This window comes from Salvia miltiorrhiza, chromosome 1 (genome assembly GCF_028751815.1).
Source record: "Salvia miltiorrhiza cultivar Shanhuang (shh) chromosome 1, IMPLAD_Smil_shh, whole genome shotgun sequence".
Classification (NCBI taxonomy): Eukaryota; Viridiplantae; Streptophyta; class Magnoliopsida; order Lamiales; family Lamiaceae; genus Salvia; species Salvia miltiorrhiza.
This window is the reverse complement of record NC_080387.1, coordinates 74850917-74990452: the sequence shown is the minus strand read 5'-3', so window position 1 is coordinate 74990452 and position 139536 is coordinate 74850917. Positions and strand designations below refer to the sequence as shown.

The 139536-nt window shown below is 37.4% G+C and overlaps 25 protein-coding genes across 26 annotated transcripts in view; 11 read left to right on the top strand and 14 right to left on the bottom strand.

Moving 5' to 3' along the window:
• LOC131006195 (receptor-like protein 7) overlaps nt 1-2605 on the bottom strand; it is a 2940-nt gene extending 335 nt beyond the window's left edge. Inside the window, exon 1 of the mRNA XM_057933376.1 lies at nt 1-2605. This exon is cut by the window's left edge and continues 335 nt beyond it. Within this exon, the coding sequence (XP_057789359.1) occupies nt 1-2594 (2594 nt within the window). The 5' untranslated portion in view covers nt 2595-2605.
• A 3136-nt stretch (nt 2606-5741) lies between these two features.
• LOC131013325 (receptor-like protein Cf-9) lies at nt 5742-11228 on the bottom strand. Its single transcript, XM_057941401.1, has 3 exons — nt 10978-11228; nt 10017-10134; nt 5742-8189 (listed from the first exon to the last, which is right to left on the bottom strand). The coding sequence occupies exons 1-3, from the start codon at nt 11226-11228 to the stop codon at nt 5742-5744; spliced, it is 2817 nt and encodes a 938-aa protein (XP_057797384.1).
• A 10319-nt stretch (nt 11229-21547) lies between these two features.
• On the bottom strand, nt 21548-23321 carry LOC131006202 (probable E3 ubiquitin-protein ligase ARI8). Its single transcript, XM_057933381.1, has one exon. It carries the CDS (start codon nt 23316-23318, stop codon nt 21726-21728), a length of 1593 nt encoding a protein of 530 aa, XP_057789364.1. The 5' UTR covers nt 23319-23321; the 3' UTR covers nt 21548-21725.
• Nucleotides 23322-24533: 1212 nt separating this feature from the next.
• Nucleotides 24534-25885, top strand: LOC131006210 (uncharacterized). Its single transcript, XM_057933389.1, has 2 exons — nt 24534-24719; nt 24839-25885. The coding sequence occupies exon 2, from the start codon at nt 24840-24842 to the stop codon at nt 25875-25877; it is 1038 nt and encodes a 345-aa protein (XP_057789372.1). The 5' UTR covers nt 24534-24719; nt 24839; the 3' UTR covers nt 25878-25885.
• A 95-nt stretch (nt 25886-25980) lies between these two features.
• Nucleotides 25981-27176, top strand: LOC131013303 (F-box/kelch-repeat protein At3g23880-like). Its single transcript, XM_057941383.1, has 2 exons — nt 25981-26455; nt 26506-27176. The coding sequence occupies exons 1-2, from the start codon at nt 25981-25983 to the stop codon at nt 27174-27176; spliced, it is 1146 nt and encodes a 381-aa protein (XP_057797366.1).
• Nucleotides 27177-29938: 2762 nt separating this feature from the next.
• On the bottom strand, nt 29939-32861 carry LOC131006196 (receptor-like protein 7). The gene has a single exon (XM_057933377.1). It carries the CDS (start codon nt 32802-32804, stop codon nt 30138-30140), a length of 2667 nt encoding a protein of 888 aa, XP_057789360.1. The 5' UTR covers nt 32805-32861; the 3' UTR covers nt 29939-30137.
• Nucleotides 32862-40319: 7458 nt separating this feature from the next.
• On the bottom strand, nt 40320-41896 carry LOC131006206 (uncharacterized). Its single transcript, XM_057933386.1, has 3 exons — nt 41745-41896; nt 40611-41632; nt 40320-40513 (listed from the first exon to the last, which is right to left on the bottom strand). Exons 2-3 carry the CDS (start codon nt 41630-41632, stop codon nt 40453-40455), a joined length of 1083 nt encoding a protein of 360 aa, XP_057789369.1. The 5' UTR covers nt 41745-41896; the 3' UTR covers nt 40320-40452.
• A 191-nt stretch (nt 41897-42087) lies between these two features.
• LOC131006207 (F-box/kelch-repeat protein At3g23880-like) lies at nt 42088-43568 on the top strand. Its single transcript, XM_057933387.1, has 2 exons — nt 42088-42241; nt 42405-43568. Exon 2 carries the CDS (start codon nt 42435-42437, stop codon nt 43491-43493), a length of 1059 nt encoding a protein of 352 aa, XP_057789370.1. The 5' UTR covers nt 42088-42241; nt 42405-42434; the 3' UTR covers nt 43494-43568.
• Nucleotides 43569-58141: 14573 nt separating this feature from the next.
• LOC131013289 (receptor-like protein 7) lies at nt 58142-61162 on the bottom strand. Its single transcript, XM_057941361.1, has one exon. The coding sequence runs from the start codon at nt 61160-61162 to the stop codon at nt 58142-58144; it is 3021 nt and encodes a 1006-aa protein (XP_057797344.1).
• Nucleotides 61163-66249: 5087 nt separating this feature from the next.
• Nucleotides 66250-68113, bottom strand: LOC131006194 (probable E3 ubiquitin-protein ligase ARI5). Its single transcript, XM_057933375.1, has one exon. The coding sequence runs from the start codon at nt 68043-68045 to the stop codon at nt 67281-67283; it is 765 nt and encodes a 254-aa protein (XP_057789358.1). The 5' UTR covers nt 68046-68113; the 3' UTR covers nt 66250-67280.
• On the bottom strand, nt 66450-67199 carry LOC131013282 (probable E3 ubiquitin-protein ligase ARI8). The gene has a single exon (XM_057941352.1). The coding sequence runs from the start codon at nt 67197-67199 to the stop codon at nt 66450-66452; it is 750 nt and encodes a 249-aa protein (XP_057797335.1).
• Nucleotides 68114-69174: 1061 nt separating the features above from the next.
• Nucleotides 69175-71370, top strand: LOC131013276 (uncharacterized). The gene is made up of 3 exons (XM_057941339.1): nt 69175-69289; nt 69409-70479; nt 70578-71370. Exons 2-3 carry the CDS (start codon nt 69410-69412, stop codon nt 71368-71370), a joined length of 1863 nt encoding a protein of 620 aa, XP_057797322.1. The 5' UTR covers nt 69175-69289; nt 69409.
• Nucleotides 71371-74586: 3216 nt separating this feature from the next.
• On the top strand, nt 74587-76619 carry LOC131013262 (F-box/kelch-repeat protein At3g23880-like). The gene is made up of 3 exons (XM_057941330.1): nt 74587-74615; nt 74696-75076; nt 75533-76619. Exons 1-3 carry the CDS (start codon nt 74587-74589, stop codon nt 76617-76619), a joined length of 1497 nt encoding a protein of 498 aa, XP_057797313.1.
• Nucleotides 76620-77465: 846 nt separating this feature from the next.
• Nucleotides 77466-80905, top strand: LOC131013252 (probable E3 ubiquitin-protein ligase ARI10). The gene is made up of 3 exons (XM_057941323.1): nt 77466-78331; nt 78848-79816; nt 80659-80905. Exons 1-3 carry the CDS (start codon nt 77466-77468, stop codon nt 80903-80905), a joined length of 2082 nt encoding a protein of 693 aa, XP_057797306.1.
• Nucleotides 80906-81208: 303 nt separating this feature from the next.
• Nucleotides 81209-82010, bottom strand: LOC131006192 (uncharacterized). The gene has a single exon (XM_057933373.1). The coding sequence runs from the start codon at nt 81968-81970 to the stop codon at nt 81416-81418; it is 555 nt and encodes a 184-aa protein (XP_057789356.1). The 5' UTR covers nt 81971-82010; the 3' UTR covers nt 81209-81415.
• Nucleotides 82011-86934: 4924 nt separating this feature from the next.
• On the top strand, nt 86935-88870 carry LOC131006191 (phosphoglycerate mutase-like protein AT74H). The gene is made up of 2 exons (XM_057933372.1): nt 86935-87452; nt 88405-88870. The coding sequence occupies exons 1-2, from the start codon at nt 86969-86971 to the stop codon at nt 88782-88784; spliced, it is 864 nt and encodes a 287-aa protein (XP_057789355.1). The 5' UTR covers nt 86935-86968; the 3' UTR covers nt 88785-88870.
• A 1526-nt stretch (nt 88871-90396) lies between these two features.
• LOC131006193 (uncharacterized) lies at nt 90397-93519 on the top strand. The gene is made up of 4 exons (XM_057933374.1): nt 90397-90645; nt 91429-91539; nt 93014-93094; nt 93188-93519. The coding sequence occupies exons 1-4, from the start codon at nt 90442-90444 to the stop codon at nt 93260-93262; spliced, it is 471 nt and encodes a 156-aa protein (XP_057789357.1). The 5' UTR covers nt 90397-90441; the 3' UTR covers nt 93263-93519.
• Nucleotides 93520-93816: 297 nt separating this feature from the next.
• Nucleotides 93817-103269, bottom strand: LOC131006186 (pleiotropic drug resistance protein 2-like). Its single transcript, XM_057933367.1, has 20 exons — nt 102799-103269; nt 102586-102706; nt 101978-102066; nt 101787-101871; nt 101406-101696; nt 101232-101322; nt 99671-100571; nt 99437-99597; nt 98870-98973; nt 98626-98791; nt 98315-98395; nt 98132-98235; nt 97719-98051; nt 96701-96991; nt 96543-96626; nt 96113-96246; nt 95799-96026; nt 95544-95715; nt 94992-95246; nt 93817-94315 (listed from the first exon to the last, which is right to left on the bottom strand). Exons 1-20 carry the CDS (start codon nt 103182-103184, stop codon nt 94046-94048), a joined length of 4347 nt encoding a protein of 1448 aa, XP_057789350.1. The 5' UTR covers nt 103185-103269; the 3' UTR covers nt 93817-94045.
• Nucleotides 103270-104861: 1592 nt separating this feature from the next.
• LOC131006189 (alkaline/neutral invertase E, chloroplastic-like) lies at nt 104862-109397 on the top strand. 2 transcript variants are annotated; one of them, XM_057933368.1, is made up of 7 exons: nt 104862-105189; nt 106117-106876; nt 107061-107226; nt 107323-107534; nt 107967-108460; nt 108571-108619; nt 108834-109397. In XM_057933368.1, exons 2-7 carry the CDS (start codon nt 106205-106207, stop codon nt 109161-109163), a joined length of 1923 nt encoding a protein of 640 aa, XP_057789351.1. In that variant the 5' UTR covers nt 104862-105189; nt 106117-106204; the 3' UTR covers nt 109164-109397. The 2 variants fall into 2 exon arrangements, with proteins under 2 accessions (XP_057789351.1, XP_057789352.1); XM_057933369.1 differs by having other exon boundaries at nt 104888-105189; nt 106007-106876.
• A 172-nt stretch (nt 109398-109569) lies between these two features.
• On the bottom strand, nt 109570-110499 carry LOC131013239 (probable E3 ubiquitin-protein ligase ARI11). The gene has a single exon (XM_057941315.1). It carries the CDS (start codon nt 110497-110499, stop codon nt 109570-109572), a length of 930 nt encoding a protein of 309 aa, XP_057797298.1.
• A 4436-nt stretch (nt 110500-114935) lies between these two features.
• LOC131006190 (probable E3 ubiquitin-protein ligase ARI5) lies at nt 114936-116562 on the bottom strand. Its single transcript, XM_057933370.1, has one exon. It carries the CDS (start codon nt 116483-116485, stop codon nt 114971-114973), a length of 1515 nt encoding a protein of 504 aa, XP_057789353.1. The 5' UTR covers nt 116486-116562; the 3' UTR covers nt 114936-114970.
• A 1506-nt stretch (nt 116563-118068) lies between these two features.
• LOC131013228 (probable E3 ubiquitin-protein ligase ARI5) lies at nt 118069-119464 on the top strand. Its single transcript, XM_057941309.1, has one exon. The coding sequence runs from the start codon at nt 118069-118071 to the stop codon at nt 119374-119376; it is 1308 nt and encodes a 435-aa protein (XP_057797292.1). The 3' UTR covers nt 119377-119464.
• Nucleotides 119465-123788: 4324 nt separating this feature from the next.
• LOC131013219 (probable disease resistance protein RXW24L) lies at nt 123789-125018 on the top strand. The gene has a single exon (XM_057941297.1). The coding sequence runs from the start codon at nt 123789-123791 to the stop codon at nt 125016-125018; it is 1230 nt and encodes a 409-aa protein (XP_057797280.1).
• Nucleotides 125019-132226: 7208 nt separating this feature from the next.
• On the bottom strand, nt 132227-134903 carry LOC131006184 (pentatricopeptide repeat-containing protein At4g39530-like). Its single transcript, XM_057933365.1, has one exon. It carries the CDS (start codon nt 134345-134347, stop codon nt 132401-132403), a length of 1947 nt encoding a protein of 648 aa, XP_057789348.1. The 5' UTR covers nt 134348-134903; the 3' UTR covers nt 132227-132400.
• A 398-nt stretch (nt 134904-135301) lies between these two features.
• Nucleotides 135302-137961, bottom strand: LOC131006185 (copper transport protein ATX1-like). The gene is made up of 3 exons (XM_057933366.1): nt 137715-137961; nt 136880-136955; nt 135302-135704 (listed from the first exon to the last, which is right to left on the bottom strand). Exons 1-3 carry the CDS (start codon nt 137721-137723, stop codon nt 135556-135558), a joined length of 234 nt encoding a protein of 77 aa, XP_057789349.1. The 5' UTR covers nt 137724-137961; the 3' UTR covers nt 135302-135555.
• Between the last annotated feature and the right edge of the window lie 1575 nt (nt 137962-139536).

Below are 139536 nucleotides of genomic sequence, written 5' to 3'. Positions count from 1 at the left end.
TAACCAAGCGCAGAAGATACATACTCCCACTCGATCTCGCTCTTCTCTTCCTCATTTTCATCTTCTTGTGGCCACAAATGATCACTGCCATCACTATCACTGCAGCTTATGTTGAGATTGAAACCACACAACCCCGCATTCCCTTTGAAGGAATCAGCTGAAAATGTTTGAAACTGACGGCTGTTTGGGATCATCCCGACCAGCTTATTGTAGGAGAGATTCAAGACTGAAAGGAATGAGAGCCCTGCAAGCTCCACCGGTATTGGCCCGGTGAGTCGGTTTCCTGAGAGGTCGAGTGATTCGAGATTCCTCAACTTACCAAATGTGTTTGGGATGCTTCCATTGAGGGCATTGTGGGAGAGGTTGAGAAGATGAAGTGAGCCAAAATCACCAATTGCAGTTGGTATCTCTCCTCCGAAATTATTGCAAGAGAAATCAATGGTGACAGAGTCTGCCCAAATCATATCAAGCTGACGGATTACCCCTTTAATGGTTAATGTTATGACAGAGCGCAACAATTCGCTGTGACCTGACACCATTGAACTCCAACTAGAAAAGTTTATTGATTCCAGATTTCCACTGAACTGATTGGAAGATATATCTAGAATTTGGAGATCTTCCCAGCTCATGTTGTGACATCTTACTTCTCCATAGAATCTGTTAGAGTGCAAAATAAGAACTCGCAACATCGATGATAGCATGCATGGGAAACTGTCATTGATGTTGTTGTTCCCAACATTCATGAACCGCAACCACTCGCATCTTTCAAGGGACTTTGGGATTTTCCCTTCTAAAGTATTATTGTTAAGATCCAAATATTGTAGCCAACAACGATCCATTGGAAAATTTTCTGGAATGCTACCGCTGATGTTGTTTTGGCTTAGATCTAAGTCTGAAATGTTTTCAAGTAAGCAAGGGGGTATGCTGCCACTTAATCTATTGCCAGACAAATCAAGAACATGGAGGCTCATGGCACTGCAAAGGGAGGTTGGAATGGATCCACTTAAACTGTTATTAGCAAGAGACAAGTACCAGAGTTGAGACGCAGGTGGAATGGTCAGATGCAACTCACCCTTGAGCTGGTTAGACTGCAATAATAGGACTTCAAGAGAAGCAGGGATATGGTAAGGCTTTTGCAGATCTGTTAGAAGATTATAAGAGAGGTCCAAATACCAAAGTTGTGTTCCCCAAATCCAACTAGGTATCTCCCCACCAATCCGATTGTATGAGAGGTCCACTACTTCCATATCCAAATGTTTGATGAAATTAGGAAAATGGGACAAGTTACATGAAGCTAGTCTTAACACTTTTAGTTGGAGACTTCCATATGAAGTTGAATTGCGGTTGCCAACATCTACTGACAATCTATTGTGAGATAGATCAAGTAGGGTTAGATTGGCAAGACTTTGAAACTTGTCCAGTTGAAAAGTGCCATTCAACTGATTGCTGCTAAGATGAAGTTCCAACAATGAAGGGAGAGCAAAGAGAGAGTGGGGAATGTTGCCAGAGAATGAATTACCTGACAAATAGACACCTATCAGCTTGGTTAGGTTAGCAAAGAGAGAGTGGGGAATATTACCAGAGAATGAATTGCCTGACAAATCGAGATGAATCAGGTTGGTTAGGTTAGCAAAGAGAGAGTGGGGAATATTACCAGAGAATGAATTACTATTCAAATCTAAATAAACAAGATTGGAAAGACCTTCAAACAGCGTAGAAGAAAGTGAGCCTGTGAAGAAGTTATATGCCAGATTGACACGAATCAGGTTGGTTAGGTTAGCAAAGGTGGGTGGAATCGAACCCTTCAAACTGCAATCAAAAAGAGACAAAGTGGTCAAACTTGGAAAATTGGTGAACAAGTCTGGAAGTTCTGGTCCAAGATTGTTCCAATCTAGTCGAAGGATGGAAAGGGAATGGAGTTGCCAAAAGGACTTAGCTAAAGGGCCAGATAAACCACATTCAACCAAGCTCAAGGCGGTGAGGTTGGGTAAATATGATGATATAATGTGGCTCCATTTTCTCCTCTCATGAGAGGAAGTAACATTAACACGATCAAGATAGAGCTCTCGAAGCCCTGTTAGATTTTGGACAAGCATCTCCAGTTTCACAGATATTGTAAAATCATAGGAGATGTCGAGACTAACCAACCTCCTCAAGGAAGAAATTTCAGCGGGAACCTGCCCACCGAAATAAGCATGGGATAAATTCAAGTGTGTCAAATAGGTGAGATTGTGAATACCTTTCGGGATGGGAGTGTTGTTGAAATCATTGTAGGCTAGATTTAGCTTCTGTAGATGCACAAGTCTGAAGAGACTCGATGAATCCGCGATTCCACCAGAAATGGACTCATTATCGAGCTGCAAACTGACGACGTAGCCAGCAACATCACATTCCACACCGTGCCACTTGCAGCACTCATCCCTTTCATTCCATCGCACCAATTTTGTTGAAAGAGAAGAATTGAAACTCAACTCATCCTTGAGTTGAAGCAACAAGATTTTCTGATGGTGAAGACATTGGGTATTGTAAGAATGAGTAGTGAAAATGAAGGAGGAAATTAGTGTAGAAATGACGAAGAACAACTTTGGAAGCATTGTGATGAAGAGGCTATTAATTGATAGTATTGTGATTTGTGTTTTCTACAAACTTGTGCAAGTGGCTTTAAATAAGCCACTAGAAACACTATTGCACTTATAAAGTATCTATTAATTAATTTAGTGCGAGCTTTTTAGCAACTTTCATTTGTTCTAGAAGGTGGATGAGTTGATTTGTTAATTAATGCAATAAGCTTGGTATTAGAATGGACCATGGGTAGTTTTATCGAATAGCATCACTCAAAAATTGAATTTAATAATTACTAAAAATTAATTAGTTATTTGCAAGAGTTTGCTAAGTAATAAAAGTCGTTATTGCATTAGGATTACAGAGTCTAGCTGATAGTTAGTCAAATATCAATCCATATTATAAAAGTGCCTTATTTTATAAAATTTTATTTGCCTATTATATCCCTCATATATACTTAATTTAAGGATAATTGTGTAATTTAATATATTATACATATAATGTATCTATAAATATATTATGGTTTATCTTTTATATTTTAATAGTTATTTAAGTAGTAGTATCCATTAGGACTCTTCATCATATGTTATTATTATTTTTATTATATAATTTTAATAATTTAGAATTAAAATACAAAGGATTACTTAATATGTAGTTGTTTTAGAAGTTTAATTTTGCTTGAATCTTGGAATTAAAATTAATTATGTAAAGATGAAACTTATAAAATAAATATCACGACAAAATTAGGTGATGTTTAATTAATTAAAACTATTATTTTTATACTAAATTTAATTTTTTGTTTTAATTTTATGAGTTCTATATAAGATTATACTTTTAAAAAATTAAGCAATAATTGGTTCAAAAAATACATTAAAATGATAAATATTGCTATAAAACAAAATAAAATATAAATGTACACTCATAAAAAATTATTCATTAAAATAATTTCTTTTTACGTGCGAACGGACATTATCTCTGCTAGTATTCAAAAAGTAGGCCAATATGCGTAACGAATTTTTGTAGCTAGTAATCATAAATATAAAGAAAGACACAAAAAAGTGGGAATAGAAGAAATTGCCATTGATATGCTTGTGGATGTGGTGAGAGGAAGACTATTTTTTTTAGAGAAGGAAAGACTAAATGGTTGACATGGAAGACTAAATCAATTAATTCGTGTACAATATTAATATATGTATCATAATTTAGTTCATAATTGGTGTCTCATTTTGTACTTAAAACTAAATGGTTGCAAATTAAACAAAACTATCCATTTTTTCTTAAAACTCATATCATCTCTTTTGGTCCATATAATTTTTAGGGACATAGTGAGTAATAATTTAGTTCATAATTGGTGTCTCATTTTGTACTTAAGAACTAATCGTGGACTAAAAAGTTCCATCTCTAATAATTTAACCATGTAGACTTGTAGGCAATTTGTTGATCTTTGATGAGAAAGAAATTAATGCAACGAAATTTTTGCAAAATATATACTCTTTTTTATTAATTTAATCGTTATTGTACATTGATTTTTAGTCTCCTACGCTATTTAATGTAGTGTTGTTGAATTAATAGTTGATGAAAGTCTAGGTCCACAGGTAGGCCAATCCGAGCAATCGTAAATATAGAGAAAGACAAAAAAAATTAAGTGGGAAATTGAAGATATTGCCATTGATATGTGGATGAGGAGAGAGGAAGTCTTTTTTTTTTAGCGCTCGTTTGGTTCAAATAGAGGATTGAAAAGTGAATAGAATCAAATAAAGGAGTGGAATGAGAATAATAACTATTACTTTTATTGAGTGTTTGGTTTAACAAATGAAATGAATCATTAGTAAGGAATTCAATTTCTTTTGTTTTTCCCCTATTTTGAGGGGCAACAAATTGGGTGATTGAGTTACCTTTAATTAAGGGTGATAGTTAACTCATTACTCAAACCAAACAACAAATAATGGATTCAATTGAATCCCATTCCAGATTCTAAAAACACCCAACCAAACATGGGCTAAATGGTTGACTTGGATGACTAAAGCAATTCGTGTATAATATTAATATATGTATCCAGTTATTTTAATAATTTTGATCCTTTGATGAGAAAGAAATTAGTGCAAAGATTTTTTGCAAAACATATAGTCTTTTTGCATTGAGTGGCTGGCATTAAAAAGCCAAAGATAAATTTAGGATTGAGTATAAAATGGTTTCGGAAAATTCTTATCAACCAGAAAATTTCACTAATCAATATCTGAATAGCAAAATAAAAGAAAAAGAAAAGGAAAAATCGCTATTGTGTATCTGTGTATGTGGAAATTACTAATAGTGAAAGATGGTTTTGTCTCATTAGCAACTACCCCATAAATTCGCTTAATGTGGAGACCAATTCAAAATTGTAATGCTTGAATTTAAGCTACGGATTGATTGGCTGAGCTTATCCAAATCAGTTCTATCATTTTCTTCCAATCCCAATCATGTAGGCCTACTTGTGGAATTTACAAAATATAGATTTTTCGTAATTTCAAAACATTAGGAAAATAATACACTTAGCATGTGATGAATTCATCTAGTATTGGTTCAGACAATTGATCGAACACCTTCAGTTCACCTTCTCCATTGGCAGTTGAATCAGTCATTTTGTCGAACATCTATTCACTACAAAAAAAGTTTCTACTAGTGACATGAGATTTGGTAGCTATTATGCATGTCACAAAAATTATTGGGCTTCCTACTTTTACACCACTCTTGGCCCATTTAAACAATTATTGGGTTGTTTTCTAGTTGAATAGAAAAAGTATTTGGGCTCGTAATATAAATTAAAACTTTTAGCTCATCTCTATAATGTGTAATCTAATTTATTAAGGTTTAATATCTACTTAATCAATTAATCCTGTATGAAACAGATTTGCTGAGATTCTCAACTCAATTAGCATATTAAAATCTAATGTCTCAACTAATTAGCCATATACTAACAGATAATGACATGATTAGGGTGGGGCTATTACAAGTGGATGTTGGATAAATGCTAAAATAAAATGCCAAAGTTGTTTGCCTAAAAAAAAAAAAATGCCAAAGTTGTAATAGTATTATACCACCGATATCTTGTGCATAAACCAAAATACTTAAATAATATCAAACCACACATAAGCATAAAGAAACCAAATACAAATAGCAATGCCAACACTATTGTCTTCTCAGTCTCTTCTTGCATGTCTTCTTCTTCCCTTTCTTCTGATTCTGGCATCGCATATATCTTCAAATACCTCTTCCACTTTTCCAAAGTATTTCTCTCTGAAGCTTGGGCTGAATAAAAGTAGCCACACAATGATTCCTAAGCCCACAACATACCCAAGTGCAGCAGATACGTATTCCCACTCGATCTCTCTCTTTTCTTCCCCATTGTCATCTTCTTCTGGCGACAAATGATCACGGCCATCAATACGACTGCAGCTTATGTTGAGATTGAAACCACACAACCCCGCATTCCCTTTGAAGGAATCAGCTGAAAATGTTTGAAACTGACGCCCATTTGGGATCTCTCCAACCAGCTTATTGTAGGACAGATTCAGGACTTGAAGAAATGTGAGCCCTGCAAGCTCCATTGGTATTGGCCCGATGAGTCGATTTACAGAGAGGTCGAGTGATTCGAGATTCCTCAACTGACCAAATGAATTTGGGATGCTTCCATTGAGGGCATTGTGGGAGAGGTTGAGCTGATGAAGTGAGGTAAGATCACCAATTGCATTTGGTATCTCTCCTCCGAAATTATTGCAAGAGAAATCAATGATACCAAACTCTGACCAAATCGTGTGATACTCTGAATTTGTCCCTTTCATGATTAATGTTAATGAACTCCACAATTGTGAGTAAAATTGAGGTGAATTGCCGTACCTCAATTGTTCATAACTCTGTAGCATCATTGTCTTCCAACTAGAAAAGTTTATCGCTTCCAGATTTCCACTGAAATTATTGGAAGATATATCTAGAATTTGGAGATCTTCCCAGCTGTTGTCACATCTTACTTCCCCATAGAATCTGTTAGAGTGCAAAACAAGAATGTGCAACCACGTGGATGATAGCATGCACGGGAAACTGTCAGTGATGTTGTTGTTCCCAACATTCATGAACCGCAACCACTCGCATCTTTCAAGGGACTTTGGGATTTTCCCTTCTAAAGTATTATTGTTAAGATCCAAATATTGTAGGCTACAATCCATAGGAAAATCTTCTGGAATGCTACCGCTGATGTTGTTTTGGCTTAGATCTAACTCTGAAATGTTTTCAAGTAAGCAAGGGGGTATGCTGCCACTTAATCTATTGCCAGACAAATCAAGAACATGGAGGCTCGTGGCACTGCAAAGGGAGGTTGAAATCGATCCACTTAAACTGTTATTAGCAAGAGACAAGTACGAGAGTTGAGACGCAGATGGAATGGGCAGGTGCAACTCACCCTTGAGCTGGTTAGACTGCAAGAGTAGCCTTTCAAGAGAAGCAGGGATATGGTAAGGCTTTTGCAGATCTGTTAGAAGATTAAAACAGAGGTTCAAAGACTGAAGCTGTGTTCCCCAAATCCAACTAGGTATCTCCCCACCAATCCGATTGTATGAGAGGTCCACTAGTTCCATATCCAAATGTTTGATGAAATTAGGAAAACGGGACAAGTTGCAGGAGCTTAGTCTCAACTCTTTTAGTTGGAGATTTCCATATGAAGTTGAATTGAGGTTGCCAACATCTACTGACAATCTATTGCGGGATAGATCAAGTCGGGTTAGATTGGCAAGACTTGGAAATTTGTCCAGTTGCAAAGTGCCATTAAACTGATTGTAGCTGAGATGAAGTTCCAACAATGAAGGGAGAGCAAAGAGAGAGTGGGGAATATTACCAGAGAATGAATTATATGACAAATCTAAATAAACAAGATTGGAAAGACCTTCAAACAGCGTAGAAGAAAGTGAGCCTGTGAAGAAGTTATTTGACAAATCAAGACGAATCAACTTGGTTAGGTTAGCAAAGGTGGATGGAATCGAACCCTTCAAACCGCAGAAACCAAGACTCAAAGTGGTCAAACTTGGAAAATTGGCGAACAAGTCTGGAAGTTCTGTCTCAAGATGGTTAAAATCTAGTCGAAGGATGGAAAGGGAATGGAGTTGCCCAAAGGACTTAGCTAAAGGCCCAGATAAACCACAACCACGCAAGCTCAAGGTGGTGAGGTTGGGTAAATATGATGATATAATGTGGCTCCATTTTCTCCTCTCATGATCAGAGGAAGTAACATTCACACCATCAAGATAGAGCTCTCGAAGCCCTGTTAGATTTTGGACAAACAACTCCAAATTTGGGAATGTAATAGTTAATGAATTGTAGTTGGAGATATCGAGACAAACCAATCTCCCCAAGAAGGAAAGTTGGAGTGGAACCTGCCCACCAAATTCAGCATGGGATAAATTCAAGTGCGTCAAATAGGTGAGATTGTGAATACCTTTCGGAATGGGAGTGTTGATGAAATCATTGTAGGCTAGATTTAGCTTCTGCAGATGCATAAGTTTGAAGAGACTCGATGAATCCGCGATTCCACCAGAAATGGACTCATTATCGAGCTGCAAACTGACGACGTAGCCAGCAACATCACATTCCACACCGTGCTACTTGCAGCACTCATCCGTTTCATTCCATCGCACCAATTTTGTTGAAAAGAAAGAATCGAATGTCAACTCGTTCTTGAACTGAAGCAACAAGGTTTTTTGATCGTGAAGGCATTGGGTATTATAAGAATGAGTAGTGAAAATGAAGGAGGAAATTAGTGTAGAAATGACGAAGAACAACTTTGGAAGCATTGTGATGAAGAGGCTATTAATTGATAGTATTGTGATTTGTGTTTTCTACAAACTTGTGCAAGTGGCTTTAAATAAGCCACTAGAAACACTATTGCACTTATAAAGTATCTATTAATTAATTTAGCAACTTTCATTTGTTCTAGGAGGCGGATGAGTTGATTTGTTAATTAATGCAATAAGCTTGGTATTAGAATGGACCATAGGTAGTTTTATCGAATAGCATCACTCAAAAATTGAATTTAATAATTACTAAAAATTAATTAGTTATTTGCAAGAGTTTGCTAAGTAATAAAAGTCGTTATTGCATTAGGATTACAAAGTCTAGCTGATAGTTAGTCCATATATTCCACAAGTAGGCCAATCCGCGTAACGATTTTTTTGTAGTTAGTAATCATAAATATAAAGAAAGACACAAAAAAGTTGGAATAGAAGAAATTGCCATTGATATGCTTGTGGATGTGGTGAGAGGAAGACTATTTTTTTTAGAGAAGGAAAGACTAAATGGTTGACATGGAAGACTAAATCAATTAATTCGTGTACAATATTAATATATGTATCATAATTTAGTTCATAATTGGTGTCTCATTTTGTACTTAACCATGTAGACTTGTAGGCAATTTGTTGATCTTTGATGAGAAAGAAATTAATGCAACGAAATTTTTGCAAAATATATACTCTTTTTTATTAATTTAATCGTTATTGTACATTGATTTTTAGTCTCCTACGTTATTTAATGTAGTGTTGTTGAATTAATAGTTGATAAAAGTCTAGGTCCACAGGTAGGCCATCTCTAATAAATTAACCATGTAGACTTGTAGGCAATTTGTTGATCTTTGATGAGAAAGAAATTAATGCAAAGATTTTTTGCAAAACATATAGTCTTTTTGCATTGAGTGGCTGGCATTAAAAAGCCAAAGATAATAAATTTAGGATTGAGTATAAAATGGTTTCGGAAAATTCTTATCAACGAGAAAATTTCACTAATCAATATCTGAATAGCAAAATAGAAGAAAAAGAAAAGGAAAAATCGCCATCGTGTATATGTGTATGTGGAAATTACAAATCGTGAAAGATGGTTTTGTCTGATTAGCAACTAACCCCATTAACACTCTTAATTAAGGTGGAGACCAATTCAAAATTCTAATGCTAGAATTTAGCCCAAGGATTGATTGGTCGAGCCGTCAAGCTTATATGCTTTTTGTGGGTGTTGGCCCATTTCTCATTTGCATCTCAGGCCCAGCCCAAGCCCACTACAAACCCTAGCCCACTACCCGCTCCTGATATACCCCACCCCAGGTTCTCACTCTCTCTTACTTTCACTCTGCGCCGCTCTCTCTCTCAAACCCTAATCCCTCTCTCTCCCTGACTCTCCATCTCCTCCGCCGCTCCACCGCCCATCCCCTCGGTTTCTCCATCACCATTACTGCTCCCCACTCTTTACTGCGGTCCTGCTCCTCCCTCTCCTCCTTTTTTTAACCCTTGATGCTCATTCAAACTGGGGATACGAATTATCAAGAGCAAGAAGGGCTCTGCTATTCCTTTCTGTGTGTTGTTCTCTTGGTAGTTTGGGATTCCCTGTGTGAGTGGTGGTATCACCGGGCTTTCCTGACCATCGGAGCCCTGTTAGGTGGTTACCTGAGTTGCTCGTGAGTCATCGGAGGCCTGAACTTTGGCTCCTGCTGTTGGTGACTGGTCTGCTCTGAGTTCTGCGAAGCCACTCCATTTTCTGTACCTGTTGGCCGTGATTGTGCAGCTGCCGGAAGGGCTAGCCGAGTACAAGGGAAAATCTGAGCCCCACCGTGTCCCGAGGACACCTTTTCCCTTCTCTCTTAACTCTAACTTTCTTCTTTGCATTCTTTCCTTTCTGTTATCTCTGTTACTTGCCGCTTTCTCTCTTTCTTTGTGCAGATCTGAAGTACAGATAATCGGAGGAAGAATTGGAGCTGAAGATAGAAGATCTGGAAAGGAAGAGTGAAGTCCTAAAGAAGATTCGAGTGAATTTGGTGCTTGAGCACGAAGTGAGACGGACCGGAGGTTCGGGAACCAAGAGGAGTAATCCCGACAAGGCGAAGATACCCAACAGTGGTATCAGAGCCACGGGGACCTTGCCGGGGCTCCCCCCGAACACATCCCTCTCACCCCGCCGCCTTTTGGCTGCGCCGACTCGCTCCCGACGAGCAAGGTGTTGGTAAGACCGACTCTTCCCCTACCTGGGAAGTCGGCTCTGGTAAATTGGCTTAAGACCCTAAAACTCCTAGTCATTAGGATTGGTGTTGCCTGCTGTTTTTTCTTTGATTCTGTTTGGTCTTGGTATCTTGCGATCCTGATCTTTTGTGTGCTTCCGCTTGTTGCCATATATCTCGATAAACCCCTGGCATTCTAAGCCAAGTGAGGTCCTCCCTTGCATTTGGTCCAGTTCGTCTGGATTCTCCTTTAAAGGAGTCTCCTCGTGCGAGTACCCTGGAAATCAAGGGAGAAAGGGGGCTATCTAGATAGGCTGTATGTGCTTTGGTTCCTTACTGTTTCCGCTGTTGTTTTGCTCTCTCTGGTGTTTCTACCTTGTTCTGTAAAAACTCTCTTGGATTGAGAGTTTTACCCTTCTCTGGACTCAGATAGTCCTCCTGGAACTTCTTGGAGGGACCAGTGTGAAACCTTGCTCCACAGATCAATCTGTGCTGAGATCTGGGCTCTTCCCTGCTCCTGAACTCCAGAGGTTTCATTCCTGAGGTTTCTGTGACCTCTGTTGTGGTGTTTTCTGCTCTGTGGTCTGACGTTACTCTGCTCAGGTGTGGTTGTTGTGGTTTTCTGTGAAAAGTGTGTTTGCTTAAGTGCTGCATCTGCATTCATCATGAACAACATGCATTTGGTGCCATTCAATGGCCGGGATGATTTTCAGGACTGGAAAACCAAAATAGAATGCATTCTTGTTAAGGAGAAGGTTAATAAGGCTTTATTAACTAAAATTGATAAGACTGTCACTGATGAAAAATTGCATGACATGAATGATAATGCTAGGGCAACAATTCTGTTGAATTTAAGCAGTTCTGTTGTAAGGAAAGTGTCACACCATGCATGTGCTAAAGAACTATGGGATGAACTAAACTCCATTTATGCTGCACCATCTGAAGTATCCACTTGGTCTTTGCAAAATCAGTTTATGTCTTTCCAAATGGATTCTTCTAAAGATGTTGACACTAATATGGAAATTTTCAATAAACTGCTTCATGACTTAAAGCTTGCTGGAGATGACTCAATTGAAAAATATGCACCCCAGATTTTGTTAAACTCCATACCTGAATCATTTGTTGAGGTAAAATCTGCTCTAAAATATGGTGGTGCTAAAGTTACATGTGATATGATCATTAATGGGCTTAAGTCTAAGAAGAGTGAGCTTAAATTGATAAAATCAAAACCTTTGCATGGTGAGATTCTGTATGTTAATAAAAATCAACCCCAGAACTTCAATAGGGGTAAGAATTTTGAAAAATCCAAGGACATGAGACCTGATAATCAGAATGGTGAAAATAGAGGTCAGAATCAGAACTCTGATCAAAAACCTAGGAAAGTTTGCATGGAATTGTGGAAAACCTGGACATTTTATAAACAGATGCAAACTTCCTAAGAAAAAGAAGGAATATGTCCCAGAAGAATCTAATCAGAATGCTAATAATGTGTATGAAGATGATGGTGTGTACATGATGCATGATTATGATTTTCAGTTCATCAGCTACTCCAATGCTATTTCAAAAACTATGAGTTCCAGTGAATGGCTCATTGATTCTGGTTGCACTTTCCATGTTACCCCATTTGAGCATATGATTCATAATCTCCAACCTGTTAAATCTGGATATGTTGCTTTGGCTGATGGGCAGAACTGTGAAATCATGGGAAAGGGTGATGTCTGTTTAAAATTTGAAAATGGAAAGTTTCTCACTCTAACTGAAGTAAGATTTGTACCAAACTTGAAATTCAGTCTGTTGTCAGTTTCTCAAATTACTGATAGCATGATAACTGGTTCTGTTGATCACTTAAGCTTCCAGTTTAAAAAGGATTCTATGCCTTATTTTTCTGCACTAAGGAAAGGAAATTTGTATGCTGTGAGTGCTGAGTCTGTGCCTCTGCATGTTGCTAATGTGATTCATGAAGATAAATCTGCACTTTGGCATGCTAGACTAGGTCACATGAGTAATAAGGGCATGGAAATTTTGAAAAAAGCTGGGTCTTTTGGGAATGACAAAGTGTCCGGCATATCTTTCTGTGAACCCTGCATCTTTGGTAAACACCATAAATCTGCTTTTCCTGTTACTACTCCCTACCCTAGAAAACATGTCAGTTCTGAAATCCTTGAATACATTCATGCTGATGTTTGGGGCCCTGCTAAGGTGCCCACCCATGGTGGAAACATGTACTTCTTATCTGTTATTGATGATTTTTCAAGAAAAACTTGGGTATTTCTCATGAAAAACAAGTCTGATGTGTTTGAAAAACTTTCAAAATGGGCTAATGAAATTCAAAATCAAACCAAGAAAAGGATTAAGTGCATCAGAACTGACAATGGTCTTGAATTCTGCAACCATTCCATGAATACTTGGTGTTCTGATCTAGGCATCATTAGGCACAAATCTGTCCCTTACACTCCTCAGCAGAATGGAGTTGTTGAAAGGATGAATAGGACTCTCCTTGAGAGAGTTAGAAGTCTACTTGTTGCATCTGGTCTTTCAAAACATTTTTGGGGTGAAGCTCTTATGACTACTATTTATTTGATTAACAGATCCCCCTCTGTCCCCTTGCTTGGCAAACTTCCTGAGTCTGTTTTCTATGACAAGCCTGTGTGTTTAAATCACTTGAAAGTGTTTGGATGTGCTGCCTATGTTCATCAGAATGTTGGGAAACTAGAACCCAGAGCTAAGAAATGTATTTTTCTTGGATACCCTGAGGGTGTTAAGGGTTATAGATTGTGGGATAAGTCTGTCCCTGGATTTAAAACATGTATAAGTAGAGATGTGTCTTTCAATGAATTAAATTTTCCTTGTCTACTTGAATCCTCACAATCTGCAACTCCAAGTGAGGTGGAGAACTTGAATGCTCATGATCTTACTAGATATGAATTTATGTTCACACCTGTGGTTCCTTTTGAGGTGGAACCTCAGCAAAACACTGAACCCCCTCCTGTTCCTGACCCTGTTGTTCAGCCTGAACCTATTGTGCATGAACCAATTGTGAATGAGCATGCTGTGCCTGATCTTGTTGAGCCTGAACCTATTATGCATCAACCTGTCCACAATGAAGTCCTTGAGAATGATTATCAACTCACTAGGGATAGAGAAAGGAGACATGTTAGGCAGCCTGCTAGGTTTGATGACTACAGCCTGTCTTTGTATGCCTTTAATGTGTTTAACAATGTGGATCAATCTGAACCATGCTCATATGCTGAAGCTGTTAACTCTGAAAATTCTGATAAATGGTTAACTGCTATGGAGTCTGAGATGAATTCATTACATAGTAACTCTACATGGATTCTTATTCCTAAACCTGGTGATTGTTCCATAGTTGAGTGTAAATGGCTATTCAAGATTAAAAATGAGTTGGATCATGTTAGGTACAAAGCTAGACTTGTAGCTAAGGGCTTCACTCAAAAGGAGGGCATAGATTACAATGAAATTTTTGCACCTGTTGTTAAGTTCACCACTGTGCGCATTATGCTTGCTTTGTGTGCTCATTTTAACTGGGAACTAAAGCAAATGGATGTTACCACAGCTTTTCTTCATGGTGATCTTGAGAATGACATTTATATGAAACAGCCAGAGGGTTTTGTGAGCAAAGAATTTCCTGATCATGTGTGTTTGCTGAAAAAATCTCTGTATGGTCTTAAACAGTCTCCAAGACAATGGAATCTCAAATTTGATAAATGCATGCAGAACTTGAACTTTTCTAGAAGTCAATTTGATCATTGCTTGTATTACTCCAATTCTGAACCTCCTGTGTTTCTGTTATTATATGTGGATGACATGTTGCTTCTTGGTCCATGTTTGAAAACTATTGAGTATGTGCAGAAAAGATTGTGTGAAAATTTTGACATGAAAAATCTTGGTGATGCCAAGAAAATTTTGGGCATGAGCATAGAAAGAAATAGGGAGAAATCCACTTTGTTGCTGCATCAATCTGATTATGTGAAACAAGTCTTACTGAAATTCAACATGGATAATAGCAGATCTGTCAATGTGCCTCTTGGTTCCCATTTTGAATTAAGTAAAAAGCAATGCCCTAAAAATGATTCTGAACTTGAAGAAATGAGAAACATTCCTTATGCTAATGCTATAGGTTCTGTCATGTACTTGATGATTAGCACTAGGCCTGATATTGCTTATGCTGTTTCTTGTTTAAGTAGATATATGGCAAATCCTGGTGTTTCTCATTGGGAAGCTTTGAAATGGTTGCTCAGATACTTGAAGTCCACTATGCATTATGGTCTGAATTTTGCTAAGGTTCCAGATGGCATTAAGTGTGTTGGCTATGTTGATTCTAACTATGCTAATGATAGGGATAGCAGGAAGTCCTCCACATCTTATGTGTTTACTTTGTGTGATGCTTGCATTAGTTGGAAATCTCAATTGCAAAACGTTGTTGCCTTGTCTACTACTGAATCTGAGTATATTGCTGCAACTGAGGCTGTAAAAGAAGCTCTTTGGCTTGATGGTTTGCTGTCTGAAATTAGATACATTGATGATAAACCCATTGTTTTCTCTGATAGTCAATCTGCCATTCAATTATGCAAAAACCCTGTGTTTCATGATAGAACTAAGCATATTGCTGTTAAATATCACTTCATTAGGGATGTAGTTGAAAAAGGAAATGTTTTGCTTGATAAGATTCCCTCTGAATTCAATCCTGCAGATATGGGCACCAAGTGTCTTCCAGTTGCAAAGCTGGAATCTTGCATGGAAACTCTGAATATTGGTCCTGGTTAATTCCCTTTGAGTCTTGGTGTGATAAGTTCAGCCTCTGTGGCTGCTTATCTCTTCTTAGTCTTTGTTTTTTCTTCCTTTTTGCATGTTAAGTGTTGTTTTTGTGCTGCATGTTGTGTTCTGTTTGTGTGTGCCTGCCTTGTTCTGCTTTGTTTTTTTTTTTTTTTTTTTTTTTTGCCTGCTCTGTGTGTGTGTCTTGTTGTGTCTTCAATGATTACCCTTTGGGTTTGAGAAATGGTGATTTCCCCTTGGGTTGGTCTCTGTGGCTTGAGATTGAGAATGATATGCTCAATATTATCTCTCACCCTCTCTTTCCTGTCTGTGTGATAGGTTAAGGGTAAAAATAGGGGCTGTGATGACAACTCCAAAGCTCAATGGCTGGCCCTTCCCTGGTGACTAACTGATCAATGTGCCAAAGGTGGAAATGTGGGTGTTGGCCCATTTCTCATTTGCATCTCAGGCCCAGCCCAAGCCCACTACAAACCCTAGCCCACTACCCGCTCCTGATATACCCCACCCCAGGTTCTCACTCTCTCTTACTTTCACTCTGCGCCGCTCTCTCTCTCAAACCCTAATCCCTCTCTCTCCCTGACTCTCCATCTCCTCCGCCGCTCCACCGCCCATCCCCTCGGTTTCTCCATCACCATTACTGCTCCCCACTCTTTACTGCGGTCCTGCTCCTCCCTCTCCTCCTTTTTTTAACCCTTGATGCTCATTCAAACTGGGGATACGAATTATCAAGAGCAAGAAGGGCTCTGCTATTCCTTTCTGTGTGTTGTTCTCTTGGTAGTTTGGGATTCCCTGTGTGAGTGGTGGTATCACCGGGCTTTCCTGACCATCGGAGCCCTGTTAGGTGGTTACCTGAGTTGCTCGTGAGTCATCGGAGGCCTGAACTTTGGCTCCTGCTGTTGGTGACTGGTCTGCTCTGAGTTCTGCGAAGCCACTCCATTTTCTGTACCTGTTGGCCGTGATTGTGCAGCTGCCGGAAGGGCTAGCCGAGTACAAGGGAAAATCTGAGCCCCACCGTGTCCCGAGGACACCTTTTCCCTTCTCTCTTAACTCTAACTTTCTTCTTTGCATTCTTTCCTTTCTGTTATCTCTGTTACTTGCCGCTTTCTCTCTTTCTTTGTGCAGATCTGAAGTACAGATAATCGGAGGAAGAATTGGAGCTGAAGATAGAAGATCTGGAAAGGAAGAGTGAAGTCCTAAAGAAGATTCGAGTGAATTTGGTGCTTGAGCACGAAGTGAGACGGACCGGAGGTTCGGGAACCAAGAGGAGTAATCCCGACAAGGCGAAGATACCCAACACTTTTTCCAAATAATTCATAGTTAGGACTTAGAGGGTGTTTGGCTGAGGTTATAAGCTCATCAAAACAGCTTATAAGCTGTTTAGGAGCTTATAAGATCTTCCAAAGTGTTTGGCAAAATAAGCTCTCAAACAACTTATAAGCTCCAAAAATAAGCTCCAAGAGCTTATAAGCTCCCCAAAAAATAAATTCCTCTACCCCAACTTATTCTTTTATAATCTCATATGCAACGATCATTTTACAAATATTTTTCAACTATAATTTATTATTTTCATTATATATCATTCAAGTTCATTTTTCTTCGATTTTCTCTTTCTAAAAAAATATTTTCTCTCTCTAACAAAAAATTCTCTTTCTAGCTTATAAACTCAATTATCCAAACAGTTTGACAACTTATAAGCTCTTAAAAATTATATCTTATAAGCTCTTGAAACATCTTATAAGCTAAGCTTTTTAAAATAAGCTAAGCTTTTTAAAATAAGCTTAGCCAAACACCCTCTTAGAAGAGTCTCAAGTCAACGATGTGTGGCCCACGTTAAAGCCACATATCAGTTGAGTATCTCATTTTCTTCCAATCCCAATCACGTAGGCCTACTTGTGGAATTTACAAAATACAGATTTATCCTAATTTCAAAACATTAGTAAAATAATACACTTAGCCTGCGATAAATTAATCTAGTATTGGTTCAGACAATTGATCGAACACCTTCGGTTCACTTTCTCCCTTGGCAGCTGAATCAGTCATTTTGTCGAACATCTATTAATTGAACATCTATTGCTCAGTCTGGTCATGAAACTCGACCACGTTCGTATGATTCACGCACAATTTATGTTTTTCTACTTTTAGGTTTTTCTTTTCACATAAAATGAGACAAAGATTATAAATATTTTATTATCAAGTTGTATTAAAAACGTTCATAATAAAACAGAAGAAGAAATTGTTCATAGCTAAATTTATTTCATGTATACGCTCACATATTTATATTTCATATAATTAAATACTATTCTCTAATAATGTAATAAAAATTAATTAATTTATCGTGTTGATAGACTAGTTGTTACAAAGACAAATTTATCTTTTGTTAAGATATTCCACAGAGATGTCAGTCAATCATGTATTCATGTGTAGAGAAGAAAAGGAAGTGTGGAAACAAAGAAATTGCAAAGTGGGTCATGCTAGTAGACTTGTTGAAGACTAATTCAACGGTATTCATTAGCTAACAAGATCCAAGCCCACCAAGTAAAAAACTATACAAACTCAACAAGAAGCCCACCAAACTCAGCCTAGTTGAACCCACGGAAATGCCCATTGCAATCAACTAGCATGGGCCCAGCCAAGGCCCACTATACATGTTATCCTGAGCCAAGCTGGGCCTAAATATTTACGAAACCTGACCCAGACGATTATATGTACTATTAAATGATTAGTATTTGAATTTAAGTAAAACTTTTAAAAATACACGAACTTTAGAAAAAGTTGTAATTTTCACATGAACTTGTAAGTAAAACAAAAAATAAATGAATTTATATTTTTGTTGCAATTTTCATATGAGTTTGACTGCGACGAAATTAGAGTTTAATTGACCGTCAAAATTAAGTCAAGTGACAAGTTGTTGCAAGAGAGATACAGAGCTGTTGGGATAGAAACTATAGATCACTATCAACTTTATAATTATAGTCATTTTGAAAATTACACAAAAAAGAAGAAGCAAAACCACCACATTCACATTAAACTCTAAACTGCCTTATTTTTCAATATTATTAATGGTTGCGTTGAGGCTACATGTTTCGAATTTTAATTACTTTTAAAATTTCTATTTATTCAATAAGAAAAGTCACATAAGGTAAGGTGTCAAAATTTATAAGAATGCATGCTTTTATAATAGCAACAATAGAAATTCAATTGGAAAAAAATATAATATACTTGGTTTTGATTGGAAAACCTTCATCGAAATCCAATCATAAACTAGCTCAACTCTATCCTCAACATAAGAGACAACACTCACATTTTGTGCACGAGCTCAGTATCAAATTTCAACTCCTTCGTAATACAACCATAAACTACTAACTGATAGGGCTTAACACTACTAGTAATTTTTTTTCTTTTTTTCGGGTACAGTTGTACCCCCATCGCCCCTTATAGATCTGTCACTATATTATTGGGACAGAGAGAGTACAAAATAAAGCTCTTGAATACATAGGCAATATTCATTGCTCAACTACATCTTCATAGATCTTCAATGTTTTCCATATTTCACCAAAACCAATAACAAGAATATTGTACTACTGTAACACCCCAATTTTCATAAACTTTTCAATATAAAATCTTTGAAAAACTAATAGATAAAAATAAAATTTCTTGATTTATAAAGAAAATTTAAACTAATTTCAAAGTCAACTTGCCAAAACTACAGTAGTATCATAAACTTAAAATAAAAATAAAACAATAAACTAAAACTTAACAAGTTCAACTAAAATGTTCAATGTAAAAGAAATTCTTATCCCTAGTCATTCTCCACTTCCATGGCCACTTCGACTCTGAAACTGCAAAACTGAAACAAAAAGGGGTGAGCATATTGAAAATATACTCAGTGAGGAACATAACAAATATCCATATACATCACATATATAATTAAATCACGTTATCATACTTGCAAACATATGCCAAGAGACTAGAGCCCCTTGACAAACATAATCATAGTTTGAGTCGATGGCTTAAGTCCCATGACCAAACACATACATAGATCAATGGCTTAGGTCCCATGATCAACTTATCAACATAGATCAATGGCTTAGGTCACATGATCGCACATAACATAGATCAATGGCTTAGGTCCCATGATCGCACATAACATAGATCAATGGCTTAGGTCCCATGATCGCACATAATATAGATCAATGGCTTAGGTTCCATGATCGCACATAATATAGATCAATGGCGTCCCATGATCGCACATAACATAGATCAATGGCTTAGGTCCCATGATCACACATAACATAGATCAATGGCTTAGGTCCCATGATCACACATAACAAGATAGTCATAAGATGCACGTAAGCAAGTAATCAACGCGATAATAAAAACATATATAACCATATGAATAAGCGTGAAATCCCTCACCTTAATGTTGTAACTTATAAATCAAATTCGGAATGAGGATCTTAATTGCGCCGCACCTAATCACATAACATATCGAATAAAACATAAAGGTCTAATTAAACTTTATAAATACAATTACTAAATTAAAAAAAATTCTATATCAAGTCTTATTATATAAAATATATATATACTTAAGCATAAAAATATAAATTATCAGGAATTAAACTAACTTTAATAAATCGTATTAAAGCTTTAGCTAATACTATAACTAATATACTAATAATAATCATATAGTCACCAATAGCTTACGTCTGTATACATAACTTATAATATAACTAAGTTCAAGTTAATAATCTAAGCCCAAGTAATAGCTAATTATTAGCCAATTAATATAATAACTATGAAATTAACCCATCCAAACTAAACTTATTTAAAAAAAAATTGATACCTTAATCATCGAATTAATAAAGCTATGCAGACTACCACTAGTTAACATCATTCTTAATCAAAATTATAATTAATAACAAACTACAAGAATAAAGGCACTAACTAGACTTAATAATAAAATTAAGCTAAGTTGACTTTTTATATGAAAAATCATTACAACAAATATAGGTTATAAGAAAACCAATTGTCTCTACTTATGCGAAAAGTATTTTACTAAAACAGGTATTACAAGACAAAACTAATAATTTGGAACCTATATAAAATATTTGAAAAAAATATGTTCTGATGCAGCATGAGCGGTTTCGATTTTTGGCTAAATGGGAAAGAGGGTGATCCTATATTCTATTACTAATCTATGTTCAAGGCTTACTGGCTAGATCAGACTAAGCCCACGTTTGGTTGGGTGTTTTTAGAGGTTGGAAAGGGAATCAAGTAATTGAATCCATTACTTGTTGTTTGGTTTGGGTAATGAGATAATCATTACCCTTACTTAAGGGTAACCCAATCACCCAATTTGTTACCCCTCAAAATAGAGGGGAAACAAAAGAAAGGGATTCCCTTACTAATGATTCATTTCCATTGTTAAACCAAACACTCAATAAAAGTAATGGTTATTGTTACCATTCCACTCCTTTATTTGATTCCATTCCCTTTCCATTCCTCTACTTGAACCAAACGAGCACTAAACAAAATTTCACGAAAACTGTGCGTAGAAATAAAGGAAGAAAAATAGCATACCAATTTTGCTTGCTTAGGGTCTGCGCGTATGTATCTAATTTTTTTAGGGTAGATATTATGCCTCTATTTATACTAGTCTTTAAAGAGTCCTAGTTCTATTAGGAATCAATAATAATAATAATAATAATAATAATAATAATAATAATAATAATAATAATAATAATAAAATTAATGGTGCATATCTATATGTATCATGTAATTATTAAAAAAAAAAAGCTATACAAGAAAATACTATTAATTAAACTTATAAAATAAATCTAAATTATCGGGGTGTTACAACTACCAAAAATTTCATAATTCAACATGCATAAATTAATGAATAGTCTATGATTTTCTGATCATAAACTTACTATTGAAACAATCTCAATAATCCTAAAACCAAAAAAAAAAACTATACTCTCCTCACAATAATAATCATCCAAAACAAACGTGCACGTTCATCATCAATACTTAATTATGAGAAAAGAGATAGACAAAGTAAGTAAATTTTTTTTTTTTTTTATTGAATTGAAACATTATAAATGAGAAGTATATAAAAAATTGGACCGAGTACAAATTAAAGCTGTTGAATATATAGGCAATATTCATTGCTCTCTTTTCTATATTTCACCAAAACCAATAACAATAATATTGTACTACCAAAAAATTCATAATTCAACGTGCATAAATTAATGAATAGTCTATGATTTTCTGATCATAAACTTACTATTGAAACAATCTCAATAATCCTAAAACCAAAAAAAAAAAAAAAAAACTATACTCTCCTCACAAGAATAATCATCAATACTTAATTACGAGAATACCTAGAAGCATAAGTTGCTCTTTTCCTAGGAACATTCCTCTCATCATCATCCTCCTTCTTTCTCTTCTTCCCCAAACCCTTCCTCTCATCGTCATCCTTCTTCTTCTTCAAACCATTCCGGCCGCCGCCGCCACCCACAACTTCCGGTCGATTATTCTCCAAATCCCTCACCAAATTCTCAAAATAATTCCCGGTCACCACAGTCAGATCTACAACCCTAACCCTAAATTCCTGGAAATCCTCCCTCCGTCGCCGGAGGTACTCCCCCATCTCCTTCTCCACGCAGTGGTGCAGCCGCTCCAGCTGCTTCTCCGCCTCCCCCTGCGAATGCTCGAACAACGCCACCTTCTTCGGCGCCTCCCTCTCCATGTAGTAACCATAGGCGTAGCTCCATTTCAGCACGCGCCGGCACTCCACAATCTGCTCCCACGCCTTCGTCACGAACTGCAGCTGCGCCGGCGCCTCCCCTTGCGCCTCGCCGAGCTTAGAGACGCCGATGTTGTCTCTCCACGTCTTCAGATCCTTCACGGCCGCCTTCCTCGACTGCTCGTTGGCGTGCCACCGCTCGTAGTAATGCGTGTATCTCTGCAGATCCTTCCTCGCCCTCTCTCTCTTAGCATTGTTTTCATCGACGGCGGTGGCGCCGCCGTATTTGTTGCAGTGGGTGTGGGACCCCGTGCCCTTGCCGCAGAGCCAGCAGAAATGGAATAGGCAGGGGGGGCGACACGTCATCCAATTGCAGCCTTGGTTTTTCTCGATGGGGCGGCGGCATTTGGGGCAGGGTTTGGTGTAGACGAGGATCCACTGCGTGTTCTCCGCCTCCGAATTGTTCTTCTCCGACCAGCTCGCCACCGTCTCGCAGCCGACGGGGCGGTGGTGCTCTTCCCCGCAGTTCCAGCAGAATTTGTGAGAGCAGCCGCACGTCACGTCGTAGCCTCCGCCGCCTCCGCCTCCGTCGAATTCGACGGCGAAATTGCATCCCGGGGCAGGGCACCACTTTCTCCGGCGGCTGGCCTCCACGTAGGATTGGCGGAGATATCTATGGTACTTCTCCTTGCCGTCGGTGGAGGCCAGCGATTCTATCAGATCTACGCCTGCGGCCACGCCGCAGCCAGGCTCCGGACACCGCAGCGTCAGGCATCCGGCGCCATCGTCGATCGCCGCCGCGACGTAGGTTTTCCAGCAATCGGCGCAGAAGGGATGGCCGCAGGCGGCGGAGACCGTGTTTTGGGGGCTGATTTCGTCGTAACATATCTTGCACAGATTTTGGCCTAATTCTTGCTGCGACGACGACGACGCGTCGGTTTGGTGATTCCTGTGGTCGGCGGCGAAAAATTTGTCGTAGACGGAGCTGAGATTCCAATTATTCTGGCAGAGGAGGGTGCAGGCGGCGCCTCTCGAGACGGAGAGAACGTCGGAAACTGTGGAAATATCGTCGTCGAAGAGTTGCCGGATGTCGTCGTCTGTTAGGATTTTGTAGGGTTTCTGGAGGCGGCTGACGGCGGCGTAATCGGCGAAGCTGTCATCCGCCGTCGCATCACTACTGCTGCTGTAGAAACCCTCGCCTTCAGAATCCATGGAATCTTTGGCGTGTGTAAATTATGAAATTTAGTTTTGTATATTTATAATAATTTGTAAACGGTTTGGATTTTGTGGCTGATTTGTTTGTAAACTCCGAGGATTAATCTTGGATTACACGAAATACAAGTCCATGACAAAATTGATAATTGACTTAAAAGTTAGAATTTTGATATATAGTTCCGAACATTTACGTAAATTTCCAAATTTATCGGGATATATATTTCTCTAAATTGTTTGATCCTTGATTACATATAGCTAGGATATATAATGAATATTTCAATGAATCAAAACATTTACGGAATTTTATTGTAAGAATAATTAAAAAGTTATAATCTTTTATAATTCATAATATAAAAAAAAAAATCTTAAGTATCTCAAAATATTGATTTAATATTTACAATTTTAATTTAAAAAGTACTACTAGTTGGAATTGAAAAGGCTTGCATTAAAAATAAGCATAGTCAAAACCTATACCAGAGAGGCCGGTTGCTCAAAATAAGTCTCTCGCTATTAGATATTGTTCATCATGATTTAATATAATTCTCTTTTTTCTTCAAAAAAAGAAAAGAAACTATATATACTAGAGAGCCCGGTTGTTATGCAGTGTTAAAAAAATAAAAACTACGGCGGCGGGGCGGCATAGGCACAAAACTTGCTTACAACAAGAAACAGTGTTGGACGGAGGTGGCACAGCAACTTGCCCACAACGAGCAATATTACGAGTAGGGCGTAGGGCGTAGAATACGTAAAAGAGCGCAGTCCAGTCGGGCGGAAACCGACGGAAGTGCCGCCCATGAACAAGGCATGTATGCATTCGACTTGAAGAGAGAGGTGTTGGGGGCGGTGGAGCTGCCGGAGTGTCTACATCGAAAGTTTAGTGCATAGTTTTATAATAGCAACAACAGAAATTTAATACATGCACTTCTGCTTAATTTACAAGTTTCCATTTATTGCAATTGCGATCGTAACAAAAGAAATTCAATTGAATTTTTTTTTTTATACCATATGCACTTTCTTCTTACTAATTTACAAGTTTCCAATTACACAACAAACTTATTATAGCTAGGTTTAAAAAATTAAAAATTAAAAAGAATGCCATACAATTATTTTGACTCATTCGCAGCTGGATGGATCCCTTTTGTGGCGCATCACCTTCAGCCACAATTATTATTATTTTTATTATTATTATTATTAAGTCTCCCAAAACCTAATTAACCTAAAACCGCAATTTACGTTGATCGCACGTTCCAAACTTTAAGGGATTCCTAGAAAATTTTTAAAAAAAGTATAAGAGTATGCAGTAACAAACCCTCATCCCCTCTCTCTCTATTCTCTCCCTCTCTAGATTTGGGTTGCTTTGAAGCGTTTTTAAAGTTTTGATTCTATAGTATAAGAAAGGTATGTGAATTTTTACAAATTGATTGATGCATGATATATATATTTGATATTTGATTGTCTCTAGGAGAAAATATTTTCGAATTGGTAGATGTATAATTCTGTTTTTTTCGATTTTGTAGAATGGATGAGCTTATTTTGAAAAGTTTTAATGGTGGTGGCGATAATAAGCATTATTTATCTATCATGTCTCCCCAAGACATGTCTCCCAAGGAAGGCTTCGAATTTTTCTTTTATGATTATAGAGCACTAGATTTTGGTGGTAATACTTGTCGCGGGTTGTTGTATTTCAATTGTGATGACCAAATTGTTCTCTGCAACTTAACAACTAAAGAATTGAAATTTGTTGCTCCGCCCAAGAAACCCATTCCATCTCACACCACGTTGGATGGTTGTGGTTTCGGATACGATCCTAAATCTGGCGACTACAAGTTGATACGAAACTATGATAGATGCTCTTGCTGCAATGGAGAAGATTACGAGGAATGTTTTGATCAACATCCTCGCGAGAAAAAAACTGAGTTGTATTCGTTTAAAAGTGGTTCTTGGAAGGAGATTCCAGCTCCTGATGCTTACATTGGCCCCTGTTATTGTGTGTATGTTGAGGGGAGTTGTTATTGGCGAGCACAACTTGGTTCGGCTTTTGGTGGTCCATCATGTGAAGCCCCAATATGGTTTGATGTTCTCTCATTTGACTTTACTGATGAAATTTTCTCTTGCATCCCTTCACCGGTTAGTGAGATTCATTTTATATATGTTCTTGTTGAGTGTCGAGGGTTTTTGGGTGCTGTTGTCTATGAAAATCCCTCTGGAGATTCCAAGTGTGGAGTCAACTCTTTTGAGCTTAGGATATGGAAAGAAAGGTCGTGGGCCAAATCATATGTCGTTGCGGTTTATGGTATTGAAAAACCGTTGGGATTGATAGATGGTCGTTTTCTCTTTCTTAAAAGAAAAGGAGTAGATCAGTTACTAGTTTATGATTATATTACGAAAGAGATGAAGAAACCAGATATTGATGCTCATGCACAAAATGTGAGTGTTGTTTCTTATGTTGAGAACAGAGTTGTGCTAGTTTATGATCTGGTCACAGAAGAAAAAACGACGAAGGTTCTTTCTTATGTTGAGAATGGTGCTATGCTGCCGAATCATGCAAAAATGTAAGTGGTTTATATTCACTATCTTCATCAAATATGAGTTTAATTATATTGTAGAATTGAGTTTTTATTTGTCCAATAACTTGGCTAACTAATGTTTTCTCTAAACAATGAACCACAGCCCACAAGATGCTGAACAATTCATCCTAGAAGTTTCTCGAAGCCCTCAAAATTTGAAATCATCGCCGGCGCCACCAGCCATGGAGACCCATAAAGAAATCACCGAAGAAATACTGTCAAGACTGCCGGTGAAATCACTCTTGAGATTCAGGTGCGTTTCCAAACCATGGCGATCTCTGATCGACAGCAAACGATTCATCAAAACCCACCTTCAAAATTCGGCAAGAAACCCTAGTTTAGCCCGCCACAAGGTTTTGTTGCTCAAATTTGTCTCTAAACAAATGCTGATGCAACGGTCTGTACTCGATAGCTCAGAAGATCAAGCTCTAGAACTGGAATTCCCAACCCGCCACCACAATGTTTTGTTGCTCAAATCTGTCTCTAAAAAAATGCTGATGCTACGGTCTGTACTCGATAGCTCAGAAGATCAAGCTCTAGAACTGGAATTCCCAGTCGATTTTAATTGTATTGTGGGTTCCTGCAATGGACTGGTTTGCCTTGTAAGGAATAAACAGTTTGTGTTGTGGAACCCATCTACCGGAATCTCCAAGAAATGTGGTACATATATTACGACAGTTGTGGGTTCGGTTGGGATGAATCGAGTGGCGATTACAAGGTTTTTGCGACTACGAGTGCTAGGGCTATAGCTATGATGTACAGCTTGAAGAGTGATTCATGGAAGGAAGTGAAGGGTTGGGATTCATGGAAGAATAGTTTTTGCTCTATACGAAAAACGGAAATGGGGATGTTAGCAAGTGGGAGTCTCCACTGGGAGACGTATACTCCATTAGACTCGAAGAGAGAGGTGTTCAAACGAGGCGTACATGCATTCGACTTGAAGAGAGAGGTGTTGGGGGCGGTGGAGCTGCCGGAGTGCTGGGAGGGCCACTGGTGGGAGGGTATTGGGGTGATCGGAGAATGCCTTTCGGTATACTACTGGTGTGAGGATTCGAGTTGCTTGAATATTTGGATGAAGAAGGAGTCTTGGGAGAAAGTGGTGGTTCTTGATGAGCTGTGCAATCCTCTCCATATTTCTCCGGCCTTGGCTCCTTTCTGGGGTGATGGGTTTTTGTTGATCAAGATTGGGAATTTCTTGGTTTTTGATGGGAAAGGGTTTAGGAATGTGGTTTCGTTGAAAGATTCCGATGTCTACATTGAAAGTTTAATCTCACCATTAGATGCCTAGTTTATTGTTGGTTTGGTGTGATTTTTGTTTCTGAATAATTTTGATGGTTTTGTGTCATTTTTGTTTAATGGCTGATGCCAAATTCTAATAGAATGATGCATGGTTTTATAATAGCAACAACAGAAATTTAATACATGCACTTCTGCTAAATTTACAAGTTTCCATTACTTGGATTTATAAAAGTAACAATACAAATTCAATTGAGAGAGAAAAAAAAGGTATATACTATACACTTTCTGCTAATTGATTTACTAGTTTCAAATTGCAACAATTAAAAAATAAAATTAAAAAGAATGGGATTCAATTATTTTGAATCATTCGCAGCTTGATCCCCTTGCTCATCGCCTTCAGCCACAATCACAATTGGTGTTCTAATCTCTAAACTCATCAATCTCTTCTGCATTTATTCTTCTTCTTCTTCGTCTTCAATATGTACTTGAACAACTCAGTCGTTCAACATAGATCTCCCCGAACATCTAGCTCTAGCATGCCCAGAAGCCTCGGGTCGATCCTCTTGCCCGAATTCCATCTAATCATGTGGGACGTTTTCGTGTGATGTTGTTTGCTTGAAAAATCAAAGTCGGGGGCAGAAAGATGAAGAGGCACCGTTAGATAATTGACTTAAAAGACTAATTCAACGGTATTCATTTAGCTAACAAGATCCCAGCTGTGACCTCATAAGCTCACTCAATAACTAATCTAGCCTACTCAATTTATTTTCACACTTTACACAAACGATTTAAATTATTAAAGTGTTTTCCTTTGAATTTTTAAATTTAAATTTGAATAATATCTATACTAATATAAAAAGTGACTTGTGAACAATATGTGAATTGCCTATTTCACCCTTATTACATATTTTATTTTAAAATTAAGTTCATAAATTACATATTATATATTATTACAAATATATATTAATTCATTAGATATTAAACTAAATCTATTTGATATACATCAGAAAACGTAGAATCTTATAGAAAAAACTATACAAAACCAACTTGAAGCCCACCAAACTCAACCAAGTTGAACCCACGGACGAACATGCCCATTTCAATCCACAAGCATGGGCCCAGCCCAAGCCCAAGCCCGCTATAAAGGTTATCCGTGAATAGTGAAAGGCGGTTTTGTCTCATTAGCAACTAAACCCAATAACACGCTTAACGTGGAGACCAATTCAAAATTCTAATTGTAGAATTTAGCCTGCGGATTGATTGGTGGAGCTTATAAGATTTTTATAATATAAAAGATATAATACATTAAATTACACAATTGACCTTAAATTAAGTATTATATATGAGGAATATAATAGATCAATCAAATGAAGTAGTAATAGTAGAAATCCCCAACACATCTTCACAATCATAAATATCTAGTTCTTTCAATGTTCGCCCAACCCAGTCATAGACTAGTAGTTGACGGCAGCCCGGAGAAGATTCTCGTGAAACATTCATCCATGAACCATTCAAGTTCAATGGTTTGTCAACATTATCAATTTAGACCATTCTCCATCTATTCCATATTCCCAAACCTCAAAAGACTTGACCTCTCCAAATCTGCTACGAATTTATATTTTTATTGCAATTTTCATCTGAGTTTGATTTTCGAAAAAATTAGAGCTTAATTGACAGTCGAAAGTTCACTTGATGTTGGTCTAATAACTTCTGATGATGATGAGTATTTAGAAGCTCGAATGGTTTAAGAATGCAAAAATTAATATATGTGACTTAATTTCGACTGTCAATTTATCGCGTGAGAAATCAACTGATGTAAACTTTGTCCAACTAAAAGAGTGATAGAAATCAAGTTGGATTGTTTTAAAAAATCAGGAAATCTTTTTAGGTTGCAGGAAGATAGGCTTAACTTCTTTAGTTGGGAAAATGTAATGACTATCAACTATGTTGGGATAGAAACTATAGATCGCTATCAACTTTATAATTCTAGTAATTTTGAAAATTACACGTAAAAAAAAGCAAAACAAAAAATTATTTAACAAACGAAATTAATTAGAGATTTAGTATAATTATTAATTTTAGCATACGCGTTTGAATATTAAATTTATGGAGAAACTAATAACAAAATATACAAGTGTAGGATTCAAAAATAGAGAAATCAAGAAAATAAATTTATGGTTTTCCTTTAACATAGAGATGCTAGGTGTTTGGTTTGAGTGATAAGACATTACTGATAAAATAATTCACCTTAATCAAGTGTTTGATTATGATTGAATTCGCGATTGATAATACGGCCCGCATCTAATCATGCAATTGAGTGATTATTTATCACTCAAAAGTTGGGTGCATTATTTAACCACTTCTCAAATCCTATCAATCTTATCAATCATATCTATCTCATCCATTAAACCAAACGCTAGAGAAGCTTCGTCGAAGAAAAGTGGAGATAAATTATGGACACGAGTATGGAATATAACTCTTCTAAAAATAAATTATGATTTTCCATACACTTGATTTCATAAGCGTATGAACACGCAAATTAACACTTTTTGAATGTAAAAGAATTATTTGTTTAGATATCTTGAGAAATATTAGTTGAGTGCAAGATTACTCATTTATTATTATTTTTTTAATTATTGGTAAATCTTAAATTTTTTAACATATTACTCTACAATTATAAAGTGATACATTTCGAATGCAAAATTTGTATGACTTCTCATAGTATGATAATTATTCAATTACATTAATTAATTTATGTAAATTAATTAAATCGCGTGCAATGCAGGCTTTCTATGCCTAGTAACAATAAAATAACAAATGAGAAATCCTAGAATATCTTAAACAAGACAAATCTGATATGTGCTAATTCTCGTAAAATAAAATGACATAGTTAATTACCAACACACAGAATCTCTTTTACAGCTTAAATTAAAGAAAGTTACATGCAAAAAAAAAAAAAAAAAAAAAGCTTCAAACTTACATCAAACACTAAACACCCTTGTTTATATCATCAACTTCTCCGCTGTCTCCTAATCTCTTTTCTCATCTCTACTCTTTTTCTTCTTCTTTCATGTCTTCTTCTTCTGGCTCTCTCGTAGAAAATCTTGTCAACAATCTCTTCTATTTTCTCGAAATATCTTTCTCTGAAGCTTCTGCGGCATAAAAGCGTCCATGCAATGCTTCCTAATCCCACAACATAACCAAGCGCAGAAGATACATACTCCCACTCGATCTCACTCTTCTCTTCCCCGTTTTCATCTTCTTGTGGCCACAAATGATCACTGCCATTACTATGATTGCAGCTTATGTTGAGATTGAAACCACACAACCCCGCATTTCCTTTGAAGGAATCAGCTGAAAATGTTTGAAACTGACGCCCATTTGGGATCTCTCCAACCAGCTTATTGTAGGACAGATTCAGGACTTGAAGAAATGTGAGCCCTGCAAGCTCCACTGGTATTGGCCCGATGAGTCGATTTACAGAGAGGTCGAGTGATTCGAGATTCCTCAACTGACCAAATGAGTTTGGGATGCTTCCATTGAGGGCATTGTGGGAGAGGTTGAGCTGATGAAGTGAGGTTAGATCACCAATTGCATTTGGTATCTCTCCTCCGAAATTATTGCAAGAGAAATCAATGATACCAAACTCTGACCAAATCGTGTGATACTCTGAATTTCTCCCTTTCATGATTAATGTGATGCTTAATGAAGTCCACAATTGTGAGTAATAGACAACTAAATTGCCGTTCCTCAATTGTACATCACTCTGTAGCATCAGTGTCTTCCAAGTAGAAAAGTTTATCGATTCCAGATTTCCACTGAACTGATTGGAAGATATATCTAGAATTTGGAGATTTTCCCAGCTCATGTTGTGACATCTTACTTCTCCATAGAATCTGTTAGAGTGCAAAACAAGAACTCGCAACATCGATGATAGTATGCAAGGGAAACTGTCAGTGATGTTGTTGTTCCCAACATTCATGAACTGCAAGCGCTCGCATCTTTCAAGGGACTTTGGGATTTTCCCTTCTAAAGCATTATTGTTAAGATCCAAATATTCTAGCCTACAATCCATAGGAAAATGATCTGGAATGCTACCGCTGATGTTGTTTTGGCTTAGATCTAAGTCTGAAATGTTTTCAAGTAAGCAAGGGGGTATGCTGCCACTTAATCTATTGCCAGACAAATCAAGAACATGGAGGCTCGTGGCACTGCAAAGGGAGGTTGGAATCGATCCACTTAAACTGTTATTAGCAAGTAACAACTTCGAGAGTTGAGACGCTGGTGGAATGGGCAGGTATAGCTCACCCTTGAGCTGGTTAGAGTGCAAGTATAGGTCTAGAAGAGAAGCAGGGATATGGTAAGGCTTTTGCAGATGTGTTAGAAGATTGAAAGAGAGGTTCAAAGACTGAAGCTGTGTTCCCCAAATCCAACTAGGTATCTCCCCACCAATCCCATTGTGTGAGAGGTCCACTTCTTCCATATCCAAATATTTGATGAAATTAGGAAAATGGGACAAGTTACATGAAGCTAGTCCTAACTCTTTTAGTTGGAGATTTCCATATGAACTTGAATTGACGTTACCAACATCTACTGACAATCTATTGTAAGATAGATGAAGTCGGGTTAGATTGGCAAGACTTTGAAACTTGTCCAGTTGAAAAGTGCCATTAAACTGATTGCTGCGAAGATCAAGTCTCAACAATGAAGGGAGAGCAAAGAGAGAGTGGGGAATATTACCAGAGAATGAATTATATGACAAATCTAAATAAACAAGATTGGAAAGACCTTCAAACAGCGTAGAAGAAAGTGAGCCTGTGAAGAAGTTATATGCCAGATTGACACGAATCAGGTTGGTTAGGTTAGCAAAGGTGGGTGGAATCGAACCCTTCAAACCGCAGCTATAAAGAGACAAAATGGTCAAACTTGGAAAATTGGCGAACAAGTCTGGAAGTTCTGTTGAGAGATCGCTCCAATCTAGTTGAAGGATGGAAAGGGAATGGAGTTGCCCAAAGGACTTAGTTAAAGGGCCAGATAAACCACAACCACTCAAGCTCAACGCGGTGAGGTTGGGTAAATATGATGATATAATGTGGCTCCATTTTCTCCTCTCATGAGAGGAAGTAACATTGGCATAATCAAGATAGAGCTCTCGAAGCCCTGTTAGATTTTGGACAAGCATCTCCAGTTTCACAGATATAAAATAATTAGAGATATCGAGACTAACCAACCTCCTCAAGGAAGAAATTTCAGCTGGAACCTGCCCACCAAATCCAGCATCGGATAAATTCAAGTGTGTCAAATAGGTGAGATTGTGAATACCTTTCGGGATGGGAGTGAAGTTGAAAGAATTGTAGGCTAGATTTAGCTTCTGCAGATGCACAAGTCTGAAGAGACTCGATGAATCCGCGATTCCACCAGAAATAAACTCATAATCGAGCTGCAAACTGACGACGTAGCCAGCAACATCACATTCCACACCGTGCCACTTGCAGCACTCATCCGTTTCATTCCATCGCACCAATTTTGTTGAAAAGAAAGAATCGAAGCTCAACTCATCCTTGAGTTGAAGCAACAAGATTTTCTGATGGTGAAGGCATTGGGTATTATAAGAATGAGTAGTGAAAATGAAGGAGGAAATTAGTGTAGAAATGACGAAGAACAACTTTGGAAGCATTGTGATGAAGAGGCTATTAATTGATAGTGTTGTGATTTGTGTTTTCTACAAACTTTAAATAAGCCACTAGAAAGACTATTGCACTTATAAAGTATCTATTACTATATAATTAATTTAGTGCGAGCTTTTTAGCAACTTTCATTTGTTCAATTGTTCTAGGAGGTCGATGAGTTGATTTGTTAATTAATGCAATAAGCTTCGTATTAGAATGGACCATAGGTAGTTTTATCTCATAGCATCACTCAAAAATTGAATTTAATAATTACTAAAAATTAATTAGTTATTTGCAAGAGTTTGCTAAGTAATAAAAGTCGTTATTGCATTATATGGATTACAGAGTCTAGCTGATAGTTAGTCAAATATATTCCACAAGTAGGCCAATCTGCGTAACGAATTTTTGTAGCTAGTAATCATAAATATAAAGAAAGACTATTTTTTTTCGAGAAGGAAAGACTAAATGGTTGACATGGAAGGCTAAATCAATTAATTCGTGTACAATATTAATATATGTATCATAATTTAGTTCATAATTGGTGTCTCATTTTGTACTTAAAACTAAATGGTTGCAAATTAAACAAAACTACCCATTTTTTCTTAAAACTCATGTCATCTCTTTTGGTCCATATAATTTTTAGGGACATAGTGAATAATAATTTAGTTCATAATTGGTGTCTCATTTTGTACTTAAGAACTAATCGTGGACTAAAAAGTTCCATCTCTAATAATTTAACCTTGTAGACTTGTAGGCAATTTGTTGATCTTTGATGAGAAAGAAATTAATGCAACGAAATTTTTGCAAAATATATACTCTTTTTTATTAATTTAATCGTTATTGTACATTGATTTTTAGTCTCCTACGTTATTTAATGTAGCGTTGTTGAATTAATAGTTGATGAAAGTCTAGGTCCACAGGTAGGCCAATCCGAGCAATCGTAAATATAGAGAAAGACAAAAAAAATTAAGTGGCAAATTGAAGAAATTGCCATTGATATGTGGATGAGGAGAGAGGAAGACTTTTTTTTTTAGCGCTCGTTTGGTTCAAATAGAGGATTGAAAAGTGAATAGAATCAAATAAAGGAGTGGAATGAGAATAATAACTATTACTTTTATCGAGTGTTTGGTTTAACAAATGAAATGAATCATTAGTAAGGAATTCAATTTCTTTTGTTTTTCCCCTATGTTGAGGGGCAACAAATTGGGAGATTGGGTTACCTTTAATTAAGGGTGATGGTTAACTCATTACTCAAACCAAACAACAAATAATGGATTCAATTGAATCCCTTTCCAGATTCTAAAAACACCCAACCAAACATGGGCTAAATGGTTGACTTGGATGACTAAAGCAATTCGTGTATAATATTAATATATGTATCCAGTTATTTTAATAATTTTGATCCTTTGATGAGAAAGAAATTAGTGCAAAGATTTTTTGCAAAACATATAGTCTTTTTGCATTGAGTGGCTGGCATTAAAAAGCCAAAGATAAATTTAGGATTGAGTATAAAATGGTTTCGGAAAATTCTTATCAACCAGAAAATTTCACTAATCAATATCTGAATAGCAAAATAAAAGAAAAAGAAAAGGAAAAATCGCTATTGTGTATCTGTGTATGTGGAAATTACTAATAGTGAAAGATGGTTTTGTCTCATTAGCAACTACCCCATAAATACGCTTAATGTGGAGACCAATTCAAAATTGTAATGCTTGAATTTAAGCTACGGATTGATTGGCTGAGATGGTAATGCTTGAATTTAAGCTACGAATGTGGAGACCAATTCAAAATTTTCATTTTCTAATGCTTGAATTTTCATCAGTTCTATCATTTTCTAATGCTTGAATTACTAATGCTTGAATTTTCATCAGTTCTATCATTTTCTTCCAATCCCAATCACGTAGGCCTACTTGTGGAATTTACAAAATACAGATTTATCCTAATTTCAAAACATTAGTAAAATAATATACTTAGCCTGCGATAAATTAATCTAGTATTGGTTCAGACAATTGATCGAACACCTTCAGTTCACTTTCTCCATTGGCAGCTGAATCAGTCATTTTTCTTTTCACATAAAATGAGACAAAGATTATGAATATTTTACTATCAAGATGTATTAAAAACGTTCATAATAAAACAGAAGAAGAAATTGTTCATAACTAAATTTATTTCATGTAGGAAGTGTGGAAACAAAGAAATTGCAAAGTGGGCCATGCTAGTAGACTTGTTGAAAAACTAATTCAACGGTATTCATTAGCTAACAAGATCCAAGCCCACCAAGTAAAAAACTATACAAAATCAACAAGAAGCCCACCAAACTCAGCCTAGTTGAACCCACGGAAATGCCCATTGCAATCAACTAGCATGGGCCCAGCCAAGGCCCACTATACATGTTATCCTGAGCCAAGCTGGGCCTAAATATTTACGAAACATGACCCAGGCGATTATATGTACTATCAAAATAAATAATCATACTTTCTAGAATATGTATTTTTTTTTCCAAATGATTAGTATTTGAATTTAAATCTAAATTTAGAATGATCATTTAAACTTGAATAGAACCAGGGGTATGACAAAAAAAATACACGAACTTTAGAAAAGTGTTAATATATATTAGTAGCCTAAAATATAAAAATAATTTTAAAAAAAGCCACAACTATAAAACTATAGTAAAAGTAGCCATTTTGTAGTGAAAAGACAAGTATATCCTCAGTGGGGCCCACAAATCCCTCTCTCTCTCCTCTCCTCTCTCTCTCTCTCTCGATTTTTTCTTGCTTTCAAATTTATTTTGTTCCTCTATCTCACTCTCGCTCAGCTCTCTCTCGCTTACTCTCTCTCTCTCGCTCAAACTCTCTCCATCGCCAAGCTCCAGCCGCCGCCGCCAACTTCCACCGCTGCTGTCGAACTCGCCGATCACCATCAGCCGCCTCTTGCCGGCACAACAGCAGCTCCTTCAAGACAGCAGCAGCCGAGCAGCAGCAGGAGCTGGGAGTCGTAGCAGCTGCTGTCAGCAGAACACGAGAGCAGTAGCCGCGCGCAGCTTGGCCGCGCCGCCCCCGTCGCGCCGCCGCCTCGCCTATTCGCGCCATCACCGTGGAACACCACCACCCCTCGCTCCTTTTCCACCTCCAAGCTCCCTCTCCGACCATATCTTAACAGCAACCGTTAAAGCAGGATAGCAGCTGTTCTGCTTAATCACGTCGCCACTCCAAACTCGCAAATAGAGCTCCGCCGGCCACCGTTGTCGCCGCCATCCTCGCACAATCAGCCGAGAAATCCGTGGAACAGAAAGGGAAACGCTGAGAAAAGCCCTCTGTTCTCTCGCTGAAATTAGAACAGAAGCACGAGTGGGCCCTCTTTGCCGGTTTATTTCGTCGCCGACCGGCCACGAGGCTGCAAACCGAGAACGCGTAGCCCTTCACCTATCTACAGGCTACAACCACCAACAATCGAAATGCTCAAACACTCTCTACATCTCCCAAACCAATAGCCGCAATATCCTCCGGCGAAACGACGTTAGTGAACGATCTCAAGAACGTTTCATCTCGTTCTTGCTCTCTCTCACGATCGCCTCGTCTCCTGCGACGGCTAGAGAGCAGGCCTTTTGCCGCTGGACACCGTTCACTATTTCTCTTCGGCCCTCACAGTCGAGAATTCAAGGAAACAACCCTCTTTTCCTTCGTTTAAAGTGAATAAAGGCTCTTGCGAACTCTCGTCGTTCGCCAAGTTAACGCCGAGTAGCCTTCTATTCTTTCTAAACTTTTCTTTTCCCAACTCTTCTCTTAAACACACACACACACATATATATATATATATATAAGTATAGGCTATAAGAATCGAAGTGTTATGAAGAGAAACGTGACCGGATATTCGATGATTTATAATTATAAATATTCGGCGATTAAGCGAAACTCGTGGAATCATACGAGTTGGAGACGATCGGAATTCGTCGTTTGCTTACGAGGTTAGATAAGCATGGAAATGAAATATATCAGGTTTCATGTACGTCTTTGTGTTCTAATTTATAGATTTCGTGTACTATTCGTGTACTGAAGAAATAGGTTTTGTGTATGACTTCGTGTACTTGATATTAATAAGTAATAACAGCTTTCGTGTACTGTTTCGTGTTTATGTTTATAGGTTTCGTGTACTGTTTCGTGTATCTGTTTACATGTATTGTGTACTATTTTGTGCACTTGGGATAACCAGGTTTCGTGTACTATGTCGTGTATTGAAGAACATGTTCAAGTGTGCACGAGATATTGTACACGACTATGATCTTTTGAACACGGCACTAGACACGAAATCAAATAACATACTTTTAAATGATTTGGCATCGATATGGATGTTAAGATTTTCATTTTCATTGAGAATTATGCTTCAAATCTCAAAATAAACTTACTTAACACGATTTTATTGAATTCTCTATTAAATTAGTAAAACTTAAAACTTACAACTTTGTAAGAGAATGTACATAAATATTAATGAAGTAGCTTAAGATTTATACGAATAATAAGTTATATTGTTGTTTTAAAGACATTCTTAGTAAAAATTATGAAAACTACTCAATTGGCTCATTGCACCAATTTATAATGATCGATCAATTCAAAAATCGATCTAAAATCAAGCATCTTATACGGTGCACGAGATTAGGGTACACGAATCATTCGTGCAGTGCATTGGTTCGTGCAGTGATTCGTGTACCCTAATCTCGTGCACCGTATAGGATGACTGATTTTAGATCGATTTTTGAATTGATCGATCATTATAAATTGATGCATTGAGCCAATTGAGTAGTTTTCATAATCTTTACTAAGAATGTCTTTAAAATAACAATATGACTTACTATTAGTATAAATCTTAAGTTACTTCATTAATAGTTACGTACATTCTCTTACAAAGTTGTAAGTTTTAAGTTTCACTAAATTAATAGAGAATTCAATAAAATCGTGTTAAGTAAGTTTATTTTGAGATTTGAAGCATAATTCTCAATGAAAATGAAAATGTTAACATCCATATCGATGCCAAATCATTTAAAAGTATGTTATTTGATTTCGTGTCTAGTGTTGTGTTCAAAAGATTATAGTCGTGTACAATATCTCGTGCACACTTGAACATGTTCTTCAATACACGACATAGTACACGAAACCTGGTTATCCCAAGTGCACAAAATAGTACACAATACCTGTAAATAGATACACGAAACCTATAAACATAAACACGAAACAGTACACGAAAGCTGTTATTATTTATTAATATCAAGTACACGAAGTCATACACAAAACCTATTTATTCAGTATACGAATAGTACACGAAATCTATAAATCAGATTTAGTAACTGTTCAAAAGGACCAACTAAAAACTTGTCTAAAACCTCTGCCCCAAATGAGTACAAGTACGTTGCCACCTTTAGATCGATTTTTGAATTAATCGATCATTATAAATTTTTAGGAGAATTAGAATCTCTAAATTAGTGGAAACAAATTTAGGATTATTTTTCGGAGAATTAAAATCTCTAAATTCGTGGAAACAAATCTAGGATTATTTTAGAAGAATCTCTAAATTAGTGGAGACAAAACTAGGATGATTTTTGGAGAATCTCTAAATTAGTGAAAACAACATAATTGTCGAACAAAAAATAAAAAAAATTATTAAAAAAAAACATAATTTTCGAATATAAATAAATAAAATTTCAGAAAAAAAATATTATTTCCGAAACAATAAAAAAATAATATATGAAAACAAAGCTATGATTATTTTTAAAAGAATCCCTAAATATGTGGAAACAAATAAATAAAACATAAATTTTGAAAAAGAAATAATTTAATCTTCAAAAAAAATATTAATTTCGAAAAAAATAATAGCATGAAATAAATCTAGAATTATTTTAACAAGAAACACAAAATTATTGGTAACAAATCAATAATAATATTTTGAAACAAATAAATAAAAAATATCAGGAATAAAAAATCATATAGACATCGAAATACATGATTTATATAATTTTAGGAAATAAAAAACCGAAAAATAAGGCAACAAAAAAACGATAAATAAGGAAATAGAAAAAACTTAAATATTAAAGCATAATTGTCGAAAAAGAAAATTAATCTTAAAAAAAATATATTAATTTCAAAAAAACAATTTAATTCCGAAAAATAAATGATAATATTTTGAAACAAATAAATAAAAAAAATCAGAAATCAAAAATAATATAAAATTCGAATTATTATAAGATTTATAAGAATAATTTTCGAAAACAAAAAATAGAAAATTAAAGCAGCCAAAAAACGGAAATAAAGGAAACAAAAAAAAGTCAACTATTGATAAAGAAGATAAACGAAAATTAAGCCTAATCTAAGGGAAGTAATTAATGGAGGATAATTATGTAAAACACCAAAATCATAAAAAACCCAACTCCTCTTAACATCCCTTCAAACCACCAAAAATCTTTATTGTTTATTTAATATATTATAGTTATATTATTTGTGGTCCCCATTGAGGATATGTTTGTCTTTTTACTACAAAATGGCTACTTTTACTATAGTTTTATACTTGTGGCTCTATTGAATATATTATTTATTTTATAGGCTAAATATAAATTTCCCCCTATACATGTTATCCTGAGCCAAGCTGGGCCTAAATATTTACGAAACATGACCCAGGCGATTATATGTACTATCAAAATAAATAATCATACTTTCTAGAATATGTATTTTTTTTTCCAAATGATTAGTATTTGAATTTAAATCTAAATTTAGAATGATCATTTAAACTTGAATAGAACCAGGGGTATGACAAAAAAAATACACGAACTTTAGAAAAAGTTGTAATTTTCACATGAACTTTTAAGTAAAACAAAAAATAAATGAATTTATATTTTTGTTGCAATTTTCATATGAGTTTGACTGCGACGAAATTAGAGTTTAATTGACCGTCAAAATTAAGTCGAGTGACAAGTTGTTGCAAGAGAGGTACAGAGCTGTTGGGATAGAAACTATAGATCACTATCAACTTTATAATTATAGTCATTTTGAAAATTACACAAAAAAAAAAAGAAGCAAAACCATCACATTCGCATTAAACTCTAAACTGCCTTATTTTTCAATATTATTAATGGTTGCGTTGAGGCTACATGTTTCGAATTTTAATTACTTTTAAAATTTCTATTTATTCAATAAGAAAAGTCACATAAGGTAAGGTGTCAAAATTTATAAGAATGCATGCTTTTATAATAGCAACAATAGAAATTCAATTGAAAAAAAATATAATATACTTGGTTTTGATTGTTTTTTGAGTATGTTGAAGTAGCGATTCAATGAGAATAAATAGATTGTATTTATATATGTATTGGAACATGGCTAAACTTTTGTTTATCTTTTTATATCAGCAAGTTTTATTCTAATTGCCAGCTTGAGAGTATTAGAGTTTTATTCTATGCTAACAAGGTGTTCGACCAAATTCCTCAACCAAATTCTTTTCATCAAAATTTGCTATTGAAAGTGTATTATTCATGAGAAATCTTCCTCAACAAATCGGAATCAACTTTGAAATTCTTGCAATGTATCATTTCCAAGCATAACGACACGAGACATAACACAAGACATAGGTAAAAAGCCAAAGCCTTATCACAGTAAATGTGGGTTTTCTTTCAAGCTTTCATGGCTGGATGTCGATCTTTTGAAAACCTTCGAGGACGAATTCTTCAGCATTTTGTGAGCTGTGGTTCATTGTTTAGATAAAACATTAGTTAGTCAAGTTATTGGACAAATTAATGATAATATAAACTCATATTTGGTGAAACATAAACCACTTACATTTTTACATCATTCGGCAGCAGAGCACAATTCTCAGCATAAGAAAACACCTTCATCGAAATCCAGTCATAAACTAGCTCAACTCTATCCTCAACATGAGAGACAACACTCACATTTTGTGCACGAGCATCAGTATCAAATTTCTTCAACTCCTTCGTAATACAATCATAAACTACTAACTGATAGGGCTTGTCGCTGCCGAATATCTTCCTTTTAAGAAACAAAAATCGACCATCCTTCAATCCCAACGGGTTTTCAATGCCGTAAAGAGCAACAACATATGATTTGGCCCACGAACTTTCTTTCCATACCAAAAGCTCAAAAGACTTGGCTCCACACTTTGATTCTTCATCGGTAGATTCATAGGCAATAGCACCCAGAAACCCACGACACTCGACAAGATCATATGTCAACCCATCATCTCCAGTCGGCGAAGGGATGCAAGAGAAACATTCACTGGTGAAGTCAAATGATAGAACATCTAATGCCAGTTCACCTGATGGACCACCAAAGGCTGGACCAAGACGTGCTTGCCAATAGCAACTCCCCTCAACGTACACACCACAATGGGCGCAAATACAAGCATCAGGGCTCGGAATCTTCTTCCAAGAACAACTTTTAAGCGAATACAACTCAGTTTTCGTCTCTTCATAATCAGAACGATGTCGAACATTGCACCAAGACCATAGGTGATACTTCTGTATCAACTTGTAGTCGCCGGATTTAGCATCGTATCCGAGACCACAACCCTGGAAAAGGATATTATATTGAATGGGTTTCTTCGGCGGAGCAATAAATTCCAGCTCTTTAGTTGTTAGGTTGCAAAGAACAATTTTGCCATGATAATAGAAATACAATAGCATCCGACAAATATTACCAATAACATAATTTTCATTATCATAAAAGAAAAGATTGGTAATTTCAAAGTCTTCCTTGGGAGACATATCTTGGGGAGACGTAATAGATAAATAATACTTATTATCGCCACCACCATCGAAACATTTCGAAACAAGCTCATTCATCTACAAAAACAAATTAACAACAGAATTATACATCATCGACCAACTCGAAAATACTTTCTCCTAGATAAAATCAAATATCAAATATATAAGTAGTTTGTAAAAATTCACATACCTTTCTTGTACTATAGAATCAAATTAAGCTTAATAACGCTTCAAGGCAACCCAATCAGGCGAATCCGCCAACTCTAGAGAGGTGAGGGAGAGAAGAGAGAGTGAGATGAGGATCAGTCGTTAATATGATTCTAATTAAAATCTAATTAGTGCAAAACTTGCGGATCATCAAGACTTAATATAAAAAGGATTACGAGGGATTAAGATATCTATAATATATTAAAAAATAACTTTAATCAACGTGCGGAACAAGTCAGGGTAAAAAAAAAGGGTTATAAATTTCAACCTGTGAACTCGCACAAGAGACTAGCTCAATATTATATTTGGTTAGATCTATTAATTTTTATTTATTTATATATAACTTATGGTAGGAGAATCATATATTGCAATTGATTGAATTGGCATTCGCAATTCCCTCTCTATTCTCCTCTCTCTAGAGTTCCGAATTAGGTTGGCTTTTGAAGCGTTAGTATGCTTTAATTCTATAGTATAAGAAAGGTATGCGAATCTTTGCGAATTGATGATGTACGTATATATACATATATTTGATATTTGATATTTGATATTTGATATTTGATATTTGATATTTGATATTTGATATTTGATTGTTTGTAGAAGAAAGGTGGGTAGGTGATCGGTTCTGATATTTGATTGTTTGTAGGAGAAAGTATTTTCGTGTTCGCCGCCAGCTATGGAGACCCGAGACATTTACCCATCTCTTTCCAAAGAAATCATCGAAGAAATACTGTTAAGACTACCGGTGAAATCACTCCTGAGATTCAGGTGCGTCTCGAAAGAATGGCAATCTCTGATCGACAGCAAACGATTCATAAGAACCCACCTTCAAAATTCGGCAAGAAACCCTAGTTTAGCCCACCACAAGGTTTTGCTGCTCAAATATGTGTCTTCACTGCCAACGCTGTTGCAACGCTCTGTACTCGATAGCTCAGATACTCATGATGCTCTAGAACTGGAATTCCCAGTCGATTATATTCATATCGTTGGTTGCTGCAATGGGCTGGTTTGCCTTTTACTGGATAGAGATAGACAAAGACAGTTTGTGTTGTGGAACCCATCTCTCAGAATCTCCAAGAAACTGTCTCAGACAGACATGATGCCGTTCTTTCATTTCTACTGTTGTGGGTTTGGTTGGGATGAATCGAGTGGCGATTACAAGGTTTTTGCGATTGCGAAGAGAGCCAGCGGCAAATCTATATATTGGATATATAGCTTGAAGAGTGATTCATGGAAGGAATCAGAAGAAGTGAAGGATTGGGATTCATGTAAGAAGGAGGATCGTAGTAGGTATGGAGAAAGTGAAATGGGGGTATTTGCAAGTGGGAGTCTTCATTGGGAGACGACTGATAGACGAGGCGTGGTTGCTTGCGACTTGAAGAGAGAGGCGTTGGGGGCGGCCATGGAGCTGCCCAAGTGCTCGGAGTGCTGCAGGTGGCAAGGTATTGAGGTTATTGGGGAATGCCTTATGGTATATTACTGGTGTGAGGATTCGAGTTGCTTGGATATTTGGATGAAGAAGAAGGAGTCTTGGGAGAAAGTGGTGGTTCTTGATGATCACTTCTTTAGTCCTCTCTATATTTCCCCCACCTTGGCTCCTTTTTGGAGTGGTGGGTTTTTTTTTATCAAGATTGGGAATTTGTTGGTTTTTGATGGGAAAAGGTTTAGGGATGTGGTCTCGTTGAAATATGCCGATGTCTACATTGAAAGTTTAGTCTCACCATTAGAGTTATAGTAGTCCCCATGCCCATGGTAAAGGTGTAGCTTCTTGATTTTTTTGTCATGCATTTTTGTTTTTGACTATTATTAATGTTTCAAATTTGAATCCATCTTAATGTGACTTTTAATTTAAAACTTGTAGTCGTTCAATAAGCGAAACTTAGAAGGATACATGCTTTTATAATAGCAACAATAGAAATTCGATTATGAAAATAGTAATTAGTATATTTATATGCACTTTTGCTTGATTTACAAAGGTGTAGCATGATTCAAGTGTAAAGATATTTGATATGTGTGTATTTTAATTATTTATATTCTTAAATTATTTTTGTTTTAATTAATGGAATTTAGTATACATAATTAGGTATAATTTGATGCAAAAATTGAAGAGTTCGACGGAGTCGAGTAAAAGGAATTACAATAAAAAGAGATTTTTGGTGCATTTTTGAAGAGGCCGTATGATGCTAGAAGTAAAAGAATATACCGGCTATACGGAGAGCCCCAATGATGCTAGAAGTAAAAGAATATACAGGTATATTGTATTGGAAAATATCGAACTGGTTATACCGTACTGGAAAAAGTATACGAAAATTTTCGGTAAGGTATGATAGGTATGATTTTTCTAGTTATCGGCTAATATCGATGTGTACCGATACTGCAAAATATACGAAAAAATAAATAAATACCGAAGATATATATCAGAACAAGGTATGATATAGGTATATATCGTAAATTATGATACGTTTATACCCTCTAAAATAATACTCTCTTCGTTCATGAAAAAACTTTCTATTTTTTCTCTTGAATGTCCACAAAATAACTTCATACTTATTTTTTGATTATACCACTTATCCAATATATTCAATAACATTTTCTTTCACTCCCAATACACTCAACAATTCAAAGGATTGCTTTATTTTTTGAATTGTTTATTTATTTCTTTCCCGAAGAATTGACGGAGCTTGGACGGCAATACAGAGGAGTGGCGGTAGAGAAAGATCGATTAGAATAGCTTTTACATTTTTTCTTTTTGAGGAAAAGAATAGCTTTTACTTTTATGCACACAACTTGGCGGAAATACTGAGCGCATCTTACATTATTCTTCAATAATTCAAGTTTTGGTGATATCTTTTGCTTTAATTTAATTTATTAGATTAATAAATATATTTTCTTTATTTATTTTGATTGAATTTTATTTTTAATTAAATACTGCTTCGTTTCCTTCTATTTTTTCAATGCTTTAAGTCTTAATTGTTACATGCGTTAATAGATTGGAATTTGGTTTTTAATTGTTAAACGAATGCAAAATTCTAATTTGCAAAAAAGGGAAAAGTGGATTAATTAGTTAGTTAATTGTTAGTGTATGACGTTTATATCGGAAGGAGGGTAAAAAAAAAAAGTTTTAAAAAGTTATAAATTACAACCTGTGAATATATGTAATTCCTTCCTTCCTGCATATCCGGATGCACAAGAGACTAGCTCGATATTAAATTTGGTCAGATCTATCAATTTTTTATTTATTTATAAATAACTTATTGTAGCTAGGAGAATTATATACTGCAAATAAGATTGTGATTGAATTCGTAATTCCCTCTCTCTTCTCCCCTCTCTAGGGTTCCGAATTAGGTTGGGTTTTGAAGCGTTAGTAAGCTTACTTCTACAGTATATACATATATTTGACATTTGATTGTCTGTAGGAGAAATGATTTTCCCATCTCTATTCAAAGAAATCACCGAAGAAATACTGTTAAGACTGCCGGTGAAATCACTCCTGATATTCAGGTGCGTTTCAAAAGCATGTCGATCTTTGATGGACAACAAACGATTCATCAAAATCCACCTTCAAAATTCGGCAAGAAACCCTAGTTTAGCCCGTGTTGATGAGTGTTTAAGTAAAACTTGATCTTAGCCATTCATTTCAACGGAGGAGATATATAGTAACTTTTCTTGTCGTCTTACTGTTGTAATATTTGAGCTGAGAGAGTTTTTGTTAGTCAGTTACGAGAGAGAGAAAAAGGGAGAAAAACAGTTAGTGAAAAGCTGTGAAAAGTGATAGCTCATTTTGCTGTGTGTGAGAGAGAGAGTTCATCTTCTTCGTTTTCTTTCCTCTGTAAAATCTGAGTCCTTTTTCTTCATCTTGTGAAGCAATAAAATCTGGTTAACTTTCCCGTGGATGTAAGATCAGCAATGATCTGAACCACGTAAGATCTCTGAGTGATTTTCTTTCATTCTCTCTTCCAATTTTCTGTTCTTGTGAATCGTGGTGTTGGCTGCTGTGTTAGCCTAAGTTTTGTGTGAATCTTGATTGATTAATCACGTTCTTGATTCACATGTGGCGCCGTCTGTGGGAAGAGGCGATCTCACGACCTAATCAGATCCGGTGATAATCGGAGCAATTACGATAAACGTAGGATTTGTGAAGTTGATCTGTGTGAAGATTCAAAATGGCGACCACGAGATACGAAGCAGAAAAGTTCAATGGGAAGAACGATTTTGCTATTTGGCAAATCAAAATGAGGGCCTTGCTTGTGCAGCAGGGTTTGGCAAATTTTCTGAATGAAGATGCTGTGAAAGATTTGAAAGAAGATATGGCCGATGCCAAGAAGAGAATTGAGCTGCAAGAGAAAGCTCATAGTGCCATAATTCTCAACCTAAGTGACAAAGTGCTGAGGGAGGTTTCGAAAGAAAAAACAGCTGCTGCAGTCTGGAAGAAACTTGAAACCATATACATGGAAAAGTCATTAGCCAACAGGTTATACTCTAAACAACGCTTGTATTCTTACAAAATTACTGATGATAAGAATATATTAGAGCAGTTAGATGAGTTTAACAAAGCCATAGATGATTTGGAAAACATCGAAGTTGTTCTTGGTGAAGAAGATAAGGCCATTGTTTTATTAAATGCCTTACCTAAGTCATATGAACATCTTAAAGATGCCATGCTATATGGTCGTGAGAAATCCATTACATTGGATGAAGTTGAGTCAGCTATCAAGGCTAAGGAACTGCAGAAGGCAGCCGGGAATAAGAAAGAAGCTCCTGCTGAAGGCTTAAATGTGAAAGGAAAGTTCAAGAAAAAGAAGGATCAAAAGAAGGCCTCTGAAAATGGTAAGAAGCCTTATAAAAAATCCAAGAAGCAGGATGATGACAAAGAAGAAAGGAAATGCTTCTTTTGTCAAAAACCAGGGCATATTATCAAAAACTGTTTTGCATGGAAGAAAAAGCAAGCAGAACAGCAGAAAGAGTCAAGCTCGGCAGATATAGTGGAAGGATGTGAAAATGCAGAGGTGCTCAACGTAGTGCAGCAAGAGATAAGTGATGAATGGATTATGGATAGTGGGTGCACTTTCCATATGTGTCATTTGAAGGAGTATTTTGCTGAACTTGAATATGGTGACAAAGGATCTGTAGTCTTGGGCAATGACAATTCATGTCAAGTGAAAGGGATTGGAAGCATAAAGTTCAAGACTCACACTGGACAGATCAAAATCTTACAGGAAGTAAGATACATCCCCAAACTGAAAAGAAACCTCATTTCTCTAGGATTGCTAGAGAAGAAAGGGTTAAGTTTCATGTCTAAAGATGGATTTCTATATGTCATGAAAGAAGGCACTGTGGTGTTAAAAGGGGTACGAAAAAACAGCTTATACTACCTTGTGGGATCAGTATTAGTTGGTGAATCAGAGGTTAATGTGGCAAGTGATGCAGAGTTGTGGCACAGGAGACTTGCACATGTGGGAGAGAAAGGAATCAAAGAATTGCAGAAGCAGAATTTGCTAAAAATCAATGCTCCAGTTAAACTTAAAGTCTGTGAGGATTGTATTCTAGGGAAGAGCAAAAAGGTTCCTTATCCTACTGGTAAGATGTGTACAAAGGAGCCCTTAGAATATGTTCACAGTGACCTCTGGGGGCCCTCAAAGACAGCAACTATGAATGGAGGAAGATATTATTTCTCTATAATTGATGACTACAGCAGAAAATTGTGGGTATACATCATCAAGCAAAAGTCAGATACATTCTCAAGATTTCAACAATGGTGTGCAGAAGTTGAGAATGAGATTGGAAAGAATGTGAAGTGTTTAAGAACAGACAATGGTCTTGAGTTCTTAAATGAGGAGTTTGATCATTTCTGCAAGGAAAGGGGCATAAAGAGACATAAAACCGTTCCAGCAAATCCTCAACAAAATGGAGTTGTCGAAAGGATGAACAGGACAATACTGGAAAGGGTAAGATGCATGCTCACTAGCTCAGGATTACCTTTGAAGTTTTGGGGGGAAGCTGTTAATACAGCTTGTTACCTAATAAACAAAAGCCCTTCATCCGCAATCAACTTCAAAGTACCTGATGAGTTGTGGAATAATAGAGCTCCTGTGTATGAGCATCTAAGAGTTTTTGGCTGTCAAGGCTTTGCACATATAAGACAAGATAAGCTACAGCCAAGGGCATTCAAGTGTGTAATGTTAGGGTATCCTAAAGGGGTGAAAGGGTACAAGTTATGGTGTATGGAGCCTAACAATCAAAAGTGTATATTGAGCAGAGATGTCACCTTCATTGAAGACAAGATGCCTTACTTGATGAGTGCTGATGCTGATGAAATCAGAAAAGAGAGGTCTCAATTCGAGGTGGAGTTCAGCAACAATCAGAACTCAGAGACCCAAAATACATGGAGTGAGGATGACAGTTATGATGAAGGTGAAGTGATCTCAAATGAGGAAGAGCAGGCTGATGATTTGAGTGACTATCAACTAGCAAGAGACAGAACTAGAAGGGAGATTCATCCACCAGGAAGATATGCACAAGCTGAAATGATTTCATATGCATTAAATATAGCAGAAGAAATCACATATGATGAGCCTAAATCTTACAAAGAAGCAGTGAGTTGCAAAGATAAGGATCATTGGATACAAGCAATGGTGGATGAATTAGACTCAATGTACAGAAACAAGACATGGATTCTGGTTGATAAACCAAAGAAACAGAAGTGCATTGGGTGCAAATGGATTTATAAGAAGAAGGTGGAGCTTATAAATGGTGTTGAGAAATTAAGATACAAAGCAAGATTGGTAGCAAAGGGATTCACTCAAAAGGAGGGCATAGATTTCAATGAAGTCTTCTCTCCTGTGGTAAAACATACTTCCATCAGACTGCTATTAGCTATTGTTGCTGAAAGAAATCTGGAATTGGAACAACTAGATGTGAAGACAGCTTTTTTAAATGGAGATCTAGAGGAAGACATCTATATGGTCCAACCAGAAGGTTTCATTGCAAGTGGCAATGAAGAAAAGGTCTGTTTGCTGAAAAGATCAATATATGGGTTAAAACAAAGCTCAAGGCAATGGTATCTCAAATTTGATGAACACATGAAGAATATTGGTTTTAAGAGATCAGCCTATGATAGTTGTGTGTATCTTAAGGCTGGAGAAAACTCTGATATGACATATCTTCTTCTATATGTGGATGATATGTTAGTAGCAGGGAGCAACAGAGCAGACATTGAAAGGGTGAAAGCAGATCTCAAAGCAAAGTTTGAAATGAAAGATTTGGGACAAGCTAGAAGGATTCTAGGTATGGACATCATCAGAGACAAAGCTAAAGGAAAACTGTGGCTATTCCAAGAGGAATATATCAAAAAGATACTTAAGAGATTCAAAGTGAATGAATCAAAAGCAGTACAAGTTCCTTTAGGGCAGCATTTTAAGTTGAGTTCAAAACAGAAACCATCTACTGATGAAGATAGGAATTTCATGATGAAAATACCATATTCAAGTATAGTTGGAAGCATCATGTACTGTATGATTTGTACTAGACCTGATCTATGTCATGCTGTTAGTGTAACTAGTAGATACATGAGTGATCCTGGGAAGGTACATTGGGAGGCTCTTAAATGGACACTGAGGTACATGAAAGGAACTTCTAGCTGCGGTATTCTGTTTGAACATAAAGGTAATGATGATGAAGAAAGCTTAGTTGGTTTTGTGGATTCGGACTATGCTGCAAATGTGGATACAAGAAAGTCTCAAACAGGTTATGTATTCAACTTGTTTGGCTCTGCTGTGAGTTGGAAATCAACATTACAGTCTGTTGTTGCACTCTCTACTACCGAGGCAGAGTATATGTCCCTTACAAAAGCAGTTAAAGAAGCGTTGTGGCTTAAGGGAATTCTGTCAGAGTTTGGTGTTCATCAGCAATCTGTGGAGGTGAGATGTGACAGTCAAAGTGCCATTCATTTGGTCAAGCATCAGATGTTTCATGAGCGCAGCAAACATATCGATGTAAGATATCATTTTATAAGGGATATTGTGTCAAAAGGAAGTGTTAGAGTTGTGAAGGTGGGGACAGAGAACAATGCAGCAGACATGCTTACAAAGGCATTGCCATCTGTCAAATTCAGATATTGCCTGGACTTGATGAAGGTGCTGCAGATGCAGCATTGATGCTGTGCAATCAGCATTCTTTTCTGGTCTGGGTGGTTAGCCCTGTGATGGGGCAGTGTTGGAAGGAAAGCCAGAGCTCAGTTTTGCATAAACAAGGTGGAGAATGTTGATGAGTGTTTAAGTAAAACTTGATCTTAGCCATTCATTTCAACGGAGGAGATATATAGTAACTTTTCTTGTCGTCTTACTGTTGTAATATTTGAGCTGAGAGAGTTTTTGTTAGTCAGTTACGAGAGAGAGAAAAAGGGAGAAAAACAGTTAGTGAAAAGCTGTGAAAAGTGATAGCTCATTTTGCTGTGTGTGAGAGAGAGTTCATCTTCTTCGTTTTCTTTCCTCTGTAAAATCTGAGTCCTTTTTCTTCATCTTGTGAAGCAATAAAATCTGGTTAACTTTCCCGTGGATGTAAGATCAGCAATGATCTGAACCACGTAAGATCTCTGAGTGATTTTCTTTCATTCTCTCTTCCAATTTTCTGTTCTTGTGAATCGTGGTGTTGGCTGCTGTGTTAGCCTAAGTTTTGTGTGAATCTTGATTGATTAATCACGTTCTTGATTCACAGCCCGCCACAAGGTTTTGTTTCTCCGATCTGTCTCTACACTAGAGCTAACGCTGTTGCAACGCTCTGTACTCGATAACTCATATACTCACGATGCTTTAGAATTCGAATTCCCAATCGGTTTTAATAGCATTGTTGGTTGCTGCAATGGGCTTGTTTGCCTTTCACTGAATGAACAAAAACAGTTTGTGTTGTGGAATCCATCTCTCAGAATCTCCAAGAAACTGCCTCACTCAAAGACGATGTCATGCTTTTATTTCTACTGTTGTGGGTTCGGTTGGGATGAATCGAGCGACGATTACAAGGTTTTTGCGATTGCGGCTAGAGCTAGCGGCAAATCTATATATTGGATATATAGCTTGAAGAGTGATTCTTGGAAGGAATCAGAGGAAGTGAAGGGTTGGGATTCATGTAAGAAGGCTGATCGTCCTCAAAATAAAGGAAGTGAAATGGGGATGTTTGCAAGTGGGAGACGACTGATAGACGAGGCATGGTTGCTTGCGACTTGAAGACAGAAGTGTTGGGGGCGGTGGAGCTGCCGGAGTGCCGGGGGAGCTGCCGGTGGCAGGGTATCGGGGTGATCGGAGAATGCCTTTCGGTGTACTACTGGTGCAAGGATTCGAGTTCGTTGGATATTTGGATGAAGAAGAAGTCTTGGGAGAAAGCTATGGTTCTTGATCAGTTCTTTAGTCCTCTCCATATTTCTCCGGTCTTGGCTCCTTTTCGGAGTGGTGGTGGGTTTTTGTTGATCAAGATGGGGAATTTGTTGGTTTTTGATAGGAAAGGGTTTAGGGATTTGGTTTCGTTGAGATCTTCTCATGTCCACATTGAAAGTTTAGTCTCACCATTAGAGTTCAAGGCCCATGCCCATGATAAAGAGGTACTAGTTTCTAGCTAGCTTCTTGATTTTGTGTCATGCATTTTTGTTTTTGAATATTATTAATGGTCGAATCTGATTCCATCTCAGCCCATGTTTGGTTGAGTGTTTTTGGAGGTTGGAAATGGAATCAGTTAATTGAATTCATTACTTATTGTTTGGTTTGAATAATAAGATAACCATATACCCTTACTTGGGGGTAATCCAATCACTCAATTTGTTACCCCCTCAAAATAGAGGGGAAACAAAAAAAAATGAAATCCCTTACTAATGATTCATTTCTATTAAACCAAACACTCAATAAAAGTAATGCTTATTGTTACCATTCCACTCCTTTATTTGATTCCATTCCTTTCTCGATTCCTCTACTCAAATCAAACGACCACTTAATGTGACTTTTTAAACTTGTAGTTATTCAATAAGCAAAACTTACAAGGATGCATTCTTTTATTATAGCAACAATAGAAATTCAATTGTGAAAAGTAGTTATATAATTGTATGCACTTCTGCTTGATTTAATTACAAGTCTCCGTTAATTGCAATTATACGATGGTAACAAAGGTGTAGTATGATTCAAGTACAAGGAATTAATTAAGGATGTTTGATGTGGGTACACAATCGAGTTGCACCCACCCTTGCTAAGACCATGACTTGCATCCTGATCCGAATCCATATCTTGACTCGAATCGCACAAATAATAGTATTCTAGATACGACTCAACCTGGTGGTATATTACACCCGATTCTACCCAATCATGACGGCATTCAAATTTAAATCATATCATAATCCTTTTTATCTTATCCACGAATATCCCATATAATTTATTTTAAATCCCATATATGTTTATTTTTTAAGTTTAAAGACGACCTGACATCAATATAAAGAAAGGTTATTTTTCTCTTGATTTGATGATATAAATATTGTTGATGCATTAATATAAAAATATGAATATCACAAATTCACAATTGTGGAATTTGGGGTTGGTGTTGGTGTTGTGGGGCTGGGGGTGCATTATAATCATCACAAATTTGGACCAGCATATGCAACTACTGAAGCCCACTTATCACGGTAATGGGCTTTCACATGCTTAGGCCCACACAATATTTTAATTTCCACTATAGATTTGGTTAATGTTATCAACAATATTTTAATTTCCACCATAAATACAATAATTATACCCAAATTTTAATTTCCGGGCGACCGGATCCTCGCAATGCTGCCGGTGAAGCCGAATCCAGCAAGGAGGATGGGATCACCTGCGGTGGAGGTGATGGTTTGCGGCGGCACTTATTTGAAGGCCATGAACATTACTTATGAATTTGGTTGTTATGTAATAATGTCATTCGCTTTATTATTACTCCCTCCGAAAGATAAATAAGGAGAGAGATAGACTGAGTAGTGAAAATGTATGAATTTAGTTGTTATGTCATAATTTTATTCGTTTTATTATTACTCCGTCCGTAAGATAGATAAGGAGAGAGATAGATAGAGTAGTGAAAAAAATAAGATAAAGATAAAGTAAATGAAAAGAGATAGACAAAGTAAGTAAATTATTATTATTATTATTTTATTGAATTGACAGGTTCTTGGTTGCAATTTAGGGACTTCACAGTAGCCTCAGTAATGAAGCTTAATGTGCTACCTGAATCAATGAGGATGTTAATCGTCTGACCGTTAATTTCTCCCAAAACTCTCATGGTTGTAGGTCCATCATTCCCAGATAAAGCACTGATGGCTAAAATAATTTCCTCCATCACCAATGTTTCATTCTTATCTTCCTCAGTCTCTTCAAGAGTGATATGGGACAAATTAGCTTCCTCCTCTTCAGTCATGATTAAGTAGGAAATTCTCTGTTTGCATCTATGCCCTGGGACATAGGTTTCATCGCAATTGTAGCAAAGTTTTTTGCTTCTTCTAGCCTCCATTTCTTCAGCAGTGAGTAACTTGAATGGCGACTTTGGAGTAAAATTTCCAGATTTCAAGTTGTTGTTCTCTGGCCTCTTTGAAAATTGGTTAACTGGGGTTGAATTTCTGTATGTGCCCTTAAGCTTCTTAGTGATAACCTCTAGTGTCTGCAACTGATTCTTTCCCAATTCCACAGCCTGATTTAAAGTAGCTGGATTGAACATCCTTATGAAAGATTGTAGTTCATCACCCAGCCCACTAATAAAGCTTGCTATGAAGTAGTCCTCTTAGAATTCTCCTCTATTAAACATCAATAGACAAGCCCTTAGTTCTTCAAACCTCTCAACATAGTCAGTATAGTTCCCAGTCATCCTCAACTTGTTGAACTCAGCCACTATTTTGGTTTCCTTCAACTCCTCAAACCTGGCAGAGACCAGTTCAATGAATTGGTTCCAGCTCAATTCAATCTGTTTCACCCCTAAATTTTGGTGCCACTGTGAGGCCTTCCCATCAAAGTGCATAGCTGCTAGCATCACCTTTTGTGGGTCAGGGATGTTAGGGATAAGGCTAAAATAAGTTTGGCACTTCAGTATCCAAGCGCGGGGTTGGGTGCCATCAAATCTGGGAAATTCTAACTTAGGTAATGGGGTAACCATGGGGAATCCTTCACCATCCTGATGCCCTCGTCTATATCTTCCAGAAAATGGTGTTCTATTATTACTGCCTTCCCCTATGTAAGTATAGTCATGCCCCCCTAAGATTGATTCAGACTCTTTCCCATTTCCCACATTTAATAACTGCAATTGGATATTAGCTAGAGTTGTTGTGAGGTGTTCAAATTTACCTTCCATTCCCTTCCATTGTTTCTGTATTTCTTCAGCCATATCTTCAATTTTCTCTTGCATCTTTAATTCTGTTGATTCTCTTTTTAATGCCTCAGATTGAACGAACTGATCCAGCTGTCTTTGCGCCTTCTGTAGGTCCTTAAAACGAGTCATTTCAGCCATGATGCCCGGAAAGCTGGCTCTGGATACCAACTATTATGTTCACGTGTATTACCAGCAGATTTATCTTAGAATATGTAATATTTAATGGTTTTCCACAGTAACCGAGAAGAAAGGAAAGAATTAGATAGGAAGAGACAGAGAAGTTAGAGGGAGGCGGATGAAGATAAAGTTAATTCTCATTGATTTTCCAAAACCTAGCAACCAAAGCTCATATAAAAGTCATAGTGGTCCCCTACTCAATTTATTTTCACACTTTACACAAACGATTTAAATTATTAAAGTGTTTTCCTTTGAATTTTTAAATTTAAATTTGAATAATGTCTATACTAATATAAAAAGTGACTTGAGAACAATATGTGAATTGCCTATTTCACCCTTATTACATATTTTATTTTAAATTTAAGTTCATAAATTTACATATTATATATTATTATAAATATATATTAATTCATTAGATATTAAACTAAATCTATTTGATATACATCAGAAAACGTAGAATATTATATAAAAAACTATACAAAACCAACTTGAAGCCCACCAAACTCAACCAAGTTGAACCCACGGACGAACATGCCCATTTCAACCCACAAGCATGGGCCCAGCCCAGGCCCGCTATAAAGGTTATCCGTGAATAGTGAAAGGCGGTTTTGTCTCATTAGCAACTAAACCCAATAACACGCTTAACGTGGAGACCAATTCAAAATTCTAATTGTAGAATTTAGCCTGCGGATTGATTGGCGGAGCTTATAAGATTTTTATAATATAAAAGATATAATACATTAAATTACACAATTAACCTTAAATTAAGTATATATATGAGGAATATAATAGATCAATCAAATTTTATAAAATAAGACTTTTTTATAATAGGTATGGATTTAAAAATAATTATATATAATTGCAATTGCATTGGATTTTGGCAAATTGCAATTTAGATCCCCTGGTCATTTTGAGTAACTCCCTAAAAATAACTCATTTTGAGTAACAAGGTTTACCGAAATATTGTAGAGTACCTCAAAAAAAAAAAAAAAAATATTGTAGAGGCGTTTATCAATAAGCATTTATTTTCCATAAATTAACCTCGTTTTCCCTGTTCTACATACTTAAAAACCTTAAATCCCCATTTCCCGTCAAATGGGATCTTCTATCCCAATTCCCAAAATATAACGTGTACCACGTGTACCACTCTTCATTTCTTTATATTTTTAAATTATTTTTATTCAATTTTAATTTATTATGCTTTTATATAATATAAAGATAATTAACAAGGGTTCACTCATCCATTTAGGGTTTATAATTATTTTTTTATATTTATTTGATTTAATAATAGATTTATATTCACTCATCCTTAAATCCCCATTTCCCGTGCAGTATTATTTGGGTAGAGAGAAGACTTAGTCATACTGCATCTATTAATGGCAGTCTTATTCCAAGGAAAAAAAAAGTGGAAAAAAATCTAAAATGTAGGACCACGTCGTGGAATTTGCTACTGAAATGAGTTCAACAAATAGAGTTAATTAGTGATCTAATACAATTATTATCAATTTTACTAGATAAATATGAGTTGTGCCTACTAATTATTTATATTTTTCAATTTGAATCACTTAAAAAATATGTTCACGAATACTATCAAACTGATCAAGTTTGATTTGTTTATTTTTCAAACTTCACTAAACGAACTTGGATGAGCTTTTTTCGAACCAAATTTCGAATAATTAGCAAGCGGCTTTATTTTTTTACAGTCCTATGTTTAATGATGATTTTTTTTAATGAAACTAAAATCTATAATGCCCCTCAATAGATAAAGGCAAAAAAAAAAAGTGGGGAATTGAAGAAATTGCCATTGATTTGCTAGATATACTTGAGAATGTGGTGAGAAGAAGACATTGGATTCCAAGAGGCCATGAATTTCGTTTTCAAATTGTCAGAAAATCTATGTACTGCGTGTTGATTTTTGGGCAGACAACCAAAGCATGTTATCATTTTTCTAGGGATAATACATCCATTTGCTACAACTCATCCTTTTATTCACAAAAAGTAACTTAGCCTACTAATTACATCAAATAACATAATAAAATGCCACAAGAAATCACAAAGTTTTTGGTGACATAATCAACCTAACCCTTCTGAACTTTCTTCACAAAGCTTAGTACTCCAGTAAACATTCCAATCTGCTGCACTTTGAAAGCGACTGCATTAACAAATTTAAAACTTGCATGGTCATTATACAATGTTGATAATATAAGCAAAAGACTAGAGGATTAATTCATACATACTTAATTGGCATCGGTTTCAGCAAGTTGGGAGTTGGGAATGAAGTAGTTGACGGCAGCCCAGAGAAGTTTATCGTGAAACATACATCAATGAACCATTCAAGTTCAATGGTTTGTCAACATTATCAATTTAGACCATTCTCCATCTATTCCATATTCCCAAACCTCAAAAGACTTGACCTCTTCAAATCTGCTACGAATTTATATTTTTATTGCAATTTTCACATGAGTTTGATTTTCGAAAAAATTAGAGCTTAATTGACAGTTGAAAGTTCACTTTATATTGGTCTAATAACTTCTGATGATGATGAGTATTTAGAAGCTCGAATGGTTTAAGAAGGCAAAAATTAATATATGTGACTTAATTTCGACTGTCAATTTATTGCGTGAGAAATCAACTGATGTAAACTTTGTCACTAAAAGAGTGATAGAAATCAAGTTGGATTGTTTTAAAAAATCAGGAAATCTTTTTAGGTTGCAGGAAGATAGGCTTAACTTCTTTAGTTGGGAAAATGTAATCACTATCAACTATGTTGGGATAGAAACTATAGATCACTATCAACTTTATAATTCTAGTAATTTTGAAAATTACACGTAAAAAAAAAAGCAAAAAAAAAATTTATTTAACAAACGAAATTAATTAGAGATTTAATATAATTATTAATTTTAGCATACGCATTTGAATATTAAATTTATGGAGAAACTAATAACAAAATATACAAGTGTAGGATTCAAAAATAGAGAAATCAAGAAAATAAATTTATGGTTTTCCTTTAACATAGAGATGCTAGGTGTTTGGTTTGAGTGATAAGACATTACTGATAAAATAATTCACCTTAATCAAGTGTTTGATTATGATTGAATTCGCGATTGATAATACGGCCCGCATCTAATCATGCAATTGAGTGATTATTTATCACTCAAAAGTTGGGTGCATTATTTAACCACTTCTCAAATCCTATCAATCTTATCAATCATATCTATCTCATCCATTAAACCAAACGCTAGAGAAGCTTCGTCGAAGAAAAGAGGAGATAAATTATGGACACGAGTATGGAATATAACTCTTCTAAAAATAAATTATGATTTTCCATACACTTGATTTCACAAGTGTATGAACACGCAAATTAACACTTTTTGAACGTAAAAGAATTATTTGTTTAGATATCTTGAGAAATATTAGTTGAGTGCAAGATTACGCATTTATTATTATTATTTTTTAATTATTGGTAAATCTTAAATTTTTTAACATTAATATTACTCTACAATTATAAAGTGATACATTTCGAATGCAAAATTTGTATGACTTCTCATAGTATGATAATTATTCAATTACATTAATTAATTTATGTAAATTAATTAAATCGCGTGCAATGCAGGCTTTCTATATATGCCCAGTAACAATAAAATAACAAATGAGAAATCCTAGAATATCTTAAACAAGACAAATCTGATATGTGCTAATTCTCGTAAAATAAAATGACATAGTTAAGTACCAACACACAGAATCTCTTTTAATTTACAGCTTAAATTAAAGAAAGTTACATGCAAAAAAAAAAAAAAAAACTTCAAACTTGCATCAAACACTAAACACCCACCCTTGTTTATATCATCAACTTCTCTGCTGTCTCCTAATCTCTTTTCTCATCTCTACTCTTTTTCTTCTTCTTTCATGTCTTCTTCTCCTGGCTCTCTCGTAGAAAATCTTGTCAACAATCTCTTCTATTTTCTCGAAATATCTTTCTCTGAAGCTTCTGCGGCATAAAAGCGTCCATGCAATGCTTCCTAATCCCACAACATAACCAAGCGCAGAAGATACATACTCCCACTCGATCTCACTCTTCTCTTCCCCGTTTTCATCTTCTTCTGGCGACAAATGATCACTGTCATCACTGTCAGTACTGCAGCTTATGTTGAGATTGAAACCACACAACCCCGCATTTCCTTTGAAGGAATCAGCTGAAAATGTTTGTAACTGACGCCCATTTGGGATCTCTCCAACCAGCTTATTGTAGGACAGATTCAGGACTTGAAGAAATGTGAGCCCTGCAAGCTCCACTGGTATTGACCCGATGAGTCGATTTACAGAGAGGTCGAGTGATTCGAGATTCCTCAACTGACCAAATGAGTTTGGGATGCTTCCATTGAGGGCATTGTGGGAGAGGTTGAGCTGATGAAGTGAGGTAAGATCACCAATTGCATTTGGTATCTCTCCTCCGAAATTATTGCAAGAGAAATCAATGATACCAAACTCTGGCCAAATCGTGTGATACTCTGAATTTGTCCCTTTCATGATTAATGTGATGCTTAATGAAAACCACAATTGTGAGTACCTCAATTGTTCATCACTCTGTAGCATCATTGTCTTCCAACTAGAAAAGTTTATCGATTCCAGATTTCCACTGAACTGATTGGAAGATATATCTAGAATTTGGAGATCTTCCCAGCTGTTGTCACATCTTACTTCCCCATGGAATCTGTTAGAGTGCAAAACAAGAACTCGCAACATCGATGATAGTATGCACGGGAAACTGTCAGTGATGTTGTTGTTCCCAACATTCATGAACACCAACCACTCGCATCTTTCAAGGGACTTTGGGATTTTCCCTTCTAAAGCATTATTGTTAACATCCAAATATGATAGCCAACAATCCATAGGAAAATCATCTGGAATGCTACCGCTGATGTTGTTTTGGCTTAGATCTAACTCTGAAATGTTTTCAAGTAAGCAAGGGGGTATGCTGCCACTTAATCTATTGCCAGACAAATCAAGAACATCGAGCATCATATAACTGCAAAGGGAGGTTGAAATCGATCCACTAAAACTGTTATTAGCAAGAAATAAGAACAAGAGTTGAGACGCAGGTGGAATGTGCAGGTGCAACTCACCCTTGAGCTGGTTAGACTGCAAGAATAGGTATTCAAGAGAAGCAGGGATATGGTAAGGCTTTTGCAGATCTGTTAGAAGATTAAAAGAGAGGTCCAAATACCCAAGTTGTGCTCCCCAAATCCAACTAGGTATCTCCCCACCAATCCGATTGTATGAGAGGTCTAGTGTTCCCAAATCATCAGAATGTTTGATGAAATTAGGAAAATGGGACAAGTTACAAGAAGCTAGTCCTAAGTATTTTAGTTGGAGACTTCCATATGAAGTTGAATTGAGGTTGCCAACATCTACTGACAATCTATTGTGAGATAGATCAAGTATGGTAAGATTGGAAAGACTTAGAAACTTGTCCAGTTGAAAAGTGCCATTAAACTGATTGTTGCTAAGATGAAGTTTCAACAATGAAGGAAGAGCCAAGAGAGAGTGGGGAATGTTACCAGAGAATGAATTATATGACAAATATACATGAATTAGCTTGGTTAGGTTAGCAAAGAGAGAGTGGGGAATGTTGCCAGAGAATGAATTATATGACAAATCGACACTAATCAGCTTGGTTAGGTTAGCAAAGAGAGAGTGGGGAATGTTCCCAGAGAATGAATTACCTGACAAATCGACACTAATCAGCTTGGTTAGGTTAGCAAAGAGAGAGTGGGGAATATTGCCAGAGAATGAATTTATCCTCAAATCTAAATAAACAATATTGGAAAGGCCTTCAAACAACGTAGAAGAAAGTGAGCCTGTGAAGAAGTTAACTGACAAATCGAGATGAATCAGGTTGGTTAGGTTAGCAAAGGTGGGTGGAATCGAACCCTTCAAACTGCAGTTAACAAGACTCAAGGTGGTCAAACTTGGAAAATTGGGGAACAAGTCTGGAAGTTCTGTCCCAAGAGGGTTAGAATCTAGTCGAAGGATGGAAAGGTTGATTAGGTTAGCAAAGGTGGGTGGAATCGAACCCTTCAAACCGCAGAAACAAAGACTCAAGGTGGTCAAACTTGGAAAGTTGGCGAACAAGTCTGGAAGTTCTGGTCCAAGATCGTTCCAATCTAGTCGAAGGAAGGAAAGGGAATGGAGTTGCCCAAAGGACTTAGCTAAAGGGCCAGACAAACCACAATCAGTCAAGCTCAACACGGTGAGGTTGGGTAAATATGATGCTATAATGTGGCTCCATTTTCTCCTCTCATGAGAGGAAGTAACATAGGCATAATCAAGATAGAGCTCTCGAAGCCCTGTTAGATTCCGGACAAGCATCTCCAGTTTCACAGATGTTGTAAAATAGGAGATATCGAGACTAACCAACCTCCTCAAGGAAGAAATTTCAGCGGGAACCTGCCCACCGAAATAAGCATGGGATAAATTCAAGTGTGTCAAATAGGTGAGATTGTGAATACCTTTCGGGATGGGAGTGTAGTTGAAAAAATTGTGGGCTAGATTTAGCTTCTGCAGATGCACAAGTCTGAACAGACTCGATGAATCCTTGATTCCACCAGAAATAATGGACTCATTATCGAGCTGCAAACTAACGACGTAGCCAGCAGCATCACATTCCACACCGGGCCACTTGCAGCACTCATCACTTTCATTCCATCGCACCAATTTTGTTGAAAGAGAAGAATCGAATGTCAAGTCGTTCTTGAACTGAAGCAACAAGGTTTTTTGATCGTGAAGGCATTGGGTATTATAAGAATGAGTAGTGAAAATGAAGGAGGAAATTAGTGTAGAAATGATGAAGAATAGCTTTGGAAGCATTGTGATGAAGAGGCTATTAATTGATAGTGTTGTGATTTGTGTTTTCTACAAACTTGTGCAAGTGGCTTTAAATAAGCCACTAGAAACACTATTGCACTTATAAAGTATCTATTACTATATAATTAATTTAGTGCGAGCTTTTTAGCAACTTTCATTTGTTCAATTGTTCTAGGAGGTGGATGAGTTGATTTGTTAATTAATGCAATAAGCTTGGTATTAGAATGGACCATAGGTAGTTTTATCTCATAGCATCACTCAAAAATTGAATTTAATAATTACTAAAAATTAATTAGTTATTTGCAAGAGTTTGCTAAGTAATAAAAGTCGTTATTGCATTAGGATTACAAAGTCTAGCTGATAGTTAGTCAAATATCTATACCTATTATAAAAGTGCCTTGTTTTATAAAATTTGATTTGCCTATTATATCCCTCATATATACTTAATTTAAGGTTAATTGATATTATACATATAATGTATCTATAAATATATTATGGTTATCTTTTATATTTTAATAGTTATTTAAGTAGTAGTATCCATTAGGACTCTTCATCATATAAGTTATTATTATTTTTATTATATAATTTTAATAATTTAGAATTAAAATACAAAGGATTACTTAATATATAGTTGTTTTAGAAGGTTAATTTTGCTTGAATCTTGGAATTAAAATTAATTATGTAAAGATGAAACTTATAAAATAAATATCACGACAAAATTAGGTGATGTTTAATTAATTAAAATTATTATTTTTATACCAAATTTAATTTTTTGTTTTAATTTTATGAGTTCTATATAACATTATACTTTTAAAAAATTAACCAATAATTAGTTCAAAAAATACATTAAAATGATAAATATTGCTATAAAACAAAATAAAATATAAATGTACACTCATAAAAATTTATTCATTAAAATAATTTCTTTTTACGTGCGAACGCACGTTATCTCTGCTAGTATTCCAAAAGTAGGCCAATCTACGTAACGAATTTTTGTAGCTAGTAATCATAAATATAAAGAAAGACACAAAAAAGTGGGAATAGAAGAAATTGCCATTGATATGCTTGTGGATGTGGTGAGAGGAAGACTAGTTTTTTTAGAGAAGGAAAGACTAAATGGTTGACATGGAAGACTAAATCAATTAATTCGTGTACAATATTAATATATGTATCATAATTTAGTTCATAATTGGTGTCTCATTTTGTACTTAAAACTAAATGGTTGCAACTCATTTTGTACTTAAGAACTAATCGTGGACTAAAAAGTTCCATCTCTAATAAACCATGTAGACTTGTAGGCAATTTGTTGATCTTTGATGAGAAAGAAATTAATGCACGAAATTTTAGCAAAATATATACTCTTTTTTATTAATTTAATCGTTATTGTACATTGATTTTTAGTCTCCTACGTTATTTAATGTAGTGTTGTTGAATTAATAGTTGATAAAAGTCTAGGTCCACAGGTAGGCCAATCCGAGCAATCGTAAATATAGATAAAGACAAAAAAAAAGTGGGAAATTGAAGAAATTGCCATTGATATGTGGATGAGGTGAGAGGAAGACTTTTTTTTTTTTAGTGCTCGTTTGGTTCAAGTAGAGGAATGAAAAGTGAATAGAATCAAATAAAGGAGTGGAATGAGAATAATAACTATTACTTTTATTGAGTGTTTGGTTTAACAAAGGAAATGAATCATTGGTAAGGAATTCCATTTCTTTTGTTTTCCCCCTATTCGAGGGGCAACAAATTGGGTGATTGGGTTATCTTTAATTATGAGTGATGGTTAACTCATTACTCAAACCAAACAACAAGTAATGGATTCAATTGAATCCCTTTCCAGATTCTAAAAACACCCAACCAAACATGGCTAAATGGTTGACTTGGATGACTAAAGCAATTCGTGTATAATATTAATATATGTATCCAGTTATTTTAATAATTTTGATCCTTTGATGAGAAAGAAATTAATGCAAAGATTTTTTGCAAAAAATATAGTCTTTTTGCATTGAGTGGCTGGCATTAAAAAGCCAAAGATAATAAATTTAGGATTGAGTATAAAATGGTTTCGGAAAATTCTTATCAATCAGAAAATTTCACTAAATAATATCTGAATAGCAAAAGAAAAGGAAAAATCGCTATTGTGTATATGTGTATGTGGAAATTACTAATAGTGAAAGATGGTTTTGTCTCATTAGCAACTACCCCATAAATACACTTAATGTGGAGACCAATTCAAAATTGTAATGCTTGAATTTAAGCTACGGATTGATTGGCTGAGCTTATCCAAATCAGTTATATCATTTTCTTCCAATCCCAATCATGTAGGCCTACTTGTGGAAATTAACTTATGTAAATTAAATCGCGTGCAATGCAGGCTTTCTATGCCTAGTAACAATAAAATACTAACAAATGAGAAATCCTAGAATATCTTAAACAAGACAAATCTGATATGTGCTAATTCTCGTAAAATAAAATGACATAGTTAATTACCAACACACAGAATCTCTTTTACAGCTTAAATTAAAGAAAGTTACATGCAAAAAAAAAAAAAAAAAAAAAAAAAAAAAAACAAAGCTTCAAACTTACATCAAACACTAAGCACCCTTGTTTATATCATCAACTTCTCTGCTGTCTCCTAATCTCTTTTCTCATCTCTACTCTTTTTCTTCTTCTTTCATGTTTTCTTCTACTGGCTCTCTCGTAGAAAATCTTGTCAACAATCTCTTCTATTTTCTCGAAATATCTTTCTCTGAAGCTTCTGCGGAAAAAAAGCGTCCATGCAATGCTTCCTAATCCCACAACATAACCAAACGCAGAAGATACATACTCCCACTCGATCTCACTCTTCTCTTCCCCGTTTTCATCTTCTTCTGGCCACAAATGATCACTGTCATCACTATCAGTACTGCAGCTTATGTTGAGATTGAAACCACACAACCCCGCATTTCCTTTGAAGGAATCAGCTGAAAATGTTTGTAACTGACGCCCATTTGGGATCTCTCCAACCAGCTTATTGTAGGACAGATTCAAGAATGAAAGGAATGTGAGCCCTGCAAGCTCCACTGGTATTGGCCCGATGAGTCGATTTACAGAGAGGTCGAGTGATTCGAGATTCCTCAACTGACCAAATGAGTTTGGGATGCTTCCATTGAGGGCATTGTGGGAGAGGTTGAGCTGATGAAGTGAGGTAAGATCACCAATTGCTTTTGGTATCTGTCCTTGAAAATTATTGCTAGAGAAATCAATGATACCAAACTTTGACCAAATCGTGTGATACTCTGAATTTGTCCCTTTCATGATTAATGTGATGCTTAATGAAAACCACAATTGTGAGTAATAGACAACTGAATTGGCGTACCTCAATTGTTCATCACTCTGTAGCATCATTGTCTTCCAAGTAGAAAATGTTGAGAATAAAAAGTCAGCAGACAAATAAAGTTAGTCAAAAGATAAAGTTAGTCAAAAGATAATTAAGAATCCCTTAATTATAGGGATCCTCATGATGTTGTAGGAATCCTCATGATGTTGTAGGAATCCTCATGATGTTGTAGAAGTAATATTGAATATCAGCTCCCTTCTTAATACTATAAAAGGGATGATTGTATCAGCAGGAAATAACAAGAAATACAAGAACAATATTCAAGGAACAAATTCTCTCTTCTATGATGATAACATGTTTTAACATGGTATCAGAGCGGGTTAAATCCTTGAAACTCAGAAAATTATCATCATAGTTTCCAAATCCCTTACTCAAACCTCTTTTTCGATCAAACCTGTTCTTATCTCACGTTGTTTCTCCTGAAAACAAACCACAAAACAAAACATGTCAGAAGAAACCCAAATTACCGATCCAAAATCAACAGCCTCACAAGAATTATCACTACAGATTGCAAATTTAGTGCAAAACTCAAACACCATCTCGCTGGGAATCAAGCTTGATGGCAATAACTACGCCCTATGGGCTCGCCTCATGAAGGTGGCCATAGGGAGTAGAGGAAAATCCGGCCACATCACCGGCCGACCACCACCTCCAAAAACAACGGATCCCGACTACTACAAATGGGAGGAAACAGATCTATCAGTTTTTTCATGGCTCATACAAAACATGGAAACAAAGTTAGTGGTGAACTTTGCTCAACACCAAACGGCAAAAGCTGTCTGGGATAGCCTCGCTATCACCTATGGAAGCGGGGTCGATCCTTTTCAGATTTACGACCTTGAAGTTAAGGCCAACAAAGTAAGCCAAGGAGTACTTACTCTGGAGGATTATTGGAACGAACTGCAGGCGATTTGGCTCACCATCGATCGAAGGGAGCCGAATCCTCTCGGGTGTTGTGAAGAAGGAATCAATAAATACCGGAAATTAATCGAGAACCGGAGACTCTATCAATTCCTCTCTGGGTTGGATCGGAAATACGATAACATCCGGCGAGACATCCTCAAAGAAACACCCATTCCCTCAGCCGAATCGGCTTTCTTTTCCAAATGATTGGTATTTGAATTTAAATCTAAATTTAGAATGATCATTTAAACTTGAATAGAACCAGGGGTTATGACCAAAAAATACACGAACTTTGGAAAAAGTTGTAATTTTCACATGAACTTTTAAGTAAACCAAAAAATACATAAATTTATATTTTTGTTGTAATTTTCACATGAGTTTGATTGCGACGAAATTAGAGTTTAATTGACCGTCAAAATTAAGTCAAGTGACAAGTTGTTGCAAGAGAGATAGAGAGCTGTTGGGATAGAAACTATAGATCACTATCAACTTTATAATTATAGTCATTTTGAAAATTATAGTCACTATCAACTCTATCCTCAACATAAGAGACAACACTCACATTTTGTGCACGAGCTCAGTATCAAATTTCTTCAACTCCTTCGTAATACAATCATAAACTACTAACTGATAGGGCTTAACACTACTAGTAAATTTATTTCTTTTTTTCGGGTACAGTTGTACCCCCATCGCCCCTTATAGATCTGCCACTATATTATTGGGACAGAGGGAGTACAAAATAAAGCTCTTGAATTCATAGGCAATATTCATTGCTCAACTACATCTTCATAAATCTTCAATGTTTTCCATATTTCACCAAAACCAATAACAAGAATATTGTACTACCAAAAATTTCATAATTCAACATGCATAAATTAATGAATAGTCTATGATTTTCTAATCATAAACTTACTATTGAAACAATCTCAATAATCCTAAAACCAAAAAAAAACTATACTCTCCTCACAACAATAATCATCCAAAACAAATGTGCACGTTCATCATCAATACTTAATTACGAGAATACCTAGAAGCATAAGTTGCTCTTTTCCTAGGAACATAACTCTCATCATCATCCTTCTTCTTCTTTCTCTTCTTCCCCAAATCCTTCCTCTCATCGTCATCCTTCTTCTCCTCCAAACCATTCCGGCCGCCGCCGCCACCCACAACTTCCGGTCGATTATTCTCCAAATCCCTCACCAAATTCTCAAAATAATTCCCGGTCACCACAGTTAGATCAACAACCCTAACCCTAAATTCCTTGAAATCCTCCCTCCGTCGCCGGAGGTACACCCCCATCTCCTTCTCCACGCAGTGGTGCAGCCGCTCCAGCTGCTTCTCCGCCTCCCCCTGCGAATGCTCGAACAACGCCACCTTCTCCGGCGCCTCCCTCTCCATGTAGTAACCATAGGCGTAGCTCCATTTCAGCACGCGCCGGCACTCCACAATCTGCTCCCACGCCTTCGTCACGAACTGCAGCTGCGCCGGCGCCTCCCCTTGCGCCTCGCCGAGCTTAGAGATGCCGTCGTCGTCTCTCCACGTCTTCAGATCCTTCACGGCCGCCTTCCTCGACTGCTCGTTGGCGTGCCACCGCTCGTAGTAATGCGTGTATCTCCGCAGATCCTTCCTCGCCTTCTCTCTCTTCGCGTTGTTTTCATCGACGGCGGCGGCGCCGCCGTATTTGTTGCAGTGGGTGTGGGACCCCGTGCCCTTGCCGCAGAGCCAGCAGAAAATGAATCGGCAGGGGGGGCGACACGTCATCCAATTGCAGCCTTGGTTTTTCTCGATGGGGCGGCGGCATTTGGGGCAGGGTTTGGTGTAGACGAGGATCCACTGCGTGTTCTACGCCTCCGAATTGTTCTTCTCCGACCAGTTCGCCACCGTTTCGCAGCCGACGGGGCGGTGGTGCTCTTCCCCGCAGTTCCAGCAGAATTTGTGAGAGCAGCCGCACGTCACGTCGTAGCCTCCGCCACCTCCGCCTCCGTCGAATTCGACGGCGAAATTGCATCCCGGGGCGGGGCACCACTTTCTCCGGCGGCAGGACTCTACGTAGGATTGGCGGAGATATCTAAGGTACTTCTCCTTGCTGTCAGTGGAGGCCAGCGATTCTATCAGATCTACACCTACGGCCATGCCGCAGCCAGGCTCCGGACACCGCAGCGTCAGGCATCCGGCGCAGTCGTCGATCGCCGTCGCGACGTAGGTTATCCAGCAATCGGCGCAGAAGGGATGGCCGCAGGTGGCGGAGACCGTGTTTTGGGGGCTGATTTCGTCGTAACATATCTTGCACAGATTTTGCCCTAATTCTCGCTGCGACGACGACGCGGCGGTTTGGTGATTCCTGTCGTCGGTGGCGAAAAATTTGTCGTAGACGGAGCTGAGATTCCAATTATTCTGGCAGAGGAGGGTGCAGGCGGCGCCGAGGGAGACGGAGAGAACGTCGGAAACTGTGGAGATATCGTCGTCGAGGAGTTGCTGGATGTCGCCCTCTGTTAGGATTTTGTAGGGTTTCTGGAGGCGGCTGACGGCGGCGTAATCGGCGAAACTGTCATCCGCCGTCGCATCACTACTGCTGCTGCTGTAGAAACCCTCGCCTTCAGAATCCATGGAATCTTTGGCGTGTGTAAATTATGAAATTTAGTTTTGTATATTTATAATACTTTGTAAACGGTTTGGATTTTATGGCTGATTTGTTTGTAAACTCCGAGGATTAATCTTGGATTACACGAAATACAAGTGCATGACAAAATTGATAATCGACTAAAAGTTAGAATTTTGATATATAGTTCCGAACATTTACGTAAATTTCCAAATTTATCGGGATATATATATTTCTCTAAATTGTTTGATCCTTGATTGCATGTAGGATATATAATGAATATTTCAATGAATCAAAACATTTACGGTATTTTATTGTAAGAATAATTAAAAAAGTTATAATCTTTTATAATTCATAATATAAAAAAAAAATCTTAAGTATCTCAAAATATTGATTTAATATTTACAATTTTAAAAAGTACTACTAGATGGAATTGAAAAGGCTTGCATTAAAAATAAGCATAGTCAAAACCTATTGCTCGACACGCATGTCGAGCATTGGAATATTTATCACTATTGCTCGACTCGCATAAGTCGAGCATGTCGAGCATTAATATATTTATCACAGCATTAGTGTATTTATCACTGATGCTCGACATGCTCGATATGCATTAGTCGAGCAAAGTTCGCGATTTCAGCATTTTTTATGAATTAAGTAAGAATGGCTTTGTCATTTCAAACTCAAAATGGTTAGTTTTTATAGTTTTATTTTACAGTGGGTATTTTTTATTGTTTGTCTTTGAGAATGGGTAAAAAAACCATTAATTAACCCTAAAAAAACCAAGATAAAACTTTATGCGATTCTTTCTTACTCTTTATATAGAGTCTTTTGTCATGAATGGAAATCGGTAAATATGAGAAATCATGAAGATGAAGAAAATTTCCTTACTTGCGAAAAGAATAAAAGATATTGAGTCAAGGAAAAAGGTAACTATTAATTATTATTATTATTATTATTATTATTATTATTATTATTATTATTATTATTATTATAACTCTAAAATAATATTTTAAATTATTTATTAATATATTTTTCTTTAAGGTAGTGGCCCATTAGATTAAGCTCGTGGGCCATTATTATAATTCCAAAAACCTAGTTAATTAACCTAAAACCGCAATTTACCACGATCCAGACAAACCCTCATCCCCCCTCTCTATATTCTCTCCCTCTCTAGAATTGGCGACGCGCAGGGATTCGCCGATTTGGGTTGCTTTGAAGCGTTTTCAAGTTTTGATTCTATAGTATAAGAAAGGTATGTTAATTTTTACAAATCGATTTATGATATAAATTTGATATTTGATTGTCTCTAGGAGAAAGTATTTTCGAGTTCGTAGATGATGTATAAATATAGTTCTGTTTTTGTTTTTGTAGAATGGATGAGCATATTTTGAAAAGTTTTAATGGTGGTGGCGATAAAAAGCATTATTTATCTACTATGTCTGCCCAAGACATGTCTCCCAAGGAAGGCTTCGAAACTACCAATCTTTTCTCTTATGATTATAGAACACAACATGTTGGTGGTAATACTTGTCGCGGGTTGTTGTATTTCAATTTTGATGACCAAATTGTTCTTTGCAACTTAAGAACTAAAGAGCTGAAATTTGTTGCTCCGCCCAAGAAACCCATTCCATCTCACACCTGGTTCAATGGTTGTGGTCTCGGATACGATTCTAAATCTGGCGACTACAAGTTGATACGAAACTATTATCGATGGTCCTGCTGCAATGGAGGAGACGATGAAGATGAAGATAGTGAATATTTTTATCAACATCGTTGTGGTCCTCACGAGGAAAAAACTGAGTTGTATTCGCTTAAAAGTGATTCTTGGAAGGAGATTCCAACTCCTGATGCTTATATTGACCTCATTCACATGTGTGGTGTGTATGTAGAGGTGAGTTGTTATTGGCCAGCACGACAAGGTTCGGCCTTTGGTGGTCGACGATCACGTGAAGACGTATGTGATATTCTATCATTTGACTTTACTGATGAAAGTTTCTCTTGGATTCCTTCACCGATTAGTGATTATAGGTTTCAATATGATCTTGTCGAGTGTCGTGGGTTTTTGGGTGCTATTGCGTATGAAAATACCTATGGAAGTCCCAAGTGTGGAGTCAATTCTTTTGAGCTTTGGGTAAGGAAAGAAAGGTCGTGGGCCAAATCATTTGTTGTTGCTGTTTATGGTATTGAAAAACCGTTGGGATTGAAAGATGGTCGTTTTCTTTTTCTTCAAAGAAAAGGAGTAGATCAGTTACTAGTTTATGATTATATTACGAAAGAGATGAAGAAACCAGATATTGATGCTCGTGCACAAAATGTGGAAGTTGTTTCTTATGTTGAGAACAAAGTTGTGCTAGTTTATGATCTGATGATCACAGAAGAAAAGATGATGAAGGTTCTTTCTTATGTTGAGAATAGTGCTATGCTGCCGAATGATGCAAAAACGTAAGTTGTTTATGTTCACTAGCTTCATCAAATATGAGTTTAATTATATATGTTCAATAACTTGGCTAACTCATGTTTTATCTAAACAATGACCACAGCCCACAAAATGCTGAAGAATCGGTCCTAGAAATTTCTCAAAACCCTCAAAAATCGAAATCACTGAGGGTGGAGATCCATAAAGAAATCACCGAAGAAATACTGTCAAGACTGCCGGTGAAATCACTCCTAAGATTCAGGTGTGTTTCGACATCATGGCGATCTCTGATCGACAGCAAACGATTCATCAAAACCCACCTTCAAAATTCGGCAAGAAACCCTAGTTTAGCCCACCACAAGGTTTTGTTGCACAATAAATCTATCTCTAAAAAAGTGCCAACGCTGATGCGACGGCCTGTACTCGATAGCTCAGAAGATGAAGCTCTAGAACTGGAATTCCCAATCGATTTTAATTGTATTGTGGGTTGCTGCAATGGACTGGTTTGCCTTGTAGGGTATAAACAGTTTGTGTTGTGGAACCCATCTACCGGAATCTCCAAGAAATTGAAGAGAGAGGTGTTGGGGGCGGTGGAGTTGCCGGAGAGCCGGGAGGGCCGCTGGTGGGAGGGTATTGGGGTGATCGGAGAATGCCTTTCGCTATACAACGGGTGTGAGGATTCGAGTTATTTGGAGATTTGGATGAAGAAGGAGTCTTGGGAGAAAGTGGTGGTTCTTGATCAGAAATGTAATCCTCTCCATATTTCTCCGGCCTTGGCTCCTTTCTGGGGTGGTGGGTTTTTGTTGATCAAGATTGGGAATTTCTTGGTTTTTGATGGGAAAGGGTTTAGGAAGGTGGTTTCGTTGAAAGATTCCGATGTCTACATTGAAAGTTTAATCTCACCATTAGATGCCTAGTTTATTGTTGGTTTGGTGTCATTTTTGTTTCTGAGGTTTTGTGTCATTTTTGTTTAATGGCTGATGCCAATGATGCATGGTTTTATAATAGCAACAACAGAAATTCAATATATATATATGCACTTCTGCTTAATTTACAAGTTTCCATTAATTGCAATAGTAACAAAAGATATTCGATTGAAAAAAAAATATTATACTATATACACTTTCGTCTTACTAATTTACAAGTTTCAAATTACAAAAACAAACTTATTGGTTGGAAAAGAAAAGGAAAAATTTAAAAAGAATGCCATATATACAATTATTTCGAGCCATTTTTGTAGCCTGATCCCCTTGTTGATCATCACCCACAACCAGATTTGGTGATCTGATCTTAAACCTCTCAGCTCTAAACTCATTTGCTCCATTAATCTTAAACCTCCCACCCTGATTCCTCTTTGTCTCATGGCTCTCATGCTCATGCTCATCTTCATGCTTCCACTCTTGCTTATCTTCTTCTTATTCTTCTTCTTCAATGCGTGCCCGATCTTCTTGAACACTTCGTGGTGATCTCCGTGGAAGATTTGCCGAAGAACTCGTTTAACATAGATCGCCCTGAATATCTCTAGCATGCCCTTCAGAAGCGTCAGTTGGGTCGACCCTCTTGTCCGAGTTCCATCTAATTATGTGGGATGTTTTAATTGCGTGTTGTTTGCTTGAAAAATCAAAGTCGGAGCAGAAAGATGAAGAGGCACCATTAGTGTATGATGGCTCTGAATTATGATCTTTCCTGAAAACTGTAGTCTTATTACGATATTAGGACGTTCCTAAAATTTTTGGTATTTTCTTATTTGGAAATAACCTGACAAACTTCTCATCCCACTGTTTACAATGAGACCTAATCTTTTCACTCAGATACAATTATCACACTTTTTTCTTGAAACTTATGTCATCTCCATTCAACTAATATTTTTAGGGACAGATAGAGTATAAATTTACACTCATAAGGAATTATTTGTTAAAAAAAATTATTTCATCTAATAGTATTATTATTATTATTATTATTATTATTATTATTATTATACGAGGCTATAGTGAATAAAATAGGGGCGGTCAACAGAATTATCCAAGCCAGACAATATTACTAAGTGCAAGTAGAAATTGTGTACGTATGTGGCCTAGCGATAGTGTGATTAATGTCCAAGGTCAAAGATTCTGAGTTCGAGTCCATCAGGACACGATCCTTATTATTTTTTTACTTACTTGTTAATTTATTCAACAAGAAAAGTCACATAAGTTCAGGTATCATAGTCATAACAAAACTTACAAGCATGCATGCTTTTATAATAGCAACGATATAAATTCAATTGTAAAATAATAATTATATTTATATGGACTTTTGCTTCTTTTACAAGTTTCCGTTCATTGCAATTACGATAGTAACAAAGATGTAGCATGGTTCGAGTGTGAGAATATTTGATGCCTGTTTAATTATTTATATTCTTGAATTATTTATAATTTAATGAAATATAATTTACACGAAGCGAAGGATTCGACTTCGATGATGAAGTGAGTGAAAGGAATTACAACAAGAGATTTTAGAGATTTCTTTTTGGGGGGGTGCATTTTTGAACGGCCCGCATGATGCAAAAGAAGTAAAAGAAATAATTAGAAGTTATTATTATTATTACTCTAAAATAATATTTTAAATTTATTTATTAATACTCCCTCCGTCCACAAAATGAGTACCCATTTCCCTTTTTTGTCAAATGTGTCCAACACATCTCTTTAATTAATATACTAAAAAAGTGAGACCCTTAAACTATTCACACTACACTTCATACATTTCTTAAAACCCGTACAGTACACAAATAAGTACTCATTTAGTGGACGGAGCAGTGGCGGATGCAGCTAGGAACGTAGGGGTGCAGCTGCATCCCAAAAAAAAATTGCAATATTAATATTCATATATAAATTATTTTAGATTTAGTTTTTGCACCCATAATTAAAAGTTTTAATCCAAAATAAAAGAGAAATTCAATTTTTAAATTGGCCCAACTAAAAAGAGAGCTCATCATCTCTTTCTTTTTCATTCTTTTGATCAATCCCATCATTTAATCAATCAATTACCTCAATTCTTAATTAAACAAAAAAATTGCAAGTACACATATTGCATTTGAAATACAGAGTTATTACTATTATATTTGTAATTTAGTAAAAAAAAATGTCTAAAATGTATTGAAGGCCTAAAAAAAATTCCCGGGTAGAAGTTCAGCTCCTTCAAAAAAATCCTAGCTCCACCAGTGTTTATAAGATTATTTTTTACACCCCCAATTTAAAAATCCTGGATCCGTCACTGGGCCATCATATTAGGCTTGTGGGCCATTATTATTATACCAAAACCAACCGCAATTTACCTTGATCTTCACGTTCCAAACAAACCCTCATCCCCTCTCTCTCTATTCTCTCCCTCTCTAGATTTGGGTTGCTTTGAAGCGTTTTCAAGTTTTGATTCTATAGTATAAGAAAGGTATGTGAAGTTTTACAAATCGATTTATGATCATAAATTTGATATTTGATTGTCTCTACGAGAAAGTATTTTCGAGTTCGTAGATGAGGTATAAATATAGTTCTGTTTTTGTTTTTGCTTTTGTAGAATGGATGAGCATATTTTGAAAAGTTTTAATGGTGGTGGCGATAAAAAGCATTATTTATCTATTATGTCTCCCCAAGACATGTCTCCCAAGGAAGGCTTCGAATTTTTCTTTTATGATTATAGAACACTAGATGAAGTCAGTAGTAATACCTGTCGCGGATTGTTGTATTTGGATTTTGATGAAGAAATTGTTCTTTGCAACTTAAGAACTAAAGAGTTGAAACTTCTTGCTCCGCCCAAGAAACCCATTCCATCTCACACCACGTTCAATGGTTGTGGTCTCGGATACGATTCTAAATCCGGCGACTACAAGTTGATACGAAACTATCATCGACGGTACTGCTGCAATGGACGAGAAGATGGTGAATATTTTTATCAACATAGTTGTGATTCTAATTTCGAGAAAAAAACTGAGTTGTATTCGCTTAAAAGTGATTCTTGGAAGGAGATTCCAGCTCCTGATGCTTATATTGACCACATGTGTGGTGTGTATGTAGAGGGGAGTTGTTATTGGCCAGCACGCCTAGGTTCGGCCTTTGGTGGTGAAGACGTATGTGATATTCTATCATTTGACTTTACTGATGAAAGTTTCTCTTGCATCCCTTCACCGGTTAGTGAGATTCATTTTGTATATGATCTTGTTGATTGTCATGGGTTTTTGGGTGCTATTGCCTATGAAAATACCTATAGAAATTGCAAGTGTGGAGTCAAGTCTTTTGAGCTTTGGGTAAGGAAAGAAAGGTCGTGGGCCAAATCATTTGTTGTTGCGGTTTATGGTATTGAAAAACCGTTGGGATTGAAAGATGGTCGTTTTCTTTTTCTTCTTAAAAGAAAAGGATTAGATAGTGATGAGTCCGATCAGTTACTAGTTTATGATTATATTACGAAAGAGTTGAAGAAACCAGATATTGATGCTCGTGCACAAAATGTGGATGTTTCTTATTGTGACAACAGAGTTGTGCTAGTTTATGATCTTATCACAGAAGAAAAGATGATGAAGGTTCTTTCTTATGTTGAGAATAGTGCTCTGCTGCCGAATGATGCAAAAATGCTGTCGAATGATGCAAAAATGTAAGTGGTTTATGTTCATTAGCTTCATCAAATATGAGTTTAATTATATACTCCCTCCGTCCACTAATTCAAGGCCTACTTTTCTTTTTGGTCCGTCCACCAACTCAAGGTCTATCTATTTTTAGTAAGTTTTTATTCATATTTTAATTGGTGGATCCCAATAATCAATACACTTTTTCTCCACTCAACTAATAAATAATACACTTTGTGGATCCATTTCTCCACTCAATCAATAAACAATACATTTTGTGGATCCCTTTCTCCACTCAACTAATAAAAATACATTTTTTCTTAAAACTCATGTTTTTTCATGTAGGCCTTGAATTAGTACACTTTTTCTTAAAACTCATGTTTTTTAATGTAGACCTTGAATTAGTAGACTGAGGGAGTATTATAGAATTGAGTTTTTATTTGTCCAGTAACTTGGCTAACTAATGTTTTATCTAAACACCACAGCCCACAAAATGCTGAACAATCCATCCTAGAAATTTCTCAAAACCCTCAAAAATCGAAATCAGCGAGGGTGGAGATCCATAAAGAAATCATCGAAGAAATACTGTCAAGACTGCCGGTGAAATCACTCCTAAGATTCAGGTGCGTTTCGAAACCATGGCGATCTCTGATCGACAGCAAATGGTTCATCAAAACCCACCTTCAAAATTCGGCAAGAAACCCTAGTTTAGCCCGCCACAAGGTTTTGTTGCTCAAATCTGTCTCTAAACAAATGCTGATGCGACGGCCTGTACTCGATAGCTCAGAAGATCAAGCTCTAGAACTGGAATTCCCAATCGATTTTGATTGTATTGTGGGTTCCTGCAATGGACTGGTTTGCCTTGGAAGTAATAAACAGTTTGTGTTGTGGAACCCATCTACCGGAATCTCCAAGAAATTGCCTCCTTACGTTGACGGCTACAAGACGAGGTACATATATTACGACAGTTGTGGGTTCGGTTGGGATGAATCGAGTGGCGATTACAAGGTTTTTGCGGCTACGACTACGACTAGGAGTGCCAGGGCTACAGCTATGACGTATAGCTTGAAGCGTGATTCATGGAAGGAAGTGAAGGGTTGGGATTCATGGAAGAAGCCGAATGGTATTAGTATACTTGGGGATGGAATGAGGATGGGGATGTTAGCAAGTGGGAGTCTTCACTGGGAGAGGTGTGATAGACGAGGCGTGGTTGCTTTCGACTTGAAGAGGGAGGTGATTGGGGCGGTGGAGCTGCCGGAGTGCTCGGAAGGCTTCCGGTGGTTGATTGGGGTGATCGGAGAATGCCTTTTGGCATACTACATGCTCGAGGATTCGAGTTGCGTGGATATTTGGATGAAGAAGAAGGAGTCTTGGGAGAAAGTGGTGGTTCTTGATCAGAAATGTAATCCTCTCCATATTTCTCCGGCCTTGGCTCCTTTTTGGGGTGGTGGGTTTTTGTTGATCAAGATTGGGAATTTCTTGGTTTTTTGTGGGAAAGGGTTTAGCAATGTGGTTTCGTTGAAAGATTCCGATGTCTACATTGAAAGTTTAGTCTCGCCATTAGACGCCTAGTTTCTTGTTGGTTTGGTGTCATTTTTGTTTCTGAATAATTTTAATGGTTTTGTGTCATTTTTGTTTAATGCATGGCTGATGCTAAATTCTAATAGAATGATGCATGGTTTTATAATATAGCAACAACAGAAATTCAATATTTATATGCACTTCTGCTTAATTTACAAGTTTCCATTAATTGAAATTGCGATATAACAAAAGACGATATTCAATTGAAAAAAATAAATTATACTATATACACTTTCTTCTTACTAATTTACAAGTTTCCAATTACAAAACGAACTTATTAATGGATGAAAAAAGAAAAGGGAAAATTTAAAAAGAATGCCATATATATGCACAATTATTTCGAGCCATTTTTGTAAAATATTTACTGTATCCTATTCCTATATGTAATCAAGGATCAGACCATTTAGATAAATATACATAGTTTTTTTTTTATATACATATATTTAGATAAATATACATAGTTAAGGACCTATTTATTTGTTGCTACAAACCTTAGAGTCGTATTTATATTTATTTAACCCTTATTATTAGCTAGAATTATACTCCCTCCGTCCATTAATTGTTGGCCTAGGAGGCAAAACACGAGTTTTAAGAAAAAATGTATTTTTATTAGTTGAGTGGATAAATGAACTCACAATTTATTAAAGTTAATGCAATTAGGCCACAATTTATTAAAGGGACCCACAATTTTGATTAAAATATGAACATAAACTTACCCAAAATAAATAGGACATAGATTGGTGGACGAATCAAAAAGACAAGTAGGCCAACAATTAGTGGACGGAGGGAGTATATATTAACTCCCATAACCTAGTTAACCTAAATTCAAAACTTTCCATGGATTTCGAAGATAATTTCTACCACCAAAGCGGCACCGGCAACGATTGGGCGGAGGAGGCGGCGGAAGGCAATGACCCCGACCACTCCGCCATCACCGGCCGCCAAAAACCCTACAAAATCCTAACAGAAGAAGACATTAAACACCTCCAAGAAAACGACATCTCCACAGTCGCCGGCGTCCTATCCGTCCCCAGAGGCGTCGCCTGCTCCCTCCTCTGCCGCAACTACTGGAACCCCTCCGCCGCCTACGACGAATGGTTCTCCGCCGCCCAAGAGCCCGCCGCGGAGCAAGGATCGACGTCCAAACAGCTCTGCAACATCTGCTTCGAAGAAATCCGCCCCGGAAAAGTGGCCTCCGCCGCCTGCGGCCGCCATCTCTTCTGCGCGCAGTGCTGGAAAATCTACATCGCAACCGCGATCAACGACGGCGCCGCCTGCCTGACCCTCCGCTGCCCGGAGCCCGGCTGCGGAGCCGCCGTGACCTCCGACATGGTTTCAATATTCGCATCGGAAGATGAAATAGAAAAGTACTACCAACATCTCCGGCGAAGCTACGTCGAATCGAGCCGGAGAAGAAAGTGGTGCCCGGCCGCCGGATGCGATAGGGCAATCGAGTTCGACGACGTCGGGGGAGAAAGCGAAGGCGAAAGCTGCTACGTCGTCTGCGACTGCTCCCACGAGTTCTGCTTCCGCTGCGCGGCCGAGCGCCACCGCCCCGTGTCGTGCAAGGCGGTGGCGGCGTGGGCGGAGAAGAACCAATCGGAGGCCGAGAGCACGAAGTGGATCGTCGCCTTCACGAAGCCGTGCCCTAAATGCCACCGCCCGATTCAGAAAAAAAATGGCTGCAACCACATGACTTGCAGGTAGACACAAATATTTTAAAAATTTTGATTTCGAGATTCTTAAAAAATAATATGCATGAAATTTCTTACAAAAAAACCAATAATTTGACGATTTTATAGAAAAAAGGACTGTTTTTGTATGACAATACATAAAACTTGAATTTTTTGTATTGTATGACAATACATAAACTTTCTCACAAAAAACCAATAAATTCTCACATGAATTTATATTTTTGTATGAAAATACATAAACTTTCAATACTTTATGATTTTCAATTTTTTGTATCATTTTTGCTTGAATTTGTGGAGTGTTTTAGCTTGCTTATTCAAACCTTTTAAAGTCATAGATTTTAGCTTGATTTAATTTGACTAAAAATTTGTGTATTTACATGATAATTATTAATATCCTTATTAAAAAAAGTTAAAATAGAATTTTTTGCTTGGTGGGGGCTTAAGCCCCCCTGACCTCTTACTACGTCCGGCCACCATTGCTTGCAGCTATCCGTGCAGGTTCCACTTCTGTTGGATCTGCGGCAGGCCGTGGAGAAACCACAGATGGAACAAGTGTAGAGATGAAGGTGAGAGGAGCTTAAAAATGAAGGCAAGGGATGATGTGAAGAGATACTCCCATTACTACAAGAGGTGGGAATTCAACGACAAATCGGGGAAGGTGGCGATGGCCGATTTGGAGCGGGCGAGGGCGCGGTGCGTGGGGGCGATGGAGTTCGTGGCGGAGGCGTGGGAGCAGATTGTGGAGTGCCGGCGCGTGCTCAAGTGGAGCTACGTGTACGGGTACTATTTGTCGTCGTCGGAGGAGGGGAAGACGAAATCGTTAGAGTACCTGCAGGGGGAGGCGGAGGCGGCGGTCGAGAGGCTGCAGCATTGCGTGGAGAAGGAGATCGAGGGTGAGCGTTGTGGGGAGGAATTTAGGGGGTTTAGGATGAAGCTTATGAATCTGACCTCGGTTACGAGGAAGTATTTTGGGAATTTGGTTGTGGCGTTGGAGAATAATTTGCCTGAAGTTGGGAGCTCGAAGACGATGAAGAAGCGTGGGAGAATCTCCGTTTGTGAGACGTCGAGGAAGCGTAGGTACTCCTCCTCTTCCTCCTCCTTGTCGTCCTCTTCTTCCTCGTCGTCCTCGTCCTCCTCCTCGTCGTCCTCCTCTTCCTCCTCCTTGTCGTCCTCTTCTTCCTCGTCGTCCTCGTCCTCGTCGTCCTCCTCCTCCTCGTCGTCGTCCTCCTCTTCCTCTTCCTCGTCGTCCTCTTCTTCCTCGTCGTCCTCGTCCTCGTCCTCTTCTTCCCCGTCGTCCTCGTCCTCCTCCTCGTCGTCCTCCTCATCCTCCTCCTCGTCCTCGTCTCCTGAGAGGTCGAGGAGGCATATGTATTCCCCGATGAGGCATAGGTACTCCTCCTTCTTCCCTAAGACACCGAAGAGGCGTAGGTACTCCTCCCCCTCCCTTAAGACGACGTTAATGAGGCGCCGTAGGTACTCATCGATCAGGCATAGGTACTCCTCTTCCTCCTCCTCGTCGTCCTCCTCTTCCTCCTCCTCCTCGTCCTCCTCCTCATCTTCCTCTTCCTCGTCGTCCTTCTCTTCCTCCTCCTCCTCGTCCTCCTCCTCGTCGTCCTCCTCCTCTTCCTCCTCGTCCTCGTCCTCCTCCTCTTCCTCCTCGTCGTCCTCCTCCTCCTCCTCCTCATCTCCTGAGAGGTCGAGGAGGCATATGTATTCCCCAATGAGGCATAGGTACTCCTCCCCCTCCTTTAAGACGTTAATGAGGCGCCGTAGGTACTCATCGATCAGGCATAGGTACTCCTCGTCGTCCTCCTCTTCCTCCTCCTCCTCGTCCTCCTCTTCCTCGTCGTCCTCCTCCTCCTCGTCCTCCTCTTCCTCCTCTTCCTCCTCCTCCTCGTCCTCCTCTTCCTCCTCCTCCTCCTCCTCGTCCTCCTCCTCATCTTCCTCTTCCTCGTCGTCCTCCTCCTCTTCCTCCTCGCCGTCCTCCTCCTCCTCCTCCTCATCTCCTGAGAGGTCGAGGAGGCATATGTATTCCCCAATGAGGCATAGGTACTCCTCCCCCTCCTTTAAGACGTTAATGAGGCGCCGTAGGTACTCATCGATCAGGCATAGGTACTCCTCCTCGTCGTCCTCCTCTTCTTCCTCCTCCTCCTCCTCCTCCTCGTCCTCCTCTTCCTCGTCGTCCTCCTCCTCCTCATCGTCCTCCTCCTCATCTCCTGAGAGGTCGAGGAGGCATAGGTATTCCCCGATGAGGCATAGGTACCCCTCCTCCCCTGAGATGTCGAAGAGTCGTAGTACTCCTTCCCCTCCCTTAAGACGATAATGAGACGCCATAGGTACTCGTCGATGAGGCATAGGTACTCCTCCTTCTCCTCATCTCCTGAGAGGTCGAGTAGGCGCCATAGGTATTCCTCCTCCTCATCCCCTGAGAGGTCGAGGAGGCATAGCTATTCCCCGATGAGGCATAGGTACTCCTCCTTCTTCCCTAAGACACCGAAGAGGCATGGGTACTCCTCCCCCTCTCCCCGAGGAGGCATAGATATTCCTCCCTCCCCTAAGATGCCGAGGAGGCATAGGTTCTAGGGTTTCTTATTATATTAGGTATTAGGGTTTCTTATTATATTAGTGGTAAAATATTTTGTTTCATGTTGCACAAGGATTTAATAGAAGATTTGGCTTTGCAGCCTTATAATCGTTTTATCTTCTTATTGGTTTTGTGTCATTTGTCTCAGAACATTATTTGGAAATTATGAGAATGTGGTAATCTTAATTATCGTTCTAGTTTCTTGTTGGTTTTGTGTAATTTGTCGCGACCTTTAATATTTCTGTTTATTCAGTAACAAAAATCACATAAGGTAGGGTATAATAGTAACAATAGAAATTCAATTGAAATAAAAATTAAATAGTTTTATTTATATGCACTTTCTGGCTTACAAGTTTTCCATGGAAATACAATTGAAAATAAAATAAAATAAAAATAGTTACACTATATGCACTTTCTGGTAATTAATTTACAAGTTTCCAATTACAGCACCAAACTTATTGGTTTTTTTTTTAAAAAAAGGAATATTAATTACAAAGAATGCCATAAAATTATTTTGAATCATTCGCAGCTTGAGCACCTTGTTCATCACCTTCAGCCACAATCACATTTGGTGTTCTAATCTTAAACCTCTCAGCTCTTAACTCATTAATCTCTTCTGCATCTAACCCTCTTTGTCTGATGGCCCTCATGCTCGTGCTCCTCTTCATGCTCCCACTCTTGCTCATCTGCTTCTTCTTCGTCTTCAACGCGTGCCCGATCTTCTTGAACACCTCCTCGTGATCTCCGTGGAAGATCTTGTCGAAGAACTCACGCCGTTCAACATAGATCTCCCCGAACATCTCTAGCATGCCCAGAAGCCTCGGGTCGACCCTCTTGCCCGAGTTCCATCTGATCATGTGGGACGTTTTCGGGTGATGTTGTTTGCTTGAAAAATCAAAGTCGGGGCAGAAAGATGAAGGGTATCCATTGATGTTTGATGGCTCCAAATTATATGGAGGTAGATAATTGTTATAACCTGCGTAGCTATCCATGGGATTTTTGTTTAAGAAATTTGATGAAGATGTTCTCTTGAAAATGTTTGCTTGGGGAGAAATAATATGCATGCTTGGTTTTGATTGTTTTTTGAGTATGTTGAAGTAGGGATTCAATGAGAAAAAATAGATGTATTTATACATGTATTGGCGTGTGTGTGTGTGTGTTTTGGAACGTAGACAGCAAGTTTTATGCATTAACTTAGTTTGACGAAATCAAATAAATAAGTAGACATAGTCATTGCTATAAGCTGTATATATAGAAAACGTGGCGATGACTCACTTGGATTATAAAAGTCAACATTTTCTTTTCTAGATTGCATGATGTGTATAAATGTCTACTACTTATTTTATTTGGGGATTAAGCTATAAGTCTAGTAATAATGTTAAAAATTATTTGTTGATTTTAAGAGTGTATTTTTGGTGCATTATAGGTATCTCATATTTTCTTTGATCGGATGAGTTTTCAATCACATGATTATTTGTCATTCTTGATGGCCATTCTGCACTTCTATTCAAATTTACCAATTGAAGTTTGAGGGCGGCTATAGTGAAATAAGATTAAACGATATATAATTAATTAATCATAAGAAATAGTTAAGAACCTATTTTTTTGTTATTAGGATATTTTGGAATTTCTATACTACTGCCGTTTAATTTTATTAATTTGTTCATATGAATGGTTATCATTAGTCTTGACTCTTAGATTATATTACGAAGAGAGAAAAATTAAAAAGAAAGAAAAGAGTGAAGAGAGAGAACGAAATAGATAGAGAGATGAGTTAAATTGTAATTCCCCCGTCCACAAAAATATGACCTAAAAGAGGGTGGCACGAGTTGCAAGAAAATTGTGTTGTTTATTTAGTGAGTGAAGAAAGGGGCACATAAGTAAATAAAAAAAAAAGTTTATTAAGTTAGTGAGTGGAGAAAAAGACCCACAAGTTAGTCAAATCATTACTGAAAATAGGTTAGGAAACGTATATTTTGAGGGTAAATTGAAAGATGATAAAAATATATAATATGAAAAAATGTTATCACTCCTATAACTTTTGATAATATTATCAGAGTGAAAAGTTGAGGAAATGAGCCGCCAAGAAAAAAATTTCATTTTTGCTCTAAGAAAAATTTCAAATTAAAAAAACATGTGAAAAGAATGGGAAAAAAAAATATGTATTCCACCCTTTTTCATCCATCAAAACGGCTTAATTTAAAAACTAGCAAATTTATTAATATTCCAAGAATTACTTATAACCTACAAAAATTTACACAGTCGATGTGGGACAGCTCACAAATATTTTTCTTTTCAAATAGGACCATACACGCACACGCAATTGTATCCATCTTAATTAATAATTAGTTCTGTTTTAGAAGAATAAATTGTTGCATCATCAATTAATCATGCTTCTTTTAAGCAAGCAAATGAGATAATTGAACCCTAAAATTAGTGAATGGATTCTGACATGTCGATATTTCTTAGATTTGTGCTTAGCCTTAATTAAGGAAGGATATTAATTATACATATATTTGCTTTGCTTTCACGCTATTATTTGTTGGTTTATAGGGGATTAGGATTATATATGTTGTGCTTTATCTTAACACGTATTATTCTTCACAAGTTAGGTGAGATCAAAATTATGCACAATTTTCTTTTTCAACGATTAAATGGTCCTAATTAAATGCTATTCAAACATGAAAACTAGTTATGGCCATAAGTTTTTTTTTAAAAATATTTTCTGATAAAGTATATTAAAATGCAAAATCACTATATTTCATCGTCTAGAAATAATAGAGAAAGGAGAGAAAAAAAGAAGAAGAAATCCTTTGGCCATCAATGATCATTGATAAATCATAATTCACGTTAAACACGTGCTGTAATCTTCCTTGATAAGGAAAATGCAACCTTATTTTTTAAAATATTTTTTGTATTCGAACATTGAATTTAGGGATATTTTTGCTAGTTCGCAATAGTTTAGTTATTAAATAATCAATAATTTGAATATTAAATTATACTCCCTCCATCCCACGAATTTTGAGTTACTTTCCTTTTTCGGCCGTCCTACGAATCTTGAGTTATTTCCTTATATGGCAAAAAAAAATTCATTTATTCATCTTTTCACTTTTCACCTACCACACTTAACACACTAATTTTTTTAAAATTCTCGTGCCGAAAATAATTGCCTCAAGATTCGCGGCGGGACGGAGGGAGTATTAATTTATGTAATAATACAAACAAATAATAATCCTTGTGGGCCTTAAGCCTATCATGGGAACTGAACAAAAAGCCCTTTTTTAGGCCCAACTCTAGGGACCACACTCTTTTTCACATTTGTATTTGTGTGATGGCTTCAATTAGGGGTGGCTTCAATTAGGGGTGGGCAGATAGGGTTCGGGTATAGGGTATCCGATTATTCGACCTGAAAAAATCGGGTATCGGGTACCCTAGCCTATACTCGAAAAATGTGTTCGGGTATTTAGGGTGCTAAAAAAAATCGGGTATACTTGAAATATCCTTTTTTTAATTAATAATTATAAATTATTTAATTAAATTTAATTTAAAAATCTGTAAAATTTTGAATTGAAATTCAAATTTTCAAAATTTTTTAAAAGAAAATAATACGCGATCAAGCCAAATCGGGTACCCTAAAACCCGAATACCCGATTTTTACAGTTTAACTTGAAAGATGCAATTTTGACCGGGTAATTTAGGGTACCCGAATACCTTAGTCGGGTATTAGGGTACCCGATTTTTTTTTGGGTTCGGGGTTGGGTATAGGGTTTTGGTTTTATTCAAGATCGAGTACCCGATTTTTTCGGGTGGGGTACCCGATCCCGACCCGATTCCCAGCCCTAGCTTCAATAAAGCAATAATTTATACATAATTTTTATTATTATTCGTCATTATTATTTTGATTATGCATAATTTTTAAGTAACAAAAAAATAAATTGTACGGTGGAATGCTAAAAAAAAAAATTTGACTCGAAAACTACGACCTCCGAAAGCCGTACAAGTTTAGTCTTCCAATGGAAATTCTTGCCTACTTATTTGTGTATTATATGACGAAGTCATAGTCAACATTCAATTGTGATATATACAAATCAATAGCTTTATTCGCGAGTGCGAGAAATCGCCTCAAAATTTCACATTAATTTCGTCGAAACTTTGAGAGAGAGAGAGAGAGAGAGAGAGAGAGAGAGAGAGAGAATTTCACATTAATTTCGTCGAAACTTTGTGTCCTAAGTGGAAACCGTACGATATAATCCGGTCCTAATCCCTAATTTACGTTGGTCATGAATTCTAGACTAGACTTTATATTTTATTAACATTGTGTGTTTTATCTTTTTATTTTATAACTATGGGTAAAAAAATAGACTACTATTTTTGTTTACCCATAGTTCTACGATTTTTTAGGACAGTAACTTAGGCTGATTTGGAAATTAGAATCAAAACTTTCGGACTTGTAAAAATAGGATACTAATTTTTTTTAGAGTAAAATAGGATACTAATTAATAAGTGTTGCACCCGTAGGATATTTCTCGGCCAACTATCGGTCGAGAAATGTCCTAGTTTTACGACGTTTATTAATTAGTTTCCTATTTTACTCTAAAAAAAATTAGTGTCCTATTTTTACAAGTCCGAAAGTTTGTGTCCTAATTTTCAAATCAACATAAGTTATTGTCCTAAAAAATCATCTGACTCAGTTAAGTATGCTAGTTGTCCACTTGTCCTATATATTACGCTTCATTAATTAATTGATACACCCTAAATGAGACGATAAGTTTGATTTGCAATAGATAATTATTACTGGAATGTAGTTTGAATAAGAAAATAGTAGTATATATTAACTCGTAAAGATTGACTTAGTAATCTTATAGAAGAAAATAGAAGTACATTTTTATACATATAGTCAACATAGTTTTTTGTTTGTATGTACTCAATTCTATTTCTATTAATTAGTAGTATAATATTAGTACCCACTCGTATTCGAAGTTTCATTTCAGAGTTGAATTATTCCAATAATTTTGTAATGAGAGCATAAATCATTTGCTGAATTTCAAATTATTCAAACGCGGTTCAGAGTTCTGCATGAGAAAAGTCGAGAGACTAGTTTTTTTTTATTCAAGAAACAAAACTTAGCTAGTAGACTTATATATTACTCGCATTTTCTTTGGAGATGACAAATGTGCCAGATATTATTGTAAATATGAATGTATAATATTACTCTATTCGTTTATTTGAGTGGATATTTAACTCAAAAATTACAATTCTAATTTTTTTTGGTTGGAAAAAAATATATAATTATTGGGTCCAATAAAAATTGTGTCTCACCGTGTCCAGCCACTATTAATTTCACCATTTAATAACTATTTATTACAAAAAAATTACTATTATGTAATTAACAATATTTAATATTTATTAGCAAAAAATTTAATACCCCTAAGTTTAGATTACTTAATTAACCATAATAATCCATTATTAATTCAAAAATTAAAAAAAATTGAGAAAAGTTATAAACTCTAATTGAATTTGTGAATTTTAGTTAATTATCATAATATTATGTTAAAATATACATTACAATTAAAGAAAAAATGATTAAAACTTATAACAAATTATAAATAGGATACATATACGTACAGTGAGACATTAAAAGTGGGAAAGAAGATCTCATGTACGATGGGTGTGCATAAATGAAATAAATTATGTTTAGTTCAAAAAAAAAAAAAACTCTTTTCGTCACACCTCATTTGAGACAAATTCATTTTTGAGTCGTCCCATCTATTTTGAGATCGTGTTCAAAAATTTTATCTCAAAAGACAGGACGGAAGGAGTATTTGTTGCAAAATATTGGGTAAAGTGCTGAGGAATATGATACCTTGATTATTTTGTACCAAACATTCAATTCAAAGTCTTCAATGCACCGTAAAACAAGCCTTCGTTTCCTCCTTTTTCTTGAACAAAAAGATTCAACTACAAGACAAAACTCCAACTACTATAAAAACATACACCACACACACTCATCCAAATTACCGACACAAAAACCTGATCATTCACCAAAACCCTACACACAAAAAATGTCTACTACCGGAAACCTCAACACCTTCTCCGACCACCACCACCGCCACCGCCACCTCCCGCGGCGCATCATTCTGGTGCGCCACGGCGAGAGCGAGGTGAACGAGGACGAGGCGGTCCTCGAGTACGTCCCCAACTACAAGATCAAGCTGATCAAGAAGGGCATCGGCCAAGCCCAGGCGGCGGGCCGGGAAATCAAGGAGATCGTCTCGGACAACGAGGGGTGGAAGGCGCTGTTCTACGTCTCGCCGTCGAGTAGGACGAGGGAGACCATGGAGGAGATCATCTGCCGGGGTGGAACCTTCGAGAAGGATCGGATCGTGGGAGTTCGAGAAGAGTGCAGATTGAGGGAGCAGCATTTTGGGAATTTTCAAGATGTGGAGGAGAGGAGGAAGATCAAGAGGAGCAGGAATAGGTATGGAAAGTTCTTCTACAGAGTTCCTAATGGTGAATCCAGTGCCGATGTCTACGATAGGGTTTCTAGTAAGTTCTTCGACACACGAGATCTTCTATTTTAAAACGTCATATATGTCCAAAAAAGCGCTCATACATGACACTTTTTTATAAAAAAAAAACGTCATATATGCCAAAAAAGCGCTCATATAGTCATATATGACGTTTTTTTTATGAAAAGTGTCGTGTATGCAGTGATATGTATACTTATTTTTCTAGTAGTGTCTGTTCTATGTGATACTGACGTTTTCGCAATAGAAGGCTCTTATTAGGCCTGATGCTATGAAATTGAGATTGAAGAAAAGAAATGGAAAATTGAAAATGAGAGATACAATGAGATATTAATATGGTTAGTTAGGATTCTAGAGATAGTTATGCTTTTATTTATTTTATCTAACTAATGTTATAGTAATTAAGTTATTCGGCACACGAGATCTTCTATTTTAAATTGTGTTTTATTTATTATGTGTGATACTGACATTTTCGTAAAAGAATGCTCTTATCTTAGGTCACATGTTAAACTAAAACATACAAAATTGAGATTAATTGAAGAAGAAAAGATGAAAAAAAAAATTGAAAATTTGAAAATAAGTGAGAATTTGAATGAGATACTATAAGTATGATACGTTGGATCTGATCAAGTGTATAGAACAATTAATGCATTATTATATAATATAGTCATGCATCTTTTGATAATGCATTATATATATCAATAATTAATTTGTTTTCGAGTTAATATATTATGCACTTTTGACATTAATTTGTATCAACATTATGGATTTTTATATTTAATAACATATGCAATGTTAAAGGGGTTTATAATGGTATACCTAAATTAGTTACAAATTTCTTATATATATCAACTTTGTATAGTTTCCTCATTAACCTTGGATCAATTCAATTGCTATCTAGATTATTTTGCACTGTCGTTACAACTCAATAAAATTATAGTGTCCTAATTAAACCTAACCACAATTTTCAGCTTTTCTTGAAGGGCTATGGAGGGACATGGAATCCAACAAGTTTAGCAATGAAATGAATTTGATAGTAGTCTCCCATGGACTCACTATTCTTCTATTTCTGATGAAATGGTTCAATTGGACTGTTGATCAGTTTGAGGGCCTAACTAATCCGACTAACTGCGAATACCGAGTCCTAGAGCTCGGCCCCGATGGCGAATACAGCCTCGCTCTGCACCACCAGCTAGATCAGCTCAAGAAATGGGGATTATCTAACGAGATGATCGAGGATCAAATTATTCGAGCTCGAGGTCTTGATCACAAGTGTCTCGTGGGGCCCACAGACGATTCAGCATCGGACGACAGCCTTGGAGATTATTCCGACGAGAAGTTGATGAATTGATAAGTCTAGTACTAAAAGTACTAGCTAGGGTTTGGTCTACTAATTTGATATTGGTATGATTTAATAATAATTGTTGTTAATTGATGTAATTGTTAATTTTATTTGTTCATTTTTTTGGTTTAATTATTGGCGGGGTGTCGTTAACATTATTTTGTTGGTCTGAATTCTTGTTATGTATTATTCTGTTATCAGTGATGAAAATAAGTTTGTTCAAATTTTGAGTTTGGTTACAATTATTACTTACCATGTGCCTTACTCTCTGTCTATATCGACTTGATAATGATCACGTTAATTTCCAATATATTATATAAGTTTGAATTACTCTCTCTCCTTCTAAGTTCTTTTAAAGGATGTTGAGCCTAATTTTAATAAGAACATTGTATTTTAATCATATTAATTAAGTTAATTAATTAACCAATCTAAGACAAATATTTACACACATAGCTAGTACTAATTAAATTAAACCATATACTCCCTTCGTCCCGCCCAAGATGCTACATATTCCTTTTTGAGCCGTCCCAACGAAGATGCTACATTTCTATATTTGGCAAAAATAAGGAATTTTAAACACTTAATTAACACTAATTAAGTATTTCCTTATTACATTCTCTCTCCTACTTTATCACTTTATTACTTTCTCTTTCTTACTTTATCACTTTATTACTTTTTCTCTCATACTTTATCACTTTATTATTACACACTTAAAACATTAATCTACAACTCCTTAAATTCCGTGCCGAAAAGCAAATGTAGCGTCTTGGTCAGGACGGAGGGAGTATAATTTTTCTTGCATAAATAAAGTTAATTTATTTATTTATTAGGTATCATTCTAAACTTTATTGTAGATTCACTCCCCATCACCCATATTTAATCTTGTTTTTATGCGTGGCTTCTGAGGTAAGGTAATTTAAAAAAAAAAAAAATTTAAAAATGGAATCATTTTGTTTCATAAGATAAGACATGCTCTTCTGACCAATCATAAGTACTGGTTGAGTTTTTCTGAGTAACCACCACTTGAATGTGTCCCGACAACAAACTTGCCCATATTTGAAGCAATATATTAATAAAGTAAAAACATTAATAATCTTTACAACAAACCTCAAATCAAAAAAATACCACAAAATCTCCTATACACGGTACACCTGAGTATACATTGTAATTTCGATAACATGATAGTGTCATTTAGTATTAGTGCCATTTCAATATAGTGTTAGTATCATTTCGAGATAGTGTTATTTAGTCTTAACTAGTGTTAATGTCATTCCAAGATAGTGTTATTGTTAGTGTCATTTAGTGTTAGTGTTAGTGTCATTATATTATATTTCAATCTCGTCATTTACTACAATACATGCTAATTATAATAGAATTGATATACAATCAAAATATACACGTGATGCGTACTAATAAATATATAATTTTGAACATAATACTAAAATTGAACCGAAAACACTAAATCATATGCATGTGCACATAAAAACATACGATTAAATTAAGATGATGACATTTTTTTTTAAAACATAATAGGAAATAATATGATTAAAGTAAAAGCAATAAAGTGGATGAATCATAACGTGCCTAAGAATATTCAAAGGGCTCAATATATATAGGGACCAAGCAACCACAATTTGTTCATATATAGAAATTAAACACTAGGAGAATGATGAGTCTTGCAAGTATGGGGAGCAACGGCCGGCCGTCGACGGACGACGGCGAGGAATGCGAGGCGACGAAGACGGCGATCTCGTCGTATCTAGAGAGAGAAGAAGAGATCGAGAGGAAGAAAATGGAAGTGAGAGAGAGGGTGGAGTCTCAACTCAGCCGCGCCGAGGAGGAAACCAGACGATTAGCGCAAGTTTGGGAAGTAAGCATAATACATTGTTTTGATACAAATAAATAAAATATTGAATAATGGTATTACAAAACAAAATATTTAGGGGTTTTGGTAAATAAAATCACGAACTATTTTGAATTTGCAATTTTAATGTGACTTTTGAAGTGTGGCAAATTAAATCACCACCTTTTCAATTTTTGCAATTTCGTCTCTCCCAATTTTTTTTTCGGTCACTACAGTATTGAATTGGAGCTTACATTGATTAGTAAAGATGACCTCGTTTTTGTGTGGCTTAAACAACGTCGTTTCGTACAGTTTCAATATTATTTTTTTCCAAATTTGAAAGGGATTGTATCTTGTATTTACACCATAATTTTCAATTTTCAACAATTTTATAGAAAACAACGTAGTAATATGAATATTACATGGCAAACTAATCCACGTAAGCTCCAATCAATCCGACGATCGAAAAAAATTGGAGGGACTAAATTGCAAAAATTGAAAAGATGATGATTTAATTTGCCACTTCAAAAATCACGTCAAAATTGCAAATTCGAAATAGTTCATGATTTTATTTGCTAGAATCCCAAATATTTATAATAACTATTAGCAAATACTTGTGCATGCACTCAAAAGAAAATAGCTATAAAAAAAAAGAAAAAAAAACCCAAGAAGTTAGCTAATTAATTTTAATTTATGTTTTATATATGGTGGATTTTCATCTACAAATTTCATAGCTATTACTTAAAAGTTATGAAAATGGAGCTGAATATGATATTTAAATAAATTTTTGAGAATTAATTAATGTAATAGGAATTGGAAGTGCTGACTGATCCAATGAGAAAGGAAGTTGGAGCTGTGCGTAAGAAAATTGACTTGGCCAATCGCGACCTTAAATCTCTCGCCCAAATCTGCCACAAGAAAGTAACATCTCTCTCTCTCTCATGATTTTTATAAAGTGTTGACTCTTAAATATACCCATTTTTAATAAGGTATAAATAAAAAAAAAATACTCACTTTGACAAAAATTTCTAGCATTTATCCATTTTAAATTGTTTGATGGAATAATGTATTATTTCCACCAGCCAATTATCTGATGAGATAATTCAATTTTATATAATCAACAATAGCGGCTGACAAAAAGTGATTTTCAGCCATTTATAAATTATTGCATGCAAAATCGAGAGAAAGACTATAGCTTTTTTTTTTTTTTTTTAATGAGAGAAAGACTATAGTGAAGATTTGTAAATTAAAACTCACTAATGGGCCAAGTCCGCACAAGCCCAATTTTATGTATCCGTGGGCCTTGGCCCTTCAACAGTAGACGACATATTGAACATCATTAAAAGTATTTATTTGAGAAGGGTAATTTTATACACAGCCCCCATATTACTCATTATAGCCCCCTATTTATAAAAATAATAAGATATTAATGTAATTACCATCTCACCCTTATAGATTCATTTAAAAATTCTAATAAAATAAAGATTAAAAATTATAACCTCCCATTTTTCGTTCTCTTCCTCTCTCTCTCAAAAAGTATAGCCTCCGATCTCTCTCTCTCTCTCTATTTCTTTTTTCTTCACTGCACATAGATAGATTGCCTGGCGTGGTGAGCAATCCGGCGAAGGAGCTTATTTAATTCCTTAGCTTGAGCACAAATCCCAATTTTTTATTTATTTAAATTTACTATCAACATGTTTCCCCATCGCCTCCACGCAATAGCTTTCGTTAACCAGCAACGGCACATCGTCTGCTGGCGGCCACTGCCTCCGCCAAAGAGAAGATGTCATTCACTGTGAAATTGGAGAAATCCGACGCCTCATAGAAGGTTTAGATGGTGAAGGCTTTTACAGAATTTTTGTGGAAAAACAACAGCCTTTTGAAAACACAAGGAGGTTAATAATTTGGTGGGGAAAGGGAGAAGCAATCGCGAGAATTTGTTTGAAGAATGGAAAAACAGAAGCTTTTTGAAAAGGGATGCAGAAGCTAATTAAAGCCGCTGGCAAGTGGAGAAGACAATATGAAATAATTTGTGAAATTCTATTCAGTTTTTTTTTTTTGTCATTCTACTCAATTAATTTGAAGTTTTGAAAAAGACGATTATATTTGTTAATTTAAATGGGGGCTATATTTTCGTTCTATTAAGTTAATTTGAAGATTTGAAGAAGACGATTATATTGGAGTAATTTAAATGGGGGCTGTAGGGTAATATAGTATAATTATAATTATTTTAATTATTTATATAAATAAGAGGCTATAGTGATAAAATTGGGGGCTGTGTTTAAAATTACCCATTTGAGAATTAGACCAAAATTAAGAATAGTGTTATGGTTAGTTTTCTTGGTATATATAATATGAAATTTTTGCATTTGTGCATCTTGAAAATTTGGCACAGGAGAAAGAATACAAAGAAGCAATGGAGACTTTCCAAGAAAAAAACAATGAAAAAGCTCAATTGACCAATACCCTTGTGGAGGTAAATTTCTATGTTTAATTCAAAGTTACTAGCAATATATAAATTCTATCAATGATATATATATATCAATAATTTCTCACATATATCATGCAGTTGGTGAGTGAAAGTGAGAAATTCAGATTGAGGAAGTTGGAAGAACTCAGCAAGATTGTTAACTCAAACACTTGAAATCAGACTTTTGAATGTAAATGATCAATGCAAAGTTTGTGACGCCTTTTCCTTTTTTAAATGTAAATCAAAGTTTGACTATTTTTCTTTTTTCTTTACTTCTTTTATTAACTTCAATTTCTTTTTTTTTTCCTTTTTTTTTGGTCTTTTCAAAGTGTTGTGTAATGCAAGTGATTTGTACTGCTAGGAATTTGCCGTTCTGATTTTTTGTACTTCAATCTAGTTAATAGAATAATAAAATCGTGAATTTATGATAAGAATTTATCATGAACTAATTGTGGCATGTGACTCTTGAGGTGGGATTTTATAATTAATTACTCTAATTCTTGGTATATATTTGTGGAATATAGAGATGTACTCCCTCCGTCCCACGAATCTTGACACGTTTTCCTTTTTGGGCCGTCTCACGAATCTTGACACATTTCCAAATAAGGTAATAATTATTACATTTTCTCTCCTACTTTATCACCTTTATTACCTTCACTCTCATACTTTATCACTTTTATTACATTCTCTCTCCTATTTTATCACTTTTATACTTTATTAATTACACACTTAAAACATTAATCTATAACTCCTTAATTCCAGTGCTGAAACCAAACGTGTCAAGATTCGTGAGACGTAGGGAGTAATAAATGTGGAATTTTGAAACACTTTTATTTCCATTGAAGGCAATCAAAGTGACATTTCATCTTACAATTATTAATTCCTCCATGAAATGCAAACAAACAATAGAATCATATACACAACTAAATCCAATTCATCCTTCTCTTCCAAACTTAGTTATCTCCTTTGGAAATTCAAGACCTTGATGCCATACACGAAGACTGCGAAGAACAGCAGAGCCCATCCAACATGAGCCAAGGCAACATATCCAAGAAAATCGGAGTCATAACCTAGGAAAGCTTTAAGGTAGTCCTTAATAGGCATGTCGCCATGGTCGGGAACATGAACAAGCTCCATGCTGTCTCCCACCTGCGACGTCACGAGCCCGTAGATCGTCCACGCCACCGGGGAGCCCCAGTAGTACCACCTCCACCACACCGGGATCAACTGAAGGGTTGTGCCATTGTTTGAAAAAATTGACATGAAATTAGTCCAAGAATTAAACAATATAAGGGTTTCCTTTTGGCTTAATTGCAAAACCCTATTTGCAAATTTAATACTCAGAAAAAATAGTCTATTTTTATCATTTGGGGACGTCTACAAAAATTTAACACTACTTTTTGAGTGAGACCCCTTCTCCACTCACAGTACACTCAACCATTTTCATTAAAATCGATCCGTGTCGTTCATTTGCCCCAATTTTCAATTTCAATGGCCAGAATGAGAGCTCAAAGTTTTTTTAGGACAGTAACTTTGGTTGTATTGCAAATGTAGGACAAATTTTTTCGGACTTGCAATTGTAGGACAAATTTTCAAAAATTCGGCATTAGTAGGACAAATTTTTAAAAATTCGGCACAAATAAGACAAATTGAGCTTGGAAAAACAATTTGTCCTGCAATTGCAAGCCTAAAAAACAAAAAAAAAATATCATACATTTACAAAACGGTGAAAGTTACAAGCCTAAAAAAGTTTGGCAAACTGGTTGAAATTTTCAAAAACCAAAAAATTTGGACGTCAAAAGTCTCAGGTACGAGTCTACTATCACGGAACCTTTAAAATTATTCATTCATCAATAAAAAAGAAAAGAAAAGAAAAGAAAAGAAAAGATTGGTGTTTTCTTACCATTCTTGGGATGAGGAAGCCGGAGAAGAGATTCCAGAAGCTGAGGAAGAAAGACATGAGAATTGCAGCAATTTGGTAGCTAGGTGTGAGAGCCACAAGCATCATGCCGTAGAAGGTGAAGTAGACGAAGCACATGAAGACATAGTAGTAGAACCACAAGAACTTGGTTGCTCCCCACTCGAATCCAATCATCGAGTAGAGAAGAAGGCTGTACAAGAATGTCTGCACCGCGATGTAGATCGTCTCCACAGATACCTGCCAAGATTAGAGAATATTCAGACATGAAATCTCAGGTTCAGCCTTTTGTAATGAAAATTCCTAGCTCCGTCACTGACACCACTTGATTGTTCCTCAATGGTGTGTATGCATTTATTAATTGCTTAATATCCCCTTCATTTTCTAACTTCCTATACTTGTTTTTCCTAATCAGTTAAGTAGCTAACTTAGCACATTAACTATTCATCCATCTCTAATAGGATTTGAACAAATAAGTACACTAAATTAATCTAAGCCAAATGTAGAATCCAACCATAACAAATCATGACATTTCACCTGTGCAAATGCATAAGGCAATGCTGAGAACATCCCTGCAGCTCTCTCACGGTAAAACACAGTTCTCTCTATTGCAACAACAGATTGAACTGCAGATGTGTTTGTTCCACCTAGGAACAGCACAGCTGCATACATTGCTCCAAGAAGATTCAGCAGATCCTGCTGTTTATGCCTAGAAAAGCAAAATCCTTGTTTAAGACAAAAAGTCTCATATTCTGATGAAGCATTAATCTTTGAGTATATATGAACTCTTACATTGTGCTTCCTTTGTTCCAGAAGATGACTCCGAAGATGAGGCCGATGACCGTCGTCATGAAGAATCTGATCACGTTGTACTGCGGATTCCTCCAGTAAGACCAGTACTGCTTCCAGAAACACGCGACGAATTGGACTGGGAGAGGCTGTGAGTATTTGGTGGGGAAGAATAGGTCTTGTGATTCTGCTTCTGGATTGCTCAGCTTCTTGATAAGTTCTAGATTCTTCCTGCAGTTGGAAACATAGGATTAGGGTTTTATTAGATCATTTTTTTGTGTTGAAATTAGGGGGGTTAATTAATGGTGTTTTAGTACCTGTTGAGATCAGAGTTGGAGAAGATTTCTGCAAAGTCCATGTCTAGTTGAGATTCAACTGCTGCAGAGCTCACTTCTAGCATCCATGTAGCTGGATTGTAGCCCTCTTTGTTTTGAGGCACTCCCGAAATAGACTAGCAAAGATGACGTGCATTCGAAATTATTTCAATAAATAAATTTTGATGACTCTATTTTTACATTTTTCATTTTTATAGTATAATTTATAATTTTAATATATGTTTTTTGAAAAGTATAATCTCAAAAAACGCGTATTTTTTTTTTTTTTAAATAATTATTACCACATCAAACATAAAGTACACAATTGCCCTTAAATTAAGTATGAAGGATATAATAGGCAGATCAAATTTTGTAAAATACGACTCTTTTATATTAGGTATGGATTTGAGAAGAAAATAGTAATGAAACTAACCTCAAAGTATTCTACTAGAAGTTGGGAGTTGCTGCCTAGAGCTCCTGCATATATGACTTGCCCACCTCTCTTCATTAGAAATAGCTGCATCAAAAGAAAGAAAAAAATGAGAAATAGCCCAAAAATATAAAAGAGAAAATGAGTATGTTTGAAAATACCTCATCAAATGATTCGAAGATGTCTATGCTTGGCTGATGGATTGTGCAGACGACGGTTCTGCCCGTGTCGACCGTGTTCCTCACAGCGCGCATGACAATGGCTGCAGCTCGGGCATCCAAGCCCGAAGTTGGCTCGTCCATGAAAATGATTGATGGATTTGCAACTAGCTCAACTGCAATGGTGAGCCTCTTCCTCTGCTCCGTTGATAAGCCGTCGACTCCCGGGAGCCCGACTAGGGAGTTTCTCAGCGAGTTCAGCTCCACCAAGTCCATCACTTCCTCCACAAACATCTGAAATAGGCTTATGTTCATTACAAGAGAAAAACAAAAAAAAACAAAAGGCTACTTTTGAAGAAAGATAATCGAGGGTGTTTGGCTGAGCTTATAACCTGCTTTAGGGCTTAGGGTTTAAGGAACTTATAAGCTCGTGAAGAGTTTATAAATTGTCAAAATATTTGGATAAGTAAGCTTATGATTAAACTAAAGAGGAAATTGTGAGCTAGAGAGAAAATACAAGTTAGAGAGAAAAAAATTGAACTTGGAAAATATACGATGGAAATAACAAACCATAGTAGAGTAATTTTTGTAAAATGTTGCTTATGAGGTCATGAAAAAAAAAAGTTAAAATTGAGAAACTTAGTTTTTTGGGAGTTTATTTTGCCAAACACTTATTGTAAATAAATATGGCACTTTTCTACAAGAATATGACATTTTTTTTTTCAGGATATATGGCGGTCAAAAAGCATCATGTATGAGAAACGTCATCTATGTTCCACTAACTATCATATATAGTCTCAAACATGATGCTTCAGAAGTGTCATATATGTATATTGCAAGAACCGTCATGTATGAGCGCATCCAGATAGTTTTTTAATGTCATCGAGTCTAGTATATAGATGACACCTCATTTTATAACGCTTCTAAGCCACATCTATTAATTTGTTTTTAGTAGTATTACTTATAAGCTCTCTAAAATAAGCTTAGCCAAACAGACGTGAAGATGGGAGAAAAAACTTGCCTGTCGCTTTGCCTTGTTGACATCTGCCGGGAGACGAAGCCAGGCCGAGTAGAGGAGGGACTCATAGACTGTGACGTGTGGTGAATGGATGTCGTTCTGCTCACAGTATCCGCTCACACGAGCAAACGTCTCTTGATTCTTCGGGTAGCCGGAAACTCGGATGTCCCCTTCAATGTATCCACCGGTTTTCCTCCCAGCCAGCACATCCATCAGCGTGGTCTTCCCGGCACCACTCACTCCCATCAGCGCCGTCAAAACTCCCGGCCTGAAAGCACCACTCACGTCCCTCAGCAGCTGCAGCCGCGTCTCCTCAACCCCTTCGCCTTTCATTTCCTATTAAAATCGACCACTTTCATTCTCTACGCCCTTGAAGTATGATGATGGAGAAAATGGGAAGTATAAGAGCTACTCACTGCAGGCATATCTACGTAGTAATTCACGCGATCAAAGGAAAGCGACAGGGGCTTGAAGGGAAGCACCATTCCGCGTTTGCTGTCTTGTTCTTGAGCATTTCTCCCTGCAAAATCAGTCATTACATGAGAGATTAGGACAAGAATACTACATAGTGAGAAACTAAAAGTAGTTTGTTTTCAAACCTTCATTTGTTTGGTCATTAGTTTTGTTGTTCTTGGTTTCATCCTCCAAGATTGAACCACCAGATTTTGAATCTCCCAATGCTGCATACAGACATAGATGGAGTTATGCAAGATTGCGTTTACTTTGCATGATTGGACATTTTTATCCTCAATCTGACCCTTTTAGTGGGATACAAATCAAGCAAAACTAGCTTAAATGATTGAAATTAATAATCAATAGCTTTGGGATTATTTTTACTATTTTTATCTATCAAGGCTAATCCTTCAAAGTAAACGCTCCATAATAATGAAGCAGAAGCTTCGAATCTTACGTTTTAGGAATGTGAGTGCAGCAACAAAGCAGAGGTTGAAGAAGAGGGAGAATCCAAAGAGTGCAAGAACACAAATCCAATACCAATGTTGCTCTGTAAACATTCCCCTTCCAGCCAAGAGCTCTTCCCCAACAGTTCTTCCAGCAAATCTTTCATCGTCGTTTTTCTAAAAATCGAGTTTTGCAACATAAGAGAGACTCATGAAATGTGATCTACAAAGGTATGTCTGTCAATATTGGCTTACCGCAGACCATCTAGGATCGAGAAATTCTACTATGACGATCGCGTTTTGGCCATACGACATGGGAGAGAGATAGTAAGCCCATCTCATCCATGGTTGAAGATCATCTGCAGCAACAAAAAAATGAGGCAAAAGAGATGAATGGACTAAAAATTTATAGTTTTATGTATGATCTTAATTAAATCTTGTCTCTAAATACACGAACTTTAGTACTTTTCTAGTTTTGCACACGACAAACATTTCTCCAGCAAATGAACCCTGAGGTAGAAGTCAGAACTGTCTACGCGAGATGACATAGCTTGGCATTATGTAAAATTATACAACAGGAACACAAAAATATCCACTTTCATTTAAGACATGTAGACAATTCTGACTTCCACCTCAGCATTCATTCATTGAAAATGTTCATCGCGTGCAAATTCTGAAAAAAATGAAAGTTCGTGTATTTGAAGGCAGGACTTTAAGTTCATGTGCAAAACCAAAAATATGTGAAAGTTTGTGTATTTAGTCGCTATTACCTCAAATTAGTACTATTCAAACTGGTAATATAAAATACTTCAAATTTCTAACCTTTGGCAATGATGAATCCACCAAGCACAAACACCAGCAGCAATGTGAAGGTTCCAAGAGTGTTTGCAACAACCTGAGTTCTCCCAAGCGCAGCTATGAAACGAAAGAGGCCTAATGCCATCTGATGAATTCCCACAAACGCCAAGAACTGCATGAAGAATCTGCATTTTTTTTTTCTTGTTTTAGAAACAATATACACGTGCAAGAAAATATGAAAAATGTCTACATTCTTACCTACTAGCAGAAGGTGCATATCCCACGGTGTAGTACGTGAGGACGATCCAAATCCCGGACTCCAACACCGAGATGGGGAGCCTCAGGAGCCAGATGGGGAGGGCGAAAGCCCAAGCCGGGTAAAACAACGCGTCTCGTTGCTTAAAAAACACGGGGAGCCTAAAAATGGTCATCGCAAGCTCAGCCATCCCATTGAACATGACATTGATGAGGCTGAAGAACAGGGCGCCGTAGAACTTGCCCCCATCGTCTATGTGGCCGTGCTTCATCTGCGTTCTGAAGAACACGGTGAAGGTGAAGAGCGCCATGATCGTGATCTGCGTCGTCTTGAAGATGTAGACAAAGGAATTCCTCTTCATCAGGAGCCACTCCCTTGACAGGCATGCCTTAAACAGGTCCTTGTTGGAGATGCCGTATTTCTCCTTCACCAACGCGGCCGGATGGACTCTGCTCCTGTCGTATGGCACCCGGAGCTCCCCAAGTACGCTCTGCCCGACGTGGGAGGACTCAAAGCGTGAGGCGAAGTCGGAATCTGAGACATATGTGTAAGGCACATTCTTCCTTGACCAGTATTGCTCTTGATCCTTCTTGGAGGTGACTTCTTGTAGGAAATCGGCTACTCCTTTCCTCTCCGGGCAACGGAAGCCTACGCTCTCGAAGAAGCCGAGCACGTGCTCGCGTGGGCCTTGGTACACGACCTGGCCTTCTGAAAGCAGGATTATGTCATCAAAGAGCTCAAATGTTTCAGGGGCAGGTTGGAGGAGGGAGATGATCATGGTTATATCCATGATGTGAACCATTTGCTTCATGTATTTGATGATCTGAAACGTCGTGGAGCTGTCTAAACCGGTGGAGATTTCATCCATCAAGAACACCTTTGCAGGGCCAACCAACATCTCTCCTGCATTAGATATGTGTGAACATCAGCATTCCGTTCAAACGAGGGTGTGTTCTCTTTGGTTGATAAATTTATCATGTCATATTCTGTGAAACAGAATCCTACCCTTTTTCATTACTTCTTTTCACTCCGAGGAGGGATAATATTATGCCTCCACGTTTGGTGTGATAATATTATACCTCTTCGAAGTTCTGTTTTGTAGAAAATGAAGGAAAAGAAAGTAGGAATTTAAAGGGAGAAATTCCTACGATATATATCCAACCAACTTCTCTCTTGCATTATATATGTGTAAACATTAGCATTCCTATTTCACTATGCCGCAAGGCACGTCATCTCGATAAATCAGGAGGTTGAGAGTTTGGGTGAGGGTGTTTAGTGATCTTTAGTGTCCTTTGGAGTTATAGGTTATCAATTGACCGGAGACGGCAATTATGTCTCATAATCTGTTGTTTTAGTCATCTGAGATGAGGCTTAGGCTAATTTCGAGATCACCCTAGATGAATAAGCCATTTCAAGAGTTAATTAATTTAGATTGAAGTCTTCCCTCAAATACTAGATCACTAATTCTCGTGAGATACGACCTTACTCGCCACTAATACAATTGCACCGTACACTTACAGCGTAGTGAAATTAAATAGCGAACAAGTTCTTGTTGTGACATACCAGTCGTCACGCGCTTCTTCTGGCCACCGGAGATGCCTCTCCTCATCTCATCACCAACCATTGTATCAGCACATATATCAATCCCAAGAACCTATCAATCAAATAAAATTTGATCACTTGTTTAAACATCTTATTTGAATTCAATCATTGAGAAAAAAAAAAAAAAAAACTGACCTTAAGCACAGAATCTGTGACCAAACTAGTCCTCTGCCCAGAAACAGCAATGGCTTTCATGAAGGCATCTATCTCAGGATCTGGTTTGATGCCTGCATCCTTCTCCCTTCTAGAAAGTTCTGCTAGGAGCTCGTACCTCGCCCCAACGCCAAAGCAACGGCTCGAGAAGTCCAAGGTCTCCCTCACTGTCATCTCCCCATGGTGAAGATCATGCTGGCTTATGTATGCACAAGTTCTCTGAGGAATGAATTCCCTCAGCTCATGGCCACAGTAGGTGACCTTCCCACTCTCCTGTTCTCAGAAAAATCGAGGCGTGGATCGTTAAAACGGAAACGTATATATAAAGAAGTTTTTTTTCCATAGGGTTGAAGATGTTCATACCCTTAGATCTTGCTCTAGCTTCCCGGCAAGCGCCTTCAGCAACGTCGTCTTGCCAGAGCTCGGAGGGCCTAAAAGAAGTGTCAACCTGAACAAATTAACACAGCACTTGTTATTAATTACATACTAAAATGATGAAAGATGTAACTAATATTTTACATGAAATGATGATTTTAGTGGTTGTGTAGGCATACCTTGATGGCCTCACTATCCCAGAAACATCAGTTAGTATCCTAACTGTCTTCTTTTTAGATGGGAAAAGCCTCAAGAAACCAAGAATTCCCTATTCACAATGAAAAAAAAATTCATTTCTAAGTGATGATTTGCAAGAAAATTATATCATAACAGTCTTATTTTCAGATGGGAAAAGCCTCAAGAAACCAAGATTCAGAAAACAAAAAAAGTACACTAAAAAGGATTCATTTCCAAGTGATAATTTGCAAGAAAATTACTATATTTTAACAGTCTTCTTTTTAGATGGGAAAAGCCTCAAGAAACCAACTATTTACAACATAAAAAAGTACATTAAGAAGACTCATTTCCAAGTGATAATTTGCAAGAAAATTATATTCTAACAGTCTTCTTTTCAGATGGGAAAAGCTTCAAGAAACCAAGAATTCCCTATTCACAACAAAAAAGTACACAAAAAAGTTTAATTTGCAAGAAAAAAGTATATTCTAACAGTCTTCTTTTCAGATGGGAAAAGCCTCAAGAAACCAAGAATTCCCTAAGTACACAAGAAAGATTCATTTCCAAGTGATAATTTGCAAGAAAATTCTTTCACAAGGCTAAAAAACAGTACCTCGACCGCGTTTATAGTCGAGTTGTAAAGAGTGGGAAGAGCTCTGCCTCCAGCAAATGCATCTCCTTCAACAGACAAATGCTCAAATCTGACCTCACATTTTGGCACATTGATCCCAACCCTATTCAAGAAATGAACATAAACAACTCCACTTTTTCTCTTCTTCCAAATTTGGCAAAATAAAAATAAAAAAACACTAAAACAAATTCTTACCTATCGATTCTCTCCCTAAGCCGCAGAAGCAGCCTCTCATTATCTTCTTCCAAAGCCTTCAACATGGTGTCCATGATCTGCTTCTTGTTGTTCACTCCTAAATTATCGAAATCGATTTCTTCATGGATCACATTGCCATTGTCCAACACTTGCTTCAATATCCCTTTCCTCATCCGATCATAGGTAGGGAGCCTCTCAATGGCAGCCCACTTGAGCTCCTCCTCGTCGTCTCGCCTCCCACTTTTCTGGAAGACGTCGCCTCCCTGAGCTCCAAACGCCTCCCGGAAGCTGGCGGAAGCCCAGCTTTTGGTGCTGGCCGAGGCAAAGCTCGCCTTGCGGCTCATGGACCGCGTGATCAGGTCGTCTCGCGCCACTGCTGCCGCCATTTTTGGCCTGCTACAGAGCTCTCTGTAACAGCTAAAAGGATCAAATGAAAGAATCAAAGAATGTTGGCTGAGTTTGAATGCTAGAGTTGGTGTATATATATATAAGAAGTGACAAAAGGAGAGATTGAGATCATTTTCCAAAATTTGGTATAAGGGAATTTGTTACATATCCTATGGTTTGTCAGCAAACGGTAATAACAATGCACAACATGTGTGTTTGAAATATTCATGTTTTTGTCTTACAACTTTGATGATCGTTTCTGTATATATTTCCCGTTTTGCATGTAACAATGGCAAGAAAGAAACATGGAGTATTTATTTTGAGTTTTTGTATATTATTCATCTCCCAAATAGAAAACTAAGACAAATGACCATAAGAACTAATTCTTCTTTGTTTATGGGTTTTTTTTTTTTTTTTGAATTGTGCCTAAATACACGAACATTCATCTAATTCTAGTATTGCACGTGGATTAAAAACTATGCATTTAAAAACACGATCTTCGAATGTTTTGATTTTTAACACTGTTATAAATTTTCGACAACTTAATATCGTCATGAACAACTGAAATGATGTAGATGACGTAGACATCCACCTACATTGTTTATCATATCGGTTGTTTAAGCCACGTAGACATTTTAGGTGTCCATTTTAGCTTTAATTTGGAGTCAATTGACAATAGTGTGAAAAATAAGAATAATTGAAAGTTGAGTGTTTGAATGCATGAATTTAGTTACCGCACAAAACCAAAATTTAATAAAAGTTTGTGTATTTAAACGCAGTTAATTATTTTTTTTATTATTAATTGGACGAATTACTATTTAACGATGGATTTATTAAAAATATAAAGTTTAAATTAATTATTATTTAAAGATAAATTAATGATGATTTTTTTTAAATTGTACTCGTCGATAATTCGTTATTAACACCTCATTTTTAATTATGACTAGCTCCATCTTTGTCGTTAATGTCTGTCTTTAATTTCGAGTTTTTTTTTATCGCGATAATTTTACGTAATGGTTAAATATAAATTATACCATTGTAAAGTCATAGAAAATTTTGAAATATAAAATAATACAGGAGGAAAAGATTATAAAATAATACTATATCTACCTGGATTGTCTATTGTGTCACAAGTAATCATGTGGATATATCATGCTAGTCATTTTCATTAAAATTAGAGGCTACCAAATTTTGGACGTGTCTTTTTTCCAGCCGACCCAATAACGATTTTTGTATGGACATGATATTCACACTCCTATATATATTAGATTTTACGAATATGGTTGACAAATTTTATGGATAAAATATAACCTTAAATTAAAGGCTAAATAATTAAATCTACCTTCAACTATCATAATATGTACATATTGGAATTGAATTTTCGTAATAATTAGTTAAATATTAATTAACTAATTAATCGATCTTTTCTGTAGTTTGAGTATTCAAAATCAAATCGATAGTTGAGATAGATTTGTAAAAATAATGATATTTTAGGATATGATCTAACTATTTTTAATTATTTAATCTAAATTAAATGATTAAAATGACTTATTAACACAGTCACAAAATAATAATCCATTTATGTGTTCTCCAAAAAAAAAACTCTAATTAGTTGTTGATAGCAGAAAAGAAATACATAAATAATAGCCTAATTTTTTTTACTAAAAAAAAAGCCTAATTTCTACATAAAACAAATCAAGAAATCATTTCCAATTTTCCATAAGTAGAATTCTTTCATAAATCTTTTTTTGAAGAACACAACGTAAACTAAAAGAGGAACACTCTCATTCCTGAACAGCTTCTTCCCAATCAATCCATTTCAGCTGAGAGAGAGAGAGAGAAATTTTTCCAATTATAAATATTTGTTCAACTGAAACTCGTTCAAGCAACGCAGTCATTTTGGTTCGAGAAAAGCTCCCACACATTAGATTTTGTTATAATTTCTCTTCGCAGCTGAAAGCACCCATTTCTTAACGCCTCACGAGATTCTTACTGTTATTGCCGGTAAAAATCGGTTCTTGCTTCTCTCTTGTTGTTTTCTTTTTCTTATACCTTTTTATTGATTGTTTGCTTGATTTGCTAGTTCTGTGCTAATTAATTGATTTGTGTATCGGAATCTAGAGTAGAAGCTGATTAATTGATTTGCGCATCGGGTTGTAGAGCAGAAGGAAAAGGGTTTGTAGAATATTTTGGGGGAAATGAATAAGCTGATTTTACAGCACTGGGGAGTTTCGTATTTGTTTAATTTTTTATTTCCTAATGTTTGGTCAGTTTGTGAAATAAACCTTAGACTATCTTATATTTAACTGAAACAAAATTATTTGCTGAGATTTCACCAAATTCTGATTTTGCAATTGATGTCGTTTTTACTTTTCGATTTTCAAGCATGGGGTAATTGCGCCTAAATACACGAACTTTCACCAAATTCTGATTTTGCACATGAACTAAAAGTTCTGCTTTAATTCACGGACTTTCAATTGCTCTGACTTTTCACACGCTTGTCGATTTCTGGTGAATCAATGCCACCGTGGCTAGTCGAAGTGACGTAGACATCTAACTACATTGTTTAGTACATTGGTCGTTTAAGTCATGTAGCATTTCAAACGTATACATCAGCATTAATTTGGGAGTGATTGGCAACCTTGTGAAAATTCAAGACAGTTGAAAGTTCGTTTATTTGGAGGCAAAACTTAGTTCATGCGCAAAACCAAAATTTGGTGAAAATTTGTGATGTTTAGGTGTAATTACCCATTTAAGTATTGAATGCAGCTTCTGCTTGTCCATTTTGTTCCCACTCAGATTTTGTTGCTTATTTGTATAGGGCCGGAAAGCCTTCGAGCATACAGTTATTTTCTCTTGTCTTCTCCACAATATTGCTGATTGTGCATAACTGCATATGGATCCTGATCATACTGTTTTCTTCTTCATTAGGCGTCATTTCTTGAGGTGGATTTCGTGTTTTACTTTTGCAAAAGGAGTATTGAGTTTATGAACTGTTCCTCAAGCTTGCATTGTGTCAATGGCTACCGCTCAAACAGTATTACAAGTTTGTGGTGGAAATGTACGTTGCCTTTTTAGTTCAAAGCCCCATCTCAGCAGATCTTGGTCAGGGTCTTGTTCGAGGTCTTTTGTAAAATATAAAAGAAGAAAGGCTGCAGCTTGTTCCAAAGTTATCAACCACTTGTATAGATCATACAACGATGGTGCTTGCCAGTTTCCTCATTCAGCTCATGCCAACGTTACCCCCAACCGCTTAGGGCTCAGCAGATGCAACTGTGAACGAGCTGAGAGTTTGAGAGGATTAAATGCGGATACTGCAAAGGAGTACAATGCAATTAATGGTAATAGGCCTTCAGTAGAATTCGACAAAATCAAAGAGTCCATCTTAGAAAATGGAGCTCTTTCGTCCAACGGTGGCATTCATAGCAATGGAACTATACGGGATACGTTGCATGAGAGTATCACGGATTCTATTGAGGATGAAGCGTGGGATCTACTGAGGGAATCCATTGTGTACTATTGCAATAGCCCTGTTGGTACAATCGCTGCAAAGGACCCCTCTGAATCCACCAATATTCTTAACTATGACCATGTTTTTATCCGTGATTTCATACCTTCTGGCCTTGCTTTCCTGCTGAAGGGGGAGTATGATATTGTTCGTAATTTTCTTCTCCACACTCTTCAGCTGCAGGTGAATTCATTCTTGTCATTAAACTGTATGTTTAACCCGTCAATTTTATAAGTATCGTTGTTTGAACACTTTAGTTTCTACCTACATGTCTTCTGATGTTCTCTAGTCCTGATCGATATCTTTGTTGCCCGTTACCTTAGTTGAAGACGAATCTTTGATCGTCCCAAAATTATTATATTTGCAGAGCTGGGAGAAAACCATGGACTGCCACAGCCCTGGTCAAGGGTTGATGCCGGCTAGTTTTAAGGTGCGTACAGTGCCTCTGGAGGGAGATGACACTGCAACGGAAGAGATACTGGATCCTGACTTTGGGGAAGCAGCAATCGGGCGTGTTGCACCAGTTGACTCAGGTACGTGCTGAGACATCCCCTCTAGGTTTGATTTCAGAATATGAGCTTTCTGCATCATGAATTACCTACATGAGTGTCGTTATTTTGTGCTATTAGGACTCTGGTGGATTATCTTGTTACGAGCATATGGAAAATGCTCAGGGGATAAATCTGTTCAGGAGAGGATAGATGTCCAGACTGGAATCAAGATGATCCTTAGGCTATGTCTTGCCGATGGCTTTGATATGTTTCCTACGTTATTGGTGACCGATGGTTCTTGCATGATTGATCGCCGCATGGGCATACATGGACACCCCTTGGAGATTCAGGCAAGTAATTCTTTCAAGTACTTTTTGTTAATGGGATATATATAATATTTATGGGGTGATTGCGAACTTTCACCAAATTCTTGTTATGCCGATGTAATAAACGATGTAGTTGAATGTCTATGCAAATTTAGATAGTCATGATGATTTGCCACTTCAACTAGCCATGATGATTTGCCACTTCAACTAGCCATGATGGCATTACTTAGCCTGAAATTGACAACTGTGTGAAAATTCAAAACAATTGAAAGTTCATGTATTTGGAGGGTTGAATTTTAGTTCATTTGCAAAACCAGAATTAGGTGAAAGTTCGTATATTTAGGTGCAATTACCCCTATATTTATCCAAGCACTCTCTGCATACTATCTGTAGGAAAAGCATCTAAATTTACATCTGAAGTTTTGGCCTAATATCCAAATGGTAGTGTGATTGTAGGCCTTATTCTTCTCTGCATTGCTGTGTGCACGCGAAATGCTTGCTCCGGAGGATGGATCAGCTGACCTTATCCGAGCATTAAACAATCGTCTTATTGCATTGTCGTTTCATATCAGAGAATATTATTGGATCGATATGAAAAAACTCAATGAGATATACCGATACAAGACTGAGGAATACTCATATGATGCCGTCAACAAATTCAATATCTACCCTGATCAAATTCCTCCTTGGCTAGTAGAATGGATGCCTCATACAGGTGGTTATCTAATCGGAAATTTGCAGCCCGCCCACATGGACTTTCGGTTCTTCTCTCTGGGAAACTTGTGGTCTATCGTTAGCAATCTTGCAACGCTGGAACAGTCACACGACATATTGGATCTTATCGAAGCTAAATGGTCGGATTTGGTAGCCGACATGCCGTTCAAGATATGCTATCCTGCTCTTGAAGACAAGGAGTGGCAGATCATAACTGGCTGCGACCCCAAGAACACGTACGTTGTTTTTGCTCGATAACCATCAGTCTGACAATTTTCAAGCAACGTCCGAATTTCAACCACGTTCAGGCTCCTCGTCACTATGTTTTCGTTTATGCTTTTTGCAGGGCTTGGTCCTATCACAATGGTGGTTCCTGGCCAACTCTTCTTTGGCAGGTGAAATGCCCTTCTTTATATCTCAATTGAATTATCTCTTTAATTTCTGAATCTTTTTAAAGATATTTGTTTATAATGTAGTTCAACATATTTGTATTTACTTTCTGTGATAGCTTAGACTTATAAAAGTAATTAATATGATGGATTGAATAGTTTAGAGCTTGTTTGATCGTCTAATCCTTCAATCAATCTTAAGGTTTCACTTCCTTTGCAGCTAACTGTTGCTTGCATCAAAATGGGTAGGCCCGAAATCGCTGAAAGAGCCATCAAGATTGCGGAGAAACGCATTTCAAAAGACAAGTGGCCGGAGTATTATGACACGAAGAAAGGAAGGTTTATAGGGAAGCAAGCGCGGCTATTCCAGACGTGGTCTATTGCAGGATATCTTGTCTCGAAACTTCTACTCTCCAACCCTAACGCGGCCAAAATGTTGACTACCGAAGAGGACTCCGAGCTCGTTAATGCCTTCTCGTGTGCCATCAGCAGCTCGAGTCCGAGGAGAAAACGCGGCCCGAAGAGTTCCCAGAAGACTTATATAATTTGAGAATATTAGGTTAGCACTTCTATCTGTTGCTGCAGCTTGATTCTGCAGATGCTTATATTTTTATTCTTTCAAAGCAAGAGTGATTATTTAGTTGCATAGTATTTCTAGCTTTGATAATTGAACATATATATGTAGTGCTGAAAAACACAAGTGATGTTTTCAGAGTGAGTACATAAATTATGTAAAGATTTTCCTGTTAAAAGTAAAATATAAAATTATAATTTCACTATCTCATGTATGTTTCTACATATTTTGTGTTGCTCTTCTAAAAATACTACTCCATTCGTGCACGAAAAATTTGCCGCAATTTCTTTTTGAGTCCGAGCTTGTCCCTCGTGCGGCCGTCATTGTCGACGGCTTCTTCCTCGTCTCTGTAATATTTGTTGCAGGCGCGGCCATGGCTGCTTCAATTGTGCAGGCAAAACCAGCAGAATTGGTGGTTGCAGGCGCCGCATTTCACGCGGTTGCAGCCTTGAGTTTTCTCAATTTTCTTGTCGCATTTAGGGCACGATTTGGTGCAAATTAGGGTTAGAATCCAAGTGTCGATTTGATCTGCAGCCTCGGAGCTGTTTTTCTTCGTCCACTTCACCACCTCGTCGCAGCCGGCGCGGTGGTGCTGCTCCTCCGCACACCGCCAGCAGAATTTATAGCCACAGTCGTACGTCGTCTCGTAGGTTTCCTCGTCTCCGTCGCCGCCACCTTCAATCTCCACTGCGAATTCGCTTCTCGGCCGAGGGCACCACTTCCGATTCCGGCTGGATTCGACGTACGATCGGCGTAAAGACTCATCAAATCTGCATTTATGATCTTCGGCCGCCGCCTCCTCCACGGTGTCAAGGCCGGCCACGGTGGTGGCGCATTGCTGCTCTGGGTAGCGCGGCATCCGGCATCCGGAGCCGCAGCTACCGGACAACGCGCCGCTAAACCCGACGGTTTTTGTGCAAATTACGCAGTAGCTTCCCTCGGGCGTCCCCGGCTTTTCATCGGCCGGTATGCCAACGGCGGCGCGTGATCTCTCATCATCGGCGAACCATTCCTCGAAAACTTCTTTGCTATCGTATCGTTGGAGATGCTTCATTGTTTCTTCTTTGAGGATTGTGTAATGCTTCTTCTCCACCTCCTCCTCCTCGTCGCCGTCGGTATTTTCGGCAACATCCAACAACGTATCATCGCCGTCGCTGTTGCCGTTGGAATACTCATCAACGTCCTCGGACGAATTTCCGCCGTCGCCAATGCCGTCGTCAAATTCGGCAAGGTCGTCCCACGAATTATCGCTGCCGCCGTCGACGTCGACGACCTCCCACTTATCGTCGCCGGAGCCTTGTTGAGAATCCATGGAGTTGGTGTAGATCAAAGGTTATGTGAGTTTCGGTATTCTTTACATTAGTATGTATTTATTTTCACAAATCCGTATTTTTTGTTTTTGAGATATAGAGAGTGAGAGAGAGTTCTTGTTAGGAAAGGAAACGTTGGGAGTTGATCTTATGAGCTAATTAAGAATAGCAATTACGAAAAAGATAATTAATTAATAATAATATGCTAAATTATTCAAAATTATCAAAATTGTCATGTTTATCTGAAAAATATTCTATACTATCAGTAATATATAAAATCCATACTTTCGAATTTTTATCATGATCTAAACCTTCATTCTTAATTTTTCACTAACTGAATCGTTGTTTTCTGCTTCTATATCTCTTTTTTTAACTTATAAAATAATTGATAAAAGTAAATTGCTGAAGTATCTATATGAAATAAAATGCCAAATTTTCAGGATGCTAAATTTTGTGTTGTGATCATGAGGTTTGCTTTTAAGAACAAACCACAGGAAAGTTAGAAATAAGAATTAGGAGTCAAATAAGATATCAACGAATTTTACATAAGTTGAATTTTATTTGTGAAATTTCTTATTTCAATTGAGTTTTCAAGGTTTTACTTAATGAGTTGGTCTTGGGTGAGGTTAACCTCATACCATGAGGCGGGTCGGGTCGGGTATATGGGCTGGGCATGAGCAGGCGCTGAAAGTGGATAAATGTAATAACATAATATAGGAATGTTGAAATTAAATGATGGTGTAGTGGGTAAGGCTTCCCATTTTCAACCCTTGGATACTAGGTTCGAACCTCCTCTTTCCCAGCTTTTTTTTATTTTATTTTTATTTTCTTTATATATTTTGCGTTTTTCTCTCTATTTTTTTTTCGATTCATTTCTTTTTCTTTTTTTATGTTTTTATTTCAGTATTTGTTTTTTTTCCTTTTTTCTATTTTTTTTACAATGTTTATTTATTTTATTTTCTTTGTATTTTTTATTATTAATTTATTTCAAAGTAATGTTTTTGAAGCATTACTTTTCATCATATCAATAATTACTTTACCATACGACAATGATTACATGAATAATTATTTGATTATTTTTTTGTATATTATTTATTTCTATGTTATTCAAAGTAACTATTGACATGAAAAAATGTAATGTATTTGAAAAATTATTTTTCATCATATCAACAGTTATTTTTTCTTACGACAATGATTACTTGACCAAGTATATAAAAGTACAGTTCTAATGAGTAAGAATAACATTACTTTTATGCATATCAATGATTACTTTTTCTTATAATAATAATTATAATTATTTGATCAAATAACTAAAAGAACAAATTATAATGAATAAAAGTAGCAATTAATTAATGTGAACAAATGTAATAGTTTAAAAACATTACATTTCATTGTTACAATAATTACTTTTTATTATGACAATAATTACTTGACCTAATAGTTAAAGAATAAAAGTTATAGCGAGTAAAAATATCATTACTTCTCTTCATATTAATTATTACTTTTACTTACAAAAATAATTACTTGAGAAAATAACTAAAAGTACAAGTTATTATAAATAAAAATAAACATTATTGTGAAGAAATGTAATATTTGTAAAACATTACATTTCATCATATCAATTGTTACCTTTTCTCATGACAATTTTTACTTGATTAAATAACTAAAAATATAAGTTCAAATGAGTAAATATAAGCACTACTTTTACTTATATCAATAATAATTTTTTCTTAGTATAATAATTACTTAACCAAATAATTAAAAGTATAAGTTTTAATAAATAAAAGTAACAATTACTCACGAGAACTTATACTTTTAGTTATTTTCTCAAATAACAATAGTCGTCAGAAAAAGTAATTATTGTTATGAAGAAATGTAATATTGTAAAAGTATTACATTTTTCACAAAAATATATAAAAAAATACAAAAGAAAAATAATAAATAAAAAACAAACGAAAAATAAAGAAAATACTGTAAGAAAAAAACACCAAAATATATTAAAAATGCAAAAGAAAAAATGCGTATATATATATAACGCAAAAGAAAAACAATAAAAGAACGCAAAAGAAAACTAAAAAGAATAAAAAAAGAAAATGTATAAAAAAAATATAAAAAACAGGAAAAGAAAAAAAAAGGTAAAAACAATTTAAAAAAAAAAAAGAAACATAATAACCAAAATAAAACCCAAACAACATAAAAAAGAAAAGGAAAAAAAGAAAAATGGGGATAATGAGCTTTGAACCGCAAACCTTAGGGTTGAGGAAAATCATGCGCCTGTTACCAGTACACCAAACGTCAATTTTATGTTTGTTCGTTAACGTGTTCTATATATATAAATGCGAACGGGTCGGGTCAACCGGGTCAAACCCGTCTCATACCATGAGGTTGACCTCATGCAAGTTTTTGTGAAAATCTTGTATATCACATGTCCGAGAAGCCCGTTATTAAAATTTCAAGTGTTGCAATTTTTTTGGCCCATTGATTATTTATTTATTTAAATTTCTTCTCATTCAATATTAACATTAGCATTTCTCTTGTTAAAATTAATATGCATTGAAATAAGATTGATAAGATTGGGGGACAGTTAAATAATCTATCCAATTTTAGGTGATAAATAATCACTTATTTGGATGATTAAATGTAGGACAGAATTATTAGCTATAGTCATGAGCCCAATCATATAAATCAAACATTTGATTGAGATTACTTTTTTTTTTGTCAATCATGCTTATCGCTCAAATTAAATACCTAGCTAGAGTATTGTGGAAAAAAATAAATATTAGGAATTTTTTTTATAAAGCTTGCGTAGATACGTACTATGTCAACACACGAGAATCCAACCTTTAATTAGTTATTAATTACTAATTGTAATTGAATATTCGTTTAAGATCCTCTATTGCCAATACGAGTTGTTATTTGAATATTTAATGTAATTTATATTGATATAATTGTTATTTGATTAATTCAAGTGATATATATCTATATTTAATTTATATTTATATTTAATTTATATTTATATTTATATTTATATTTATATATCTATGTATCTTGTATCATTTAAAAAAAATTCGAACTATGCTCGAAACATGAAACATAAAACGGCACACAAGGGAAACTCAAATAACAGCTAAATTAACATCATATCATTAATTCCATTCTAACAGAGGAGTTATAGAAGGCGAATGTAGAAAATTAAAATTGAACTTTTTTTTTTTTTTATGGATAGTGGTGCTTTTTTTTTTCGCCTGAAAATTACTAATTTTAAGGTGATCTTTTTAAAAAATAAAATAAAATAAGCTGACTTAAAGGTAGCAACAAGTGACCCCTTAATGTGTGACCATTTTTCATTATTTAATGTGGGATCCTATATAAATATGAGAGACGGAGAGAGTATAACTTAAGAAGCATCAGTGCGAATATGATATGAGAACATTAATATTTCAAAAATCGCAATACGAATATGTTAAAAATACGTTTTAAGTTTTATAACTTTTATAATTTTTTTATAAATAATATATATATCCATAAAAATGTGGGATCCTGTATAAATATGAGAGACAGAGAGAGTATAACTTAAGAAGCATCAATGCGAATACGATATGAGAACATTAATATTTCAAAAATCGCAATACGAATACGTTAAAAATACGTTTTAAGTTTTATAGCTTTTATAATTTTTGTTCAAGAAAGAACCATAAATATAAAAAGAACGGAGCATTAATTTTATCAGCGAATACATTAGATTTGATGGTTCTCACGTTCTCACAAATAATGTAGTTCTCACTAGAACCACGCCCTATATATATATATATAGAGTCAAGTTAAACAGAGAATTATTATATATTTCAATGTAGTTCTCACTAGAACCACACCCTATATCTAGTGAGAACGTGAAGAATTATTATATATTTCATTTTGAACAAGTCTATACATTTTACGAACAGATCAACATAATTAACGAACAAACGTATTTAGTAAAAAAAGAGAAAAACTCGCCACCAGCAGGATTCGAACCCGGGGCAAATTATTGTTCATGCGGTACATTGATTTGTTCGAAAAAATTGTAGATCTGTTCGTTTTTATTTCAAGAATTCTCTATTCTCTAAATATTTAGCATTCTCTGTTTAACTTTTCTCTCTATATATCTCTATATATATATATATATATATATATATATATATATATATATATATATATATCATAGAAACTCATTCATAACCTTTCTCTCTATATATCTATATATATATATATATATATATCATAGAAACTCATTCATAACCGAATAGAGCAAATAACTACTTAATTCTTAAAACTTACAAGTCCACAAATTCAAATAAAACATACAAATATTAATGAATAAAGCATGATTCCGATTCAATACACTCTAACAAACTAGTAATGAAATCTTCATCATCCTCATCCTCATCCTCCTCCCCATCTAATATACATCTAATATACTTGGATGAATAGGGCTTAAGCAACCTCAACTTCCGCAAGACCATTCTCCAAAGCCCTAACCAAATTCTCAAAAAACTTCTTAGTAACCCTAGTTAGATTTAGGAGCTTCATCTTGAACTTGTCAAACTCCCTCCACGACCCGGCGTCGGGGCCCATGAACCCCGCCGCCTCCTTCTCGGCGCAGTGGTGGAGCCCCTCCAGCGACTCCTCCGCCTTCCCCTGCAGACACTCGAAAATCCCCTTCTTCTCCGCCTCCACGTAGTAGCCGTACACGTAGCTCCACTTTAGCACGCTCCGGCACTCCACGATCTGCTCCCACGCCTCCGGCACGAACTCCAGCGCCGTCTCCGGCACCCCCTGCGCCTTCGCCAGCTCCGGCAGGTGCTCGCGCCTCGCCTTGGCCGCGTCCGCCCGCGCAATCTCCTTCGACTTGTCATTCGAGGCCCACCTTTCGTAGTAGAAGGTGTACCTATCGAGCTCTGACCTCACCTCGTGTAAGCTGGCTTCAATGGCGGTTTCTTTCTCTCTGAAGTATTGGTTGCAGACGTGGCTGTGGCTTTTCCACTTCTGCATACATGTCCAGCAGAATTCTTGGCCGCATTTGCAAGTCATGTGATTGCATCCTTGATTTTTCTCGATGGGTTTGAGGCATCCGGGGCAGGTTTTGGTGTTGGCGATGATCCACCCAGCGTTGTTCTCATCCGACACGTTCTTCTCCGCCCACCTCGCCACCGTCGCGCAGGCGACGGGCCGGTGATCCTCCCCGCACCGCCAGCAGAACTTGAAGCCGCAGTCGCACGTCACGTCGTAGCTTGTCTCCTCTCCTCCTCCTCCTCCGAAAACGTCGAATTCCGTCGCTAAATCGCAACCGGGCCCGGGGCACCACTTTCGGGTCCGGCTGGATTCGACGTAGGATCGTAACAAACACCGACGATAAAGTTTCCTCGCCCCGGCATCCTCATTCGCCATGGCCTCGACGATATCGAGGCCGGCCACGGCCGCACACTTCGGCTCGGGGCAGCGAAGGGCCAGGCAAGTGGCGCCATCGCTGACAGCGGCGGATACGTAGCCGGCCCAGCACCCCGAGCAGAAGGGGTGGCCGCACGGGGCCGACACCGTGCGGCCGAGGGCGACGGTTTCCATGCAGATCTTGCAGTAGTGCTTTTTTGCACGCGGATTCCGTCGCTTTTTTTTGTTTGTGGATATGCCGACGGATTTGCGTACCTTGTCCTCGTCGGCAAACCATTCTTCGAGAACGGATTCGACGCGCCACTTTTTGCGGATGAGGAGCATGCAGGCGACGCCGCGCGTGACGGCGAGGAGGTTGGAGACTTCTGAGATGTCGCTTTCTTGGAGGTGTGTGAGTTTTTCTTCGTTGAGGATTGTGTAGGGTTTTTTAGTGATGGTGCAATTAGGCTCCTCCTCCGCGATGTCGACGTCGTCGTCGTCGTAGCCGCCGCCCGAGTATTCGGCGGCGCCCTCTGACATATCGTCGGAGCTGTTGTAGTAGGCGTCTTCTTCAGAATCCATGACGATGGTTGATGTGAATTGAGGTGTGGCTGGGATCAATGTAATTAGGGCAGATAAAGAGAGATATGGAGAGAGAGAGAGAGAGTTTGTGTTAATTAGGGCAGATCATCAATCTAATTAATAGAAACAAACTTCGAATCCGGTTAAGATTTAATCTAGGATGTGGTTTGGAGTTGGTCTCTTGTATAACCTAATTAGAGTATCACTTGGTTGGGATTTGACTATTTCATAATTAGGGTATTACTTGTCAACTAATTAGGCGGTTGCGTTAATTATTAAATTACCTAATTAACCTTTAAGATGATTTATGCATTAATTAGCATTATTAATCACAGCCGTAAGATTTGCCAAATCTAAGGGCTTACGGTTAATTCTCAATTCTCAAAATACTAATTACCATTCTCTATGGATCCTCCCTATCTATATACATAATTTTAGAATGTGATCGTGAACTTTGACCCAATCCGCTTAGATCTTGATTCGAAAAATCAAATTCTAAATTTTGATGGGCTCTAGAAAATGAATGTTTTGATATTTGGATTGACATCTAATTTTTGCTTAGGGGCGACGAATTCCAACATCCCTTCTAACGATAATTATTGAAAATTGATAGGGGAAAATTAAATAGATGAGTTTCTCTATGTATATCATACTATAATTTATTGTGTCCTATAGTGTTTCACTCTTATTTATATAAGTAAATTCTAATTACTATTTATTACTAAAAAATAAAATTATATCCTAACTTTAAAGTAATTAATTCAAATAAATATAAAAATAATTATAAACCCTAATTAGATGAGTGAATTCTAGTTAATTATCTCATAATTATATATATTAAAACAAAATAAATTAAAATTATAACAAAATAAGAATGAGACATAGTAAAAAAAATATTAAATAATTATGAGAGCGAAACTCATGCTAAATAATCATTAAATTCGCCTACCTTCTTGTAAAATTCACTGCCTCTCTCAACTTCACAAAAGATTTTTTTGTTTTGTTTTGTTTTTTTTTTTTCGAGGAAATTTCACAGAAGTTACTTCCTCATCTCATTCAAACACAATATTGTAAAAATAGTGTAGTAAAATAAAATAAAAATATCACATTAATCCACGCAGGACCATGAATCAAGGAGAGAATCACTAATCGTATTATTTAATAATAATAATAATATTTTAATTCATTCTAATATTATACAAAGAATTTTAATATATGGACATTTCAATTAAATATATCATCACACCTATATTATATCCTGTATCAAACGAGCCATAAGTACAAATAAAAAAGTATTTAAGGCTATTGGGTTAAATATTAATGTAAATTACTTAGGACTTCGGTCTTGATCTTCACATATAAATAATGAAGTCTCATATCTCAAGATTAATCAAGCTTCGGTTTTGAGTAATAAATGATTCCATTATATTATAATAAATCAATGAAAAAATGTGGAAAAGAGGACCCAGTCTCCCTAATATATCCCCAAAAGATATACTCCCACACCGTTCAAGATTCAAGCTTCATTTTGTGCCCTAATTAACACCAACTCTCTCACACCACAATTCACATCAACCATCGCCATGAATTCTGACGAAGACGCCTTCTACATCAGCTCCGACGATATATCAGAGGGCGCCGTCGAATACTCCGGCGGCGGCTATGACGATGACGATGACGATGTCGCCGAGGAGGAGCCTTACACCATCACTAAGAAACCCTACACAATCCTCAACGAAGAAACACTCAAACACCTCCAAGAAAACGACATCTCACAAGTTTCCAATCTCCTCGCCGTCACGCGCGGCGTCGCCTGCGCGCTCCTCCTCCGCAAGAAGTGGCACGTCGAATCCGTTCTCGACGAATGGTTTGCCGACGAGGACAAAGTCCGCAAATCCGTCGGCATATCCGCAAACAAAGAAAAGCGACGGAATGAGGATGAGGAGGAGGAGGAGAAGCAATGTCTTCGTCGGTGTTTATTCCGATCCTACGTCGAATCCAGCCGGACCCGGCGGTGGTGCCCCGGGCCCGGTTGCGAATTAGCGGCGGAATTCGACGTTTTCGTCGTCGGAGGAGGAGGAGAGGAAACAAGCTACGACGTGACGTGCGACTGCGGCTTCAAGTTCTGCTGGCGGTGCGGGGAGGAGCATCACCGCCCCGTCGCCTGCGCGACGGTGGCGAGGTGGGCGGAGAAGAACGCGTCGGAGGAGGAAACCGCTTCGTGGATCGCCGCCAACACCAAAACCTGCCCCGGATGCAAGCGAAAAATCGAGAAGATTCAAGGATGTGCGAATCACATGACTTGCAAATGCGGTGAAGAATTCTGCTGGAATTGTATGCAGAAGTGGAAGAACGGCTACAGCCACGTCTGCAACGAATACTTCAGAGAGAAAGAAACCGCCATTGAAGCCAGCTTTCACGAGGCGAGGTTAGAGCTCCGGAGGTACGCCTTCTACTACGATAGGTGGGCTTCGAATCACAAGTCGAGGGAGATTGCGCGGGTCAAGGCGAGGGGCGAGCACCTGGTGGCGCTGGCGGCGGCGCAGGGGGTGCCGGAGACGGCGCTGGAGTTCGTGCCGGAGGCGTGGGAGCAGATCGTGGAGTGCCGGCGCGTGCTCAAGTGGAGCTACGTGTACGGCTACTACCTGAAGGCGGAGAAGAAGAAGGGGATTTTCGAGTGTCTGCAGGGGCAGGCGGAGGAGTCGCTGGAGCGGCTCCACCGCTGCGCCGAGAAGGAGGCGGCGGGGTTCGTGGGCCCCGACGCCGGGTCGTGGAGGGAGTTTGACGAGTTCAAGATGAAGCTCGTAAATCTAACTATGGTTACTAAGAAGTTTTTTGAGAATTTGGTTAGGGCTTTGGAGAATGATCTTTCGGAAGTTGGGGTTGCTTAAACCCTAGCTGGCTTCATTGAATCTAGTATATTATATTCCTTATGTCTCTCGTATTTATATTTAGAACACGAGTTTTAGTAAAAGGTGATTGTCGTACTTATATCTAGAACACGAGTTTTAGTAAAAAGTGATTATCATTGCGTGTATTATACTTTCTCCATCCTTCATATTTATATGTAGAACATGAGTTTTAATAAAAACTAGTTTAGAGAGAAAATTGTTAAGTGTATTGATGGTGAAAAAATGGTCTCATATTAAGACCATTGATAGTGGGAAATGGTCACACATAATTGGGAGATGAATTCACCTTATAATTAGTAATTTTCAAAAGAAAAAAAAATAAAACATTTTTCTAAAAGAGGTGACGCGAATTTTAAGAAAAAACTAATTATATATTTGATGGGTGGAGAATGGGTCAAATAAATTAGAAAAAATTGTGATAGTTGGTGGGGTTATTTTCAAAAGTGGTGGGTCAATTATAGTGACAATGTGTATAAATATATGAGAAATCTAATGGTAATAGATATTCCGTGGACGAATGAAAATGGAAAAATAGGAAGACGTTAAAACCAATGTCACTCACACACTATGCCTAGAGCAAGAGAAAGCTTTGCTGCTTGAGGTGAAGTAAACCGGATGGAATCCGGTAGATGATTGTTGCACCTGGGAAGGCGTGGAATGTGACGCCGCAGGCCACGTCTGCAGTCTGCAGCCTGCACGCCTCGACGATGAATCCATCGTTTTTCGGTCTCAAGCACTTGGAGAAGCTCAACTTGGCCATCAATTTCTTGGATGAATATGAGATTCCAAGAGAGTTTCATAAGCTCACACACTTGACTTCCTTCACTCTCACCAACTCTCAAACATCTTGATTTATCCCTTAATCCATTTCTCAGTGGCAACATACCTCAATTTCCTCAAAACAACTCTTTGAGCACCAGAGTTCTTGCAGATACAAACTTCTCAGGCTCTTCACCACATTCTATTGGCAATCTGCAAAGATTGTCCGTGTTAGACCTCTCTCGTTGCAAATTCAGTGGCGCGATTCCTTCCACGCTCAGCAATTTGACACAGCTTGCTCATGTGGACTTGTCACATAACTTGTTCACTACCACAATTTCTTCCCACAACTTTGAACTTCTTTCTAGAGTTGTCCATCTTGATTTAAGCTTAAGGGAGAGATACTTGGAGAAAATTGAGGATGTTTTCGAGAAGAGTAGGAAGAAGAGTTGTGAGAAATCAAGTCACAAAAATAGTAGTGGCGATGAAGCTATCTAGCTTGGGAGCATAGGAAAAAAGACAAGAATATGTGTGTGTTTTTGAGTTTTTCCTTGATTCTATGTTGTAAACTTGTAAGGCTTTTGTTTACTTGATTCTTGAGTTGAAATAAAGTCATGATATAAGATTTTCTTATCCAGTATATGTGTGTCTTATTTGGTCCAACTCCTTGAAGGCCCAAACCCACACACCAACGCCCATCTTGGCAGGCCCATTCCTTAAGACTCTTTGCCCTAATTGCTTTGTGTGGGAAAGTGAGCGAAGAAGTGGCAGCGTGAGTTCAAATTGGGACAGGCGCCGTTGAGTGTGAGAGACAAGACGATTGTTCTTGCTGTTCTTCTGTGATCGAGCGAACCTTCTCTCCCTTCGCCTTCCTCACGTGGATCGAACAAGAAGCTTCGTGTCTTGCTTGTTCTCTCTCGTTTCGTGTGGATCAAACAAGAAGCTTCGTGTCTTGCTTGTTCTCTCTCGTTTCGTGTGGATCAAACAAGAAGCTTCGTGTCTTGCTTGTTCTCTCTTGTTTCGTGTCTTCTCGCTACAGCTACTGTGTGGAGCCGTCGGAGAGGGTCAAGGGTGTTGTTCTCTCGCTTGTTCTCTCTTGTTTCGTGTCTTCTCGCTACAGCTACTGTGTGGAGCCGCCGGAGAGGGTCAAGGGTGTTGTTCTCTCAAGGGTGTTGTTCTCTCTCGTTTCGTGTCTTCTCGCTGCAGCTACTGTGTGGAGCCGCCGGAGAGGGTCAAGGGTGTCGTGGGTGTGTGGAGCTGCCGAAGATTATTATGGTGCATGTTGTTGTGCGCTCTGAGAAGGAGACGAGACTGAGCCGAAGCTTTGGCCCCTGCTACTCGTGTTTCTACCGCCGGAATTGGAATCCCGCCGCCGCGCAGCTGCTCTCGGGAAGCCGCTGCTGCTGTCACGCTTTTGCAGCGGCTGCTCGCTCTCCTTCCAAAGCTTGAAGAGCTCGTTGGCTTCGTTGCTGACGAATACTTGGACGACGAGTATGCATAAAATTTACTAGTTTCAAAGAATTAGCAGGCAGTCCATTATTATTATTATTATTATTATTATTATTATAGAAACACCATAATAAAATATTAAGTGAAGGGCAGAATGACTTTCAGTTGTGTGGCTCTTCTCATTCCAAATTTCCAATCATCTACAAAAATATCTTGAAATGAGACACCACAATCACACGCAAAGGAAACAAGAAAATTGCACGTGGACCAATATTGAAATTCCCCATTTCATCACCATCTACAAAAATCAATTAACTACCAAATTATGTGATTTCCACCAAAATCTGCAAATGCCAATGGCTGCAAGATTGATTGAAGTGATTTCTTGCAATTGAAAATCAAGACAAGAAGCTAAGAGAGGAGAAGAGAAGTTCTGCTTTCATCTACTCTTCTTGTTGCTCACTCCAAAACCGACCTTAATTCTTCATAGTATGTCCATTTTCATTATTTTCAAGAATCTAATACTAATTGAGCAGCTATGATTTAATTTATTCTAATTTTTGCAGGCATTCATCTTCATTCCTCCCACCGCCACCGCCACCGCCACCTCCACAACCAGAGAGGAATGACGGCATATGGTGCAGTGAATTCTCTGAGGAATACAATTGATTACATTCTCCATTCTTCTCATTTTAGCCTCGTTGATCCCTCTCCACGTATCTTACAACTCGCCTATGGGGAGTTGAATCCATTGCAGGATATTCTGAAAAAACTGGACAGCACAAGGACAAGCAAGAGCAGGAAGAAGGTGAATGCTTTGGATGGAAGAATCAAAGAGTTGATATGGGAATTCGAGGACTTAATGGAATCCCTTCTCTACCAACAGATTGTTTCACAAGTAGAAGATGAAGGAATGAAAGAGAGAGTATGGGAATTCCACGGCTTATTGGAATCCCTTCCCTCACAACCACAGATTGGGGGTGAGAGAATGAGATTCTCCATTGATCAACATCATGTTCCTGCCACGGAATCCCTTCTCTCACATCCACAGCCACAGCCACAGTTTATATTTCAAAGCCCTCCTCCACACCACAAAACCACAACATCAAGAAGAAGAAAACTGGTTGTGCACAAACACAAAGGAAGAAAATTTAACACACCAAGAATCATGAATGAATCTGAGGCTTCACATTCCAGAAGCCTAGAAGATGATGTTGGGGGTAAGAGATTCACCATTGATCTGCACTGCCTAGAAGATGATGTTTTTTTTTTTTTGATGAAATTACATTATAAATAATACAAATCACACACACACCCCACCTAGTGGTTATTGTGGCCGAGAGTACTCGAACCTGTGACCTCTTGGACAACAGGCAACCACCCTAACCACTAGGCCATCCCAAGGGGACTAAAGAAGATGATGTTTGTTCCTTGATGAAGAGGCTCAAGGATATGGAGGAGGAATACATTTATGAAGTAGGCAATATGCCTGAAGACGATGAAGACCAATCTATTGTTTCCTCAAGAAGTGGGACCAAGTCAAAGATGATTGGATTATCGGATCAATTCCAAAAACTCAAAAGGAATCTTTTGCAAAGTTATGACATGAAAAATTACACCGCACTTGTTGGAACTGCAGGCGTTGGGAAGACTGCTCTTGCTGAGGCAATTTTTGAAGATCCAGATATCGTGAGCCTTTTTGAGCATCGCGCCTGGGTCACGGTAGGCAGAAAATCCCAATTCGATGACGTGTCACGAGGAATCACACAAGGAGATGACGAATTAGGTGCCTACTTGGAAGAAAGATTGAAGGGAAAGAAATGCCTCATTGTGCTCGATGATGTGTGGGAGACACAGATATTGGATTGCTTGACAAGTTCCTTACAAAACATATTTGATAGATCAATTCAGATCTTGGTTACTACTCGAAACCGAAGCATAACATTCTCAATGATTTATCCTACTTCTACAATAGTGGTGCGGTTTTTGAACGAAGAAGAAAGTAAGGAGCTACTATGCGAGAAGGTGTTTGGTGAAAAGGATTGCCCTTTTCAACTTGACAAAGCCGCTATCAAAATATTGCCAAGAATTGTGAAGGTCTTCCTCTCATGATAGTCACGGTGGCTGATATCCTATCAAAAACTCGTAATACAAACCCAAAATACTGGGAAGATGTAGCAGAGATGCGGAATTCAGTCTTCACGGATGCATATAATGAGATATCAAAGGTACTTTTCCCAAGTTACGACTACTTACCTCAATATCTTAAAATGCCTTTTCTGTATATAGGAGTCTTCCCTCTAGATTATGACATCCCCATCTCCAAGATCATTAATATGTTGGCTAATGAGGGCTGGTTTCACAACACAAACACAAAGCAATCTTTGGAGGATTTTGTCTGGAAATGTGTGCACGAGCTTTGTACGAATAGGAATCTTGCTTTGTACGAAAGGAGTGCCATTTACAGGGTTTGGTGGAGGATTAATAATCGCAAGTATAAAACTTGTCGCCTTCATTCTTCTTGGCGGTATGTGTGTAGACGAGAGGCTCGGAAGAATAAGTTTTATCATGTCTTAAAGAAGCTTGTTGATGGCTCAGTAGATATTGTGAAAGGTCAGCGTTGCTTGTGTCTCGAAAATAACATTTTATTTGGCATCAAAGACTTCTGCAACTCTGTGAGATTGAATTGTCCATCCTCTACACGTTCTCTTCTTTACTTTGATCCATACCACCAATATCCAATCTCAATAGGTGACGATTTCAAGTTGCTTGGGAAACTAGATGCTCTTAATCTACGTTTGTACACTTTCCCAACAGAAATTCTTACACTAGTCCTACTAAAGTACCTTGCTCTAACTTGCAATGGAAACATCCCTACAACCATATCCAAACTTTTCAACCTTCGAGTCTTGATTATCCATCCACATAACAACATTACAAGTTGTATAGCTCCATCTTATGTACCAATACAAATATGGGATATGCAAGATTTAGAGCATATTGAGATATTGGGGAAGAGCCTTGTAGCTCCATGTCATTCCGCTTCTTTGAAAAACCTCTTAACATTTGTAGGTGTGAATACCAGCATTTATACTATCTTGGAACTCTCCAAAAAAGTTCCTTGTATAAGGAAATTAGGAGTTCGGATCGAGATGGCGCCCTATGATGACCATAGTGACCTTTTAAGTTGCTTTGGTTGTATTTCAACACTTGGAAGTTTGGAGACACTACAATGTAGCATCATAAATCATGTGGTCAAGTACGATTATGTTTTTCCTAGTCCATTTATGTTGCCATCCGGATTGAAAAAGTTACATTTGAGTGGCATGGGTTGTTCTTGGGAATACATGGATGTGATTGGCTCTTTGCCATTTCTTGAAGTGCTCAAATTGCGAGCCTACGCCTTCCGGTGATAGTGAGAGTTTGAAGCCTGCGTGGAGAGTTTATACGCGTGGAGCGCGTAATGTGGTTAATTATTAGTTTTGAGTTATTCAGTCTTTCGTTATATTTCATTTAAAGTTAGTTTGGGCTTAAGTGCTTGGGCTGTGTTCCAGCACGGGCTTTTAGTTTAATTAAAGTCAGTTTGGGCTTAAGTGCATGGGCTGTGTTCCAGCATGGGCTTTTAGGGTTTTCTTATTTAAGTTAGATTAGTATTTTCTGGACGGTATTTAGAGATTAAGAGAATTAGGGACAACACCTCGCTGTAGTGGCCTCGTGAGAGGAGTTCTTCATATTATTCAAGAGTATTTCTATTTCAATCATCTTACCTCTATCAATTTGGTGCGGTGAGCGTGGAATTGAAAGATGGTGGTGTCAACCCGCAGCGCAGAATCTCGTCTGGATCAGATAGAGAAGGTGGTTGAAGAGTTGAGTGGCGCGCTTCACATATTGGAAGCAAAACAAGACGCAGCGGCATCGGATCAAAAAGTGCTGATGACCAAGATGGACGCCATATTGGCAAAGCCATCCATCGATGGGTCTTTCAAGGGTGACTCTGGCGATATGAGCCATGACTCGACGCGAAACACACCACCGTCAGCGACACCAGTGCAGAAGATGGATCTACCCAGTTTTGATGGCCCCGACGCTCGAGCATGGCTAGCACGAGTGGAGCAATATTTTCTGGTTCATGAGACACCCGAAAATCAGAAGTTGAAACTTGCCATGATCGCGATGGCGGGCCCAGCGATGTCATGGTATCAATTGTTGAGGCGGAGAATTCCTTAAATTGATTGGCCAACATTTACAGAGGAATTGTTGATTCGTTTTGGCGACGAATCAATTTTGAATATCTACGAGTCCTTAGCCTCGGTCAAGCAAACGGGCTCATTGGAGGATTACATAGCAGCCTTCGAAAATCGAGTTTCCCAGATTCCAGACTTCTCAGATATCCATTATATGGGATTTTTCCTAAGCGGGCTGAAGAGAGAATTGCGCGCACAGATACAGGATACAGTCATTAAGGATTATTCAGCGGCTATACAAACTGCTCGAAAATTGGATCATGCTACCCCGTTTGTCTCGGCTTCTTCGCGTCCAATTCCTACTTCGAGTAACTTCTCCCGGCCAGTATACAGCCCGCGCCCGCCCTTGAGCGCGATAGCCAGACCATATGCGCCGACAAGTACTTCGTCGATTGGCTCACCGGTTTCCTCTACTCCAAAAAACCCGTGAAACTTTAGGCAGATGTCGGAGACTGAATACCAGAAACACCGTGCAGCTGGCACATGTTTTCGGTGCGGGCAGAGATATAGCCCAACGCATCGTTGTCCGCCCAAAACTTTGAATGTCTTGATTGGAGAGGAATCAGACGAACCTCTCGACGACTCCCTTGTACTCGAGAACCCAACACCGGAGGTAGAGGCGGCTGAATCGGCCGATATGCAACTTTCTGTACTTACCACTTTTGGTTTCGACGGTCCGCAAACAATGAAATTGGTGGGTGAGGTCGAGGGTCGCCGACTAGTGCTGATGGTCGATAGTGGAGCCACTCACTGCTTCATCTCTGAGAAAACTGTACAGGAGCTAAATTGGCCGGTGCAAAAGGCATCCGCATTTTCTGTTATTCTGGGTGACGGCTCACGAGTAAATGCTAGCGGGATCTGTAAGGATTTTCCCCTTGTCTTGAATTCTGAACTATATCCTATATCGTGTTATGTGTTTCCTTTGAGCAGCGTGGATATCATATTGGGAGTTTCTTGGCTCGCCACCTTAGGCGAGGTTAAGGCTAATTGGGCTAAAATGTCGTTGCAATTCACCTTGCATGGACGACAACAGAAACTATTGGGGGATCCTTCATTATCTCGCCGAGTCTGTGAACGGCGACAACTGTAGTCTTTGGAAAAAGGGGACATGTGTTGGTGGTTGTGGTCGATGTCGGGGGGATCAGTATTAGACCAATTCGGAATATCTGAGGGTTTGTCAGATGCAAAGCGGGCAGATCTGTCCGCTATCATTTCATCATTTCCAACAGTCTCCAGTCCGCCGACCGGACTGCCACCGTCACGAGCACAAGACCACCGTATTGAGTTGCAACCTGGCACACAACCCGTATCAGTACGCCCGTACCGATATAATCATATTCAAAAAGATGAGATGGAGCGCCTTGTCGCAGAGATGCTTGCTGCAGGTATTATACAGCCTAGTACTAGCCCGTATTCTAGCCCGGTGTTGTTAGTTCGAAAGAAAGATGGATCGTGGCGTTTCTGTGTGGACTATCGAGAACTTAATAAACTCACGGTAGCTGATAAGTATCCGATCCCTGTTATTCAAGAGTTATTGGACGAGTTACATGGGGCACAATGGTTTTCTAAATTGGATCTTCGAGCCGGGTACCACCAGATTCGGGTAGCTAGTGAGGATATCCCCAAGACAGCCTTTCGGACGCATTCGGGTCATTATGAATTCTTGGTGATGCCGTTCGGTCTCACCAACGCACCAGCCACTTTTCAAGGATTGATGAACGACATATTTCGACCACATCTCCGAAAATTTGTTTTGGTTTTTTTTTACGACATCCTCGTCTACAGTCATACCTGGGCAGATCACCTACAACATCTTGATGTGGTATTTCATATTTTAAAATATCAGGAGCTGGTGATTAATCCTAAGAAATGCGTGTTAGGCAGACAAGAGGTGGAATATTTGGGGCATGTAGTGTCGAGTACAGGAGTTCGGATGGATCCCGCAAAGATTTCTGCTGTACTTCAGTGGCCAACGCCCACCACGGCTCGCGGGTTACGTGGATTTTTGGGCTTAACAGGGTATTACCGCCGGTTTATTTCAAACTACGGCAAGATTGCCGCCCCACTGACGGACTTACTTAAAAAGGAAGCTCAAACTCGATGGTGTTGGAACCCTGAAGCGGCTATAGCATTTACTGAGCTTAAACAAGCGCTCACATCAGCCCCTGTCCTCAATACGCCTGATTTCTCAAAGGAGTTTGTTGTGGAGTGTGACGCGTCGGGACGAGGAATAGGGGCGGTACTTATGCAGAACAGCCGACCGATTGCTTACTTTAGTAAAGGATTAAAGGGGCGGTCATTGTCAAAATCTGCCTATGAGAAAGAGTTGATGGCTTTGGTCTTAGCAGTTCAACATTGGCGACCGTATCTACTTGGTCGTCGTTTTACGGTGAGGATAGACCAAAGATCCTTGCGCCATCTTCTTTCTCAAGCTCTCACCACACCGGCTCAACAAAATTGGGCAGCGAAGTTGCTTGGCTACGACTTCACGATTGTGTACAAAGAAGGTGGGCTGAACCGAGCGGCGGATGCATTGTCCCGTCGTGATGAGGAAGGAGATAATGGCAAGGAAGGGGAATTATCTGCCATAACTCTTCCTAACTGGATGGATTGGGCGAAGTTGCAGGACGAGATCAAGAAAGACCCGAGTTTGGGCATTATTATTGCAGCATTGCGGGACGGCGAGTCAGCACCCAAGCATTATGCTCTGTCGCACGGAACACTATTTTATAAGGGACGCCTTGTAATTCCAGCGACTTCAGATTGGATTCCGAAACTCCTCCGAGAATTCCATTCCACTCCCACCGCTGGTCATTCGGGAGCATATCGCACCTATCGTCGTCTAGCCTCTAATGTGTTCTGGCCCGGCATGATGCAGTGTGTCACTAAGTTTGTGGCGGGCTGTGAGGTATGTCAGCGTAACAAATCCGAAACAAAATCCCCAGCTGGTATGTTACAACCTCTGCCTATTCCTTCGGCTGTATGGGAGGATATAAGTTTGGATTTCATCAGTGGGCTACCTCGATCTGGGGGCGTTGACTATGTGTTCGTGGTGGTGGATCGATTCTCTAAATATGGCCATTTTATATCCTTACGTCATCCATTCACTGCCAAGTCAGTTGCGGAAATTTTTGTTAAGGAGGTGGTACGTCTCCACGGTATTCCTCGTTCGATCGTTTCGGATCGAGATCCTATTTTCCTCAGCTCTTTCTGGCGGGAGTTGTTCCGAAGCTCTGGCACCACTTTGCGCATGAGCTCAGCATATCATCCCGAGACCGACGGACAAACGGAAGTGTTGAATCGTTGTCTTGAAACCTATCTGCGTTGTTTTTCTTCAGAGCAACCAAAGTTTTGGAGTAAGTGGCTCTCTTGGGCTGAATTTTGCTATAATACTGGGTTCCACACGGCGGCGGGTACCACTCCTTTCGAAGTTGTTTACGGAAAGCCACCGCCCCGTATCGTGAGTTTCTTGCCATGGGAGATACGTGTACAGGCTTTAGCTGAGTCTCTTCGTTCTCGGGATGAGATTTTGTCACAATTGCGATTTCATTTGGAAAGAGCTCAGCAACGTATGGTTCGAGAGGCCAACAAACACCGTCGGGATGTGGAGTTTGCTGTGGGAGACTTGGTGTTTCTTAAGTTCAGGCCTTACCGGCAGTCCACTTTATTTGTGGCTCGGAATCGAAAGTTGGCACCACGTTTCTTTGGGCCATTTGAGATTGAGGCTCGTATTGGTGCTGTGGCGTACCGTCTCAAGCTTCCTCCAAATTCTCGTGTGCATCCGGTTTTTCATGTGTCGCTATTGAAGAAGGCTGTGGGCGATGTCCAGGTTATTCCCTCCTTACCAGACGATTTATTATCCGTTGATCCACCCTATGAGCCAGAGGCAGTGCTGCAGCGTCGTTCTGTGCCTCGGGATGGCGTTTCCGTGGATCAAGTGTTGGTGAAATGGCGTGGTTTTGGCAATGACGAGACGACGTGGTTGGATGTATCTGATGTGCGCGGTCAATTTCCTACTTTCAGCCTTGAGGACAAGGCTGTTTCGGCGGATGAGGCAATTGATAGTGAGAGTTTGAAGCCTGCGTGGAGAGTTTATACGCGTGGAGCGCGTAATGTGGTTAATTATTAGTTTTGAGTTATTCAGTCTTTCGTTATATTTTATTTAAAGTTAGTTTGGGCTTAAGTGCTTGGGCTGTGTTCCAGCACGGGCTTTTAGTTTAATTAAAGTCAGTTTGGGCTTAAGTGCATGGGCTGTGTTCCAGCATGGGCTTTTAGGGTTTTCTTATTTAAGTTAGATTAGTATTTTCTGGACGGTATTCAGAGATTAAGAGAATTAGGGACAGCACCTCGCTGTAGTGGCCTCGTGAGAGGAGTTCTTCATATTATTCAAGAGTATTTCTATTTCAATCATCTTACCTCTATCATCCGGGGTTCAAAGTGGGAAGCGCAGGAGGGAAGTTTTATGAAACTCGGGTTTCTTCTAATTGAAGACAGTGATTTGGTGCAATGGAAACCGGAATTTGGAAGCTTCCCTGATCTTACCTACCTAAGCATGAAACATTGCTACAAACTAGAAGAGATCCACTGGCCGTCGAAAATTTCACTCAGATCGATTGAATTAGTGAACTGCAATCCTATAGCTTTGACTTGTGCCAAGCAATTACAACTGAGAACATATGCTTCCATTGAAGTTACTGCCTCTTCTTCTTTTGACGAGAAACCCATTGCTATCAAGTTTAAAAGGTTAGTATTGCAACTGCTCATCAATTCATGTCCTAGTCTTAATACACATTTCAACTTAATTATGGGATTTTAAATTCTATTTATGCTCAAACTATACTTTAATTTAAATTTTGTTGCTATATACTCCCTCCGTCCCACTATAAGTGGCCTATTTCCATAAATGGAAAAAATCAACCCTTAAAAAAGTGTAGGTCCCACCACTTTTAACCAATTTACACCTTCTCCTTAATTCCCGTGCCGAAAAGTTTTGAGCCACTTATAGTGGGACGGAGAGAGTAAAAGATTCTCTGTCAAAGTGTTTTACATTGCTACCTTTGTTTTTCTTATTAGTTAGTCCATGAATGAGGATTTCTTATGTTGCTTGATTATCCTTCAAATATTTATATATGCTCACACCTTATATTTATCTATTAATTTTCAGATATTGGTATGAGGAATGAGGATATAACAGAGTCGGAAAGGTGATACACCATGTGTTTATAGCTTCAGTCGTTTTATTATTGGGTTGTATCCTGAATTTGGGAATTGTAAATTATTTTGGATTTTGATGAGGATTAAGCTGAGTGGATTAGTATGTGATTAAAGGACAGTAATCTTTGTTGTTATGCATAATTGTTGTTTTGTTTTGGTGTCATCATTAGGTTTGAATTGAATTGTCAAGGACGTGTGAGCTCCAGGTACCTCTCGGCTCTCGCCCCAGGCCTCGATTAGGACGACGGTGGCGCCTTCGCTCCAACAATCCTCTCGGCCGGCGGCGGAGCCAGGGGTTTTCTGATTCTGGATGGGGAGAGCGAGGGTGGTTGAATCGGGATTGTAGAGAGAGAGAAAGGGACGTGTGGTCCAAAATATTTTTCTTTATTTTTTTATTTTTTCTCCCTATCAAAACGACATCGTTTTGAACGCGTGGCTTGCGACTGTGTAATAAATGCCACGCGTAATGCCATGTAGTTTAAAATAGTGTCCACGTCATCGCCGGTCAAATATAAGAGTGGTTAGAATTTTCGCCGGGTGCAAATTGCAACTAAATCAAAAGGTCATGTATTCTGGGGCTATTTTTAAAGGTCATGTGCAATATGCAAATCCGGTGAAAGTTCGTGTATATTCCGGCTATTAACCCTAATAATAATAATCAATTTGAAATTTTAATACGATGAGATCATATATGTAGTCGAGTTGAAAATGTTTTATAGGATTAGTGAGTTTGGCTGTTGGATGCTCCCTAAAGAGTAAAGAAATGGATAAAAAAAGGGGGGGAAGATTCTGTTAGTCAGTTATAGTTGGTTGGTTAGTTAGTTAGTTAGTTATTGACTTTGTTTGGCTAAACTTTTTTTTTATTGTTTTGTTAGTTAGAATCAATTTTAGTCAACTATGAGTTTGGCATATGAAATATATGTATTAAGTTAAGCTTTGCATATAAATTGAAAGGATTGGATTGTGTTCTGTTTCTGCTAGAAGCCAATGTGATAGTTAAAGATATAAAAAATTGCGCTAAAATACATGAACTTTTACACCTGATGAACATTTTCGACGAATGATTCGTTAATACATTTTTGTATTATTGCAGTGGAATTTAACTAATGTTCACTACGTCATTTAGGAAGAATTTGTCGTTTAAGCTACGTAGACATTTCCAATTTCTACCTCAATTTTCATTCGTGGAAAATGTTCATCAATTACAAAATCAGAAAGAAATGAAAGATCGTATATGATTTTAAGTTCATGTGAAAAAATAAAAAATGTATAAAAATTCATGTATTATAAAGCTATTACCCCATATTCTTTAACTGCTCAAGTCTTCTCTTCTCCAACTAAGTCCAGCTATAACCAGCTTCCTTCTTCACCGTCTTCTCCTCCATCAATCTCCTCATCTCCGATGCTTCGCTCCACATATCCGAATCGGCATACGCATTCGACAGCATCACATGAGCCGATGCATCTTTTGGATCAATGCATAAAATTTTCTCAGCAGCATATCTCGCCATCTCCAAATCTCTGTTAATCACACAGCCAGATAGAAGGCTTCTCCACACCACCTTATTCACAGCCCCACCAAAGCTCCTCACGAAATCACAAGCCTCTCTCGTCTGCCCCTTTCGTGCCAACAGCCCGACCACGCAGGCCAAGTGATCAGCCCTCGGTGTGATGCCAAACTCCGAAGCCATTGCTCCAAAGTGATGCAATGCTTCCTCCACTGCTCCGGCCTGCCCACACGAAGACAGCACTCCGAGGTATGTGATGTCGTTCGGTTTCACTCCATTCCTCAGCATAGCACCAAAGATTTCCAATGCTTCTCTGGCGTATCCATGCTGAGCATAGCCTCCAATCATGGCGTTCCACGAAACAAGATTCTTTCTTGGGAGTGTGTCGAAAACTCTCCTTGCATCGTGCACTCGCCCACACTTGGCGTACATGTCCACTAGAGCGCTCCCAACCACCACGTTGGCGTCTAGCCTAGGCTTGATCACGCGGCAGTGAGCTTGCTTCCCCCACTCGGCTGCAGGGAGGCTGCCACAGACGCGCAGAAGAGTTGAATACGTGTAGATATCCGGCTCGTGCCCCTCCAACAGCATGCTACGGATGACTCTGGTTGCTACCTCGTAGCAACCAGAGTCGACACAGCCAGCTAGTAAAGCGTTCCAACTAACATTGTCGCACACATCCATCTCAGAGAAGGCCTTGAAGGACTCATCTAAGCAGCCAATCTTCGCGTAGAAATCCAGCAGCGCGTTGGAGACAAAAGTAAACGACTTGACTCCCAACTTCACGATCAAGGAGTGGAGCTGCATCCCGCCTTTGGCTTCCCCATCCCTACTAAAGGCTCCAAGCACGGATGCAAATGTCTGCTCACTCGGTTTCAGGCCAGCCCAAAGCATCTCGTGGAAAAGACCAATAGCCTCTCTGCTTCTACCAAGATGCACACATCCCCCAATCAACGCGGTCCAAGCTGTCATACTCGGCTTCTCTGCCTCCCTCAGCGCCCTCCTCGCCAGCTCCAAATCGCCACATTTTGCATAGAAGTTAACCAAGCACGTGACGACAAATTGATCCATCCTAACACCAGATTTCACAGCCATTGCTTGGATTTGCTTCCCAACATCCAAAATCTGCAATGCAGCACAAGCGTGTAATATGCTCACATACGAAAACTCGTTAATCTTCACCCCAATCCTCAATGACCTCAAGAAGATCCTCAATCCCTCCTCATTCTCCCCACTCTGCGTGTAGCTAGTGATTAGAGACACACAGCTAACAGCATTTGGCTCAGAAATGGTCTCAAACACTAATCTAGCCGGCTTCAACGACCCGCATTTACCATAGAAGTTAACCAAGCTATTATTCACAAAGCTATTAACATTTTCCTCCATTCTACAAATCCTCGAATGTATCTCTTTTCCACTCCTCAACGCCCTTACTTGAGCACAAGCCGAGATAGCTGCAACATAAGTGTAATCATTTGGAGCGATCCCATCTTCAAGAACCATTTCTCTGAAGCAATCTAAGGCCTTTTCCGAGAGCCCCATTTGGGAATAAGCGGAAATAAGTGAAGTCCAAGTGACGAGGTTTCTCGCAGGCATTACGTCGAACAGTTTCTGGGCGTAATCGATGTAGCCGAGTTTCGCGTACATCGTGAGCAAATGGTTGCTGCTTTGGACATCTGGGCCCGACCCGGACACGATGACCCGAGCATGAATTGCTTTGCCATTGAAGATCGATTTTTTCTCAGTGGCTGATCGAATGAGGCGAGGCAATGACATGTGATAGTGTGGTTTCTACTCATCAGCGAGTATTTAATTTTTGGTGACTGTAACATAGCGGTAGAGTTGTTGCGTAGGTGAGTTTTTAAGTCACACTATTATATTTATAATTTAAATAATATTTTTTTATAAAAATACAATTTATTATAATTTTATGAATTATACTCAATTCGAATTAAAAAAATTATATCTGTCTCAACTTTAGATTTATCAATCATAATGATGAATACTCCCTCGGTCCACCAATTCGTGTCTTAGGGGAAGAAGCACTGATTTTAAGAAAAAAATGTATTATTTATTTGTTGAGTGGAGAAAGGGGCAGGACTTTTAAGAAAAATTAATTTATTTGTTAAGGAAATAAATATTAAAAATAAGTAAGACACGAATTGGTGGACGGATCAAAATGATAAATTGGGACACGAATTGGTGGACGGAGGGAGTATTAATTACTAAAATTAAATTAAATGACAAAGTTATTATATTCCCTAATTGGATATAATAAACTCTAGTTAATAGTTATAAAATTAAACTAAAATATATGAAACTGAAATTAATGAAAAAAAGACGAAAAATAATTTTGATTTATTACAAAATTTTGAAACATTGAATAATAGGAGTTTAATTTTGATTTATTACATTGAATGATTGGATTGGTTGTTCACTAGACTAAACAGAAATATATACAGCCCAAAATAATGTTCAAGCATGTTGGGCCAACCCATTTCGTCCTAGTGGGCCGGCCCAAGATGCCCTGCCCTATTTGCCATTTCTACGCTACATATATAGAATTTATTTGATTGATTTAAAATACATTTATTTATGTTAGAATTACCTTTTCTTATGTTATAATTGCATAAAAATTATGCCCAAAATCATAATGTTATACAATCATATAATAGAATCACAAAATCATAATGTCTCAAAATGCATATCTCACAATCTATGAACATTTACTTCATATGCAATACTTCCAAATAAATTTATTCAATTTCATCACATTCCCAAATAAGCCATATCTCCAGCCATCCACTTCCCTTACATCATTTAAAAATCAAAGACATAAATTTATCTTTAAAGACAAGAAAATGAAGGTATTTCAAGATAGGTATAATATGCTTGCAAGAAGCTACTACTTATGACTTACATATATCCTCACCAACACATTATTTCCATGATGTCCAAGTACTCTTGCAACACCACGGAATCGCCTATGCGGACTTCGCTCCCGCCTCGCCCGCCTCCCAAAACGAGGTTGCCTTCCCAGTCTTCGACACGGCCTGAAGAACTGTTTCGGGCGGGATGTTGCTCTTCACGGTCACCTTCTGCTTCTCCAGATCAATGTCGAATGACTCCACACCTGCTCCAAGTCATAACAAGTTGATTCCTCCGTTAATCACGATTCATTGGTCGATCACAGTCGAATTAACAATATTAACCATACATGTGAATTATTAGACGATCAGAAAAGCTCAAATTGTCCAATCCATACACCTATATGGTGGATTAGCGACGCGAGACCTATATAAATATTATCCATCTAATCTATCACCCAAAGTAAACGCCCCATTAATGTGGTAAAGATCATAAATAACAATAATAGTTGCTCTGTTTTCGCGCAATAATTGTTATTAACGCTCACAAACATTCGTAAAACATCTAGCTAGAAGCTGTTTTGATCATTACTACATTCTATAAGACACGGTTTCCTCCTTGTAGCATGCGTATAAGCTCGTTATAGTTATATTTCCAACAGAACACAAAGAAGTAAAAGCTAAAAACTCATAAAACTGATCACTTCGGGCTTTAAGACGGATATGAGTGAAGTTAAATATTAAACGAGTAATCGGAAATGAGAGCAGTGGATAACCACAATCCTGACATTAGAAGGGCCTAAGCTTGTTGGAGGTAGTTTAATTGGAACGTCAAAAATGACGACATAAGCCATCTATATTCGAATTAAAGCAAAGAATCATAATGATCGGAGAGAATGCCTAAACAAAAGTATAACACCAACTCAGCAAATGGAACGGATAACCAGTGAATAAACAAGGTTTATTGACTTATTCTTAAGAATGACGAATCTTGGCTTTTCAATCGATCAAACCTCCTCTCAGTCGGAGGCATTAATCATGCTGCTAATCTATTTGTAGAACTTAGAAAAACCAGTCCGACTACCATGAAACGAAGCTATGAACCACAAGCTGCTAGAAACGAAACAATCCTACTAAAGATTTTTAGTGTCTCAATTGATACTGAGTGGCTAACTGAAAACCACCACCAACAAAGAATCACACTTTAAACTCAAGACAAAGAAGCCCAATGCAGTCACCACGTTTAATACGCATTTTTTTTCAAGTTAATTCAAATCATCCATTGTTAAAGCTAATCCAGCAAAATCAAATATTCACACATAAAGATCTAAGAGATTAATACTGTCTTGCAACCATAAAACTGCGAAAAACATGAATTCCTCGAAGTAAAATGAGCAAGCTCTGCGTTATCATTATAGATATTGAGGATAATGTGACAAACCTTCTGTCTTTCCAAGAACCCTCTTCACCGCTCCGACACAGCCTTGACATGACATGGCAACCTTAAGCTCAACTGTCTGCAATCCAACACAAAGTCAATACACAATCAATAAATATTAATAATCCATCAATCCAAAAACTTGAATATCACCGTTTGCAAACCAAACTCAATAAGTTTAGGGGGTGTTTGGCTGAGCTTATAAGCTCTTGAGAAGTGTTCGGCAAAATAAGCATCTAAACAAGTTATAAGCTGTAAAAATAAGTTCCAACAGTTTATAAGTCTTCAAAAATTAAGTTCCTCAACCCCAATTTATTTTTTCGTAATCCTATAAGCAACAATAATTTCAAAATAATCCTACCTTCCCAATTAATTTCTCTTCAATTTTCTTATATTTATAGAACCTTAATTTGCACCAATACTGGAAATCAAGAAACAACCACATCATTGCTAGTAAAATATTGATAACACACTAACAAAAACAGATTACAAAACAAAAAAAGATTAAAAAATATTGTTGCTTTTGTTAGTAGAAGTTAAATTCAGTCAACATCAGAAGCTAAAACAATTCCTTCCATAAGGAAAAACCAAAGTTATGCAGCAATTAAAAAACAGAGATGCAATCAATAAAGCAGATTTCATCACATAACCTCGTCCACGAATATAAAGTAATAAATTTCCTAATTTTCCAGCCAAAATCCAAACCCCAGCTCAAAATTCTCCCAAAACCTCCGAAAATTCAACATATTCAGTTGAAATCAGAGACGAATTAGCACATGGGTCACCATAAACCACATGAAATTCCAACGATTTCCATAGAAAAATTCAACTTTTTTACCTGAGACATGACGATAAATGTATCGATGAATGTATTGTTGAAGGCGAGCTAGAACTTATTGGGAATGATGATATGATAATGGGATGAAATTTCGGAATAAGGCTGACCAGAGAAAGCGATATTTAAAGAGAAAGGGACAAAAATTGAAATAATTATAAAAAAATTTAGAAAGCAATTTGATTTTGAAATTGATGATATATGTTCTTGACTAAAGTGTGAAATTGAGAATTTTCTTCTAACATTTTAAACTTACTACCATTTGCACCAGTGCAACGCACGAAAAATATTTTATATTTTATTATATATAAAAGAGTTAATATATAGATTTAGTCAGTTTTATATAGTAAATTGAAATTTTGGCCTATTGGATAAAAAATTAAAAAATTGGCCATTTTTTGTGTAAAAGTACAAAATTACCCTTAATATTAAAATTTAAAAATTTAGCCACTCAATAAAAAAAAAAAAAAATTCCACATGCCCTCCCTGCCCAGCCACCCCCGACCCCCCACCCCCCACCTCACCCCCACCCCCACCCACCCACCCACCCCCAAGCCATTTTTTTTTTTTTTGAAGTGCCTCTGCCCAGCCACCCCCGACCCCCACCCCACCCCACCCCACCCCCATCCACCCACCCCCAAGCCAATTTTTTTTTTTTTTTTTTTAAGTGCCTCTGCCCAGCCACCCCCGACCCCCACCCCACCTACCCTCAAGCCAATTTTTTTTTTAACTGCCCCCTGCCAACCCCCCCGACCACCCACCTCCAAGCCAAAAAAAAAAAAAATTAATGCCCTTCGGAAGGAGTTAAAATAAAAATTGGGGGTGGGTTGGAGGGTGGGGGGTGGGGTGGGGGCAGGTAAAAAAAATAAAAATTAACTGTTCCTGGGGAGGAGTTAAAAAAAAAAAAAAAAAAAAAAAAAAAAAAAAAATTGGGGGGGGAGGGGGGTGGGGCTGGGGGGTGGGGGGTAGGGGGGAGTTAAAAAAAAATTGGTTGTGAATTAAATTTTGGTTGTGAATTTGACTGGTTGTGAATTCACATCCAAAAAAATTATGGTTGTGAATTCAATTTGGTTGTGAATTCGAGGGGGGTGGGGTGGGGTGGGGTGGGGGGTAGGGGGAGTTAAAAAAAAATTGGTTGTGAATTAAATTTCGGTTGTGAATTCACAACTAAAAAATTTTGGTTGTGAATTCGACTGGTTGTGAATTCACAACCAAATTGAATTCACAACCAAAAAAGTTTGGTTGTGAATTCCACTGGTTGTGAAATGCGGGATTTTTTAAAGGGGTGATGTTTAAAGGGTAAAATGGTAAGTGTGGCCATTTTTTTATGTTTTTATTTTAGTGGACAATTTTTAAGTTTACTATTTCAAAGTGGCTATTTTCAAAATCCACTCTATATAAAATTGATATTAATTTGATTATTATATAAATTTTTTAAATATAATTAAAAAATATTGTAATTTAAGATAAATATTTTAATTTAATATACAAAAATAAAGAATAATTCACATTAATAAAAATTAATATTATGAAAAAAGAAAATAATATAAGTTAAAAGATAATTGAAAAAAATAGATTTATTCAAAAAAAAAGAGGAAAGAGGAGAGAGGAGATAATTTTCTTAAATTTTAATCTTTAAATAAATATAATTTTTATATTATAAATCTAATATTTACATAACAGATATCAAATTAAAGCTCTTGTCAAGATCTTTAATTTGATATGCATATCAAATATTTTATAATTAGTTGAATTTCACAATTTTTAGAAAAAAAAAATAGAAAAATAAAAAGTTAAAGAAAAAGAAAAAGAAAAAGAAAAAAAA

Bases quoted from the DNA above. Each gene is read 5' to 3' on its own strand.
- LOC131006189 (XM_057933368.1), top strand. From the start codon at position 106,205: ATGGCTACCGCTCAAACAGTATTACAAGTTTGTGGTGGAAATGTACGT. The intron at 106,877-107,060 runs GTGAATTCATTC...TTATATTTGCAG, and splicing joins TCCACACTCTTCAGCTGCAG to AGCTGGGAGAAAACCATGGA. The intron at 107,535-107,966 runs GCAAGTAATTCT...GTGTGATTGTAG, and splicing joins GACACCCCTTGGAGATTCAG to GCCTTATTCTTCTCTGCATT.
- LOC131013282 (XM_057941352.1), bottom strand. From the start codon at position 67,199: ATGACGTGTCGCCCCCCCTGCCGATTCATTTTCTGCTGGCTCTGCGGC.
- LOC131006184 (XM_057933365.1), bottom strand. From the start codon at position 134,347: ATGTCATTGCCTCGCCTCATTCGATCAGCCACTGAGAAAAAATCGATC.
- LOC131006185 (XM_057933366.1), bottom strand. The intron at 135,705-136,879 runs GTTTGTCACATT...GACTTGGAGCAG, and splicing joins GGTTCTTGGAAAGACAGAAG to GTGTGGAGTCATTCGACATT.
- LOC131013252 (XM_057941323.1), top strand. From the start codon at position 77,466: ATGGATTTCGAAGATAATTTCTACCACCAAAGCGGCACCGGCAACGAT. The intron at 78,332-78,847 runs GTAGACACAAAT...GATCTGCGGCAG, and splicing joins TGCAACCACATGACTTGCAG to GCCGTGGAGAAACCACAGAT. The intron at 79,817-80,658 runs GTACTCCTCTTC...GAGACGCCATAG, and splicing joins TACTCATCGATCAGGCATAG to GTACTCGTCGATGAGGCATA.
- LOC131013276 (XM_057941339.1), top strand. From the start codon at position 69,410: ATGGATGAGCATATTTTGAAAAGTTTTAATGGTGGTGGCGATAAAAAG. The intron at 70,480-70,577 runs GTAAGTTGTTTA...CAATGACCACAG, and splicing joins CTGCCGAATGATGCAAAAAC to CCCACAAAATGCTGAAGAAT.
- LOC131013219 (XM_057941297.1), top strand. From the start codon at position 123,789: ATGCGGAATTCAGTCTTCACGGATGCATATAATGAGATATCAAAGGTA.
- LOC131006191 (XM_057933372.1), top strand. From the start codon at position 86,969: ATGTCTACTACCGGAAACCTCAACACCTTCTCCGACCACCACCACCGC. The intron at 87,453-88,404 runs GTAAGTTCTTCG...CACAATTTTCAG, and splicing joins TGTCTACGATAGGGTTTCTA to CTTTTCTTGAAGGGCTATGG.
- LOC131006186 (XM_057933367.1), bottom strand. From the start codon at position 103,184: ATGGCGGCAGCAGTGGCGCGAGACGACCTGATCACGCGGTCCATGAGC. The intron at 100,572-101,231 runs GTATGTCACAAC...TATCTAATGCAG, and splicing joins GAAGAAGCGCGTGACGACTG to GAGAGATGTTGGTTGGCCCT. The intron at 98,974-99,436 runs GTTAGAAATTTG...TTGTTGCTGCAG, and splicing joins TGGATTCATCATTGCCAAAG to ATGATCTTCAACCATGGATG.
- LOC131006196 (XM_057933377.1), bottom strand. From the start codon at position 32,804: ATGCTTCCAAAGTTGTTCTTCGTCATTTCTACACTAATTTCCTCCTTC.
- LOC131013239 (XM_057941315.1), bottom strand. From the start codon at position 110,499: ATGGATTCTCAACAAGGCTCCGGCGACGATAAGTGGGAGGTCGTCGAC.
- LOC131006190 (XM_057933370.1), bottom strand. From the start codon at position 116,485: ATGGATTCTGAAGAAGACGCCTACTACAACAGCTCCGACGATATGTCA.
- LOC131006202 (XM_057933381.1), bottom strand. From the start codon at position 23,318: ATGGATTCTGAAGGCGAGGGTTTCTACAGCAGCAGTAGTGATGCGACG.
- LOC131013325 (XM_057941401.1), bottom strand. From the start codon at position 11,228: ATGAATGCAGATGCAGCACTTAAGCAAACACACTTTTCACAGAAAACC. The intron at 10,135-10,977 runs GTAAAACTCTCA...CCCTTCCGGCAG, and splicing joins CTATCTGAGTCCAGAGAAGG to CTGCACAATCACGGCCAACA. The intron at 8,190-10,016 runs GTAACCACCTAA...TGCTGCAAGTAG, and splicing joins ATGACTCACGAGCAACTCAG to CACGGTGTGGAATGTGATGT.
- LOC131013262 (XM_057941330.1), top strand. From the start codon at position 74,587: ATGAAAGTTTCTCTTGCATCCCTTCACCG. The intron at 74,616-74,695 runs GTTAGTGAGATT...AAATACCTATAG, and splicing joins TCTCTTGCATCCCTTCACCG to AAATTGCAAGTGTGGAGTCA. The intron at 75,077-75,532 runs GTAAGTGGTTTA...TAAACACCACAG, and splicing joins CTGTCGAATGATGCAAAAAT to CCCACAAAATGCTGAACAAT.
- LOC131006194 (XM_057933375.1), bottom strand. From the start codon at position 68,045: ATGGATTCTGAAGGCGAGGGTTTCTACAGCAGCAGCAGTAGTGATGCG.
- LOC131006207 (XM_057933387.1), top strand. From the start codon at position 42,435: ATGGAGACCCGAGACATTTACCCATCTCTTTCCAAAGAAATCATCGAA.
- LOC131006192 (XM_057933373.1), bottom strand. From the start codon at position 81,970: ATGCATATTATTTCTCCCCAAGCAAACATTTTCAAGAGAACATCTTCA.
- LOC131013289 (XM_057941361.1), bottom strand. From the start codon at position 61,162: ATGCTTCCAAAGCTATTCTTCATCATTTCTACACTAATTTCCTCCTTC.
- LOC131006193 (XM_057933374.1), top strand. From the start codon at position 90,442: ATGATGAGTCTTGCAAGTATGGGGAGCAACGGCCGGCCGTCGACGGAC. The intron at 90,646-91,428 runs GTAAGCATAATA...TTAATGTAATAG, and splicing joins GATTAGCGCAAGTTTGGGAA to GAATTGGAAGTGCTGACTGA. The intron at 93,095-93,187 runs GTAAATTTCTAT...TATATCATGCAG, and splicing joins TGACCAATACCCTTGTGGAG to TTGGTGAGTGAAAGTGAGAA.
- LOC131013303 (XM_057941383.1), top strand. From the start codon at position 25,981: ATGAACCACAGCCCACAAGATGCTGAACAATTCATCCTAGAAGTTTCT. The intron at 26,456-26,505 runs GTATTGTGGGTT...AGGAATAAACAG, and splicing joins ATTCCCAGTCGATTTTAATT to TTTGTGTTGTGGAACCCATC.
- LOC131013228 (XM_057941309.1), top strand. From the start codon at position 118,069: ATGAATTCTGACGAAGACGCCTTCTACATCAGCTCCGACGATATATCA.
- LOC131006210 (XM_057933389.1), top strand. From the start codon at position 24,840: ATGGATGAGCTTATTTTGAAAAGTTTTAATGGTGGTGGCGATAATAAG.
- LOC131006206 (XM_057933386.1), bottom strand. From the start codon at position 41,632: ATGAATGAGCTTGTTTCGAAATGTTTCGATGGTGGTGGCGATAATAAG. The intron at 40,514-40,610 runs GTAAGTGGTTTA...AATGAACCACAG, and splicing joins CTGCCGAATGATGTAAAAAT to CTCACAAAATGCTGAAGAAT.